At 48.9% G+C, this 125,000-nt stretch overlaps 1 protein-coding gene across 1 annotated transcript; it reads right to left on the bottom strand.

Annotated features, from left to right (window-relative positions):
• Positions 1 to 38,945: 38,945 nt before the first annotated feature.
• rhobtb1 (Rho related BTB domain containing 1) lies at positions 38,946 to 94,816 on the bottom strand. The gene is made up of 11 exons (XM_065022914.1): positions 94,426 to 94,816; positions 88,753 to 88,948; positions 83,635 to 83,738; positions 68,322 to 68,507; positions 65,402 to 65,810; positions 64,571 to 65,120; positions 60,356 to 60,474; positions 56,079 to 56,229; positions 45,197 to 45,285; positions 44,087 to 44,192; positions 38,946 to 43,727 (listed from the first exon to the last, which is right to left on the bottom strand). Exons 2-11 carry the CDS (start codon positions 88,930 to 88,932, stop codon positions 43,558 to 43,560), a joined length of 2,064 nt encoding a protein of 687 aa, XP_064878986.1. The 5' UTR covers positions 88,933 to 88,948; positions 94,426 to 94,816; the 3' UTR covers positions 38,946 to 43,557.
• Between the last annotated feature and the right edge of the window lie 30,184 nt (positions 94,817 to 125,000).

The following is a 125,000-nucleotide window of genomic DNA, read 5'->3' as shown; positions in this document are numbered from 1 at the left end:
GGCCTAGGAACGGTGGGTTAACTGGCCTAGGAACGGTGGGTTAACTGGCCTAGGAACGGTGGGTTAACTGGCCTAGGAACAGTGGGTTAACTGGCCTAGGAACAGTGGGTTAACTGGCTAGGAACAGTGGGTTAGGAACGGTGGGTTAACTGGCCTAGGAACGGTGGGAACGGTGGGTTAACTGGTCTAGGAACGGTGGGTTAACTGGCCTAGGAACGGTGGGTTAACTGAACTAGGAACGGTGGGTTAACTGGTCTAGGAACGGTGGGTTAACTGGCCTAGGATAGGTGGGTTAACTGGCCTAGGATAGGTGGGTTAACTGGCCTAGGATAGGTGGGTTAACTGGTCTAGGAACGGTGGGTTAACTGGCCTAGGATAGGTGGGTTAACTGGCCTAGGATAGGTGGGTTAACTGGTCTAGGAACGGTGGGTTAACTGGCCTAGGAACGGTGGGGTAACTGGTCTAGGAACGGTGGGTTAACTGGTCTAGGAACGGTGGGTTAACTGGCCTAGGAACGGTGGGGTAACTGGTCTAGGAACGGTGGGTTAACTGGTCTAGGAACGGTGGGTTAACTGGCCTAGGAACGGTGGGTTAACTGGCCTAGGAACGGTGGGTTAACTGGCCTAGGAACGGTGGGTTAACTGGCCTAGGAACGGTGGGTTAACTGGTCTAGGAACGGTGGGTTAACTGGCCTAGGAACGGTGGGTTAACTGGCCTAGGAACGGTGGGTTAACTGGCCTAGGAACGGTGGGTTAACTGGCCTAGGAACGGGGGGTTAACTGGCCTAGGAACGGTGGGTTAACTGGCTTGTTCAGTTGCAGAACGACAGATTTTCACCTTGTCAGCTCGGGGGATCCAATCTTGCAACCTTACAGTTAACTAATCCAACGCAATAACGACCTGCCTCTCGTTGCACTCCACAAGGAGACTGCCTGTTACGCGAATGCAGTAAGCCAAGGTAAGGTGCTAGCTAGCATTAAACTTATCTTATAAAAAACAATCAATCATAATCACTAGTTAACGACACATGGTTGATGATATTACTAGATATTATCTAGCGTGTCCTGCGTTGCATATAATCTGACTGAGCATACAAGTATCTAAGTATCTGACTGAGCGGTGGTAGGCAGAAGCAGGTGCATAAACATTCATTCAAACAGCACTTTCGTGCGTTTTGCCAGCAGCTCTTCGTGGTGCATCAAGCATTGCTCTGTTTCTGACTTCAAGCCTATCAACCCCCGAGATGAGGCTGGTGTAACCGAAGTGAAATGGCTAGCTAGTTAGCGCGTGCTAATAGCGTATCAAACGTCACTCGCTCTGAGCCTTTGAGTGGTTGTTCCCCTTGCTCTGCATGGGTAACGCTGCTTCTATGGTGACAGTTGTCGTTGTGTTGCTGGTTCGAGCCCAGGGGGGAGCGATGAGAGGGACGGAAGCTATACTGTTACACTGGCAATACTAAAGTGCCTATAAGAACATCCAATAGTCAAAGGTTAATGAAATACAAATGGTATAGAGGTAAATAGTCCTATAATTCCTATAATAACTACAACCTAAAACTTCTTAGCTGGGAATATTGAAGACTCATGTTAAAAGGAACTACCAGCTTTCATATGTTCTCATGTTCTGAGCAAGGAACTTAAACGTTAACTTTCTTACATAGCACATATTGCACTTTTACTTTCTTCTCCAACACTTTGTTTTTGCATTATTTAAATCAAATTGAACATGTTTCATTATTTATTTGAGACTAAATTGATTTCATTGATGTATTATATGAAGTTAAAATAAGTGTTAATTCAGTATTGTTGTAATTGTCATTATTACAAATACATTTTAAAAAATTAAATCGGACGATTAATCGGTATCGGCGTTGAAAAATCATAATCGGTCGACCTCTAGTTTCCTCCCGCAATAAACACCCGCATTTCAAGCCCCGCCTACACAAATGTGTGATTTGTTGGGAGAACAAAAAAGAACAAATCGGCAACTGTTATGAAAACTTTAAATCGGCCCCAATTAATCGGCCATTCCGATTAATCGGTCGACCTCTAGAGGAAACCCATCTGTCTAGAGAAACTATGCAGTACACAATTCACTGCAACTTTTTGATGTAAAGCAGAAGGCTTGAATGTTGGACTGGAAGTTGTAGAGTGACGAAAGTGACTGAGCTATCAGCACCACTGAGGCGGCAGGTTATGCAAAGGCCCAATGCAGTCGTTTTCATATCAATATCAAAAGACAAAAACCCCCGATAATGCATGTTGACTTCACTGGGCCTTTACAGTCAAGCACCCAGAACAGAGATGTCAACTTCACTGGGCCTTTACAGTCAAGCACCCAGAACAGAGATGTCAACTTCACTGGGCCTTTACAGTCAAGCACCCAGAACAGAGATGTCAACTTCACTGGGCCTTTACAGTCAAGCACCCAGAACAGAGATGTCAACTTCACTGGGCCTTTACAGTCAAGCACCCAGAACAGAGATGTCAACTTCACTGGGCCTTTACAGTCAAGCACCCAGAACAGAGATGTCAACTTCACTGGGCCTTTACAGTCAAGCACCCAGAACAGAGATGTCAACTTCACTGGGCCTTTACAGTCAAGCACCCAGAACAGAGATGTCAACTTCACCGGGCCTTTACAGTCAAGCACCCAGAACAGAGATGTCAACTTCACTGGGCCTTTACAGTCAAGCACCCAGAACAGAGATGTCAACTTCACTGGGCCTTTACAGTCAAGCACCCAGAACAGAGATGTCAACTTCACTGGGCCTTTACAGTCAAGCACCCAGAACAGAGATGTCAACTTCACTGGGCCTTTACAGTCAAGCACCCAGAACAGAGTCATGTCAACTTCACTGGGCCTTTACAGTCAAGCACCCAGAACAGAGATGTCAACTTCACTGGGCCTTTACAGTCAAGCACCCAGAACAGAGATGTCAACTTCACTAGGCATTTACAGTCAAGCACCCAGAACAGAGATGTCAAATTCACTGGGCCTTTAAATCAAGCACCCAGAACAACAGGATTCAACTTCACTGGGCCTTTACAGTCAAGCACCCAGAACAGAGATGTCAACTTCACTGGGCCTTTACAGTCAAGCACCCAGAACAGAGATGTCAACTTCACTGGGCCTTTACAGTCAAGCACCCAGAACAGAGATGTCAACTTCACTGGGCCTTTACAGTCAAGCACCCAGAACAGAGATGTCAACTTTGCTTTACAGTCAAGCACCCAGAACAGAGATGTCAACTTCACTGGGCCTTTACAGTCAAGCACCCAGAACAGAGAGTGGTACTTTGCAGAACTTTAGGAAGCACCCAGAACAGAGATGTCAATTCAACCTCCTCTTCACCAGACAAGATGTCACTTCACTCTTTTCAAGTGGTATTTGCTTTAGGAAGAGGACAGGGCTCTATTCAACCTCCTCTTCACCAGCAACTCTTTTCAAGTGGTATTTGCTTTAGGAAGAGGACAGGGCTCAGTCAAGCAGGTCCCAGAACAGAGATTCAACCTCCTCTTCACCAGCAACTCTTTTCAGAACAGTGATGTATTTCCACAGTAGGAAAGAGGACAGAAATCAAAATTAATAAACAAACAACAGGTCTATTCAACCTCCTCTTCACCAGCAACTCTTCAACCTCCTCTTCACCAGCAACTCTTTTCAGGTGGTATTTGCTTTAGGAAGAGGACAGGGCTCTATTCAACCTCCTCTTCACCAGCAACTCTTTTCAAGTGGTATTTGCTTTAGGAAGAGGACAGGGCAGAGAGGTCTGCAAACAGGGACACGCAGCATCTCCTCCATAATAGCAATCAATATGACATCTGTGGACTTGTACATTATACTCCACTAGTCATTGAAAAGTCCATGAGGAAATCATCAGCATTAATAAGTGATGTAAAGTAGTGTGTTGGCAGAGGCCTGTCCTAGCACTGTGCACTGTGTTCCTTTCAGGGTGATGAGGAATGGAACATGGCCACTATAAACACCAGCTATACTGTATATAGACTACAGTCTCTGGGTCAACTCACTATAAACACCAGCTATACTGTATATAGACTACAGTCTCTGGGTCAACTCACTATAAACACCAGCTATACTGTATATAGACTACAGTCTCTGGGTCAACTCACTATAAACACCAGCTATACTGTATATAGACTACAGTCTCTGGGTCAACTCACTATAAACACCAGCTATACTGTATATAGACTACAGTCTCTGGGTCAACTCACTATAAACACCAGCTATACTGTATATAGACTACAGTCTCTGGGTCAACTCACTATAAACACCAGCTATACTGTATATAGACTACAGTCTCTGGGTCAACTCACTATAAACACCAGCTATACTGTATATAGACTACAGTCTCTGGGTCAACTCACTATAAACACCAGCTATACTGTATATAGACTACAGTCTCTGGGTCAACTCACTATAAACACCAGCTATACTGTATATAGACTACAGTCTCTGGGTCAACTCACTATAAACACCAGCTATACTGTATATAGACTACAGTCTCTGGGTCAACTCACTATAAACACCAGCTATACTGTATATAGACTACAGTCTCTGGGTCAACTCACTATAAACACTAGCTATACTGTATATAGACTACAGTATCTGGGCCAACTCACTATAAACACTAGCTATACTGTATATAGACTACAGTCTGTATATAGCCTCCACATTGACTCTGTACCGGTACCTCCTGTATATAGCCTCAACATTGACTCTGTACCGGTACCTCCTGTATATAGCCTCCACATTGACTCAGTACGGGTACCCCCTGTATATAGCCTCCACATTGACTCAGTACGGGTACCCCCTGTATATAGCCTCCACATGGACTCTGTACCGGTACCCCCTGTATATAGCCTCCACATTGACTCTGTACCGGTACCCCCTGTATATAGCCTCCAGATTGACTCTGTACCGGTACCCCTGTATATAGCCTCCAGATTGACTCTGTACCGGTACCTCCTGTATATAGCCTCCAGATTGACTCTGTACCGGTACCCCCTGTATATAGCCTCCACATTGACTCTGTACCGGTACCCCCTGTATATAGCCTCCAGATTGACTCTGTACCGGTACCCCTGTATATAGCCTCCACATTGACTCTGTACCGGTACCCCCTGTATATAGCCTCCAGATTGACTCTGTACCAGTACCTCCTGTATATAGCCTCCACATTGACTCTGTACCGGTACCCCCTGTATATAGCCTCCACATTGACTCTGTACCGGTACCCCCTGTATATAGCCTCCACATTGACTCTGTACCGGTACCCCCTGTATATAGCCTCCAGATTGACTCTGTACCAGTACCCCCTGTATATAGCCTCCACATTGACTCTGTACCGGTACCCCCTGTATATAGCCTCCACATTGACTCTGTACCGGTACCCCCTGTATATAGCCTCCACATTGACTCTGTACCAGTACCTCCTGTATATAGCCTCCAGATTGACTCTGTACCGGTACCCCTGTATATAGCCTCCACATTGACTCTGTACCGTACCCCCTGTATATAGCCTCCAGATTGACTCTGTACCGGTACCCCCTGTATATAGCCTCCACATGGACTCTGTACCTGTACCCCCTGTATATAGCCTCCAGATTGACTCTGTACCTGGTACCCCCTGCAACATTTTCCATTTAGATGTGTCGTTCCTTGCCTTGCTGTCTTGGCAACTGGTTTGTAAACGCTATAAAGCACAGCAGGGGGTTGTGGTATATGGCCTGTATACCGTCGCTAAGGGTATACCGTCGCTAAGGGCTGTATCCAGGTACTCCGTGTTGCGCCGTGCGTAAGAACAACCCTTAGCCGTGGTTCTGTAGGCCACACCCCCCCGGGCCTCACTGCTTCATACTACTGCTGATGTTTTATCAAGGCAACATCCAATCAGATATAAGATGAAACAACATCCAATCAGATATAAGATGAAACAACATCCAATCAGATATAATATGAAACAACATCCAATCAGATATAAGATGAAACAACATCCAATCAGATATAAGATGAAACAACATCCAATCAGATATAAGATGAAACAACATCCAATCAGATATAAGATGAAACAACATCCAATCAGATATAAGATGAAACAACATCCAATCAGATATAAGATGAAACAACATCCAATCAGATATAAGATGAAACAACATCCAATCAGATTTTATCATGAAACAACATCCAATCAGATATAAGATGAAACAACATCCAATCAGATATAAGATGAAACAACATCCAATCAGATATAAGATGAAACAACATCCAATCAGATATAAGATGAAACAACATCCAATCAGATATAAGATGAAACAACATCCAATCAGATATAAGATGAAACAACATCCAACATCCAATCCAGATATAAGATGAAACAACATCCAATCAGATATAAGATGAAACAACATCCAATCAGATATAAGATGAAACAACATCCAATCAGATATAAGATGAAACAACATCCAATCAGATATAAGATGAAACAACATCCAATCAGATATAAGATGAAACAACATCCAATCAGATATAAGATGAAACAACATCCAATCAGATATAAGATGAAACAACATCCAATCAGATATAAGATGAAACAACATCCAATCAGATATAAGATGAAACAACATCCAATCAGATATAAGATGAAACAACAAGGTGTTTAGGTGCTTAATAGTCAAACAACATCCCATCTATAATAGAATCCCATTACACATGTTAACTTCATTTGTTTATTTAACTCTCCAAGGCGTCTTCTCTTCCTAAACCTTCTCTGACTGCAATTTGTCTCTCTACTCTTCCAGGAAAATGAAACCATGTACAGTTCATTTAGCCTCCAGCTGGCTGAGTCTCAGGATCCGACTACAGTAGCTATTTTATCCTGGCACCCAGAGCTTTCTCTTTCTATGAGCATGTGACCAGCAGCCAGTGCCATTTATCAAGTGGTTTAAGCTGAATCTTCCTGACTGTTAGTTTATCAGGCTGACTGGCTCTGTGGATGTAACTGTGTGGACTGTGCTGGGTATGATTCACTGGGCTGAGACTATTGGACGAAGAAAGGTCCTATCTGGCCTACTGCAGGTCTCTCTCCTCTCTGGCCTACTGCAGGTCTCTCTCCTCTCTGGCCTACTGCAGATCTCTCTCCTCTCTGGCCTACTGCAGGTCTCTCTCCTCTCTGGCCTACTGCAGGTCTCTCTCCTCTCTGGCCTACTGCAGGTCTCTCTCAGGTCTCTCTCTCTCTGGCCTACTGCAGGTCTCTCTCCTCTCTGGCCTACTGCAGGTCTCTCTCCTCTCTGGCCTACTGCAGGTCTCTCTCCTCTCTGGCCTACTGCAGGTCTCTCTCCTCTCTGGCCTACTGCAGGTCTCTCTCCTCTCTGGCCTACTGCAGGTCTCTCTCCTCTCTGGCCTACTGCAGGTCTCTCTCCTCTCTGGCCTACTGCAGGTCTCTCTCCTCTCTGGCCTACTGCAGATCTCTCTCCTCTCTGGCCTACTGCAGGTCTCTCTCCTCTCTGGCCTACTGCAGGTCTCTCTCCTCTCTGGCCTACTGCAGATCTCTCTCCTCTCTGGCCTACTGCAGGTCTCTCTCCTCTCTGGCCGAGTCATCCTCTTCTCTGACCCAGCTCAGCGCCTGGTCTATGGACTTTATTTATCTCATTACAACGAATCATAATTCCTGTCAGAGGCACTGGTCCATGGGCTCCAAAACCCCTGCTCTCCCCTCAGAAATCCCTCCTCCCTCCCTCCTCCCTCCAAACCCCTGCTCTCCTCACTCTAAACCTCTGCTCTCCCCTCAGAAATCCCTCCTCCATCCCTCCTCCCTCTCTCTTCCCTCCAAACCCCTGCTCTCCTCACTCTAAACCTCTGCTCTCCCCTCAGAAATCCCTCCTCCATCCCTCCTCCATCCCTCCTCCCTATCCTCCTCCATCCCTCCTCCCTCCAAACCTCTGCTCTCCCCTCAGAAATCCCTCCTCCATCCCTCCTCCCTCTAAACCTCTGCTCTCCCCTCAGAAATCCCTCCTCCATCCCTCCTCCCTCCAAACCCCTGCCCTCCCCTCCCCTCAGAAATCCCTATCCTCCTCCATCCCTCCTCCCTCCAAACCCCTGCTCTCCTCCCTCCAAAACTCTGCTCTCCCCCTCAGAAATCCCTATCCTCCTCCATCCCTCCTCCCTCCAAACCCCTGCACTCCTCCCTCTAAACCTCTGCCTTCCTCCATTCCATCTCACTCCAAACCCCTGCTCTCCTCCCTCCAAGCTCCTACCCTACTCCCTACCTCCTCCTCCAAACCCCTGCCCTCCTCCCTCCAAGCTCCTACCCTACTCCCTACCTCCTCCCTCCAAACCCCTGCTCTCCTCCCTCCAAACCTCTGCTCTCCTCCCTCCAAACCTCTGCTCTCCTCCCTCCAAACCCCTGCACTCCTCCATCCCTCCTCCCTCCAAACCCCTGCTCTCCTCCCTCCAAACCCCTGCTCTCCCCTCAGAAATCCCTATCCTCCTCCATCCCTTCTCCCTCCAAACCTCTGCTCTCCGCCCTCCAAACCCCTGCTCTCCTCCCTCCAAACCCCTGCTCTCCTCCCTCCAAATCCCTGCCTCCCTCCCTCCAAATCCCTGGTCTCCTCCCTCCAAACCTCTGCTCTCCTCCCTCCAAATCCCTGGTCTCCTCCCTCCAAATCCCTGGTCTCCTCCCTCCAAATCCCTGGTCTCCTCCCTCCAAACCCCTGCTCTCCTCCCTCCAAACCCCTGCCCTTTGCCTCCTCTCAGACTCTCCCTCCACAGCTCTGCCTCTGCCTACAAACCCCCTGCTTTATCTCTCTCCTGGGACATGACAGGACCAGACAGCTGCAGTAAATATATAGTGGATGCACTGTCATTACGCTCTACATACAGTTGAAGTCGGAAGCTTACAAGCACTTAGGTTGGAGTCATTAAAACTTGTTTTTCAACCACTCCACACATTTCTTAACAAACTATAGTTTGGGCAAGTTGGTTAGGACATCTACTTTGTGCATGACATAAGTATTTTTTCCAACAATTGTTGACAGAGATTATTTCACTTATAATTATCACAATTCCAGTGGGTCAGAAGTTGACATACACTAAGTTGACTGTGCCTTTAAACAGCTTGGATAATTCCAGAAAATGATGTTCATGGCTTCAGAAGCTTCTGATAGGCTAATTGACATCATTTGAGTCAATTGGAGGTGTACCTGTGGATGTATTTCAAGGCCTACCTTCAAACTCAGTGCCTCTTTGCTTCACATCATGGGACAATCAAAAGAAATCAGCCAAGAAAAAACATTGTAAACCTCTGCAAGTCTGGTTCAACCTTGGGAGCAATTTCCAAACGTCTGAAGGTACCACGTTCATCTGTACAAACAATACTTTTTGGTCTGATGAAACAAAAATAGAAGTTTATAAACACCATGTTTGGAGGGACCACGCTGCCATCATACCATCATACCATCATGGAATGGGCTGGAAAATGAAAATTCACCCAACAGTATTGTGGGAAGAAGCTCCAAATGGACAATGACCCCAAGAAGGCTACCAAAGTCAAATGTTTGACCCAAGTTAAACAATTTAAAGGCAATGCTACCAAATACTAGTTGAGTGTATGTAAACTTCTGACCCACTGGGAATGTGATGAAAGAAATAAAAGTTGAAATAAATCATTCTCTCTACTATTATTCTGGCATTTCACATCCTTAAAATAAAGTGGTGATCCTAACTGACCTAAAACAGGGAATTTTTACTAGGATTCAATGTCAGGAATTGTGAAAAACTGAGTTTATATGTATTTGGCTAAGGTGTATGTAAACGTCAGACTTCAACTGTATCTGACTGTGGATCTCTAATAATACTACAATTCTGTACATTTAGCTTTTCCTCTTAGATTAACAGAATATAGACATGTTTCCAATATAACAGAAACCAACCAAATGAATGTGATCAGTCACATATGTGACTTGTTTCAAGAAATTAGGCGTTGTGTATCACCACATTACGCCTACCACAGGAGCGCCATATCAAAATGTGTTTTTTGGGGGCATAAATGTAAGGGTTTTCCTTAGGTGAAGTAGAGGCAGACCAAATCGCAGCGTGGTGGTTATTCATGTTTTTTAATAAAGACACTAGACATGAATAAACTAACAAAAACAATAAACGTGGAAAACCAAAAACAGCCCTATCTGGTGCAAAACACAGAGACAGGAACAATCACCCACAAACACACAGTGAAACCCAGCCTACCTAAATATGGTTCCCAATCAGAGACAATGACTAACACCTGCCTCTGATTGAGAACCATATCAGGCCAGACATAGAAATAGACAAACAAGACATTCAACATAGAATGCCCACTCAGCTCACACCCTGACCAACCAAAACATAGAAACATACAAAGCAAACTATGGTCAGGGTGTGACAATAAATGCCTTCTGGAACATGTGAACTTTCATGTGCCTTAATAACAAATGTGTGTGCCATATGTAAATACAAATAAAACTGTTAAATTACGAGCCTAGTTGGTTTAGTCATGGAAAAAGTCAGCAACCTTCCCGCTAGCCATGATTGGCTGAGATAATGAGGAGGCTGGACATGCCGAGAGATGAGGTCGGATTGGTCCGCCATGTAGCTTGCTTCTGTCTATAACATGAGCTGGTCAGTATGTGCAGGTAATCCTTTCTGAAAGACATCACGTAGTAGAACTGCATAAGTGTTGCTCTCCACTTTCTGGAGGACCGAGTTTTGAAATCAGTGGAATTAGAGTATAATAGCTAAGGAGATGGAGAAAATTCTGGTGTTTGATTGCAAATATGCAGAGCAATTTGCATTGCTAGTTATAGTCTAATGTTAGCTAGCTACCATTGAACCTGGTTGGTTAGCTACCTGCAGATTCATGCAGGGTAGTAACGTTATGAGTTGGGATTATGTTTCATTGTTTAGCTAGTTAGCTAGCTACATGTCTAAACAAAAGACTCCACTATGCAAGTAAACATGTCAATAGAATATTCATGATGTCACTGCGACAAATGTCGATAGACGTAGCTGGTAAATTTGCTCAATCTACTCCGATTTCAGATTTCGTCTGAGTGTGCCCGAGCGCAGAATAACTGACACATTTACAACACTCAACACCCATTGAAAGTGGCCGGTGTCAGTAAACATTGACAAAAAAAAGCATAATGAAATTGTTGCCAGCAGCCCAGTTGCAGTCACCAACGCTCTGGATAACCTAAAAACAGCCTAACCAGCTCTGCTAGGGGGAGTAAAATGATCAGAGTGAGGTGTTATCTCATTTGTGTCTGGAAGTAGCTAGCAAGCTAGCCAACGTTAGCAAGCTAGCCAACGTTAGCAAGCTAGCCAATGTTATCACTTATGTTGAGTGCTTGATTGCTGTTGTTATGTCAGAACGCTCGGCTCAACCAGTGTGAGGTCTGGGATCAACCCTACTCCTCAACCAGAGTGAGGTCTGGGATCAACCCTACTCCTCAGCCAGTGTGAGGTCTGGGATCAACCCTACTCCTCAGCCAGAGTGAGGTCTGGGATCAACCCTACTCCTCAGCCAGAGTGAGGTCTGGGATCAACCCTACTCCTCAGCCAGAGTGTAGTGTGAGGTCTGGGATCAACCCTACTCCTCAGCCAGAGTGTCCAGTGTGAGGTCTGGGATCAACCCTACTCCTCAGCCAGAGTGTCCAGTGTGAGGTCTGGGATCAACCCTACTCCTCAGCCAGAGTGTCCAGTGTGAGGTCTGGGATCAACCCTACTCCTCAGCCAGAGTGTCCAGTGTGAGGTCTGGGATCAACCCTACTCCTCAGCCAGTGTCCAGTGTGAGGTCTGGGATCAACCCTACTCCTCAGCCAGTGTGAGGTCTGGGATCAACCCTACTCCTCAACCAGTGTGAGGTCTGGGATCAACCCAGTGTGAGGTCTGGGATCAATCCCTACTCCTCAGAGTGCCCAGTGTGAGGTCTGGGATCAACCCTACTCCTCAGCCAGAGTGTCCAGTGTGAGGTCTGGGATCAACCCTACTCCTCAGCCAGAGTGTCAGCCAGTGTGAGGTCTGGGATCAACCCTACTCCTCAGCCAGAGTGTCCAGTGTGAGGTCTGGGATCAACCCTACTCCTCAACCAGCCAGAGTGTCCAGTGTGAGGTCTGGGATCAACCCTACTCCTCAGCCAGAGTGTCCAGTGTGAGGTCTGGGATCAACCCTACTCCTCAGCCAGAGTGTCCAGTGTGAGGTCTGGGATCAACCCTACTCCTCAGCCAGAGTGTCCAGTGTGAGGTCTGGGATCAACCCTACTCCTCAGCCAGAGTGTCCAGTGTGAGGTCTGGGATCAACCCTACTCCTCAGCCAGAGTGTCCAGTGTGAGGTCTGGGATCAACCCTACTCCTCAGCCAGAGTGTCCAGTGTGAGGTCTGGGATCAACCCTACTCCTCAGCCAGAGTGTCCAGTGTGAGGTCTGGGATCAACCCTACTCCTCAGCCAGAGTGTCCAGTGTGAGGTCTGGGATCAACCCTACTCCTCAGCCAGAGTGTCCAGTGTGAGGTCTGGGATCAACCCTACTCCTCAGCCAGAGTGTCCAGTGTGAGGTCTGGGATCAACCCTACTCCTCAGCCAGAGTGAGGTCTGGGATCAACCCTACTCCTCAGCCAGAGTGTCCAGTGTGAGGTCTGGGATCAACCCTACTCCTCAGCCAGTCCAGTGTGAGGTCTGGGTGCCCAGTGTGAGCTCTGGGATCAACCCTACTCCTCAACCAGTGTGAGGTCTGGGATCAACCCTACTCCTCAGCCAGAGTGTCCAGTGTGAGGTCTGGGATCAACCCTACTCCTCAGCCAGAGTGCCCAGTGTGAGGTCTGGGATCAACCCTACTCCTCAGCCAGAGTGTCCAGTGTGAGGTCTGGGATCAACCCTACTCCTCAGCCAGAGTGCCCAGTGTGAGCTCTGGGATCAACCCTACTCCTCAACCAGTGTGAGGTCTGGGATCAACCCTACTCCTCAGCCAGAGTGAGGTCTGGGATCAACCCTACAGAGTGAGGTCCTCAGACCAGTGTGAGGTCTGGGATCAACCCTACTCCTCAGCCAGAGTGTCCAGTGTGAGGTCTGGGATCAACCCTACTCCTCAGCCAGTGTGAGGTCTGGGATCAACCCTACTCCTCAGCCAGAGTGTCCAGTGTGAGGTCTGGGATCAACCCTACTCCTCAGCCAGAGTGAGGTCTGGGATCAACCCTACTCCTCAACCAGAGTGTCCAGTGTGAGGTCTGGGATCAACCCTACTCCTCAGCCAGAGTGTCCAGTGTGAGGTCTGGGATCAACCCTACTCCTCAACCAGTGTGAGGTCTGGGATCAACCCTACTCCTCAGCCAGAGTGTCCAGTGTGAGGTCTGGGATCAACCCTACTCCTCAACCAGAGTGCCCAGTGTGAGCTCTGGGATCAACCCTACTCCTCAGCCAGAGTGTAGTGTGAGGTCTGGGATCAACCCTACTCCTCAGCCAGAGTGCCCAGTGTGAGCTCTGGGATCAACCCTACTCCTCAGCCAGAGTGTCCAGTGTGAGGTCTGGGATCAACCCTACTCCTCAGCCAGAGTGCCCAGTGTGAGCTCTGGGATCAACCCTACTCCTCAACCAGTGTGAGGTCTGGGATCAACCCTACTCCTCAGCCAGAGTGTCCAGTGTGAGGTCTGGGATCAACCCTACTCCTCAGCCAGAGTGCCCAGTGTACTCCTCCCAGTGTGAGCTCTGGGATCAACCCTACTCCTCAACCAGTGTGAGGTCTGGGATCAACCCTACTCCTCAGCCAGAGTGAGGTCTGGGATCAACCCTACTCCTCAGCCAGAGTGTCCAGTGTGAGCTCTGGGATCAAGCTCTCAGCCAGAGTGAGGTCTGGGATCAACCCTACTCCTCAACCAGTGTGAGGTCTGGGATCAACCCTACTCCTCAGCCAGAGTGAGGTCTGGGATCAACCCTACTCCTCAGCCAGAGTGTCCAGTGTGAGCTCTGAACGCTGGGATCAACCCTACTCCTCAGCCAGAGTGTCCAGTGTGAGCTCTGCCAGAGTGCCCAGTGTGAGCTGGGATCAACCCTACTCCTCAGTCAGAGTGTCCAGTGTGAGGTCTGGGCTCAGCCAGAGTGAACGTCTGGGATCAACCCTACTCCTCAGCCAGAGTGTCCAGTGTGAGCTCTGAACGCTGGGATCAACCCTACTCCTCAGTCAGAGTGTCCAGTGTGAGGTCAGAACGCTGGGATCAATCCTACTCCTCACCCAGAGCGTCCAGTGTGAGCTCTGGGACAACCCTACTCCTCAGCCAGAGTCAGAGCGTCCAGTGTGAGCTCTGAACGCTGGGATCAACCCTACTCCTCACCCAGAGCGTCCAGTGTGAGCTCTGAACGCTGGGATCAACCCTACTCCTCGGCCAGAGTGTCCAGTGTGAGCTCTGAACGCTGGGATCAACCCTACTCCTCGGCCAGAGTGAGCTCTGAACGCTGGGATCAACCCTACTCCTCGGCCAGTGTGTCCAGTGTGCGCTCTGAACGCTGGGATCAACCCTACTCCTCAGCCAGAGTCCAGTGTGAGGTCTGAACGCTGGGATCAACCCTACTCCTCAGCCAGTGTCCAGTGTGAGTCTGAACGCTGGGATCAACCCTACTCCTCAGCCAGTGTGTCCAGTTGTGAGCTCTGAATGCTGGGATCAACCCTACTCCTCAGCCAGAGTGTCCAGTGTGAGGTCAGAACGCTGGGATCAATCCTACTCCTCACCCAGAGCGTCCAGTGTGAGCTCTGAACGCTGGGATCAACCCTACTCCTCAGCCAGAGTGTCCAGTGTGAGCTCTGAACGCTGGGATCAACCCTACTCCTCAGCCAGAGTGTCCAGTGTGAGCTCTGAACGCTGGGATCAACCCTACTCCTCAGCCAGAGTGTCCAGTGTGAGCTCTGAACGCTGGGATCAACCCTACTCCTCAGCCAGAGTGTAGTGTGAGCTCTGAACGCTGGGATCAACCCTACTCCTCAGCCAGAGTGTCCAGTGTGAGCTCTGAACGCTGGGATCAACCCTACTCCTCAGCCAGAGTGTCCAGTGTGAGCTCTGAACGCTGGGATCAACCCTACTCCTCAGCCAGTGTCCAGTGTGAGCTCTGAACGCTGGGATCAACCCTACTCCTCAGCCAGAGTGTCCAGTGTGAGCTCTGAACGCTGGGATCAACCCTACTCCTCAGCCAGAGTGTCCAGTGTGAGCTCTGAACGCTGGGATCAACCCTACTCCTCGGCCAGTATCCAGTGTGAGCTCTGGGATCAACCTTACTCCTCGGCCAGAGGGTCCAGTGTGAGCTCTGAACACTGGGATCAACCCTACTCCTTGGCCAGTGTCCAGTGTGCGCTCTGAACGCTGGGATCAACCCTACTCCTCAGCCAGAGTGTCCAGTGTGAGCTCTGAACTGGGATCAACCCTACTCCTGGCCAGTGATCAACGCTGGGATCAACCCTCCTCAGCCAGTGTCCAGTGTGAGCTCTGAACGCTGGGATCAACCCTACTCCTCAGCCAGAGTGTCCAGTGTGAGCTCTGAACGCTGGGATCAACCCTACTCCTCAGCCAGAGTGTCCAGTGTGAGCTCTGAACGCTGGGATCAACCCTACTCCTCGGCCAGTGTCCAGTGTGAGGTCAGAACGCTGGGATCAACCCTACTCCTCAGCCAGAGTGTCCAGTGTGAGCTCTGAACGCTGGGATCAACCCTACTCCTCAGCCAGAGTGTCCAGTGTGAGGTCAGAACGCTGGCATCAACCCTACTCCTCGGCCAGAGTGTCCAGTGTGAGCTCTGAATGCTGGGATCAACCCTACTCCTCAGCCAGAGTGTCCAGTGTGAGCTCTGAACGCTGGGATCAACCCTACTCCTCAGCCAGAGTGTTCAGTGTGAGGTCAGAACGCTGGGATCAACCCTACTCCTCGGCCAGTGTCCAGTGTGAGCTCTGAACGCTGGGATCAACCCTACTCCTCAGCCAGAGTGTCCAGTGTGAGCTCTGACGCTGGGTCAAACTCGGCCAGAGTGTTGGGATCAACCCTACTCCTCGGCCAGTGTCCAGTGTGAGCTCTGAACGCTGGGATCAACCCTACTCCTCAGCCAGAGTGTCCAGTGTGAGCTCTGAACGCTGGGATCAACCCTACTCCTCGGCCAGAGTGTCCAGTGTGAGCTCTGAACGCTCAGAGAGCGTAACATTCTGAATTTACAAATGGACAATCTGACAACGCTCTGAGTTTACGAACGCCCAGAGCACACTCTGGCACTCCAAAATAATGTTTACGAGCACACCCATAGTATAAACCAGCCTTTAGTCTTGAAATCGTTGGTTGTTTAGTACATGGCCTCACAGGTTAATCCTTAAACCTTTAGAGGGTGTTAACAATGCTGAATGGGTGTAGACAAAGAAGAGCTCTCCAGTGGGTACCAAAAACATTCAAGGGCCATTTTCTCAAAAGTGAGGTTACAAGTTTATCAACTTTCAAAGCAGAATTACTTTCCCATTGTTCCTCAACTGCAGCGTCTGATATACCATGTTCTAGCTCTTCTACTTCTTTCCAATGTAAAATACACCATTTAAAATGTTGCTACATAAGACCGAACCGGTCGGTCACATATACTTTAATGATTGTCAGAGTGAACAGCAGGCTCACAAAGGAAACCAGCCCATTACAATAACTAGTGTGAAAGAGACCTGCTCAAACTGCCATATCCGCGCTGGCAGATAGATGTGTTGATTTAAACTGTCTGATAACATTAAAGTGAAAGTAGACATTGCTTCCTTCTACAGGATTGGTCCAACTCACTAAGAACATCTCAAATGGCACCCTATTCCTTAAATAGTGACCTACTTCAGACCAGAGCCCTATGAGCCTCCAGAGAGAGAGAGACACTGCTTCTACAAGTCTGAACAGAAACCTCTGATGGGCTGATAGGTAGATAACACAGTATTAACAGGAAAGAGGGCTCTGACAAACAACAGCAATGTGATAACCTGGGGGAATGCTTCCCAAAAGGCACCCTATTCCCTTTATATAGTGGGAACAGAGTGCTATTTGGGACGGAACCTGAGTCACTAACATGTGGTGATTAGATCATCCATATGCACTGATAAAGGTGTATTCTTCCTGTCACAGTCAGGAAACCAACCCATTACATTACAGTCAGGAAACCAACCCATTCCATTACAGTCAGGAAACCAACCCATTACATTACAGTCAGGAAACCAACCCATTACATTACAGTCAGGAAACCAACCCATTACATTACAGTCAGGAAACCAACCCATTACATTACAGTCAGGAAACCAACCCATTACATTACAGTCAGGAAACCAACCCATTACATTACAGTCAGGAAACCAACCCATTACATTACAGTCAGGAAACCAACCCATTACATTACAGTCAGGAAACCAACCCATTACATTACAGTCAGGAAACCAACCCATTACATTACAGTCAGGAAACCAACCCATTCCATTACAGTCAGGAAACCAACCCATTACATTACAGTCAGGAAACCAACCCATTCCATTACAGTCAGGAAACCAACCCATTACATTACAGTCAGGAAACCAACCCATTACATTACAGTCAGGAAACCAACCCATTACATTACATTACAGTCAGGAAACCAACCCATTACATTACAGTCAGGAAACCAACCCATTACATTACAGTCAGGAAACCAACCCATTACATTACAGTCAGGAAACCAACCCATTACATTACAGTCAGGAAACCAACCCATTACATTACAGTCAGGAAACCAACCCATTCCATTACAGTCAGGAAACCAACCCATTACATTACAGTCAGGAAACCAACCCATTCCATTACAGTCAGGAAACCAACCCATTACATTACAGTCAGGAAACCAACCCATTACATTACAGTCAGGAAACCAACCCATTCCATTACAGTCAGGAAACCAACCCATTACATTACAGTCAGGACACCAACCCATTACATTACAGTCAGGAAACCAACCCATTACAAACCAACCCATTACATTACAGTCAGGAAACCAACCCATTACATTCAGTCAGGAAACCAACCCATTACAAACCAACCCATTACATTACAGTCAGGAAACCAACCCATTACATTACAGTCAGGAAACCAACCCATTACATTACAGTCAGGAAACCAACCCATTACATTACAGTCAGGAAACCAACCCATTACATTACAGTCAGGAAACCAACCCATTACATTACAGTCAGGAAACCAACCCATTACATTACAGTCAGGAAACCAACCCATTACATTACAGTCAGGAAACCAACCCATTACATTACAGTCAGGAAACCAACCCATTACATTACAGTCAGGAAACCAACCCATTACATTACAGTCAGGAAACCAACCCATTACATTACAGTCAGGAAACCAACCCATTACATTACAGTCAGGAAACCAACCCATTACATTACAGTCAGGAAACCAACCCATTACATTACAGTCAGGAAACCAACCCATTACATTACAGTCAGGAAACCAACCCATTACATTACAGTCAGGAAACCAACCCATTACATTACAGTCAGGAAACCAACCCATTACATTGACAACACATTACTTCTTCTATGGGTTCACTGTATCTATCACCAGCCTGATGATGATGAACCATAGTGACCCCACCATGAACCCTTAACTACCACCAGACTGACCTGATCTGTACACCTCTACCCACATGTCTGTGAAGCCCCACTAAAACAAAACAGGAAGAGACCTCCCAGCCACCGCTGGTCCACTAGAGATGTACAACCATCAGAGATAGACACCTCCTGACCTGGGGAAAGACAATCTTTGAAGGTGATCAAGAGGCTGAACAAACAGTCCTAGGTGCATTGATAAAAGGCTGTATATGCATTAGAGTGTGTGCGTGTGTGTGTGTGTGTGTGTGTGTGTGTGTGTGTGTGTGTGTGTGTGTGTGTGTGTTCGGTAATACTTGTATTTGTATAAATATATTTGGTATGATGTGGCACTTTCACCATCGGATCACCAAGACCTGTAAATATATCTGAGCTCATCAACCTGCCCTTACAACATCCCTATTTACAATGACATCATCAACCTGCCCTTACAACATCCCTATTTACAATGACATCATAAACCTGCCCTTACAACATCCCTATTTACAATGACATCATCAACCTGCCCTCACAACATCCCTATTTACAATGACATCATCAACCTGCCTTCACAACATCCCTATTTTACAATGACATCATCAACCTGCCTTCACAACATCCCTATTTTACAATGACATCATCAACCTGCCTTCACAACATCCCTATTTTACAATGACATCATCAACGTGTGTTGTAGAAGACATACTGTAAAGGGATGTCTGGAAGCCTCAATAAATAGACAACATCCCTATTTTACAATGAATGACATCATCAAAGTGTGTTGTAGAAGACATACTGTAAAGGGATGTCTGGAAGCCTCAATAAATAGACAATGATTTGTAGTTCAACAAGTCACTACATGTATAGATTTTTTTGGGGGGGGCATGACTTGAAATAAAACGTGCGACTCGACCCGTTCTACTGGGGACTCGACTTGGACTGGACTCCAGACTCGACCCGTTCTACTGGGGACTCGACTTGGACTGGACTCCAGACTCGACCCGTTCTACTGGGGACTCGACTTGGACTGGACTCCAGACTCGACCCGTTCTACTGGGGACTCGACTTGGACTGGACTCCAGACTCGACCTGTTCTACTGGGGACTTGACTTGGACTGGACTCCAGATTCGACCTGTTCTACTGGGGACTCGACTTGGACTGGACTCCAGACTCGACCCGTTCTACTGGGGACTGGACTTGGACTGGACTCCAGACTCGACCCGTTCTACTGGGGACTCGACTTGGACTGGACTCCAGACTCGACCCGTTCTACTGAGGACTCGACTTGAGACTCAGACCTCATGACTTGCTTGTGACTCTAATAATAATAATAGTGACTTGGTTCCACCTCTGCTATACAGTGGACAGGGTGACATTAGGAACAGACAACATCTGTATGACTGTCATAGAAACAACTGTGAAACAGAAAACAGACCCACTCATATAGACCAGACTGCCTTTCTCCACCATGACACCAAGGAAGCATCCCCTATGACACCCTCTTCTCTGTATAGTGCACTACGTTGGACCAGACTGCCTTTCTCCACCATGACACCAAGGAAGCATCCCCTATGACACCCTGTTCTCTGTATAGTGCACTACGTTGGACCAGACTGCCTTTCTCCACCATGACACCAAGGAAGCATCCCCTATGACACCCTGTTCTCTGTATAGTGCACTACGTTGGACCAGAATGCCTTTCTCCACCATGACACCAAGGAAGCATCCCATATGACACCCTGTTCTCTGTATAGTGCACTACGTTGGACCAGACTGCCTTTCTCCACCATGACACCAAGGAAGCATCCCCTATGACACCCTGTTCTCTGTATAGTGCACTACGTTGGACCAGAGCCCATAGTAGTGAACTATATAGGGAATATGGTGCCATTTGGGATACTGTTCAACAGTGTGTCTACTCTGCCTGTATCCTACAGTAGATAGATTACACATAATGGCTGTTCTGTGGCTGAGCTGAATAGAGCCCCATCACTAAGGTCAACAGCAGGCAGCCAGCAAGTCATGCAGGCAAACAGCAAGTCATGCAGGCAGGCAGCAAGTCATGCAGGCAAACTGTCATCAACAGTGTGGCAAACTCTGCCTGTATCCTAGGCAAACAGCAAGTTGCAGGCATAATGGCTGTTCTGTGGCAAGCAGCAAGTCATGCAGGCAAACAGCAAGTCATGCAGGCAGGCAGCAAGTCATGCAGGCAGCAAGTCAGGCAGGCAACAAGTCATGCAGGCAGGCAGCAAGTCAGGCAGGCAGAAAATCAGGTAGCAAGTCAGGCAGCAATATACGTATATAGGGAATAGGGCAAGTCAACAGTAGTGTTCAGGCAGGCAACAGTAGTGTTCTATAGGCAGGCAGGGCTCTGGCAGCAGAAAATCAGGTAGAATCAGGTCAACAGTAGTGTTCTATATAGGGAATAGGGCTCTGGTCAACAGTAGTGTTCTATATAGGGAATAGGGCTCTGGTCAACAGTAGTGTTCTATATAGGGAATAGGGCTCTGGTCAACAGTAGTGTTCTATATAGGGAATAGGGCTCTGGTCAACAGTAGTGTTCTATATAGGGAATAGGGCTCTGGTCAACAGTAGTGTTCTATATAGGGAATAGGGCTCTGGTCAACAGTAGTGTTCTATATAGGGAATAGGGCTCTGGTCAACAGTAGTGTTCTATATAGGGAATAGGGCTCTGGTCAACAGTAGTGTTCTATATAGGGAATAGGGCTCTGGTCAACAGTAGTGTTCTATATAGGGAATAGGGCTCTGGTCAACAGTAGTGTTCTATATAGGGAATAGGGCTGTAGTATAAAGTAGTGCACTATATAGGCAATAGGGCTGTAGTATAAAGTAGTGCACTATATAGAGAATAGGGCTGTAGTATAAAGTAGTGTATAAAGTAGTGCATTATATAGGGAATAGGGCTGTAGTATAGTGCACTGTATCGGGAACAGGGTGCCAGGGTGTGACTATAGGTCAGCAGGACTGATAGAGGGAATAGGGCTGTAGTATAGTGTACTGTATAGGGAACAGGGCTGTAGTATAGTGCACTGTATAGGGAACAGGGTGCCAGGGTGCGACTCTAGGTCAGCAGGACTGATAGAGGGAATAGGGCTGTAGTATAGTGTGGAGGGAACAGGGTACCAGGGTGCGACTCTAGGTCAGCAGGACTGATAGAGAGATCTTTCATTCCTCTTCCATTGTCTCCAGAGCTGTATCAGCCTCAGCCCGTCACCAGCAGCACGTGGGGCTCTGGCATCAGAGCAGGGAATCACTGCATTGTCTGTTTATCTCCCGAACAGAACTGGCTCAGGATGAGGACAAGTCACAACGCTATCACAAGAGTCACTACAATGCTACGACACATGACTGGCCTACCAGCCTTCTCCCCAACGCGCCACTGATTCTCTAGTTAGTGCGTTGTCATGGTTTCTAAAGCACTAAGAGAAACCAGAGAAGGAGACTGTTTGTCTCCAGAACGGAACGGCCTTAGAATGAGGACGTTACCACACTAGGTCACTAACATGGTAGACCTACCAGCCTTCTCCCCACTGACATCATGCTCTAACTCACGTACCACACTAGGTCACTAACATGGTAGACCTACCAGCCTTCTCCCCACTGACATCATGCTCTAACTCACGTACAACACTAGGTCACTAACATGGTAGACCTACCAGCCTTCTCCCCACGGAGGGCCCGAGTGTCTGCAGGTTTTCATTCCTCCCTTGTACTTGATTGATGACTTAAGGTCACTAATGAGTAAAGAACTCCCCTCACCTGGTTGACTAAAAGCCCCCCCCCCCCTGCTCTAACTCCACTGTTTCTAAAGCACTAGCAGAATGACAGACAGTGAGAACTCCCCTGGTTGACGAAAAGCCCCCCCCCCTGCTCTAACTCCACTGTTTCTAAAGCACTAGCAGAATGACAGACAGTAATAACTCCCCTCCCTGGTTGACTAAAAGCCCCCCTGCTCTAACTCCACTGTTTCTAAAGCACTAGCAGAATGACAGACAGTGAGAACTCCCCTCCCCTGGTTGACTAAAAGCCCCCCTGCTCTAACTCCACTGTTTCTAAAGCACTAGCAGAATGACAGACAGTGAGAACTCCCCTGGTTGACTAAAAGCCCCCCCTGCTCTAACTCCACTGTTTCTAAAGCACTAGCAGAATGACAGACAGTGAGAACTCCCTGGTTGACTAAAAGCCCCCCTGCTCTAACTCCACTGTTTCTAAAGCACTAGCAGAATGACAGACAGTAATAACTCCCCTCCCCTGGTTGACTAAAAGCCCCCCCCTGCTCTAACTCCACTGTTTCTAAAGCACTAGCAGAATGACAGACAGTGAGAACTCCCCTCCCCTGGTTGACTAAAAGCCCCCCCCCTGCTCTAACTCCACTGTTTCTAAAGCACTAGCAGAATGACAGACAGTGAGAACTCCCTGGTTGACTAAAAGCCCCCCCCTGCTCTAACTCCACTGTTTCTAAAGCACTAGCAGAATGACAGACAGTGAGAACTCACCTGGTTGACTAAAAGCCCCCCCCTGCTCTAACTCCACTGTTTCTAAAGCACTAGCAGAATGACAGACAGTGAGAACTCCCTGGTTGACTAAAAGCCCCCCCCCCCTGCTCTAACTCCACTGTTTCTAAAGCACTAGCAGAATGACAGACAGTGAGAACTCCCCTGGTTGACTAAAAGCCCCCCCTGCTCTAACTCCACTGTTTCTAAAGCACTAGCAGAATGACAGACAGTGAGAACTCCCCTGGTTGACTAAAAGCCCCCCCTGCTCTAACTCCACTGTTTCTAAAGCACTAGCATAATGACAGACAGTGTTAACTCCCCTCCCTGGTTGACTAAAAGCCCCCCTGCTCTAACTCCACTGTTTCTAAAGCACTAGCAGAATGACAGACAGTGAGAACTCCCCTGGTTGACTAAAAGCCCCCTGCTCTAACTCCACTGTTTCTAAAGCACTAGCAGAATGACAGACAGTGAGAACTCACCTGGTTGACTAAAAGCCCCCCCCCTGCTCTAACTCCACTGTTTCTAAAGCACTAGCAGAATGACAGACAGTGATAACTCCCCTCCCCTGGTTGACTAAAAGCCCCCCCCTGCTCTAACTCCACTGTTTCTAAAGCACTAGCAGAATGACAGACAGTGAGAACTCCCTCCCCTGGTTGACTAAAAGACAGACCCCCCCCTGCTCTAACTCCACTGTTTCTAAAGCACTAGCAGAATGACAGACAGTGAGAACTCCCCTGGTTGACTAAAAGCCCCCCCTGCTCTAACTCCACTGTTTCTAAAGCACTAGCAGAATGACAGACAGTGAGAACTCCCTGGTTGACTAAAAGCCCCCCCTGCTCTAACTCCACTGTTTCTAAAGCACTAGCAGAATGACAGACAGTGAGAACTCCCCTGGTTGACTAAAAGCCCCCTGCTCTAACTCCACTGTTTCTAAAGCACTAGCAGAATGACAGACAGTGATAACTCCCCTGGTTGACTAAAAGCCCCCCCTGCTCTAACTCCACTGTTTCTAAAGCACTAGCAGAATGACAGACAGTGAGAACTCCCTGGTTGACTAAAAGCCCCCCCTGCTCTAACTCCACTGTTTCTAAAGCACTAGCAGAATGACAGACAGTGAGAACTCACCTGGTTGACTAAAAGCCCCCCCTGCTCTAACTCCACTGTTTCTAAAGCACTAGCAGAATGACAGACAGTGAGAACTCCCTGGTTGACTAAAAGCCCCCTGCTCTAACTCCACTGTTTCTAAAGCACTAGCAGAATGACAGACAGTGAGAACTCCCCTCCCCTGGTTGACTAAAAGCCCCCCCCTCTAACTCCACTGTTTCTAAAGCACTAGCAGAATGACAGACAGTGTTAACTCCCCCCCTGGTTGACTAAAAGCCCTCCCCCTGCTCTAACTCCACTGTTTCTAAAGCACTAGCAGAATAACAGACAGTAATAACTCCCTCACCTGGTTGACTAAAAGAACTCCCTGGTTGACCCCCCTGCTCTAACTCCACTGTTTCTAAAGCACTAGCAGAATGACAGACAGTGAGAACTGACTAAAAGCCCCCCTGGTTGACTAAAAGACAGACCCCCTGCTCTAACTCCACTGTTTCTAAAGCACTAGCAGAATGACAGACAGTGAGAACTCCCTGGTTGACTAAAAGCCCCCCCCCTGCTCTAACTCCACTGTTTCTAAAGCACTAGCAGAATGACAGACAGTGAGAACTCCCCTGGTTGACTAAAAGCCCCCCTGCTCTAACTCCACTGTTTCTAAAGCACTAGCAGAATGACAGACAGTGAGAACTCCCCTGGTTGACTAAAAGCCCCCTGCTCTAACTCCACTGTTTCTAAAGCACTAGCAGAATGACAGACAGTGAGAACTCCCTGGTTGACTAAAAGCCCCCCTGCTCTAACTCCACTGTTTCTAAAGCACTAGCAGAATGACAGACAGTGAGAACTCCCCCCTGGTTGACTAAAAGCCCCCCTGCTCTAACTCCACTGTTTCTAAAGCACTAGCAGAATGACAGACAGTGAGAACTCCCTGGTTGACTAAAAGCCCCCCCCTGCTCTAACTCCACTGTTTCTAAAGCACTAGCAGAATGACAGACAGTGAGAACTCCCCTCCCCTGGTTGACTAAAAGCCCCCCTGCTCTAACTCCACTGTTTCTAAAGCACTAGCAGAATGACAGACAGTGAGAACTCCCTGGTTGACTAAAAGCCCCCCTGCTCTAACTCCACTGTTTCTAAAGCACTAGCAGAATGACAGACAGTGAGAACTCCCCTAAAAGCCCCCCTGGTTGACTAAAAGCCCCCCTCCTGCTCTAACTCCACTGTTTCTAAAGCACTAGCAGAATGACAGACAGTGTTAACTCCCCTCCCCTGGTTGACTAAAAGCCCCCCCTGCTCTAACTCCACTGTTTCTAAAGCACTAGCAGAATGACAGACAGTGAGAACTCCCCTCCCCTGGTTGACTAAAAGCCCCCCCTGCTCTAACTCCACTGTTTCTAAAGCACTAGCAGAATGACAGACAGTGAGAACTCCCCTGGTTGACTAAAAGCCCCCCCTGCTCTAACTCCACTGTTTCTAAAGCACTAGCAGAATGACAGACAGTGAGAACTCCCCTCCCTGGTTGACTAAAAGCCCCCCTGCTCTAACTCCACTGTTTCTAAAGCACTAGCAGAATGACAGACAGTGTTAACTAAAAGCCCCCCCTCTAACTCCCTGGTTGACTAAAAGCCCTCCCCCTGCTCTAACTCCACTGTTTCTAAAGCACTAGCAGAATGACAGACAGTGAGAACTCCCCTGGTTGACTAAAAGCCCCCCTGCTCTAACTCCACTGTTTCTAAAGCACTAGCAGAATGACAGACAGTGAGAACTCCCCTGGTTGACTAAAGCCCCCTGCTCTAACTCCACTGTTTCTAAAGCACTAGCAGAATGACAGACAGTGTTAACTCCCCCCCCTAAAAGCCCCCCTGGTTGACTGAAAAGAACTCCCTGGTTGACTAAAAGCCCCCCTGCTCTAACTCCACTGTTTCTAAAGCACTAGCAGAATGACAGACAGTGAGAACTCCCTGGTTGACTAAAAGCCCCCTGCTCTAACTCCACTGTTTCTAAAGCACTAGCAGAATGACAGACAGTGATAACTCCCTGGTTGACTAAAAGCCCCCCCCTGCTCTAACTCCACTGTTTCTAAAGCACTAGCAGAATGACAGACAGTGAGAACTCCCCTGGTTGACTAAAAGCCCCCCCTGCTCTAACTCCACTGTTTCTAAAGCACTAGCAGAATGACAGACAGTGAGAACTCCCCTCCCCTGGTTGACTAAAAGCCCCCTCCTGCTCTAACTCCACTGTTTCTAAAGCACTAGCAGAATGACAGACAGTGTTAACTCCCCTCCCTGGTTGACTAAAAGCCCCCCTGCTCTAACTCCACTGTTTCTAAAGCACTAGCAGAATGACAGACAGTGAGAACTCCCCTCCCCTGGTTGACTAAAAGCCCCCTGCTCTAACTCCACTGTTTCTAAAGCACTAGCAGAATGACAGACAGTGAGAACTCCCCTGGTTGACTAAAAGCCCCCCCTGCTCTAACTCCACTGTTTCTAAAGCACTAGCAGAATGACAGACAGTGAGAACTCCCCTCCCCTGGTTGACTAAAAGCCCCCCTGCTCTAACTCCACTGTTTCTAAAGCACTAGCAGAATGACAGACAGTGTTAACTCCCCTCCCCTGGTTGACTAAAAGCCCCCCTGCTCTAACTCCACTGTTTCTAAAGCACTAGCAGAATGACAGACAGTGAGAACTCCCTAGTTGACTAAAATGACTGTTTCAGACAGCAGAATGAGAACTCCCCTGGTTGACTAAAAGCCCCCTGCTCTAACTCCACTGTTTCTAAAGCACTAGCAGAATGACAGACAGTGTTAACTCCCCTCCCCTGGTTGACTAAAAGCCCCCCTGCTCTAACTCCACTGTTTCTAAAGCACTAGCAGAATGACAGACAGTGAGAACTCCCTCCCCTGGTTGACTAAAAGCCCCCCCTGCTCTAACTCCACTGTTTCTAAAGCACTAGCAGAATGACAGACAGTGAGAACTCCCCTCCCCTGGTTGACTAAAAGCCCCCCCTGCTCTAACTCCACTGTTTCTAAAGCACTAGCAGAATGACAGACAGTGAGAACTCCCTGGTTGACTAAAAGCCCCCCTGCTCTAACTCCACTGTTTCTAAAGCACTAGCAGAATGACAGACAGTGAGAACTCCCCTGGTTGACTAAAAGCCCCCCTGCTCTAACTCCACTGTTTCTAAAGCACTAGCAGAATGACAGACAGTGAGAACTCCCCTGGTTGACTAAAAGCCCCCCCTGCTCTAACTCCACTGTTTCTAAAGCACTAGCAGAATGACAGACAGTGAGAACTCCCCTCCCCTGGTTGACTAAAAGCCCCCCCTGCTCTAACTCCACTGTTTCTAAAGCACTAGCAGAATGACAGACAGTGAGAACTCCCTGGTTGACTAAAAGCCCCCCTGCTCTAACTCCACTGTTTCTAAAGCACTAGCAGAATGACAGACAGTGAGAACTCCCCTCCCTGGTTGACTAAAAGCCCCCCTGCTCTAACTCCACTGTTTCTAAAGCACTAGCAGAATGACAGTAATATTAGACACAGGACTTTAGCAGTGCATTAGTAAACAACACCACTCAAGACGACATGAAGATGCAGTCAGCGGGCATCTGCAAGTCTCCACAGGCCAAACCACAAGTCCCTTTAAAGACTGCCTGTATTCCAAATGGTACCCTATTCCCTACATAGTGCACTGCTTTAGACCAGGCCACTATGTAGGGAATAGGGTGCTGCACTACTTTAGACCAGGCCACTATATAGGGAATAGGGTGCTGCACTACTTTAGACCAGGGCCACTATGTAGGGAATAGGGTGCTGCACCACTTTAGACCAGGCCACTATATAGGGAATAGGGTGCTGCACTACTTTAGACCAGGCCACTATATAGGGAATAGGGTGCTGCACTACTTTAGACCAGGCCACTATATAGGGAATAGGGTGCTGCACTACTTTAGACCAGGCCACTATATAGGGAATAGGGTGCTGCACTACTTTAGACCAGGGCCACTATATAGGGAATAGGGTGCTGCACTACATAGGGAATAGGGTGCTGCACTACTTTAGACCAGGGCCACTATGTAGGGAATAGGGTGCTGCACCACTTTAGACCAGGGCCACTATATAGGGAATAGGGTGCTGCACTACATAGGGAATAGGGTGCTGCACTACTTTAGACCAGGGCCACTATATAGGGAATAGGGTGCTGCACTACTTTAGACCAGGCCACTATATAGGGAACAGGGTGCTGCACTACTTTAGACCAGGGCCACTATGTAGGGAATAGGGTGCTGCACCACTTTAGACCAGGGCCACTATGTAGGGAATAGGGTGCTGCACTACTTTAGACCAGGGCCACTATATAGGGAATAGGGTGCTGCACCACTTTAGACCAGGGCCACTATATAGGGAATAGGGTGCTGCACCACTTTAGACCAGGGCCACTATATAGGGAATAGGGTGCTGCACTACTTTAGACCAGGGCCACTATATAGGGAATAGGGTGCTGCACCACTTTAGACCAGGCCACTATATAGGGAATAGGGTGCTGCACTACATTAGATCAGGCCATTATATAGGGAATAGGGTGCTGCACCACTTTAGACCAGGGCCACTATATAGGGAATAGGGTGCTGCACTACATAGGGAATAGGGTGCTGCACTACTTTAGACCAGGGCCACTATATAGGGAATAGGGTGCTGCACTACATAGGGAATAGGGTGCTGCACTACTTTAGACCAGGCCACTATATAGGGAATAGGGTGCTGCACTATATAGGGAATAGGGTGCTGCACTACTTTAGACCAGGCCACTATATAGGGAATAGGGTGCTGCACTACATAGGGAATAGGGTGCTGCACTACTTTAGACCAGGCCACTATGTAGGGAATAGGGTGCTGCACTACATAGGGAATAGGGTGCTGCACCACTTTAGACCAGGCCACTATATAGGGAATAGGGTGCTGCACTACTTTAGACCAGGGCCACTATATAGGGAATAGGGTGCTGCACTACTTTAGACCAGGGCCACTATATAGGGAATAGGGTGCTGCACCACTTTAGACCAGGCCACTATATAGGGAATAGGGTGCTGCACTACTTTAGACCAGGGCCACTATATAGGGAATAGGGTGCTGAACTACTTTAGACCAGGGCCACTATATAGGGAATAGGGTGCTGCACTACTTTAGACCAGGCCACTATATAGGGAATAGGGTGCTGCACTATATAGGGAATAGGGTGCTGCACTATATAGGGAATAGGGTGCTGCACTACATAGGGAATAGGGTGCTGCACCACTTTAGACCAGGGCCACTATATAGGGAATAGGGTGCTGCACCACTTTAGACCAGGCCACTACATAGGGAATAGGGTGCTGTTTGAGATACAACCATAGTCATTCCCAGGAAACTGTTAATCAGCGACACCATTACCTCAGAACCTGTTTCTCCAGAATCTTGAGTCCACTAGGATCTAAGGATGCATCCCAAATGGCACCCTATTCCCTATATAGTGCAGCACCCTATTCCCTATATAGGGCACTTCTTTGACTAGAGCCCATAGGGCACTATGTAGCAAATAGGGTGCCATTTGGGACTCTGCCCTAGAGCAAGGCTTTTAGTTTGTTTGTTCTTTCCCAAAACCACTCCTTGACTTATAGACAATGGGGATTACTGGGGTTGAGGTTGCTTTATAGCCACAGAATAGATCAGCCATTAACTCTGAATGTGTTTTCTTCAGGCTGATGTTGGTAGAGCTGTTATGAGTGATCAGTTACGCGCTTTACATTAGAACAACTAACAACTATTCTACAATAAAAACAATCCTTCCTACACGTTATTATATGTGGATCCAATGTCATGTAATTGCATTATAACCCTTTATAACAGTATAACAGTAAGCAAGATGTGCAACTAACTGATTAGCATAAAGTAGCATAATAGTACGACGACTAGAAAAGTCTGCAGAAAATGTTTGTATACGAATTGAATGAACAATATATGAGCTTCAATGTAGGTTAACAGAGGAAAATAGCGAAGAGAAAAACGAGTAAACTCCCATATGAACAGGCAAAAGTTGACATGTCAATTGACTGTTTCCGATTCGTAGTCTATATATGTTTACTAAATCAACATGCTTTACCAACAGAGTAAGTGAAAGCAAAACTTTCACTCGACGTTGTTGCGACACAATACTGTTTGCCCAGTTGCAAAATAACACAACACAACGTCTTGTGTAATTTCAGAAAGCATGATTATGCTGAATGATCAGGTGTATGAGTATCACTGTTAAATGAAGCCGTGTTTAGTATCACTGTTAAATGAAGCCGTGTTTAGTATCACTGTTAAATGAAGCCGTGTTTAGTATCACTGTTAAATGAAGCCGTGTTTAGTATCACTGTTAAATGAAGCCGTGTTTAGTATCACTGTTAAATGAAGCCGTGTTTAGTATCACTGTTAAATGAAGCCGTGTTTAGTATCACTGTTAAATGAAGCCGTGTTTAGTATCAATGTTAAATGAAGCCGTGTTTAGTATCACTGTTAAATGAAGCCGTGTTTAGTATCACTGTTAAATGAAGCCGTGTTTCGCCAGCGGTGTATTGGTACCTGTGTGCAGGGAAGGAAGGATCCTCACCTGTGAGTCTCGGCGGTCACCTGTGGAGGAAGCCATGTTGAAGACTTCTCAACTCCGGACAGCTGCTCAGATTCCCCGTCGTGCAAAATCCATAAACGTATAGAAAATATGAATTATCACGAAGCTATTATATTATAATATTATTTTAAAAAACGAAATCAAGTCCTTCGTCTTCAACAAGTTTTCATTCTCGAAGGTCCTGATATTTCCCGGGCAAAACGTGTGTGTGGCGCGAGATAGCTGTAGTGTCATTCTATGGAGCGTGCAGGTAGAGTCGCCTGACTACCCGGACTGGCTTAGTTATTACTCGGTGGTTATTACCCAGTGGTTATTACCCAGTGGTTATTACCCGGACTGGCTTAGTTATTACTCGGTGGTTATTACCCAGTGGTTATTACCCGGACTGGCTTAGTTATTACTCGGTGGTTATTACCCAGTGGTTATTACCCGGACTGGCTTAGTTATTACTCGGTGGTTATTACCCAGTGGTTATTACCCGGACTGGCTTAGTTATTACTCGGTGGTTATTACCCAGTGGTTATTACCCGGACTGGCTTAGTTATTACTCGGTGGTTATTACCCAGTGGTTATTACCCGGACTGGCTTAGTTATTACTCGGTGGTTATTACCCAGTGGTTATTACCCAGTGGTTATTACCCAGTGGTTATTACCCGGACTGGCTTAGTTATTACTCGGTGGTTATTACCCAGTGGTTATTACCCGGACTGGCTTAGTTATTACTCGGTGGTTATTACCCAGTGGTTATTACCCAGTGGTTATTACCCGGACTGGCTTAGTTATTACTCAGTGGTTATTACCCAGTGGTTATTACCCCGACTGGCTCACTGGTAGGTGTATAGTTATTACCCAGTGGTCATTACCCAGTGGTCATTACCCCGACTGGCTCACTGGTAGGTGTATAGTTATTACCCAGTGGTCATTACCCCGACTGGCTCACTGGTAGGTGTATAGTTATTACCCAGTGGTTATTACCCCGACTGGCTCACTGGTAGGTGTATAGTTATTACCCAGTGGTTATTACCCAGTGGTTATTACCCCGACTGGCTCACTGGTAGGTGTATAGTTATTACCCAGTGGTCATTACCCCGACTGGCTCACTGGTAGGTGTATAGTTATTACCCAGTGGTTATTACCCAGTGGTTATTACACCGACTGGCTCACTGGTAGGTGTATAGTTATTACCCAGTGGTTATTACCCAGTGGTCATTACCCCGACTGGCTCACTGATAGGTGTATAGTTATTACCCAGTGGTTATTACCCCGACTGGTTCACTGGTAGGTGTATAGTTATTACCCAGTGGTCATTACACCGACTGGCTCACTGGTAGGTGTATAGTTATTACCCAGTGGTCATTACCCCGACTGGCTCACTGGTAGGTGTATAGTTATTACCCAGTGGTTATTACCCCGACTGGCTCACTGGTAGGTGTATAGTTATTACCCAGTGGTTATTACCCAGTGGTTATTACCCCGACTGGCTCACTGGTAGGTGTATAGTTATTACCCAGTGGTTATTACCCAGTGGTTATTACCCCGACTGGCTCACTGGTAGGTGTATAGTTATTACCCAGTGGTCATTACCCCGACTGGCTCACTGGTAGGTGTATAGTTATTACCCAGTGGTTATTACCCAGTGGTCATTACACCGACTGGCTCACTGGTAGGTGTATAGTTATTACCCAGTGGTTATTACCCAGTGGTCATTACCCCGACTGGCTCACTGATAGGTGTATAGTTATTACCCAGTGGTTATTACCCCGACTGGTTCACTGGTAGGTGTATAGTTATTACCCAGTGGTCATTACCCCGACTGGCTCACTGATAGGTGTATAGTTATTACCCAGTGGTCATTACCCCGACTGGCTCACTGGTAGGTGTATAGTTATTACCCAGTGGTCATTACCCCGACTGGCTCACTGATAGGTGTATAGTTAACACCCAGTGGTCATTACCCAGTGGTCATTACCCCGACTGGCTCACTGATAGGTGTATAGTTAACACCCAGTGGTCATTACCCAGTGGTCATTACCCCGACTGGCTCACTGGTAGGTGTATAGTTATTACCCAGTGGTTATTACCCCGACTGGCTCACTGGTAGGTGTATAGTTATTACCCAGTGGTCATTACCCCGACTGGCTCACTGATAGGTGTATAGTTATTACCCAGTGGTCATTACCCCGACTGGCTCACTGGTAGGTGTATAGTTATTACCCAGTGGTTATTACCCCGACTGGCTCACTGGTAGGTGTATAGTTAACACCCAGTGGTCATTACCCCGACTGCTCTGTTTCATCACAGAAGTGCTACTGGGAGGATTCAATTAGGAGCTTGTGTATTATTAGGACTGTGTAATGCAGTTCTGTCACTATGAACTAGATGTTAAACCATAGTTTTCTGAGATCGCTTATTTATTTTGATTTCTCCTTTTTTTAACCAGGGAGGCCAGTTGAGAACACCTTTATTTAACCAGGTAGGCTAGTTGAGAACACCTTTATTTAACCAGGGAGGCCAGTTGAGAACACCTTTATTTAACCAGGTAGGCCAGTTGAGAACACCTTTTTTTAACCAGGGAGGCCAGTTGAGAACACCTTTATTTAACCAGGGAGGCCAGTTGAGAACACCTTTATTTAACCAGGTAGGCCAGTTGAGAACAAGTTCTCATTTACAACTGCGACCTGACCAAGACAAAGCAAAGCAGTGAGACAGAAACAACAACACAGAGTTACACATGGAGTAAACAAACATACAGTAGAATAATCGATATACAGTGTGTGCAAATGTAGAAGATAAGAGAGGTAAGGCAATAAATAGGCCATAGAGGTGAAAATATTTACAAATTGAGCATTAATACTGGAGAGATGGATGTGCAGATGATGATGTGCAAGTAGAGATACATAGATACAAAAACATGTTAACGCAGGCAGCCATTATAATATTCCCTTCACAGTAATCGAATATATATTTTTTTGAAAACATTAAGTAGCCTAAAACAAAATAGAGACAGAGATAGTGAATTAGCTAAACATGGGGTTCTGGACATATTCAGCAAACAGGCCGGCCTATCTGTCAAACAGCCTGATCATTTCATTTTTTATTATAAATAATTAGATCGTTATTTCTCATGGAAAAATATGATACAATTTGTACATTAAGAAATGGTTGTGACATAAGGGGTTCCTAACACCCTCTTAAACGACGTTACAGTGTTGTCATTATGTTTATAGACTTCTAGAGGGAGCCAGAGTACAGCATCTGGGCCAGTCAATTCCAACTCATACCACTGTTGACCACTCTCTAAATCTGTTACATCAGCACAGAGAGCACACTCATACTATAGCTTCCCTAGCTCTATATTTCTGAACACTGGGGAGGGAACTATACTGTTGTAATATTTGATTTTCAATAAGGTTTGATATTCAATATGCTACATGTTACAAGGAAACTATAGCTTCAGTTTATCAATATGCTGCTGTTACTTCTGCATAGCTTTAGTCTCAGTTACAGTGCACCTCGGTTCAGCTAGCAGCACTGACTGCTACTGTGAATTATACTGGATGTGTGAGAAAGTTCTGATGGAGTTGAAGTAGTCTATTACAACAATATAATAACCCCATTTATAAGCAGGGGGCCCCCAGAGAGGACTACAGATCTATTACAACAGTATAATAACCCCATTGAAGAGCAGGGGGCCCCCAGAGAGGACTACAGATCTATTACAACAGTATAATAACCCCATTGATGAGCAGGGGGGCCCCCAGAGAGGACTACAGATCTATTACAACAGTAGAATAACCCAATTTATAAGCAGGGGGCCCCAGAGAGGACTACAGATCTATGACAACAGTAGAATAACCCCATTGAAGAGCAGGGGGCCCACGAGAGGACGACAGATCTATTATAACAGTAGAATAACCCCATTTATAAGCAGGGGGCCCCAGAGAGGACTACAGATCTATTACAGCAGTAGACTAACCCCATCAGACCCCAACCAAGGAGCATCAAAAGTCGTGCTATAAATTCCCAGACAACACAAAGATTCCTTGATGCCCTTCCAGACTCCCTCGCCCTACCCAAGGACGTCAGAGGACAAAAATCAGTTAACCACCTAACTTGAGGAACTCAATTTAACCTTGTGTATTACCCTAGATGCAGTGGCACCCCTAAAAACAAAACAAAAACATCTGTCATAAGAAACTAGCTCCCTGGTATACAGAAAATACCAGAGCCCTGAAGCTTCCAGAAAATTGGAACAGAAATGGCGCAACACCAAACTGGAAACTCACTGCCTCCCTGAAGACAAACAATGTATACGAAATGCTTCAGTCTGGTTTTAGACCCCATCATAGCACTGAGACTGCACTTGTGAAGGTGGTAAATGACCTTTTAATGGCATCAGACCGAGGCTCTGCATCTGTCCTTGTGCTCCTAGACCTTAGTACTGCTCTTGATACCATTGATCACCACATTCTTTTAGAGAGATTGGAAACCCAAATTGGTCTACACGGACAAGTTCTGGCCTGGTTTAGATCTTATCTGTCGGAAAGATATCAGTTTGTCACTGTGAATGGTTTGTCCTCTGACAAATCAACTGTAAATGTCGGTGTTCCTCAAGGTTCCGTTTTAGGACCACTATTGTTTTCCTTATATATTTGACCTCTTGGGGATGTCATTCGAAAAGATAATGTTAACTTTCACTGCTATGCGGATGACACACAGCTGTACATTTTAAAGAAACATGGTGAAGCCCCAAAATTGCCCTCGCTAGAAGCCTGTGTTTCAGACATAAGGAAGTGGATGGCTGCAAACGTTCTACTTTTAAACTCAGACAAAACAGAGATGCTTGTTCTAGGTACTAAGAAACAAAGAGATCTTCTGTTGAATATGACAATTAATCTTAATGGTTGTACAGTCGTCTCAAATAAAACTGTGAAGGACCTCGGCGTTACTCTGGACCCTGATCTCTCTTTTGACGAACATATCAAGACTGTTTCAAGGACAGCTTTATTCCATCTACGTAATACTGCAAAAATCAGAAACTTTCTGTCCAAAAATGATGCAGAAAAATTAATCCATCCATTAATCCATGCTTTTGTTGCTACTACTGCAATGCTCTACTTTCCGGATACCCGGATAAAGCACTAAATAAACTTCAGTTAGTGCTAAATACGGCTGCTAGAATCCTGACTAGAACCAAAACATTTTATCATATTACTCCAGTGCTAGCCTCCCTACAAGGGCTGATTTGAAGATTTTACTGCTAACCTACAAAGCATTACATGAGCTTGCTCCTACCTATCTCTCTGATTTGGTCCTGCCGTACATACCTACATGTACGCTACGGTCACAAGACGCAGGCCTCCTAACTGTCCCTAGAATTTCTAAGCAAACAGCTGGAGGCAGGGCTTTCTCCTATAGAGCTCCATTTTTATGGAACGGTCTGCCTACCCATGTCAGAGACGCAAACTCGGTCTCAAGACTCATCTCTTCAGTGGGTCATATGATTGAGTGTAGTCTGGCCCAGGAGTGGGAAGGTGAACGGAAAGGCTCTGGAGCAACGAACCGCCCTTGCTGTCTCTGCCTGGCCGGTTCCCCTCTTTCCACTGTGATTCTCTGCCTCTAACCCTATTACAGGGGCTGAGTCACTGGCTTACTGGTGCTCTTTCATGCCGTCCCTAGGAGGGGTGCGTCACTTGAGTGGGTTGAGTCACTGATGTGATCTTCCTGTCTGGGTTGGCGCCCCCCCTTGGGATGTGCCGTGGTGGAGATAGTTGTGGGCTATACTCGGCCTTGTCTCAGGATGGTAAGTTGGTGGTTGAAGATATCCCTCTAGTGGTGTGGGGGATGTGCTTTGGCAAAGTGGGGGGGGTTATATCCTTCCTGTTTGGCCCTGTCCGGGGGTGTCATCGGATGGGGCCACAGTGTCCCCTGACCCCTCCTGTCTCAGCCTCCAGTATTTATGCTGCAGTAGTTTATGTGTCGGGGGGCTAGGGTCAGTTTGTTATATCTGGAGTACTTCTCCTGTCTTATCCGGTGTCCTGTGTGAATTTAAGTATGCTCTCTCTAATTCTCTCTTTCTTTCTCTCTCGGAGGACCTGAGCCCTAGGGCCATGCCTCAGGACTACCTGCCATGATGACTCCTTGCTGTCCCCAGTCCACCTGGCCATGCTGCTGCTCCAGTTTCAACTGTTCTGCCTGTGATTATTATTCGACAATGCTGGTCATTTATGAACATTTGAACATCTTGGCCATGTTCTATTATAATCTCCACCCGGCACAGCCAGAAGAGGACTGGCCACCCCACATAGCCTGGTTCCTCTCTAGGTTTCTTCCTAGGTTTTGGCCTTTCTAGGGAGTTTTTCCTAGCCACCGTGCTTCTACACCTGCATTGCTTGCTGTTTGGGGTTTTAGGCTGGGTTTCTGTACAGCACTTTGAGATATGAGCTGATGTATGAAAGGCTATATAAATACATTTGATTTGTACCCTGTCCCACCCTAACACCACCCTGTCTCTGTCCCACCCTAACACCACCCTGCTCCCTGTCCCACCCTAACACCACCCTGTCCCTGTCCCACCCTAACACCACCCGGTCTCTGTCCCACCCTAACACCACCTTGCTCCCTGTCCCACCCTAACACCACCCTGCTCACTGTCTCACCCTGTCCCACCCTGTCTCTGTCCCACCCTAACACCACCCTGTCTCTGTCCCACCCTAACACCACCCTGCTCTCTGTACCACCCTAACACCACCCTGTCTCTGTCCCACCCTAACACCACCCTGTCTCTGTCCCACCCTAACACCACCCTGCTCACTGTCTCATCCTGTCCCAACCTAACACCACCCTGCCCCACCCTAACACCACCCGGTCTCTGTCCCACCCTAACACCACCCTGCCCTACCCTAACACCACCCTGTCTCTGTACCACCCTAACACCACCCTGTACCACCCTAACACCACCCTGTCTCTGTACCACCCTAACACCACCCTGTCTCTGTACCACCCTAACACCACCCTGTCTCTGTACCACCCTAACACCACCCTGTCTCTGTCCCACCCTAACACCACCCTGCTCACTGTCTCATCCTGTCCCAACCTAACACCACCCTGCCCCACCCTAACACCACCCGGTCTCTGTCCCACCCTAACACCACCCTGCCCTACCCTAACACCACCCTGTCTCTGTACCACCCTAACACCACCCTGTACCACCCTAACACCACCCTGTCTCTGTACCACCCTAACACCACCCTGTCTCTGTACCACCCTAACACCACCCTGTCTCTGTACCACCCTAACACCACCCTGTACCCGTACCACCCAAACACCACCCTGTACCACCCTAACATCACCCTGTCTCACCCTAACACCACCCTGTACCACCCAGTCTCTGTGCCACCCTAACACCACTATGTCTCTGTGCCACCCTAACACCACCCTGCTCCCTGTCCCACCCTAACACCACCTTGCTCCCTGTCCCACCCTAACACCACCCTGTACCCTGTCCCACCCTAACACCACATTGCTCCCTGTCCAGCAGCTCAGAATGTGATTACCGCTCCTCTTCCTGCGGTTTATCCCAGTAGTGTCCCGCCGTAACTCCTCTCATCCTGCCAAGCCTGGGACTTAGTGCAATCTTCAGTTGACACACAATCCAGCACCACATACACGGTCAGTGGCAGTGCACCCTGCTCTGCACCACTCCTCTTATGTAATAGGAGTTTCCTCTTCTCTCACAAACAAGACAGGATGACTGTGGGATGTGCAAAGCAGAGATCGCAAGGGCTAACGTTCCAGAACGCGGACAACATTCTAGAATGCAGACAACATTCTATAGTGCTGACAACATTCTATAGTGCTGACAACATTCTATAGTGCCATCAAAGTTCTAGAATGTTAACAAGGTTCTGGAATGCAAATCTTCTAGAAGGTTAACAATGTTCTAGAATATTAACATGAATAACAGCTGTTATAATAGGCTGGGACTTAAAACAGGAAGGAAATGAAGACACTCTTACAGTCCATATACTGGAACTACAACTTACTTTTATTGTAGGTTGATTATAATACACTCATGTTGACATTGGTTATAGAATCACCAGGGAATATAATGATGATCATTACTAATAATAGAATGTGACATTGTGTTCCAAAGCTGTTATGTATACAGTGTTGGTCTGGCTCCTCAGTGACAGCTTGGGTACAGGCTGCTCTGCTCCCCTCCTCTCCTCTCCTGACAGAGTGAGGCTGAGTGGTTGTTGCCAAACCTTTCTCTCTCCCTCTGATGTTTACACTTGTATAACAGCAACATATCCTTCTATATAATAGTGTTGTACTGAACTCTAATCAGTTGAATAACTTGTTCTACATGACGGGTTCAGCTGATGGTGCTCCACTCAAAAGCATAAACCCATGATTCATATAGCATTATTAATAGGTATGTGAATCAAACATTACATCTGAATTTGATTCATATAGTATTATTGACAGGTATGTGAATCAAACATTACATCTGAATTGGATTCATATAGTATTATTGACAGGTATGTGAATCAAACATTACATCTGAATTGGATTCATATAGTATTATTGACAGGTATGTGAATCAAACATTACATCTGAATTGGATTCATATAGTATTATTGACAGGTATGTGAATCAAACATTTCATCTGAATTTGATTCATATAGTATTATTGACAGGTATGTGAATCAAACATTACATCTGAATTTGATTCATATAGTATTATTGACAGGTATGTGAATCAAACATTACATCTGAATTTGATTCATATAGTATTATTGACAGGTATGTGAATCAAACATTACATCTGAATTTGATTCATATAGTATTATTGACAGGTATGTGAATCAAACATTACATCTGAATTTGATTCATATAGTATTATTGACAGGTATGTGAATCAAACATTACATCTGAATTTGATTCATATAGTATTATTGACAGGTATGTGAATCAAACATTTCTGCTCTCTTGCCAACTCCTTATGGAATTGTCAACCCAAACATATTAGCAGGAACAGACTGGCACTCAGGCTCGTCTCAGTATGAGGATGGAAACAGTACATATTGTCTGCATTAACCTTTAGACCAACAGTCCAGACCCTAGGATATACACTGGGCAGTTCAAAGGAAAACTAGAATAAAGCAATTAAGTCAAATAATTTATTCAACAACATTCCCTTTAAATAAGAAAAAGAAGATGGATGATGATGAGCAGCTAGATCAAAGACCTTTGACAGCAGGAACCAAGAGAACCAGCCACTTGGTTATAAAGAAGATGAACGATGATGAGCAGCTAGATCAAAGACCTTTGACAGCAGGAACCAAGAGAACCAGCCACTTGGTTATAAAGAAGATGAAGGATGATGAGCAGCTAGATCAAAGACCCTTGACAGCAGGAACCAAGAGAACCAGCCACTTGGTTATAAAGAAGATGAAGGATGATGAGCAGCTAGATCAAAGACCCTTGACAGCAGGAACCAAGAGAACCAGCCACTTGGTTATAAAGAAGATGGATGATGAACAGCTAGATCAAAGACCTTTGACAGCAGGAACCAAGAGAACCAGCCACTTGGTTATAAAGAAGATGAAGGATGATGAGCAGCTAGATCAAAGACCTTTGACAGCAGGAACCAAGAGAACCAGCCACTTGGTTATAAAGAAGATGAAGGACGATGAGCAGCTAGATCAAAGACCTTTGACAGCAGGAACCAAGAGAACCAGCCACTTGGTTATAAAGAAGATGAAGGACGATGAGCAGCTAGATCAAAGACCTTTGACAGCAGGAACCAAGAGAACCAGCCACTTGGTTATAAAGAAGATGAAGTATGATGAGCAGCTAGATCAAAGACCTTTGACAGCAGGAACCAAGAGAACCAGCCACTTGGTTATAAAGAAGATGAAGGACGATGAGCAGCTAGATCAAAGACCTTTGACAGCAGGAACCAAGAGAACCAGCCACTTGGTTATAAAGAAGATGAAGTATGATGAGCAGCTAGATCAAAGACCTTTGACAGCAGGAACCAAGAGAACCAGCCACTTGGTTATAAAGAAGATGAAGGACGATGAGCAGCTAGATCAAAGACCTTTGACAGCAGGAACCAAGAGAACCAGTCACTTGGTTTCTATAGTAAATATCACCAACAAATAAATAAATCACATGGTATATATATTAAAATATGATAAACTGACTAGTTATGGCTTTGGTTAACTAAAGAAAGCCTACTCTACAGCTGATGAATAAAAACACATTGATTTCAAGTATAGAGTTTCCCCTTTACCATCACCAGGTGGGTTAAAGGAACAGGTGTTTCAGAATACAGAGAAACACCTCCAACTGGGTTCAACATACCGACCTGGGGATCGATTCAATCAGGAGCTCTGTTCATCCCTGGAGCTGTATCGGTATCCCAGTGAGCACAAGACGTACTTTCAACGTTGTTGTTGTTGATATTCCAAGGCTGCATGAAGCCCCGTCTATGAACAGGTCCTGTGTTTCATCAGGTTCAGAGTTATTTTTGCATCATTTATGATTCAGACTTAGATCCAGGGCTGGTGTCGGTGGCTGCAGCTAACATCAACAATCACAATTTACATCCATAATGTTACATGTCTAACAGAAAGCACATACCACGCTACGTTGACAGGTTGAACAACGTAGCTAGAATACTTCATTTTTATAGGTGCATTGGTGCTCCTAAATCCAAATTCCAGGTTGCACAGCAAAATACTTAGGCGCAAATGTAAGTGAAATGTACCCTCTGTAGAGCCCTGCCATGTGGAGGTAATTCATGTGGAGCCAAGCAGAGAGGGTTGGACCTGACAGTGTATCATCAAGAGGGTAGGGCCAGACAGTGTATCATCAAGAGAAGAGGGTTGGACCTGACAGTGTATCGTCAAGAGGGTTGGACCTGACAGTGTATCATCAAGAGGGTTGGACCTGACAGTGTATCATCAAGAGAAGAGGGTAGGGCCTGACAGTGTATCATCAAGAGAAGAGGGTAGGGCCTGACAGTGTATCATCAAGAGAAGAGGGTAGGGCCTGACAGTGTATCATCAAGAGAAGAGGGTAGGGCCTGACAGTGTATCATCAAGAGAAGAGGGTAGGGCCTGACAGTGTATCATCAAGAGAAGAGGGTAGGGCCTGACAGTGTATCATCAAGAGGGTAGGGCCTGACAGTGTATCATCAAGAGGGTAGGGCCTGACAGTGTATCATCAAGAGGGTAGGGCCTGACAGTGTATCATCAAGAGGGTAGGGCCTGACGGTGTATCATCAAGAGAAGAGGGTTGGACCTGACAGTGTATCATCAAGAGGGTAGGGCCAGACAGTGTATCATCAAGAGAAGAGGGTAGGGCCATACAGTGTATCATCAAGAGAAGAGGGTAGGGCCTGACAGTGTATCATCAAGAGGGTAGGGCCTGACGGTGTATCATCAAGAGAAGAGGGTTGGACCTGACAGTGTATCATCAAGAGAAGAGGGTAGGGCCAGACAGTGTATCATCAAGAGAAGAGGGTAGGGCCCAGACAGTGTATCATCAAGAGGGTAGGGCCTGACAGTGTATCATCCAGAGGGTAGGGCCTGACAGTGTATCATCCAGAGGGTAGGGCCTGACAGTGTATCATCCAGAGGGTAGGGCCTGACAGTGTATCATCAAGAGGGTAGGGCCTGACAGAGTATCATCAAGAGGGTAGGGCCTGACAGAGTATCATCAAGAGGGTAGGGCCTGACAGTGTATCATCAAGAGGGTAGGGCCTGACAGTGTATCATCAAGAGGGTAGGGCCTGACAGTGTATCATCAAGAGGGTAGGGCCAGACAGTGTATCATCAAGAGAAGAGGGTAGGGCCCAGACAGTGTATCATCAAGAGGGTAGGGCCTGACAGTGTATCATCCAGAGGGTAGGGCCTGACAGTGTATCATCAAGAGGGTAGGGCCTGACAGTGTATCATCAAGAGGGTAGGGCCTGACAGAGTATCATCAAGAGGGTAGGGCCTGACAGTGTATCATCAAGAGGGTAGGGCCTGACAGTGTATCAACAAGAGAAGAGGGTTGGATTTGAAAGTGTATCATCAAGAGAAGAGGGTTGGACCTGACAGTGTATCATCAAGAGAATAGGGTAGGGCCTGACAGTGCATCAAGAGAAGAGGGTAGGACCTGACAGTGCATCAAGGGAAGAGGGTGGGACCTGGAAGTTCATCAAGAGAAGAGGGTAGGACCTGACAGTTCATCAAGAGAAGAGGGTAGGACCTGACAGTGCAACAAGAGAAGAGGGTAGGACCTGACAGTGCATCAAGAGAAGAGGGTAGGACCTGACAGTGCATCAAGAGAAGAGGGTAGGACCTGACAGTGCATCAAGAGAAGAGGGTAGGACCTGACAGTGCATCAAGAGAAGAGGGTAGGACCTGACAGTGCTTCAAGAGAAGAGGGTGGCACATGACAGTGCATCGTCAGATAGTTATTTCCTGTTTTGATGCTCAGATGATCTAACAATAAAACATTGGTACAGCGTGTGTTGTTGGGACCTCTTAGCGGGGTGCAGGGTTAGAAGCTGGAGCACGGGGCAGGAGGCAGATTCCCTGGGCGGTTTGGGGCTAGGCAGACCCTTCTCAGACCTCTCAGGCCACGGCAGGGGAGGTGCTCCAGAAGCACCAACGTCGTCTGCTGTGGTGTTTGTTGAGAACCACGTCCTCTTTCTCCCTCTCCTTCCTCACCCGCTGGTAGTGGTCCTCCTCCTTCAGGTACCACACTGGGGGCCAGCGGTGCTTCTCAAAATATTCCTGGTTCTCTGGGAGGGAAACACAACACCGACAGACCATCAGACAACATGTAGTGTAGCTACCACAGACTGGGCAGTACAGAACACAGGTGGCAAACTCATTCCATAGAAGGTTTTCACTCTTCCCTTGGACTTGATTGATCCATTAAGGTCACTGATTAGTTAGGCAGTCCAATCACCTTGTTTTCTAGGTCTTCATTAAACACAAATGGAAAGGAAATAACAAAAAGCAGCAGACATTATCAAGAGAAGAGGGTATCTGACAGGAAACACATGAATAGAAGTCCAAAACCAAACTGTTCAGTGTTCACCGTTCATTGATTGTGATTGGTTGTGTGCTGATCAGAACCAGCGGACGAATAACTCACCTGCAGATTTGGCCTTGATCTCTTTGCGATAGTTGGCACAGACATTGTTGTAGTGAGTGCAGATGTGATGTAAGCACCAAGCTGCTAACTGGTTAGCATTATGGAACTGGAAGAAAAACAAAACGAAGGGAAATACATTGAAACCTGCAGAACAATTATCCTATATTTAAAACTGCAGAACAATCATCCTATATTTAAACTGTAGAACAATCATCCTATATTTAAACTGCAGAACAATTATTCTATATTTAAACTGCAGAACAATCATCCTATATTTAAACTGTAGAACAATTATCCTATATTTAAACTGTAGAACAATCATCCTATATTTAAAACCTGCAGAACAATCCTCCTAGGTGAGTACCTCTGTCTATATCCTGTTCTAGTAAACCAACCTGAGCCAGTTCCAGACAGGTGAGTACCTCTGTCTATATCCTGTTCTAGTAAACCAACCTGAGCCAGTTCCAGACAGGTGAGTACCTCTCTGTCTATATCCTGTTCTAGTAAACCAACCTGAGCCAGTTCCAGACAGGTGAGTACTTTGCCGCCTATATCCTGTTCTAGTAAACCAACCTGAGCCAGTCCAGACAGGTGAGTACTTTGCCGCCTATATCCTGTTCTAGTAAACCAACCTGAGCCAGTTCCAGACAGGTGAGTACTTTGCCGCCTATATCCTGTTCTAGTAAACCAACCTGAGCCAGTTCCAGACAGGTGAGTGCTTTGCCGCCTATATCCTGTTCTAGTAAACCAACCTGAGCCAGTTCCAGACAGGTGAGTACCTCTCTGTCTATATCCTGTTCTAGTAAACCAACCTGAGCCAGTTCCAGACAGGTGAGTACCTCTCTGTCTATATCCTGTTCTAGTAAACCAACCTGAGTCAGTTCCAGATAGGTGAGTACCTCTCTGTCTATATCCTGTTCTAGTAAACCAACCTGAGCCAGTTCCGGACAGGTGAGTACCTCTCGGTCTATATCCTGTTCTAGTAAACCAACCTGAGCCAGTTCCAGATAGGTGAGTACCTCTGTCTATATCCTGTTCTAGTAAACCAACCTGAGCCAGTTCCAGACAGGTGAGCACTTCGCCGTTTATATCCTGTTCTAGTAAACCAACCTGAGCCAGTTCCAGATAGGTGAGCACTTCGCCGTCTATATCCTGTCCATCTTTGGAGGCTTTCACCAGCTCACTCACAGCATAGTGTTCTGTGGAGCAGACAGAGAACCTCTTCAGACAACCTTTATAATAAACTACACAGAGTTTCAGAACCAGAGTTGAAACCAGTATTCTATAGACGATGCTTCACGGTCACAAGGCACCCAAGAAAAACAATACAGAAAGGGTTAAAAAGGGTTCACTCCAGCAGTATGCAATCCCAGCTACCGCAGCACTGTAGTTACAGTTTTAATACTGTAGTAATACTGTAACTACAATGACACAGGTACAAATACACTATGAATCTCAGAATACTCTCCGGGGCCAGAGGACGTCTCCGGGGCCAGAGGACGTCTCCGGGGCCAGAGGACGTCTCCGGGGCCAGAGGACGTCTCCGGGGCCAGAGGACGTCTCCGGGGCAGAGGACGTCTCCGGGGCCAGAGGACGTCTCCGGGGCAGAGGACGTCTCCGGGGCAGAGGATGTCTCCAACATGGCATCCTAGTCCCTTTTGACCAGAGCCTTAGGGCACTATAAAGGGAATAGGGTACTATTGTGGACACATCCTCCCCTTTGGGCCTTGTTCAACAGTAGGGCACTATAAAGGGAATAGGGTCATTCTGGACACAACCTCCCCTTGTGCCTTGTCAACAGTAGGGCACTATAAAGGGAATAGGGTCATTCTGGACACAACATCCCCCTTGTGCCTTGTTCAACAGCAGGGCACTATAAAGGGAATAGGGTACTATTGTGGACACATCCTCCCCCTTTGGGCCTTGTTCAACAGTAGGGCACTATAAAGGGAATAGGGTACTATTGTGGACACATCCAGAGCTGTGCTGCACTTTTTTCATGTTTTTCTCCTCTACCATTGACTTCTCGTGTTGTTGATGTTTCCATTCTGTTTGGTATGTTGTTGTTGTTGTTTCCATTCTGTTTGGTATGTTGTTGTTGTTGATGTTTCCATTCTGTTTGGTATGTTGTTGTTGTTGATGTTTCCATTCTGTTTGGTATGTTGTTGTTGTTGATGTTTCCATTCCGTTTGGTATGTTGTTGTTGTTGTGGTTTCCATTCTGTTTGGTATGTTGTTGTTGTTGTGGTTTCCATTCTGTTTGGTATGTTGTTGTTGTTGATGTTTCCATTCTGTTTGGTATGTTGTTGTTGATGTTTCCATTCCGTTTGGTATGTTGTTGTTGTTGTCGTTTCCATTCCGGTTGGTATGTTGTTGTTGTTGTTGATGTTTCCATTCCGTTTGGTATGTTGTTGTTGATGTTTCCATTCTGTTTGGTATGTTGTTGTTGTTGTGGTTTCCATTCTGTTTGGTATGTTGTTGTTGTTGTTTCCATTCCGGTTGGTATGTTGTTGTTGTTGATGTTTCCATTCTGTTTGGTATGTTGTTGTTGTTGTTGTTGTTGTTTCCATTCTGTTTGGTATGTTGTTGTTGTTGATGTTTCCATTCTGTTTGGTATGTTGTTGTTGTTGATGTTTCCATTCTGTTTGGTATGTTGTTGTTGTTGATGTTTCCATTCTGTTTGGTATGTTGTTGTTGTTGATGTTTCCATTCTGTTTGGTATGTTGTTGTTGTTGATGTTTCCATTCTGTTTGGTATGTTGTTGTTGTTGATGTTTCCATTCTGTTTGGTATGTTGTTGTTGTTGATGTTTCCATTCTGTTTGGTATGTTGTTGTTGTTGTTGTTTCCATTCCGGTTGGTATGTTGTTGTTGTTGATGTTTCCATTCCGGTTGGTATGTTGTTGTTGTTGTTGTTTCCATTCCGGTTGGTATGTTGTTGTTGTTGATGTTTCCATTCCGGTTGGTATGTTGTTGTTGTTGATGTTTCCATTCCGGTTGGTATGTTGTTGTTGTTGATGTTCGCACTTCGGCCGCAGGTTGTATAACTTTTCATTACATTTCACTATAGTACAACGGTCTGATTTGTCTAATCTTAGCAATTTCTTCTTAGCTAGCTACATAGCCGTCTTTGTATCAAAGATAATTGCGTTATTATCGTATTTCGTCGTCCTAACGCAGTCTACACTGCCCAGCAGCTAGCCAGCTAGCTAACGTCCACCGTCTATCGAATAGCAGCACTCAAAACCATTACACTCAACTGAATGACCTGATTAGTGTAGTGTTAGCTAGCTACATAGTTGTCTTTGCTGTCTTCGTATCCAAGATAATTGTGTAGTTTAGAGTGTGTAGTCTTAGAGTGATTATCTTAACTTACCTAGGTTAGCTAGCCAGCTATTTGACGCCCTTAACGTAGGAGACTCTGCTAGCTAGCCAACAGCTAGCCAACGTCCACTTCCTCACTCAACAAAACGGTCTCACTTCGCTTCGCTCCACAGGTAGTACCACATTTTCATTTCATTACAGTACAACGGTTTGATTTGTTTGATCGTAGCTAGCTACATAGCTAGCTACATAGCCGTCTTTGTATCAAAGATAATTGTGTAGTCTAGAGCGATTTTCTAGGTTAGCTAGCCAGCTATTGTCGTTCTTTTAACGCAACGCAACGTAATCAACACTGCTAGCTAGCCAGCTAGCCTAGCCTACAAAGTCAACAACGCCAGCTACTGCCTACTTAAGCAGTACTGTATCATTTTAATCATTTTAGTCAATAAGATTCTTGCTACGTAAGCTTAACTTTCTGAACATTCGAGACGTGTAGTCCACTTGTCATTCCAATCTCCTTTGCATTAGCGTAGCCTCTTCTGTAGCCTGTCAACTATGTGTCTGTCTATCCCTGTTCTCTCCTCTCTGCACAGACCATACAAACGCTCCACACCGCGTGGCCGCGGCCACCCTAACCTGGTGGTCCCAGCGCGCACGACCCACGTGGAGTTCCAGGTCTCCGGTAGCCTCTGGAACTGCCGATCTGCGGCCAACAAGGCAGAGTTCATCTCAGCCTATGCCTCCCTCCAGTCCCTCGACTTCTTGGCACTGACGGAAACATGGATCACCACAGATAACACTGCTACTCCTACTGCTCTCTCTTCGTCCGCCCACGTGTTCTCGCACACCCCGAGAGCTTCTGGTCAGCGGGGTGGTGGCACCGGGATCCTCATCTCTCCCAAGTGGTCATTCTCTCTTTCTCCCCTTACCCATCTGTCTATCGCCTCCTTTGAATTCCATGCTGTCACAGTTACCAGCCCTTTCAAACTTAACATCCTTATCATTTATCGCCCTCCAGGTTCCCTCGGAGAGTTCATCAATGAGCTTGATGCCTTGATAAGCTCCTTTCCTGAGGACGGCTCACCTCTCACAGTTCTGGGCGACTTTAACCTCCCCACGTCTACCTTTGACTCATTCCTCTCTGCCTCCTTCTTTCCACTCCTCTCCTCTTTTGACCTCACCCTCTCACCTTCCCCCCCTACTCACAAGGCAGGCAATACGCTCGACCTCATCTTCACTAGATGCTGTTCTTCCACTAACCTCATTGCAACTCCCCTCCAAGTCTCCGACCACTACCTTGTATCCTTTTCCCTCTCATCCAACACTTCCCACACTGCCCCTACTCGGATGGTATCGCGCCGTCCCAACCTTCGCTCTCTCTCCCCCGCTACTCTCTCCTCTTCCATCCTATCATCTCTTCCCTCTGCTCAAACCTTCTCCAACCTATCTCCTGATTCTGCCTCCTCAACCCTCCTCTCCTCCCTTTCTGCATCCTTTGACTCTCTATGTCCCCTATCCTCCAGGCCGGCTCGGTCCTCCCCCCGCTCCGTGGCTCGACGACTCATTGCGAGCTCACAGAACAGGGCTCCGGGCAGCCGAGCGGAAATGGAGGAAAACTCGCCTCCCTGCGGACCTGGCATCCTTTCACTCCCTCCTCTCTACATTTTCCTCTTCTGTCTCTGCTGCTAAAGCCACTTTCTACCACTCTAAATTCCAAGCATCTGCCTCTAACCCTAGGAAGCTCTTTGCCACCTTCTCCTCCCTCCTGAATCCTCCTCCCCCTCCCCCTCCTCCCTCTCTGCAGACGACTTCGTCAACCATTTTGAAAAGAAGGTCGACGACATCCGATCCTCGTTTGCTAAGTCAAACGACACCGCTGGTTCTGCTCACACTGCCCTACCCTGTGCTCTGACCTCTTTCTCCCCTCTCTCTCCAGATGAAATCTCGCGTCTTGTTACGGCCGGCCGCCCAACAACCTGCCCGCTTGACCCTATCCCCTCCTCTCTTCTCCAGACCATTTCCGGAGACCTTCTCCCCTACCTCACCTCGCTCATCAACTCATCCCTGACCGCTGGCTACGTCCCTTCCGTCTTCAAGAGAGCGAGAGTTGCACCCCTTCTGAAAAAACCTACACTCGATCCCTCCGATGTCAACAACTACAGACCAGTATCCCTTCTTTCTTTTCTCTCCAAAACTCTTGAACGTGCCGTCCTTGGCCAGCTCTCCCGCTATCTCTCTCAGAATGACCTTCTTGATCCAAATCAGTCAGGTTTCAAGACTAGTCATTCAACTGAGACTGCTCTTCTCTCTGTATCACGGAGGCGCTCCGCACTGCTAAAGCTAACTCTCTCTCCTCTGCTCTCATCCTTCTAGACCTATCGGCTGCCTTCGATACTGTGAACCATCAGATCCTCCTCTCCACCCTCTCCGAGTTGGGCATCTCCGGCGCGGCCCACGCTTGGATTGCGTCCTACCTGACAGGTCGCTCCTACCAGGTGGCGTGGCGAGAATCCGTCTCCTCACCACGTGCTCTCACCACTGGTGTCCCCCAGGGCTCTGTTCTAGGCCCTCTCCTATTCTCGCTATACACCAAGTCACTTGGCTCTGTCATAACCTCACATGGTCTCTCCTATCATTGCTATGCAGACGACACACAATTAATCTTCTCCTTTCCCCCTTCTGACGACCAGGTGGCGAATCGCATCTCTGCATGTCTGGCAGACATATCAGTGTGGATGACGGATCATCACCTCAAGCTGAACCTCGGCAAGACGGAGCTGCTCTTCCTCCCGGGGAAGGACTGCCCGTTCCATGATCTCGCCATCACGGTCGACAACTCCATTGTGTCCTCCTCCCAGAACGCTAAGAACCTTGGCGTGATCCTGGACAACACCCTGTCGTTCTCAACTAACATCAAGGCGGTGGCCCGTTCCTGTAGGTTCATGCTCTACAACATCCGCAGAGTACGACCCTGCCTCACACAGGAAGCGGCGCAGGTCCTAATCCAGGCACTTGTCATCTCCCGTCTGGATTACTGCAACTCGCTGTTGGCTGGGCTCCCTGCCTGTGCCATTAAACCCCTACAGCTCATCCAGAACGCCGCAGCCCGTCTGGTGTTCAACCTTCCCAAGTTCTCTCACGTCACCCCGCTCCTCCGCTCTCTCCACTGGCTTCCAGTTGAGGCTCGCATCCGCTACAAGACCATGGTGCTTGCCTACGGAGCTGTGAGGGGAACGGCACCTCAGTACCTCCAGGCTCTGATCAGGCCCTACACCCAAACAAGGGCACTGCGTTCATCCACCTCTGGCCTGCTCGCCTCCCTACCACTGAGGAAGTACAGTTCCCGCTCAGCCCAGTCAAAACTGTTCGCTGCTCTGGCCCCCCAATGGTGGAACAAACTCCCTCACGACGCCAGGACAGCGGAGTCAATCACCACCTTCCGGAAACACCTGAAACCCCACCTCTTTAAGGAATACCTAGGATAGGATAAAGTAATCCTTCTCACCCCCCTTAAAAGATTTAGATGCACTATTGTAAAGTGGCAGTTCCACTGGATGTCATAAGGTGAACGCACCAATTTGTTAGTCGCTCTGGATAAGAGCGTCTGCTAAATGACCTAAATGTAAATGTAAATGTTTCCATTCTGTTTGGTATGTTGTTGTTGTTGATGTTTCCATTCCGGTTGGTATGTTGTTGTTGTTGTTGATGTTTCCATTCTGTTTGGTATGTTGTTGTTGATGTTTCCATTCTGTTTGGTATGTTGTTGTTGATGTTTCCATTCCGTTTGGTATGTTGTTGTTGTTTCCATTCTGTTTGGTATGTTGTTGTTGTTGTTGATGTTTCCATTCTGTTTGGTATGTAGTTGTTGTTGTTTCCATTCTGTTTGGTATGTTGTTGTTGTTGATGTTTCCATTCTGTTTGGTTTGTTGTTGTTGTTGATGTTTCCATTCTGTTTGGTATGTTGTTGTTGATGTTTCCATTCCGTTTGGTATGTTGTTGTTGTTGTTGATGTTTCCATTCCGTTTGGTATGTTGTTGTTGTTGATGATGTTTCCATTCTGTTTGGTATGTTGTTGTTTTTGTTGTTGTTTCCATTCCGTTTGGTTTGTTGTTGTTGTTGTTGTTTCCATTCCCCGCTCCTCAGCCAGTGTCCCCTGATCGACCCCGCTCCTCAGCCAGTGTGTCCTGATCGACCCCGCTCCTCAGCCAGTGTCCCCTGATCGACCCCGCTCCTCAGCCAGTGTCCCCTGATCGACCCCGCTCCTCAGCCAGTGTCCCCTGATCGACCCCGCTCCTCAGCCAGTGTCCCCTGATCGACCCCGCTCCTCAGCCAGTGTCCCCTGATCGACCCCGCTCCTCAGCCAGTGTCCCCTGATCGACCCCGCTCCTCAGCCAGTGTCCCCTGATCGACCCCGCTCCTCAGCCAGTGTCCCCTGATCGACCCCGCTCCTCAGCCAGTGTCCCCTGATCGACCCCGCTCCTCAGCCAGTGTCCCCTGATCGACCCCGCTCCTCAGCCAGTGTCCCCTGATCGACCCCGCTCCTCAGCCAGTGTCCCCTGATCGACCCCGCTCCTCAGCCAGTGTCCCCTGTTCGACCCCGCTCCTCAGCCAGTGTCCCCTGATCGACCCCGCTCCTCAGCCAGTGTGGTCCTGATCGACCCCGCTCCTCAGCCAGTGTGTCCTGATCGACCCCGCTCCTCAGCCAGTGTCCCCTGATCGACCCCGCTCCTCAGCCAGTGTCCCCTGATCGACCCCGCTCCTCAGCCAGTGTCCCCTGATCGACCCCGCTCCTCAGCCAGTGTGTCCTGATCGACCCCGCTCCTCAACCAGTGTCCTGATCGACCCCGCTCCTCAACCAGTGTCCTGATCGACCCCGCTCCTCAGCCAGTGTCCTGATCGACCCCGCTCCTCAGCCAGTGTCCCCTGATCGACCCCGCTCCTCAGCCAGTGTCCCCTGATCGACCCCGCTCCTCAGCCAGTGTCCCCTGATCGACCCCGCTCCTCAGCCAGTGTCCCCTGATCGACCCCGCTCCTCAGCCAGTGTCCCCTGATCGACCCCGCTCCTCAGCCAGTGTCCCCTGATCGACCCCGCTCCTCAGCCAGTGTCCCCTGATCGACCCGCTCCTTAGCCAGCGTGTCCTGATCGACCCCGCTCCTCAGCCAGCGTGTCCTGATCGACCCCGCTCCTCAGCCAGCGTGTCCTGATTGACCCCGCTCCTCAGCCAGTGTGTCCTGATCGACCCCGCTCCTCAGCCAGTGTCCCCTGATCGACCCCGCTCCTCAGCCAGTGTCCCCTGATCGACCCCGCTCCTCAGCCAGTGTCCCCTGATCGACCCTGCTCCTCAGCCAGTGTCCCCTGATCGACCCTGCTCCTCAGCCAGTGTCCCCTGATCGACCCTGCTCCTCAGCCAGTGTCCCCTGATCGACCCCGCTCCTCAGCCAGTGTCCCCTGATCGACCCTGCTCCTCAGCCAGTGTCCCCTGATCGACCCTGCTCCTCAGCCAGTGTGTCCTGATCGACCCCGCTCCTCAGCCAGTGTCCCCTGATCGACCCCGCTCCTCAACCAGTGGATTTCGAACAAACAATCTGTCAACACTATGAATTTATGAATGATCCAGAATGCACTGAGGAGTCAATTTAGGAACACCCCCTTAGAGAGATGGGACATTGGAGTTCTGCATTGTGATGCACTGCAGCGATGTTATCTCCCCATTGACATTACATGGGGATATTGAATGCTATGTAACTGAAGGTCTAGAACTAGAACAATATTCTACAGTCTAAAAGCCCAAATCTCGAAACAGATGGCTCTGGGCAGAGCAGACTGCTGATGGATCAAGCACCTGTGAGGGCGGTCAAGTCTGGGGAGACAGTCTGTTAACCAGGGTTATGGTTAGTACCTGTCAGAGCAGTCAGTCTGGGGAGACAGTCTCTTAGCCAGGGTTAGTACCTGTCAGAGCAGTCAGTCTGGGGAGACAGTCTGTTAACCAGGGTTATGGTTAGTACCTGTCAGAGCAGTCAGTCTGGGGAGACAGTCTGTTAGCCAGGGTTATGGTTAGTACCTGTCAGAGCTGGCAGTCTGGGGAGACAGTCTCTTAGCCAGGGTTATGGTTAGTACCTGTCAGAGCAGTCAGTCTGGGGAGACAGAGTCTGTTAGCCAGGGTTAGTACCTGTCAGAGCAGTCAGTCTGGGGAGACAGTCTGTTAGCCAGGGTTAGTACCTGTCAGAGCAGTCAGTCTGGGGAGACAGTCTCTTAGCCAGGGTTATGGTTAGTACCTGTCAGAGCAGTCAGTCTGGGGAGACAGTCTCTTAGCCAGGGTTATGGTTAGTACCTGTCAGAGCAGTCAGTCTGGGGAGACAGTCTCTTAGCCAGGGTTATGGTTAGTACCTGTCAGAGCAGTCAGTCTGGGGAGACAGTCTGTTAGCCAGGGTTATGGTTAGTACCTGTCAGAGCAGTCAGTCTGGAGGAGTCAGTCAGGGTTATGGTTAGTACCTGTCAGAGCAGTCAGTCTGGGGAGACAGTCTGTTAGCCAGGGTTATGGTTAGTACCTGTCAGAGCAGTCAGTCTGGGGAGACAGTCTGTTAGCCAGGGTTATGGTTAGTACCTGTCAGAGCAGTCAGTCTGGGGAGACAGTCTGTTAGCCAGGGTTATGGTTAGTACCTGTCAGAGCAGTCAGTCTGGGGAGACAGTCTCTTAGCCAGGGTTATGGTTAGTACCTGTCAGAGCAGTCAGTCTGGGGAGACAGTCTCTTAGCCAGGGTTATGGTTAGTACCTGTCAGAGCAGTCAGTCTGGGGAGACAGTCTGTTAGCCAGGGTTATGGGTAGTACCTGTCAGAGCAGTCAGTCTGAGGAGACAGTCTCTTAGCCAGGGTTATGGTTAGTACCTGTCAGAGCAGTCAGTCTGGGGAGACAGTCTGTTAGCCAGGGTTATGGTTAGTACCTGTCAGAGCTGGCAGTCTGGGGAGACAGTCTGTTAGCCAGGGTTAGTACCGGTCAGAGCAGTCAGTCTGGGGAGACAGTCTCTTAGCCAGGGTTAGTACCTGTCAGAGCAGTCAGTCTGGGGAGACAGAGTCTGTTAGCCAGGGTTATGGTTAGTACCTGTCAGAGCAGTCAGTCTGGGGAGACAGTCTGTTAACCAGGGTTATGGTTAGTACCTGTCAGAGCAGTCAGTCTGGGGAGACAGTCTGTTAGCCAGGGTTAGTACCTGTCAGAGCAGTCAGTCTGGGGAGACAGTCTCTTAGCCAGGGTTATGGTTAGTACCTGTCAGAGCAGTCAGTCTGGGGAGACAGTCTCTTAGCCAGGGTTATGGTTAGTACCTGTCAGAGCAGTCAGTCTGGGGATACAGTCTCTTAGCCAGGGTTATGGTTAGTACCGGTCAGAGCAGTCAGTCTGGGGAGACAGTCTGTTAGCCAGGGTTAGTACCTGTCAGAGCAGTCAGTCTGGGGAGACAGTCTCTTAGCCAGGGTTATGGTTAGTACCTGTCAGAGCAGTCAGTCTGGGGAGACAGTCTCTTAGCCAGGGTTATGGTTAGTACCTGTCAGAGCAGTCAGTCTGGGGATACAGTCTCTTAGCCAGGGTTATGGTTAGTACCTGTCAGAGCAGTCAGTCTGGGGATACAGTCTCTTAGCCAGGGTTATGGTTAGTACCTGTCAGAGCAGTCAGTCTGGGGAGACAGTCTGTTAGCCAGGGTTATGGTTAGTACCGGTCAGAGCAGTCAGTCTGGGGAGACAGTCTCTTAGCCAGGGTTAGTACCTGTCAGAGCAGTCAGTCTGGGGAGACAGAGTCTGTTAGCCAGGGTTATGGTTAGTACCTGTCAGAGCAGTCAGTCTGGGGAGACAGTCTGTTAACCAGGGTTATGGTTAGTACCTGTCAGAGCAGTCAGTCTGGGGAGACAGTCTGTTAACCAGGGTTATGGTTAGTACCTGTCAGAGCAGTCTGGGGATACAGTCTCTTAGCCAGGGTTATGGTTAGTACCTGTCAGAGCAGTCAGTCTGGGGATACAGTCTCTTAGCCAGGGTTATGGTTAGTACCTGTCAGAGCAGTCAGTCTGGGGATACAGTCTCTTAGCCAGGGTTATGGTTAGTACCTGTCAGAGCAGTCAGTCTGGGGAGACAGTCTGTTAGCCAGGGTTATGGTTAGTACCGGTCAGAGCAGTCAGTCTGGGGAGACAGTCTGTTAGCCAGGGTTAGTACCGGTCAGAGCAGTCAGTCTGGGGAGACAGTCTCTTAGCCAGGGTTAGTACCTGTCAGAGCAGTCAGTCTGGGGAGACAGAGTCTGTTAACCAGGGTTATGGTTAGTACCTGTCAGAGCAGTCAGTCTGGGGAGACAGTCTGTTAACCAGGGTTATGGTTAGTACCTGTCAGAGCAGTCAGTCTGGGGAGACAGTCTGTTAGCCAGGGTTATGGTTAGTACCTGTCAGGGCAGTCAGTCTGGGGAGACAGTCTGTTAGCCAGGGTTAGTACCTGTCAGAGCAGTCAGTCTGGGGAGACAGTCTGTTAGCCAGGGTTAGTACCTGTCAGAGCAGTCAGTCTGGGGAGTCTGTTAACCAGGGTTATGGTTAGTACCTGTCAGAGCAGTCAGTCTGGGGAGACAGTCTGTTAGCCAGGGTTAGTACCTGTCAGAGCAGTCAGTCTGGGGAGACAGTCTCTTAGCCAGGGTTATGGTTAGTACCTGTCAGAGCAGTCAGTCTGGGGAGACAGAGTCTGTTAGCCAGGGCCGTCAGCTCCATAGGGTCCAGCTCTGCCATGGGACAAAGCTGATTGGTGTAGAGATACTCCAGAACAGCCTGCATACACACCCTGCTGGTGCCTGGGAACGAGACCTAAACACACAGACACACACGCAGGCAGACACAGACACACACAGGAAAGAACAGAGACAAATCATTTGACAACATCTAAATGTCCTGTTTCAATGTCAGTAAAGACCAACATTAGAGACTACAGGGGCTCTGTAGACTACAGAGGCCCTGTAAAGACTAGCAGCAGACTACAGAGGCTCTGTAAAGACTACAGAGGCCCTGTGAAGACTAGCAGCAGACTACAGAGGCCCTGTGAAGACTAGCAGCAGACTACAGAGGCTCTGTAAAGACTACAGAGGCCCTGTGAAGACTAGCAGCAGACTACAGAGGCTCTGTAAAGACTAGCAGCAGACTAGAGGCTCTGTAAAAACTAGGACACCGGGTAGTAGCTTGCTACCACACTAAAATAAAGATGTCCCCATGGTTATAAAGAGAGAGGTAGTGTTAGACTGTGCTTCTACACCTGCATTGCTTGCTGTTTGGGGTTTTAGGCTGGGTTTCTGTACAGCACTTTGAGATATCAGCTGATGTACGAAGGGCTATATAAATACATTTGATTTGATTTTATTTGATTTAGCCTGCTGGTCTGCCTGTTAGCCTGCTGATCTGCCTGCTGGTCTGCCTGTTAGCCTGCTGGTCTGCCTGTTAGCCTGCTGGTCTGCCTGCCCGAGAGCAGTGAAACAGAACAGGACTCTGTTCAGAGAGAGGTAGTGTTAGCCTGCTGGTCTGCCTGTTAGCCTGCTGGTCTGCCTGCTGGTCTGCCTGCTGGTCTGCCTGTTGGCCTGCCTGCTGGTCTGCCTGCTGGTCTGCCTGCTGGTCTGCCTGTTGGCCTGCCTGCTGGTCTGCCTGTTGGTCTGCCTGCTGGCCTGCTGGTCTGCCTGTTAGCCTGCTGGTCTGCCTGTTAGCCTGCCTGCCTGAGAGCAGTGAAACAGAACAGGACTCTGTGTTCAGACAGTGTCCTTGTCCTAATGGCTATTTAAAGATCTCTGAATGATGTCTATTTTTACTCGTTACTCTGATGAACCTGTCATGTCACTGTTCCTACTGCTACCTGAACTGGAGATAACATCCCATATCCCCTATGGATCCTGGTCAACATCCCATATTCCCTATGGATCCTGGTCAACTGGAGACAACATCCCATTCCCTATGGATCCTGGTCCCCTGGAGACAACATCCCATATTCCCTATGGATCCTGGTCCCCTGGAGACAACATCCCATATTCCCTATGGATCCTGGTCCCCTGGAGACAACATCCCATATTCCCTATGGATCCTGGTCAACTGGAGACAACATCCCATATTCCCTATGGATCCTGGTCAACTGGAGACAACATCCCATATTCCCTATGGATCCTGGTCAACTGGAGACAACATCCCATATTCCCTATGGATCCTGGTCCCCTGGAGACAACATCCCATATTCCCTATGGATCCTGGTCAACTGGAGACAACATCCCATATTCCCTATGGATCCTGGTCAACATCCCATATTCCCTATGGATCCTGGTCAACTGGAGACAACATCCCATATTCCCTATGGATCCTGGTCAACTGGAGACAACATCTCATATTCCCTATGGATCCTGGTCCCCTGGAGACAACATCCCATATTCCCTATGGATCCTGGTCAACTGGAGACAACATCCCATTCCCTATGGATCCTGGTCAACTGGAGACAACATCCCCTATTCCCTATGGATCCTGGTCAACATCCCATATTCCCTATGGATCCTGGTCAACTGGAGACAACATCCCCTATTCCCTATGGATCCTGGTCAACATCCCATATTCCCTATGGATCCTGGTCAACATCCCATTTCCCTATGGATCCTGGTCAACATCCCATATTCCCTATGGATCCTGGTCAACTGGAGACAACATCCCATATTTCCTATGGATCCTAGTCAACTGGAGACAACATCCCATATTCCCTATGGACCCTGGTCAACTGGAGACAACATCCCATATTCCCTATGGATCCTGGTCAACTGGAGACAACATCCCATATTCCCTATGGATCCTGGTCAACTGGAGACAACATCCCATATCCCCTATGGATCCTGGTCAACTGGAGACAACATCCCATATCCCCTATGGATCCTGGTCAACATCCCAAATTCTCTATGGATCCTGGTCAACTGGAGACAACATCCCATATTCCCTATGGATCCTGGTCAACATCCCATATTCCCTATGGATCCTGGTCAACATCCGATATTCCCTATGGATCCTGGTCAACATCCCATATTCCCTATGGATCCTGGTCAACATCCCATATTCCCTATGGATCCTGGTCAACTGGAGACAACATCCTCTTCCCTATATTCCCTATGGATCCTGGTCAACAGGAGACAACATCCCATATTCCCTATGGATCCTGGTCAACTGGAGACAACATCCCATATTCCCTATGGATCCTGGTCAACTGGAGACAACATCCCATATCCCCTATGGATCCGGGTCAACTGGAGACAACATCCCATATTCCCTATGGATCCTGGTCAACATCCCATATTCCCTATGGACCCTGGTCAACTGGAGACAACATCCCATATTCCCTATGGATCCTGGTCAACATCCCATATTCCCTATGGATCCTGGTCAACATCCCATATTCCCTATGGATCCTGGTCAACTGGAGACAACATCCCATATTCCCTATGGATCCTGGTCAACATCCCATATCCCCTATGGATCCTGGTCAACATCCCATATTCCCTATGGATCCTGGTCAACATCCCATATTCCCTATGGATCCTGGTCAACTGGAGACAACATCCCATATTCCCTATGGATCCTGGTCAACTGGAGACAACATCCCATATTCCCTATGGATCCTGGTCAACTGGAGACAACATCCCATATCCCCTATGGATCCTGGTCAACATCCCATATCCCCTATGGATCCTGGTCAACATCCCATATTCCCTATGGATCCTGGTCAACTGGAGACAACATCCCATATTCCCTATGGATCCTGGTCAACATCCCATATCCCCTATGGATCCTGGTCAACATCCCATATTCCCTATGGATCCTGGTCAACATCCCATATTCCCTATGGATCCTGGTCAACTGGAGACAACATCCCATATTCCCTATGGATCCTGGTCAACTGGAGACAACATCATCTTCCCTATATTCCCTATGGATCCTGGTCAACAGGAGACAACATCCCATATTTCCTATGGATCCTGGTCAACTGGAGACAACATCCCATATTTCCTATGGATCCTGGTCAACTGGAGACAACATCCCATATTTCCTATGGATCCTGGTCAACTGGAGACAACATCCCATATTTCCTATGGATCCTGGTCCCCTGGAGACAACATCCCATTCCCTATATTTCCTATGGATCCTGGTCCCCTGGAGACAACATCGCATTCCCTATATTCCCTATGGATCCTGGTCAACATCCCATATTTCCTATGGATCCTGGTCAACTGGAGACAACATCCCATATTTCCTATGGATCCTGGTCCCCTGGAGACAACATCCCATTCCCTATATTCCCTATGGATCCTGGTCAACATCCCATATTTCCTATGGATCCTGGTCAACTGAAGGAACCTCCTAACACAGCACCCTAACCCCAACACTAGATATTACTCTGTGTTGTCGACTCACCTCGTTGTTAGCACTCTCTATGAAGGACCCTCCTAACACAGCACCCTAACCCCAACACTAGATATTACTCTGTGTTGTCGACTCACCTCGTTGTTAACACTCTCTATGAAGGACCCTCCTAACACAGCACCCTAACCCCAACACTAGATATTACTCTGTGTTGTCGACTCACCTCGTTGTTAACACTCTCTATGAAGGACCCTCCTAACACAGCACCCTAACCCCAACACTAGATATTACTCTGTGTTGTCGACTCACCTCGTTGTTAACACTCTATGAAGGACCCTCCTAACACAGCACCCTAACCCCAACACTAGATATTACTCTGTGTTGTCGACTCACCTCGTTGTTAACACTCTCCATGAAGGACCCTCCTAACACAGCACCCTAAACCCAACACTAGATATTACTCTGTGTTGTCGACTCACCTCGTTGTTAACACTCTCTATGAAGGACCCTCCTAACACAGCACCCTAACCCCAACACTAGATATTACTCTGTGTTGTCGACTCACCTCGTTGTTAGCACTTTCCATGAAGGACCCTCCGAACACAGCAGCCATCCAATCACAGGAGGAGATGAGCAGAGGTCTGTGAGCATTGATGGTTCCATCCTCCAACCTGAAGGTGACGTCTGAGACAGAGACATTATAACAACAACCTGAAGGTGACGTCTGAGACATTATAACAACAACCTGAAGGTGACGTCTGAGACATTATAACAACAACCTGAAGGTGACGTCTGAGACATTATAACAACAACCTGAAGGTGACGTCTGAGACAGAGACATTACAACAACAACCTGAAGGTGACGTCTGAGACAGAGACATTATAACAACAACCTGAAGGTGACGTCTGAGACAGAGACATTATAACAACAACCTGAAGGTGACGTCAGAGACATTATAACAACAACCTGAAGGTGACGTCTGAGACAGAGACATTACAACAACAACCTGAAGGTGACGTCTGAGACATTATAACAACAACCTGAAGGTGACGTCTGAGACAGAGACATTATAACAACAACCTGAAGGTGACGTCTGAGACATTATAACAACAACCTGAAGGTGACGTCTGAGACAGAGACATTATAACAACAACCTGAAGGTGACGTCTGAGACATTATAACAACAACCTGAAGGTGACGTCTGAGACAGAGACATTATAACAACAACCTGAAGGTGACGTCTGAGACAGAGAGACATTACAACAACAACCTGAAGGTGACGTCTGAGACATTATAACAACAACCTGAAGGTGACGTCTGAGACAGAGACATTATAACAACAACTTGAAGGTGACGTCTGAGACAGAGACATTATAACAACAACCTGAAGGTGACGTCTGAGACAGAGACATTATAACAACAACCTGAAGGTGACGTCTGAGACAGAGACATTATAACAACAACCTGAAGGTGACGTCTGAGACAGAGACATTATAACAACCACCTGAAGGTGACGTCTGAGACAGAGACATTATAACAACAACCTGAAGGTGACGTCTGAGACATTATAACAACAACCTGAAGGTGACGTCTGAGACAGAGACATTATAACAACAACCTGAAGGTGACGTCTGAGACAGAGACATTATAACAACAACCTGAAGGTGACGTCTGAGACATTATAACAACAACCTGAAGGTGACGTCTGAGACATTATAACAACAACCTGAAGGTGACGTCAGAGACATTATAACAACAACCTGAAGGTGACGTCTGAGACATTATAACAACAACCTGAAGGTGACGTCTGAGACAGAGACATTATAACTACAACCTGAAGGTGACGTCTGAGACAGAGACATTATAACTACAACCTGAAGGTGACGTCTGAGACAGAGACATTATAACAACAACCTGAAGGTGACGTCTGAGACAGAGACATTATAACAACAACCTGAAGGTGACGTCTGAGACAGAGACATTATAACAACAACCTGAAGGTGACGTCTGAGACAGAGACATTATAACAACAACCTGAAGGTGACGTCTGAGACAGAGACATTATAACAACAACCTGAAGGTGACGTCTGAGACATTATAACAACAACCTGATGGTGACGTCTGAGACATTATAACAACAACCTGATGGTGACGTCTGAGACAGAGACATTATAACCACAACCTGAAGGTGACGTCTGAGACATTATAACAACAACCTGAAGGTGACGTCTGAGACAGAGACATTATAACTACAACCTGAAGGTGACGTCTGAGACAGAGACATTATAACAACAACCTGAAGGTGACGTCTGAGACAGAGACATTATAACAACAACCTGAAGGTGACGTCTGAGACAGAGACATTATAACAACAACCTGAAGGTGACGTCTGAGACAGAGACATTATAACAACAACCTGAAGGTGACGTCTGAGACAGAGACATTATAACAACAACCTGAAGGTGACGTCTGAGACATTATAACAACAACCTGATGGTGACGTCTGAGACAGAGACATTATAACCACAACCTGAAGGTGACGTCTGAGACATTATAACAACAACCTGAAGGTGACGTCTGAGACAGAGACATTATAACAACAACCTGAAGGTGACGTCTGAGACAGAGACATTATAACCACAACCTGAAGGTGACGTCTGAGACATTATAACAACAACCTGAAGGTGACGTCTGAGACAGAGACATTATAACAACAACCTGAAGGTGACGTCTGAGACAGAGACATTATAACAACAACCTGAAGGTGACGTCTGAGACATTATAACAACAACCTGAAGGTGACGTCTGAGACATTATAACAACAACCTGAAGGTGACGTCTGAGACAGAGACATTATAACAACAACCTGAAGGTGACGTCTGAGACAGAGACATTATAACAACAACCTGAAGGTGACGTCTGGGACAGAGACATTATAACAACAACCTGAAGGTGACGTCTGAGACAGAGACATTATAACAACAACCTGAAGGTGACGTCTGAGACAGAGACATTATAACAACAACCTGAAGGTGACGTCTGAGACAGAGACATTATAACAACAACCTGAAGGTGACGTCTGAGACAGAGAGACATTATAACCACAACCTGAAGGTGACGTCTGAGACATTATAACAACAACCTGAAGGTGACGTCTGAGACATTATAACAACAACCTGAAGGTGACGTCTGAGACAGAGACATTATAACAACAACCTGAAGGTGACGTCTGAGACAGAGACATTATAACAACAACCTGAAGGTGACGTCTGGGACAGAGACATTATAACAACAACCTGAAGGTGACGTCTGAGACAGAGACATTATAACAACAACCTGAAGGTGACGTCTGAGACAGAGACATTATAACAACAACCTGAAGGTGACGTCTGAGACAGAGACATTATAACAACAACCTGAAGGTGACGTCTGAGACAGAGACATTATAACAACAACCTGAAGGTGACGTCTGAGACAGAGACATTATAACAACAACCTGAAGGTGACGTCTGAGACATTATAACAACAACCTGATGGTGACGTCTGAGACAGAGACATTATAACAACAACCTGAAGGTGACGTCTGAGACATTATAACCACAACCTGAAGGTGACGTCTGAGACAGAGACATTATAACAACAACCTGAAGGTGACGTCTGAGACATTATAACAACAACCTGAAGGTGACGTCTGAGACAGAGACATTATAACAACAACCTGAAGGTGACGTCTGAGACAGAGACATTATAACAACAACCTGAAGGTGACGTCTGGGACAGAGACATTATAACAACAACCTGAAGGTGACGTCTGAGACAGAGACATTATAACAACAACCTGAAGGTGACGTCTGAGACAGAGACATTATAACAACAACCTGAAGGTGACGTCTGAGACATTATAACAACAACCTGAAGGTGACGTCTGAGACATTATAACAACAACCTGAAGGTGACGTCTGAGACAGAGACATTATAACAACAACCTGAAGGTGACGTCTGAGACAGAGACATTATAACAACAACCTGAAGGTGACGTCTGAGACAGAGACATTATAACAACAACCTGAAGGTGACGTCTGAGACAGAGACATTATAACAACAACCTGAAGGTGACGTCTGAGACAGAGACATTATAACAACAACCTGAAGGTGACGTCTGAGACAGAGACATTATAACAACAACCTGAAGGTGACGTCTGAGACATTATAACCACAACCTGAAGGTGACGTCTGAGACATTATAACAACAACCTGAAGGTGACGTCTGAGACATTATAACAACAACCTGAAGGTGACGTCTGAGACAGAGACATTATAACAACAACCTGAAGGTGACGTCTGAGACATTATAACAACAACCTGAAGGTGACGACATTATAACAACAACCTGAAGGTGACGTCTGAGACAGAGACATTATAACAACAACCTGAAGGTGACGTCTGAGACAGAGACATTATAACCACAACCTGAAGGTGACGTCAGAGACATTATAACAACAACCTGAAGGTGACGTCTGAGACATTATAACCACAACCTGAAGGTGACGTCTGAGACATTATAACAACAACCTGAAGGTGACGTCTGAGACAGAGACATTATAACAACAACCTGAAGGTGACGTCTGAGACATTATAACACCAACCTGAAGGTGATGTGTGCCCCAGAGAAACACATTAAACAGAACACATCACCCCCATCCAAAGATCCAAACACATGATAACTTCCTGGTCAAAAGCAACAGAAAACACTTTGATCTACGATGCAGCATGGTTTACCTGTGAAGGTGTTCTTGTTGAGACACTCCTTGATGCGGTTGGATTTCCTGACGTGGAAGGCCTTGGTGATCTCCTGGTTCATGAAGCCTTCATGGTTCATGATGTTCTCCACCATCATCCTCAGATCAAACACCTCCAAGACCTCCGCGATCTGGGCGATCTTCATCAGATCCCGCTCCTCTTCATCCAGCTCCCCAGTGTAGAGGAACCTCAACACGGCACTGAACGGACCCAGCTGGATAGAGTAGTCCATCTTCACCACCGTCATGTGAGCCGGGGAGCCCGTCACAGGGTTGGTCACACTCTCCTTGTGGATGCTGTAGAAGGCCTTGCTCCAGGAGGCCAAGGACAGCTTGGTGCGCCGGTGCTTACCAGAGAAGCTCATCATCTTCAGGGTGCCGTCACTCTTAGAGGCCCGGAGGGAGCAGGGGGAGAGGTTGGGGAGCACAGCCACGTCCTCCTCTGTGTCCAGACTAAGGGTCCTGAGGAGAGAGTCCCGGGCATGCCGCTCCGTCACCACCAGGCACTGGGACTCGTCACTGAAGTCCATCTGGAAACAATCACATTTATAACGTTTTTTTTTATGTCACAAAGTTCTCTACAGAAACCCAACCGGAAACCACAGAGAGCAAGCAATACTGAGGCAGAAGCACAGTGGAATAAAAACCTAGAAGGAAGGAAACCGAGAGAGGAACTAGAGAGGAACCTAGAGAGGAACTAGAGAAGAACCTAGAGAGGAACCTAGAGAGGAAACTAGAGAGGAAACTAGAGAGGAAACTAGAGAGGAAACTAGAGAGGAAACTAGAGAGGAACCAGGCAAAGAGACACTACCTGGAACAGGTCATAAAACTTGGAGGAGGAGGTAGAGAGGTAGATCTTGTGGGCGAAGATGTGGATGTGGTCCTGGAGGATGAACATGACGTCAGCACAAAGAGGACTGTCCAATAGGAGGCCAGGACCCTCCCCGTTGTTGATGACACACTCTGGAATCTTGATGAGAGGGGGCGGTGCTTTGGGCGGCAGGAAGGGCGCCTGGAGGAGGGGCTTCTGGACCTTCCGGAGGTGGGACTTCCAGAACTGCAGGTGTCGACGGGAGATGAGCGCGGCTCGAATGGCATTGTCGAAGATGTCCTTGATGCCAAACTGGTCGAACACACTGGTCTCATAGTAGGAGATGCCCAGCTCCTTGGCCACCTCCCGGCCACTCTCTGGAGGAAGGATGTCTCCGGGCTTTATCGGCCTGGTGGGGAGGAAATAAGAGCTATTCTCAATACGGAAGAATACAAAGTCATTATTTATTAAATGTATGTAAACCGGGTTGCTTAATTTAATAAAATGTCAGTAGTTACTGCACAGAGTTTCAACTAACACTAAAATGTATAGATTTCGTCAACCAAAACCAGCTACATGGTGACGTAACGCTGATTCTATACCTGGCTAGTGGCCTCCTGGCCCTGTTGACAGTCACATTGTGACATAATGCTGATTCTATACCTGGCTAGTGGCCTCCTGGCCCTGTTGACAGCCACATGGTGACATAACGCTGATTCTATACCTGGCTAGTGGCCTCCTGGCCCTGTTGACAGTCACATGGTGACATAATGCTGATTCTATACCTGGCTAGTGGCCTCCTGGCCCTGTTGACAGTCACATTGTGACATAATGCTGATTCTATACCTGGCTAGTGGCCTCTTGGCCCTGTTGACAGTCACATTGTGACATAATGCTGATTCTATACCTGGCTAGTGGCTTCCTGGCCCTGTTGACAGCCACATGGTGACATAATGCTGATTCTATACCTGGCTAGTGGCCTCTTGGCCCTGTTGACAGTCACATGGTGACATAATGCTGATTCTATACCTGGCTAGTGGCCTCCTGGCCCTGTTGACAGTCACATGGTGACATAATGCTGATTCTATACCTGGCTAGTGGCCTCCTGGCCCTGTTGACAGTCACACGGTGACATAATGCTGATTCTGTACCTGGCTAGTGGCCTCCTGGCCCTGTTGACAGCCACATGGTGACATAATGCTGATTCTGTACCTGGCTAGTGGCCTCCTGGCCCTGTTGACAGTCACATGGTGACATAATGCTGATTCTATACCTGGCTAGTGGCCTCCTGGCCCTGTTGACAGTCACATGGTGACATAATGCTGATTCTATACCTGGCTAGTGGCCTCCTGGCCCTGTTGACAGCCACATGGTGACATAATGCTGATTCTATACCTGGCTAGTGGCCTCCTGGCCCTGTTGACAGCCACATGGTGACATAATGCTGATTCTGTACCTGGCTAGTGGCCTCTTGGCCCTGTTGACAGTCACATGGTGACATAATGCTGATTCTATACCTGGCTAGTGGCCTCTTGGCCCTGTTGACAGTCACATGGTGACATAATGCTGATTCTATACCTGGCTAGTGGCCTCTTGGCCCTGTTGACAGTCACATGGTGACATAATGCTGATTCTATACCTGGCTAGTGGCCTCCTGGCCCTGTTGACAGTCACATGGTGACATAATGCTGATTCTATACCTGGCTAGTGGCCTCCTGGCCCTGTTGACAGTCACACGGTGACATAATGCTGATTCTGTACCTGGCTAGTGGCCTCCTGGCCCTGTTGACAGCCACATGGTGACATAATGCTGATTCTGTACCTGGCTAGTGGCCTCCTGGCCCTGTTGACAGTCACATGGTGACATAATGCTGATTCTATACCTGGCTAGTGGCCTCCTGGCCCTGTTGACAGTCACATGGTGACATAATGCTGATTCTATACCTGGCTAGTGGCCTCCTGGCCCTGTTGACAGCCACATGGTGACATAATGCTGATTCTATACCTGGCTAGTGGCCTCCTGGCCCTGTTGACAGCCACATGGTGACATAATGCTGATTCTGTACCTGGCTAGTGGCCTCTTGGCCCTGTTGACAGTCACATGGTGACATAATGCTGATTCTATACCTGGCTAGTGGCCTCTTGGCCCTGTTGACAGTCACATGGTGACATAATGCTGATTCTATACCTGGCTAGTGGCCTCCTGGCCCTGTTGACAGTCACATGGTGACATAATGCTGATTCTATACCTGGCTAGTGGCCTCCTGGCCCTGTTGACAGTTACACGGTGACATAATGCTGATTCTGTACCTGGCTAGTGGCCTCCTGGCCCTGTTGACAGCCACATGGTGACATAATGCTGATTCTATACCTGGCTAGTGGCCTCCTGGCCCTGTTGACAGCCACATGGTGACATAATGCTGATTCTGTACCTGGCTAGTGGCCTCCTGGCCCTGTTGACAGTCACATGGTGACATAATGCTGATTCTATACCTGGCTAGTGGCCTCCTGGCCCTGTTGACAGTTACACGGTGACATAATGCTGATTCTGTACCTGGCTAGTGGCCTCCTGGCCCTGTTGACAGCCACATGGTGACATAATGCTGATTCTGTACCTGGCTAGTGGCCTCCTGGCCCTGTTGACAGTCACATGGTGACATAATGCTGATTCTATACCTGGCTAGTGGCCTCCTGGCCCTGTTGACAGTCACATGGTGACATAATGCTGATTCTATACCTGGCTAGTGGCCTCCTGGCCCTGTTGACAGCCACATGGTGACATAATGCTGATTCTATACCTGGCTAGTGGCCTCCTGGCCCTGTTGACAGCCACATGGTGACATAATGCTGATTCTATACCTGGCTAGTGGCCTCCTGGCCCTGTTGACGGTCACATGGTGACATAATGCTGATTCTGTACCTGGCTAGTGGCCTCCTGGCCCTGTTGACGGCCTCCAGATCAGCGTAACGCAGGTCCAGCTGACAACCCACCAGGATGACAGGCGTCCTGGGACAAAAGTGCTTGATCTCCATGTGCCACATGGTCTTGACGTGATGCAGAGAGTTGGGGTTGGCGATGGAGAAACACAGCACAACCACGTCTGACCTGGAGAGAACAGACAGGAGCCAGAAAGACACCAGATAATCAAAGCCAGAAAGACACACAGAAAGCTACTGTTTACAGGCCTCCTGGGCCGTATGCAGAGTCACTAACTGAGGTCCCTGAATTCCTATCGGACCTTGTTGTCAGGGCAGATAATATTCTAGTTTTTGGTGACTTCAATATTCACATGGAAAAGTCCACGGACCCTCTCCAAAAGGCTTTCGGAGCCATCATCGACTCAGTGGGTTTTGTCCAACATGTCTCTGGACCCACTCACTGCCACAGTCAAAATCTGGATCTAGTTTTGTCCCGTGGAATAAATGTTGTGGATCTTAATGTTTTTCCTCATAATCGTGGACGATCGGACCACCATTTTATTACATTTGCAACAAATAATCTGCTCAGACCCCAACCAAGGATCATCAAAAGCCATGCTATAAATTCTCAGACAACCCAAATATTCCTAAATTTCCTTCCAGACTCCCTCCACCTACACAAGGACGTCGGAGTACAATTATCGGTTAACCACCTAACTGAGGAACTAAATTTAACCTGGTCTCTGACAAGACAACAGCTGCAGTACTACACCAAACACAACACCACTCTGACAAGACAACAGCTACAGTACTACACCAAACACAACACCACTCTGACAACAGCTACAGTAGTACACCAAACACAACACCACTCTGACAAGACAACAGCTGCAGTACTACACCAAACACAACACCACTCTGACAAGACAACAGCTACAGTACTACACCAAACACAACACCACTCTGACAAGACAACAGCTACAGTACTACACCAAACACAACACCACTCTGACAAGGCAACAGCTACAGTACTACACCAAACACAACACCACTCTGACAAGACAACAGCTGCAGTACTACACCAAACACAACACCACTCTGACAACAGCTACAGTACTACACCAAACAGAACACCACTCTGACAAGACAACAGCTACAGTACTACACCAAACACAACACCACTCTGACAAGACAACAGCTACAGTACTACACCAAACACAACACCACTCAGACAAGACAACAGCTACAGTACTACACCAAACACAACACCACTCTGACAACAGCTACAGTACTACACCAAACACAACACCACTCTGACAAGACAACAGCTACAGTACTACACCAAACACAACACCACTCTGACAACAGCTACAGTACTACACCAAACACAACACCACTCTGACAAGACAACAGCTACAGTACTACACCAAACACAACACCACTCTGACAAGGCAACAGCTACAGTACTACACCAAACACAACACCACTCTGACAACAGCTACAGTACTACACCAAACACAACACCACTCTGACAACAGCTACAGTACTACACCAAACACAACACCACTCTGACAAGACAACAGCTGCAGTACTACACCAAACACAACACCACTCTGACAAGACAACAGCTACAGTACTACACCAAACACAACACCACTCTGACAAGGCAACAGCTACAGTACTACACCAAACACAACACCACTCTGACAAGGCAACAGCTACAGTACTACACCAAACACAACACCACTCTGACAACAGCTACAGTACTACACCAAACACAACACCACTCTGACAACAGCTACAGTACTACACCAAACACAACACCACTCTGACAACAGCTACAGTACTACACCAAACACAACACCACTCTGACAAGACAACAGCTACAGTACTACACCAAACACAACACCACTCTGACAAGACAACAGCTACAGTACTACACCAAACACAACACCACTCTGACAAGACAACAGCTACAGTACTACACCAAACACAACACCACTCTGACAAGGCAACAGCTACAGTACTACACCAAACACAACACCACTCTGACAACAGCTACAGTACTACACCAAACACAACACCACTCTGACAAGGCAACAGCTACAGTACTACACCAAACACAACACCACTCTGACAAGACAACAGCTACAGTACTACACCAAACACAACACCACTCTGACAACAGCTACAGTACTACACCAAACACAACACCACTCTGACAAGGCAACAGCTACAGTACTACACCAAACAGAACACCACTCTGACAAGACAACAGCTACAGTACTACACCAAACAGAACACCACTCTGACAAGACAACAGCTACAGTACTACACCAAACACAACACCACTCTGACAAGACAACAGCTACAGTACTACACCAAACACAACACCACTCTGACAAGACAACAGCTACAGTACTACACCAAACACAACACCACTCTGACAAGGCAACAGCTACAGTACTACACCAAACAGAACACCACTCTGACAAGACAACAGCTACAGTACTACACCAAACACAACACCACTCTGACAACACAACAGCTACAGTACTACACCAAACACAACACCACTCTGACAACACAACAGCTACAGTACTACACCAAACACAACACCACTCTGACAAGACAACAGCTACAGTACTACACCAAACACAACACCACTCTGACAAGGCAACAGCTACAGTACTACACCAAACACAACACCACTCTGACAACAGCTACAGTACTACACCAAACAGAACACCACTCTGACAAGACAACAGCTACAGTACTACACCAAACACAACACCACTCTGACAAGACAACAGCTACAGTACTACACCAAACACAACACCACTCTGACAACACAACAGCTACAGTACTACACCAAACACAACACCACTCTGACAAGACAACAGCTACAGTACTACACCAAACACAACACCACTCTGACAAGACAACAGCTGCAGTACTACACCAAACACAACACCACTCTGACAACAGCTACAGTACTACACCAAACACAACACCACTCTGACAAGACAACAGCTACAGTACTACACCAAACACAACACCACTCTGACAAGGCAACAGCTACAGTACTACACCAAACACAACACCACTCTGACAACAGCTACAGTACTACACCAAACAGAACACCACTCTGACAACAGCTACAGTACTACACCAAACACAACACCACTCTGACAAGACAACAGCTACAGTACTACACCAAACACAACACCACTCTGACAAGGCAACAGCTACAGTACTACACCAAACACAACACCACTCTGACAAGGCAACAGCTACAGTACTACACCAAACAGAACACCACTCTGACAACAGCTACAGTACTACACCAAACACAACACCACTCTGACAACAGCTACAGTACTACACCAAACACAACACCACTCTGACAAGACAACAGCTACAGTACTACACCAAACACAACACCACTCTGACAAGACAACAGCTACAGTACTACACCAAACACAACACCACTCTGACAAGACAACAGCTACAGTACTACACCAAACACAACACCACTCTGACAAGGCAACAGCTACAGTACTACACCAAACACAACACCACTCTGACAAGACAACAGCTACAGTACTACACCAAACACAACACCACTCTGACAACAGCTACAGTACTACACCAAACACAACACCACTCTGACAAGACAACAGCTACAGTACTACACCAAACACAACACCACTCTGACAAGGCAACAGCTACAGTACTACACCAAACACAACACCACTCTGACAACAGCTACAGTACTACACCAAACACAACACCACTCTGACAAGGCAACAGCTACAGTACTACACCAAACACAACACCACTCTGACAACAGCTACAGTACTACACCAAACACAACACCACTCTGACAAGACAACAGCTGCAGTACTACACCAAACACAACACCACTCTGACAAGACAACAGCTACAGTACTACACCAAACACAACACCACTCTGACAAGACAACAGCTACAGTACTACACCAAACACAACACCACTCTGACAACAGCTACAGTACTACACCAAACACAACACCACTCTGACAAGACAACAGCTACAGTACTACACCAAACACAACACCACTCTGACAAGACAACAGCTGCAGTACTACACCAAACACAACACCACTCTGACAAGACAACAGCTACAGTACTACACCAAACACAACACCACTCTGACAACAGCTACAGTAGTACACCAAACAGAACACCACTCTGACAACAGCTACAGTACTACACCAAACACAACACCACTCTGACAACAGCTACAGTACTACACCAAACACAACACCACTCTGACAAGACAACAGCTACAGTACTACACCAAACACAACACCACTCTGACAACAGCTACAGTACTACACCAAACACAACACCACTCTGACAAGACAACAGCTACAGTACTACACCAAACACAACACCACTCTGACAAGGCAACAGCTACAGTACTACACCAAACTCCACTCTGACAACAGCTACAGTACTACACCAAACACCACTCTGACAAGACAACAGCTACAGTACTACACCAAACACAACACCACTCTGACAAGACAACAGCTGCAGTACTACACCAAACACAACACCACTCTGACAACAGCTACAGTAGTACACCAAACAGAACACCACTCTGACAAGACAACAGCTACAGTACTACACCAAACACAACACCACTCTGACAACAGCTACAGTACTACACCAAACACAACACCACTCTGACAAGGCAACAGCTACAGTACTACACCAAACAGAACACCACTCTGACAAGACAACAGCTACAGTACTACACCAAACACAACACCACTCTGACAACACAACAGCTACAGTACTACACCAAACACAACACCACTCTGACAACACAACAGCTACAGTACTACACCAAACACAACACCACTCTGACAAGACAACAGCTACAGTACTACACCAAACACAACACCACTCTGACAAGGCAACAGCTACAGTACTACACCAAACACAACACCACTCTGACAACAGCTACAGTACTACACCAAACAGAACACCACTCTGACAAGACAACAGCTACAGTACTACACCAAACACAACACCACTCTGACAAGACAACAGCTACAGTACTACACCAAACACAACACCACTCTGACAACACAACAGCTACAGTACTACACCAAACACAACACCACTCTGACAAGACAACAGCTACAGTACTACACCAAACACAACACCACTCTGACAAGACAACAGCTGCAGTACTACACCAAACACAACACCACTCTGACAACAGCTACAGTACTACACCAAACACAACACCACTCTGACAAGACAACAGCTACAGTACTACACCAAACACAACACCACTCTGACAAGGCAACAGCTACAGTACTACACCAAACACAACACCACTCTGACAACAGCTACAGTACTACACCAAACAGAACACCACTCTGACAACAGCTACAGTACTACACCAAACACAACACCACTCTGACAAGACAACAGCTACAGTACTACACCAAACACAACACCACTCTGACAAGGCAACAGCTACAGTACTACACCAAACACAACACCACTCTGACAAGGCAACAGCTACAGTACTACACCAAACAGAACACCACTCTGACAACAGCTACAGTACTACACCAAACACAACACCACTCTGACAACAGCTACAGTACTACACCAAACACAACACCACTCTGACAAGACAACAGCTACAGTACTACACCAAACACAACACCACTCTGACAAGACAACAGCTACAGTACTACACCAAACACAACACCACTCTGACAAGACAACAGCTACAGTACTACACCAAACACAACACCACTCTGACAAGGCAACAGCTACAGTACTACACCAAACACAACACCACTCTGACAAGACAACAGCTACAGTACTACACCAAACACAACACCACTCTGACAACAGCTACAGTACTACACCAAACACAACACCACTCTGACAAGACAACAGCTACAGTACTACACCAAACACAACACCACTCTGACAAGGCAACAGCTACAGTACTACACCAAACACAACACCACTCTGACAACAGCTACAGTACTACACCAAACACAACACCACTCTGACAAGGCAACAGCTACAGTACTACACCAAACACAACACCACTCTGACAACAGCTACAGTACTACACCAAACACAACACCACTCTGACAAGACAACAGCTGCAGTACTACACCAAACACAACACCACTCTGACAAGACAACAGCTACAGTACTACACCAAACACAACACCACTCTGACAAGACAACAGCTACAGTACTACACCAAACACAACACCACTCTGACAACAGCTACAGTACTACACCAAACACAACACCACTCTGACAAGACAACAGCTACAGTACTACACCAAACACAACACCACTCTGACAAGACAACAGCTGCAGTACTACACTAAACACAACACCACTCTGACAAGACAACAGCTACAGTACTACACCAAACACAACACCACTCTGACAACAGCTACAGTAGTACACCAAACAGAACACCACTCTGACAACAGCTACAGTACTACACCAAACACAACACCACTCTGACAACAGCTACAGTACTACACCAAACACAACACCACTCTGACAAGACAACAGCTACAGTACTACACCAAACACAACACCACTCTGACAACAGCTACAGTACTACACCAAACACAACACCACTCTGACAAGACAACAGCTACAGTACTACACCAAACACAACACCACTCTGACAAGGCAACAGCTACAGTACTACACCAAACTCCACTCTGACAACAGCTACAGTACTACACCAAACACCACTCTGACAAGACAACAGCTACAGTACTACACCAAACACAACACCACTCTGACAAGACAACAGCTGCAGTACTACACCAAACACAACACCACTCTGACAACAGCTACAGTAGTACACCAAACAGAACACCACTCTGACAAGACAACAGCTACAGTACTACACCAAACACAACACCACTCTGACAACAGCTACAGTACTACACCAAACACAACACCACTCTGACAAGGCAATCGCTACAGTACTACACCAAACACAACACCACTCTGACAACAGCTACAGTACTACACCAAACACAACACCACTCTGACAAGACAACAGCTACAGTACTACACCAAACACAACACCACTCTGACAACAGCTACAGTACTACACCAAACACAACACCACTCTGACAAGGCAACAGCTACAGTACTACACCAAACACAACACCACTCTGACAACAGCTACAGTACTACACCAAACACAACACCACTCTGACAAGGCAACAGCTACAGTACTACACCAAACACAACACCACTCTGACAACAGCTACAGTACTACACCAAACACAACACCACTCTGACAACAGCTACAGTACTACACCAAACAGAACACCACTCTGACAAGACAACAGCTACAGTACTACACCAAACACAACACCACTCTGACAAGACAACAGCTACAGTACTACACCAAACACAACACCACTCTGACAAGACAACAGCTACAGTACTACACCAAACACAACACCACTCTGACAAGACAACAGCTACAGTACTACACCAAACACAACACCACTCTGACAAGGCAACAGCTACAGTACTACACCAAACACAACACCACTCTGACAACAGCTACAGTACTACACCAAACACAACACCACTCTGACAACAGCTACAGTACTACACCAAACACAACACCACTCTGACAACAGCTACAGTACTACACCAAACACAACACCACTCTGACAAGGCAACAGCTACAGTACTACACCAAACACAACACCACTCTGACAAGACAACAGCTACAGTACTACACCAAACACAACACCACTCTGACAACAGCTACAGTACTACACCAAACACAACACCACTCTGACAACAGCTACAGTACTACACCAAACAGAACACCACTCTGACAAGACAACAGCTACAGTACTACACCAAACACAACACCACTCTGACAAGACAACAGCTACAGTACTACACCAAACACAACTCCACTCTGACAAGACAACAGCTACAGTACTACACCAAACACAACTCCACTCTGACAAGACAACAGCTACAGTACTACACCAAACACAACACCACTCTGACAACAGCTACAGTACTACACCAAACACAACACCACTCTGACAAGACAACAGCTACAGTACTACACCAAACACAACTCCACTCTGACAAGACAACAGCTACAGTACTACACCAAACACAACTCCACTCTGACAAGACAACAGCTACAGTACTACACCAAACTCCACTCTGACAAGACAACAGCTACAGTACTACACCAAACACAACACCACTCTGACAACAGCTACAGTACTACACCAAACACCACTCCACTCTGACAAGACAACAGCTACAGTACTACACCAAACACAACACCACTCTGACAAGACAACAGCTACAGTACTACACCAAACACAACACCACTCTGACAAGACAACAGCTACAGTACTACACCAAACACAACACCACTCTGACAAGACAACAGCTACAGTACTACACCAAACACAACACCACTCTGACAACAGCTACAGTACTACACCAAACACAACACCACTCTGACAACAGCTACAGTACTACACCAAACACAACACCACTCTGACAAGACAACAGCTACAGTACTACACCAAACACAACACCACTCTGACAAGACAACAGCTACAGTACTACACCAAACACAACACCACTCTGACAAGACAACAGCTACAGTACTACACCAAACACAACTCCACTCTGACAAGACAACAGCTACAGTACTACACCAAACACAACTCCACTCTGACAAGGCAACAGCTACAGTACTACACCAAACAGAACACCACTCTGACAAGACAACAGCTACAGTACTACACCAAACACAACTCCACTCTGACAAGACAACAGCTACAGTACTACACCAAACTCCACTCTGACAAGACAACAGCTACAGTACTACACCAAACACAACACCACTCTGACAACAGCTACAGTACTACACCAAACACCACTCCACTCTGACAAGACAACAGCTACAGTACTACACCAAACTCCACTCTGACAAGACAACAGCTACAGTACTACACCAAACTCCACTCTGACAAGACAACAGCTACAGTACTACACCAAACACAACACCACTCTGACAACAGCTACAGTACTACACCAAACACCACTCCACTCTGACAAGACAACAGCTACAGTACTACACCAAACTCCACTCTGACAAGACAACAGCTACAGTACTACACCAAACACAACACCACTCTGACAAGACAACAGCTACAGTACTACACCAAACAGAACACCACTCTGACAAGGCAACAGCTACAGTACTACACCAAACAGAACACCACTCTGACAAGACAACAGCTACAGTACTACACCAAACACAACACCACTCTGACAAGACAACAGCTACAGTACTACACCAAACACAACACCACTCTGACAACAGCTACAGTACTACACCAAACATAACACCACTCTGACAAGACAACAGCTACAGTACTACACCAAACACAACACCACTCTGACAAGACAACAGCTACAGTACTACACCAAACACAACACCACTCTGACAACAGCTACAGTACTACACCAAACACAACACCACTCTGACAAGACAACAGCTACAGTACTACACCAAACACAACACCACTCAGACAAGACAACAGCTACAGTACTACACCAAACACAACACCACTCTGACAAGACAACAGCTACAGTACTACACCAAACACAACTCCACTCTGACAAGACAACAGCTACAGTACTACACCAAACACAACACCACTCAGACAAGACAACAGCTACAGTACTACACCAAACACAACACCACTCTGACAAGGCAACAGCTACAGTACTACACCAAACACAACACCACTCTGACAAGACAACAGCTACAGTACTACACCAAACACAACACCACTCTGACAACAGCTACAGTACTACACCAAACACAACACCACTCTGACAAGGCAACAGCTACAGTACTACACCAAACACAACACCACTCTGACAACAGCTACAGTACTACACCAAACACAACACCACTCTGACAACAGCTACAGTACTACACCAAACACAACACCACTCTGACAACAGCTACAGTACTACACCAAACACAACACCACTCTGACAAGGCAACAGCTACAGTACTACACCAAACAGAACACCACTCTGACAAGACAACAGCTACAGTACTACACCAAACACAACACCACTCTGACAACAGCTACAGTACTACACCAAACACAACACCACTCTGACAAGGCAACAGCTGCAGTACTACACCAAACACAACACCACTCTGACAAGGCAACAGCTACAGTACTACACCAAACACAACACCACTCTGACAACAGCTACAGTACTACACCAAACACAACACCACTCTGACAAGGCAACAGCTGCAGTACTACACCAAACACAACACCACTCTGACAAGACAACAGCTACAGTACTACACCAAACACAACACCACTCTGACAAGACAACAGCTACAGTACTACACCAAACACAACACCACTCTGACAACAGCTACAGTACTACACCAAACACAACACCACTCTGACAAGACAACAGCTACAGTACTACACCAAACACCTGTTATAACAGAGGTTATAATGAATGATTAGAGGGGTGTGGGTTTAAACTGCCTTCAAGGTAAACAGACAGACCGACCTCATGTCTCGCCGACATCAACAGATGTTAGAGGATGATGGTGGCAGCTTGACAACGATCAATCCACCAATCAATGAAAGCTCATCGGAGGCACCAGTTCCATTAAGACAGTCTGAGGCATCATTTAAGAATAACACAGTCGGATACTAAGATGGAGAGAAAACTAATTTACAGGAAGTCCAAAACCAGCTGAATATTTCAGTGTCCAGAGGGCCAGAGCCGGGAACCCAGGTCGCTGGCATTGGGCCAATAGGGTTAACCCACTCGGTGGGAATTGTAACATGGCTCATTAGACAGGATCACTACACTATGCATGCAGCCATCAGTCCATGCCAAATATATCAGGACTCACGTCTATTATGCTACACTGTAAATGACTACACCAAACCTAGCAGATACTACCTAACCTAGCAGACACTACCTAACCTAGCAGAGTAGCAGATACTACCTAACCAAGCAGAGTAGCAGATACTACCTAACCTAGCAGAGTAGCAGATACTACCTAACCTAGCAGACACTACCTAACGTAGCAGATACTACCTAACCTAGCAGAGTAGCAGATACTACCTAACCTAGCAGAGTAGCAGATACTACCTAACCTAGCAGAGTAGCAGACACTACCTAACCTAGCAGAGTAGCAGACACTACCTAACCTAGCAGAGTAGCAGACACTACCTAACCTAGCAGACACTACCTAACCTAGCAGAGTAGCAGATACTACCTAACCTAGCAGACACTACCTAACCTAGCAGAGTAGCAGATACTACCTAACCCAGCAGAGTAGCAGATACTACCTAACCTAGCAGACACTACCTAACCTAGCAGACACTACCTAACCTAGCAGAGTAGCAGATACTACCTAACCCAGCAGAGTAGCAGATACTACCTAACCTAGCAGAGTAGCAGATACTACCTAACCTAGCAGAGTAGCAGATACTACCTAACCTAGCAGAGTAGCAGACACTACCTAACCTAGCAGAGTAGCAGACACTACCTAACCTAGCAGAATAGCAGACACTACCTAACCTAGCAGAGTAGCAGACACTACCTAACCTAGCAGAGTAGCATACACTACCTAACCTAGCAGATACTACCTAACCTAGCATAGTAGCAGATACTACCTAACCTAGCAGATACTACCTAACCTAGCATAGTAGCAGATACTACCTAACCTAGCAGATACTACCTAACCTAGCAGAGTAGCAGATACTACCTAACCTAGCAGAGTAGCAGATACTACCTAACCTAGCAGATACTACCTAACCTAGCAGAGTAGCAGATACTACCTAACCTAGCAGATACTACCTAACCTAGCAGAGTAGCAGATACTACCTAACCTAGCAGAGTAGCAGATACTACCTAACCAAGCAGAGTAGCAGACTACCTAACCAAGCAGGGTAGCAGACACTACCTAACCTAGCAGGGTAGCAGACACTACCTAACCTAGCAGGGTAGCAGACACTACCTAACCTAGCAGGGTAGCAGACACTACCTAACCTAGCAGGGTAGCAGAGACTACCTAACCAAGCAGGGTAGCAGACACTACCTAACCCAGCAGGGTAGCAGACACTACCTAACCCAGCAGGGTAGCAGACACTACCTAACCTAGCAGATACTACCTAACCTAGAAGATACTACCTAACCTAGCAGAGTAGCAGATACTACCTAACCTAGCAGAGTAGCATATACTACCTAACCTAGCAGAGTAGCATACACTACCTAACCCAGCAGGGTAGCAGACACTACCTAACCCAGCAGGGTAGCAGACACTACCTAACCTAGCAGATACTACCTAACCTAGAAGATACTACCTAACCTAGCAGAGTAGCATATACTACCTAACCTAGCAGAGTAGCAGATACTACCTAACCTAGCAGAGTAGCATACACTACCTAACCTAGCAGAGTAGCATACACTACCTAACCTAGCAGAGTAGCATACACTACCTAACCTAGCAGAGTAGCATACACTACCTAACCTAGCAGAGTAGCATACACTACCTAACCTAGCAGAGTAGCTGATACTACCTAAACTAGCAGAGTAGCATACACTACCTAACCTAGCAGATACTACCTAACCTAGCAGAGTAGCTGATACTACCTAACCTAGCAGATACTAGCAGATAGTAGCTGATACTACCTAACCTAGCAGATACTACCTAACCTAGCAGAGTAGCATACACTACCTAACCTAGCAGATACTACCTAACCTAGCAGAGTAGCATACACTACCTAACCTAGCAGATACTACCTAACCTAGCAGAGTAGCTGATACTACCTAACCTAGCAGATACTACCTAACCTAGCAGAGTAGCTGATACTACCTAACCTAGCAGATACTACCTAACCTAGCAGAGTAGCTGATACTACCTAACCTAGCAGATACTACCTAACCTAGCAGAGTAGCTGATACTACCTAACCTAGCAGATACTACCTAACCTAGCAGAGTAGCTGATACTACCTAACCTAGCAGATACTACCTAACCTAGCAGAGTAGCTGATACTACCTAACCTAGCAGATACTACCTAACCTAGCAGAGTAGCTGATACTACCTAAGCTAGCAGAGTAGCATACACTACCTAACCTAGCAGATACTACCTAACCTAGCAGATACTACCTAACCTAGCAGATACTACCTAACCTAGCAGAGTAGCTGATACTACCTAACCTAGCAGAGTAGCAGACACTACCTAACCTAGCAGAGTAGCAGATACTACCTAACCTAGCAGAGTAGCAGACACTACCTAAACTAGCAGAGTAGCAGATACTACCTAACCTAGAAGATACTCCCTAACCTAGCAGAGTAGCTGATACTACCTAACCTAGCAGAGTAGCAGACACTACCTAACCTAGCAGAGTAGCAGACACTACCTAACCTAGCAGAGTAGCAGACACTACCTAACCTAGCAGAGTAGCAGATACTACCTAAACTAGCAGATACTACCTAAACTAGCAGATACTACCTAAACTAGCAGATACTACCTAAACTAGCAGATACTACCTAAACTAGCAGATACTACCTAACCTACAGGTTCTGCCCATACAGTATTCTGTCTACAGGTTCTGTTCATACTAGTGGAGCCATATGGCCCAACATCTAACGGAGAATAGAGCTCCAGCAGAATGGCTGACATGCTAGTGGAGCCATCCTTACCCATCCCATCCTTAACCATCCCATCCTTACCCATCCCATCCTTACCCATCCTTACTCATCCCATCCTTACCCATCCCATCCTTACCCATCCTTACTCATCCCACCCTTACCCATCCCATCCTTACCCATCCTTACTCATCCCACCCTTACCCATCCTTACCCATCCTTACTCATCCCATCCTTACCCATCCCATCCTTACCCATCCCACCCTTACACATCCCATCCTTACCCATCCCACCCATCCATCCTTACCCGTCCATCCATCCTTACCCATCCAATCCTTCCTTACCCATCCAATCCATCCTTACCCATCCCATCCATCCCATCCATCCTTACCCATCCTTACCCGTCCATCCATCCTTACCCGTCCCATCCTTACCCATCCCATCCCATCCTTACCCGTCCAATCCATCCCACCCATCCCATCCTTACCCATCCCACCCTCACCCATCCCATCCTCACCCATCCCATCCATCCCATCCTTACCCATCCTTACACATCCCATCCTTACACATCCCATCCTTACCCATCCCATCCTCACCCATCCCATCCATCCCACCCTTACCCATCCTTACACATCCCATCCTTACCCATCCCATCCTCACCCATCCCACCCTTACCCATCCCATCCTTACCCATCCTTACCCATCCCACCCTTACCCATCCCATCCCACCCTTACCCATCCCACCCTTACCCATCCCATCCCAGCCATCCTGCAAAATTGTAATTATTCGCCTACCTCCTCATGTACACAATGTATATAGACTTTTTTTTTTCCTACGGTGTTATTGACTTGTTAATTGTTTACTCCATGTGTAATTCTGTGTTGTTGTCTGTTCACACTGCTATGCTTTATCTTGGCCAGGTCGCAGTTGAAAATGAGAACTTGTTCTCAACTAGCCTACCTGGTTAAATAAAGGTGAAGAAAAAAAAAATCTTTACCCATCCCACCCTTACCCATCCCACCCTTACCCATCCCATCCTACCCTTACCCATCCCACCCTTACCCATCCCATCCTCACCCATCCCACCCTTACCCATCCCATCCTTACCCATCATACCCTTACCCATCCCACCCCACCCATCCTTACCCATCCCACCCTTACCCATCCCACCCATCCCACCCTTACCCATCCCAATCCTTACCCATCGTATCCTTACCCATCCCAATCCTTACCCATCCCATCCCATCCTTACCCATCCCATCCCTACCCATCCCTACCCACCCTTACCCATCCCTACCCAATCCACCCCTACTCATCCTTAGCCATTCCAGAAAAATACGCCTCAGTCCCAGCCTCAGCATCCCAGCCCCTGCATCCCAGCCCCTGCATCCCAGCCCCTGCATCCCAGCCCCTGCATCCCAGCCCCTGCATCCCAGCCTCAGCATCCCAGCCCCTGCATCCCAGCCCCTGCATCCCAGCCCCTGCATCCCAGCCCCTGCATCCCAGCATCCCAGCGCCCCAGGTGTCAGTCTTACCTTCCGTATGCGAAGCGTCTGTCTTTATGATGATCGCCAAAGGTGTCCCACAGCCTGAGAGACACACTGACCTCATCCACCACATCCCTGGAGCGCTCCAACACCTACAGCGGGTCACACAGAGACACATATTAGAAAACATACAGATTTTTAAACAAGATTCATTTAAAATACTGTACATAGAATTCAGGTGGGGGTGAGTGATGACAGGCTGGGGGGGTGAGTGATGACAGGCTGGGGGGTGAGTGATGACAGGCGGGGGTGAGTGATGACAGGCTGGGGGTGAGTGATGACAGGCTGGGGGGTGAGTGATGACAGGCTGGGGGGTGAGTGATGACAGGCGGGGGGTGAGTGATGACAGGCGGGGGGTGAGTGATGACAGGCTGGGGGTGAGTGATGACAGGCGGGGGGTGAGTGATGACAGGAGTGATGACAGGGGGGTGAGTGATGACAGGCTGGGGGTGAGTGATGACAGGCGGGGGGTGAGTGATGACAGGCGGGGGGTGAGTGAAGACAGGCTGGGGGGTGAGTGATGACAGGCGGGGGGTGAGTGATGACAGGCGGGGGGTGAGTGATGACAGGCGGGGGGTGAGGTGACAGGCGGGGGGTGAGTGATGACAGGCGGGGGGGTGAGTGATGACAGGCGGGGGGGTGAGTGATGACAGGCGGGGGGTGAGTGATGACAGGCTGGGGGTGAGTGATGACAGGCTGGGGGGTGAGTGATGACAGGCTGGGGTGGTGAGTGATGACAGGCTGGGGGTGAGTGATGACAGGCTGGGGGTGAGTGATGACAGGCTGGGGGTGAGTGATGACAGGCTGAGTGGGGGTGAGTGATGACAGGCTGGGGGGTGAGTGATGACAGGCTGGGGGTGAGTGATGACAGGCTGGGGGTGAGTGATGACAGGCTGGGGGTGAGTGATGACAGGCTGGGGGGTGAGTGATGACAGGCTGGGGGGTGAGTGATGACAGGCGGGGGTGAGTGATGACAGGCTGGGGGGGTGAGTGATGACAGGCTGGGGGGTGAGTGATGACAGGCGGGGGTGAGTGATGACAGGCGGGGGGTGAGTGATGACAGGCGGGGGGGGTGAGTGATGACAGGCGGGGGTGAGTGATGACAGGCGGGGGGTGAGTGATGACAGGCGGGGGGTGAGTGATGACAGGCGGGGGGTGAGTGATGACAGGCTGGGGGGTGAGTGATGACAGGCGGGGGGTGAGTGATGACAGGCTGGGGGTGAGTGATGACAGGCGGGGGGTGAGTGATGACAGGCGGGGGGTGAGTGATGACAGGCTGGGGGGGTGAGTGATGACAGGCGGGGGGTGAGTGATGACAGGCGGGGGGGGGGTGACAGGCGGGGGTGAGTGATGACAGGCGGGGGTGAGTGATGACAGGCGGGGGTGAGTGATGACAGGCGGGGGTGAGTGATGACAGGCGGGGGTGAGTGATGACAGGCGGGGGGTGAGTGATGACAGGCGGGGGGTGAGTGATGACAGGCGGGGGGGTGAGTGATGACAGGCGGGGGGGTGAGTGATGACAGGCGGGGGGTGAGTGATGACAGGCGGGGGGGTGAGTGAAGACAGGCGGGGGTGAGTGATGACAGGCGGGGGTGAGTGATGACAGGCGGGGGGTGAGTGATGACAGGCGGGGGGTGAGTGAATGACAGGCGGGGGGGGTGAGTGATGACAGGCGGGGGGTGAGTGATGACAGGCGGGGGGTGAGTGATGACAGGCGGGGGGGTGAGTGATGACAGGCGGGGGTGAGTGATGACAGGCTGGGGGGTGAGTGATGACAGGCGGGGGGTGAGTGATGACAGGCTGGGGGGTGAGTGATGACAGGCGGGGGTGAGTGATGACAGGCTGGGGGGTGAGTGATGACAGGCGGGGGGTGAGTGATGACAGGCTGGGGGGGTGAGTGATGACAGGCGGGGGGTGAGTGATGACAGGCTGGGGGGTGAGTGATGACAGGCTGGGGGGTGAGTGATGACAGGCGGGGGTGAGTGATGACAGGCGGGGGGTGAGTGAAGACAGGCGGGGGGTGAGTGAGTGACAGGCGGGGGGTGAGTGATGACAGGCGGGGGGTGAGTGATGACAGGCGGGGGGTGAGTGATGACAGGCTGGGGGTGAGTGATGACAGGCGGGGGGGTGAGTGAAGACAGGCGGGGGGGTGAGTGATGACAGGCTGGGGGTGAGTGAAGACAGGCTGGGGGGTGAGTGAAGACAGGCTGGGGGTGAGTGAAGACAGGCTGGGGGGTGAGTGAAGACAGGCGGGGGTGAGTGAAGACAGGCTGGGGGTGAGTGAAGACAGGCGGGGGTGAGTGAAGACAGGCGGGGGTGAGTGAAGACAGGGGGGTGAGTGAAGACAGGCGGGGGGTGAGTGAAGACAGGCGGGGGTGAGTGATGACAGGCAGGGGGGGGTGAGTGAAGACAGGCGGGGGGGGGGGTGAGTGAAGACAGGCTGGGGGGGAGTGAAGACAGGCTGGGGGGTGAGTGAAGACAGGCTGGGGGTGAGTGAAGACAGGCTGGGGGTGAGTGAAGACAGGCAGTTTGGGGGGTGAGTGAAGACAGGCTGGGGGGTGAGTGAAGACAGGCGGGGGGGTGAGTGAAGACAGGCGGGGGGTGAGTGAAGACAGGCGGGGGGTGAGTGAAGACAGGGGGGGGGGGTGAGTGAAGACAGGCGGGGGGGTGAGTGAAGACAGGCGGGGGGTGAGTGAAGACAGGCTAGGGGGTGAGTGAAGACAGGCGGGGGTGAGTGATGACAGGCGGGGGGGTGAGTGATGACAGATATGGGGGTGAGTGATGACAGGCAGGGGGGGTGAGTGATGACAGGCGGGGGTGAGTGATGACAGGCGGGGGGTGAGTGATGACAGGCTGGGGGGTGAGTGATGACAGGCAGGGGGTGAGTGAAGACAGGCGGGGGGTGAGTGAAGACAGGCGGGGGTGAGTGAAGACAGGCGGGGGGTGAGTGAAGACAGGCGGGGGTGAGTGAAGACAGGCGGGGGTGAGTGAAGACAGGCGGGGGTGAGTGAAGACAGGCGGGGGTGAGTGAAGACAGGCGGGGGGTGAGTGAAGACAGGTAGGGGGGGGTGAGTGAAGACAGGCGGGGGGGTGAGTGATGATCAAGTAGGTCTTGAATTAGAGGGTGATGCCTTTAATTTATACACTGATTGAGTCGGTGAAGTTATGGAGATTGTACTCCTGTTAGAGAGGCAGTTCCTCAGTTTAGGGTTCTATAATGTTGATTGGAGATCAACAATGTTTGCAGATCTGTGCCATGTCACTCAGCTGTCATTATCCAATTAACTGTCCATTTATCCATGTGGTCTGGAAATAATAAACATGAATACAATGGCATCAATACTAAGATAAGGCACATTCATTTAACAATAACAAGATACAGTCTCCATCTGTTAAAATAATCCAATGACTGAAACAAAAATACAAGTAGCTAGCAACATCAGACTAACCAGCTAACAATTATAGGCCAAAATGTAGCTAATAATGTTAGATAGCTAAGCATAAAAACAAGATATATAATGCTGTAATAATGACAGAAATATTCTTAAACTATTGACATCTTTCATCAGTAAAACATATACCTTAATTACAGTTCTGGTAATCACGCAGTGATTAATAAATTGGTCAGATTTGTGTTCACAGCAGTAGGTAGCGAGCTGCACTTGGTAATGAACTAAACACTATGCCAGCTCGTGATAGCTGTGACATCATCGCTGAGTTCTTAAAGGGACAGGCTTTCTTAGGTAGGGAGGGCTGTTTGATGACGGGTAGGGAGGGCTGTTTGATGACGGGTAGGGAGGGCTGTTTGATGACGGGTAGGGAGGGCTGTTTGATGACGGGTAGGGAGGGCTGTTTGATGACGGGTAGGGAGGGCTGTTTGATGACGGGTAGGGAGGGCTGTTTGATGACAGGTATGACAGGTAGGTAGGGCTGTTTGGTGACAGGTAGGGAGGGCTGTTTGATGACAGGTAGGGAGGGCTGTTTGATGACAGGTAGGGAGGGCTGTTTGATGACAGGTATGACAGGGCTGTTTGATGACAGGTATGACAGGGCTGTTTGATGACAGGTATGACAGGGCTGTTTGGTGACGGGTAGGGAGGGCTGTTTGGTGACGGGTAGGGAGGGCTGTTTGGTGACGGGTAGGGAGGGCTGTTTGGTGACGGGTAGGGAGGGCTGTTTGATGACGGGTAGGGAGGGCTGTTTGATGACGGGTAGGGAGGGCTGTTTGATGACGGGTAGGGAGGGCTGTTTGATGACGGGTAGGGAGGGCTGTTTGATGACAGGTAGGGAGGGCTGTTTGATGACGGGTAGGGAGGGCTGTTTGGTGACAGGTAGGGAGGGCTGTTTGGTGACAGGTAGGGAGGGCTGTTTGGTGACAGGTAGGGAGGGCTGTTTGGTGACAGGTAGGGAGGGCTGTTTGGTGACAGGTAGGGAGGGCTGTTTGGTGACAGGTAGGGAGGGCTGTTTGGTGACAGGTAGGGAGGGCTGTTTGGTGACAGGTAGGGAGGGCTGTTTGGTGACAGGTAGGGAGGGCTGTTTGGTGACAGGTAGGGAGGGCTGTTTGGTGACAGGTAGGGAGGGCTGTTTGGTGACAGGTAGGGAGGGCTGTTTGGTGACAGGTAGGGAGGGCTGTTTGATGACAGGTAGGGAGGGCTGTTTGATGACAGGTAGGGAGGGCTGTTTGATGACAGGTATGACAGGTAGGGAGGGCTGTTTGGTGACAGGTAGGGAGGGCTGTTTGGTGACAGGTAGGGCTGTTTCAGCTGCAGTGTAGAGAGACAGGTAGTGACAGACTGTATTGGTCTATAGCCCAGACCGTAGGGATGTGTTTTGGGGTTAGGGGTCAGGGTTAGGTATGGTACCTCTTGACAGACTCTGTACTGGTCTATAGCCCAGACCGTAGGGATGTGTGTTGGGGTTAGGGGTCAGGGTTAGGTATGGTACCTCTTGAGAGACTCTGTATTGGTCTATAGCCCAGACCGTAGGGACGTGTGTTGGGGTTAGGGGTCAGGGTTAGGTATGGTACCTCTTGACAGACTCTATACTGGTTATATCAGCGACCATAGGGACATGTGTTGGGGTTAGGGGTCAGGGTTAGGTTTGTACCTCTTGACACACTCTGTACTGGTCTATAGCCCAGACCGTAGGGACGTGTGTGGCCAGTAGTTGGTACTGGTTCAGAGTGGTGTTGCAGGCCCGAGCACAGATCAGCCGTGTCTTCCCTACGGCGTTGTCCCCCACCACAACACACTTAATGGTCTCAACATTGGGTCTCTCGTAGTCCATACTACTGTTCAGGGCCCTGTGTGACAGGAGAGAAAACAGGCTCAATCACGTTGGATAATGATGATGCAACGTCAGGTAGTAGATCGCCTAAACAACGTAGATGAACAACGTAATGTAGGTACACGTTTAAATTAAGACTTCATTTTCACTCAGTTCATTCAAAACAACCCTGAAAACAAGTTCTAATAAGCAGCTATTCACATTCTTATGATTATACTGATGACATGGCAACAGGATAGTATTAACACCGAGGTCCACTAATCTGTCACTCTGCTGCTCTAGAACCACACTGCTGCAGAACACATCCAGAGGTCAGGGAATAGAGGGAGGAGGAGGAGGAAACTGGCTCTAATCCGCAGCCCTGCATCCAAAACGAATCAGTTTAGCTCTTCAACAGAGTAGGGACTATGGACCAACCAAGCTTTGTGTTTGCTTCAGCCGTTACACTACTGTTGAATTTACACTTGTTGTTTAGTATTGTCTGAGGTCAGAAGAGGGGCCAGCTGAAAGGTCTCTGGTAAAGAGGGGCCAGCTGAAAGGTCTGGGGTAAAGAGGGGCCAGCTGAAAGGTCTCTGGTAAAGAGGGACCAGCTGAAAGGTCTGGGGTAAAGAGGGGCCAGCTGAAAGGTCTGGGGTAAAGAGGGGCCAGCTGAAAGGTCTGGGGTAAAGAGGGGCCAGCTGAAAGGTCTGGGGTAAAGAGGGGCCAGCTGAAAGGTCTGGGGTAAAGAGGGGCCAGCTGAAAGGTCTGGGGTAAAGAGGGGCCAGCTGAAAGGTCTGGGGTAAAGAGGGGCCAGCTGAAAGGTCTGGGGTAAAGAGGGGCCAGCTGAAAGGTCTGGGGTAAAGAGGGGCCAGCTGAAAGGTCTCAGGTAAAGAGGGGCCAGCTGAAAGGTCTGGGGTAAAGAGGGGACAGCTGAAAGGTCTGGGGTAAAGAGGGGCAGGCTGAAAGGTCTCGGGTAAAGAGGGGCCAGCTGAAAGGTCTCAGGTAAAGAGGGGCCAGCTGAAAGGTAGGATTTAGTCCTACTGTATGGCATTCAGAACAGTTGACCTCAGTAGCTAAGAGGAGGAAATGGGCCTAGTCAACACCAGTGATGCTACTCTGAAAGAGGAGGAAACGGGCCTAGTCAACACCAGTGATGCTACTCTGAAAGAGGAGGAAACAAGCCTAGTCAGCACCAGTGATGCTACTCTGAAAGAGGAGGAAACAAGCCTAGTCAGCACCAGTGATGCTACTCTGAAAGAGGAGGAAACGGGCCTAGTCAACACCAGTGATACTACTCTGAAAGAGGAGGAAACGAGCCTAGTCAACACCAGTGATGCTTCTCTGAAAGAGGAGGAAACGGGCCTAGTCAACACCAGTGATGCTACTCTGAAAGAGGAAACGGGCCTAGTCAACACCAGTGATGCTACTTTGAAAGAGGAAACGGGCCTAGTCAACACCAGTGATGCTACTCTGAAAGAGGAAACGAGCCTAGTCAACACCAGTGATGCTACTCTGAAAGAGGAAACGGGCCTAGTCAACACCAGTGATGCTACTCTGACAGAGGAGGAAACGGGCCTAGTCAACACCAGTGATGCTACTCTGAAAGAGGAAACGGGCCTAGTCAACACCAGTGATGCTACTCTGAAAGAGGAAACGGGCCTAGTCAACACCAGTGATGCTACTCTGAAAGAGGAAACGGGCCTAGTCAACACCAGTGATGCTACTCTGAAAGAGGAAACGGGCCTAGTCAACACCAGTGATGCTACTCTGACAGAGGAGGAAACGGGCCTAGTCAACACCAGTGATGCTACTCTGAAAGAGGAAACGGGCCTAGTCAACACCAGTGATGCTACTCTGACAGAGGAGGAAACGGGCCTAGTCAGCACCAGTGATGCTACTCTGAAAGAGGAGGAAACGGGCCTAGTCAGCACCAGTGATGCTACTCTGAAAGAGGAGGAAACGGGCCTAGTCAACACCAGTGATGCTACTCTGACAGAGGAGGAAACGGGCCTAGTCAACACCAGTGATGCTACTCTGAAAGAGGAAACGGGCCTAGTCAACACCAGTGATGCTACTCTGAAAGAGGAAACGGGCCTAGTCAACACCAGTGATGCTACTCTGAAAGAGGAAACGAGCCTAGTCAACACCAGTGATGCTACTCTGAAAGAGGAAACGGACCTAGTCAACACCAGTGATGCTACTCTGACAGAGGAGGAAACGGGCCTAGTCAACACCAGTGATGCTACTCTGAAAGAGGAAACGGGCCTAGTCAACACCAGTGATGGCTACTCTGAAAGAGGAGGAAACGGGCCTAGTCAGCACCAGTGATGCTACTCTGAAAGAGGAGGAAACGGGCCTAGTCAGCACCAGTGATGCTACTCTGAAAGAGGAGGAAACGGGCCTAGTCAGCACCAGTGATGCTACTCTGAAAGAGGAGGAAACGGGCCTAGTCAGCACCAGTGATGCTACTCTGAAAGAGGAGGAAACGAGCCTAGTCAGCACCAGTGATGCTACTCTGAAAGAGGAGGAAACGGGCCTAGTCAGCACCAGTGATGCTACTCTGAAAGAGGAGGAAACGGGCCTAGTCAGCACCAGTGATGCTACTCTGAAAGAGAAGGAAACGGGCCTAGTCAGCACCAGTGATGCTACTCTGACAGAGGAGGAAACGGGCCTAGTCAGCACCAGTGATGCTACTCTGAAAGAGGAGGAAACAAGCCTAGTCAGCACCAGTGATGCTACTCTGAAAGAGGAGGAAACGGGCCTAGACAGCACCAGTGATGCTACTCTGAAAGAGGAGGAAACAAGCCTAGTCAATACCAGTGATGCTACTCTGAAAGAGGAGGAAACGAGCCTAGTCAGCACCAGTGATGCTACTCTGATAGAGGAGGAAACGGGCCTAGTCAGCACCAGTGATGCTACTCTGAAAGAGGAGGAAACGGGCCTAGTCAGCACCAGTGATGCTACTCTGAAAGAGGAGGAAACGGGCCTAGTCAACACCAGTGATGCTACTCTGAAAGAGGAGGAAACGGGCCTAGTCAGCACCAGTGATGCTACTCTGAAAGAGGAGGAAATGGGCCTAGTCAACACCAGTGATGCTACTCTGAAAGAGGAGGAAACGGGCCTAGTCAGCACCAGTGATGCTACTCTGAAAGAGGAGGAAACGGGCCTAGTCAGCACCAGTGATGCTACTCTGAAAGAGGAGGAAACGAGCCTAGTCAGCACCAGTGATGCTACTCTGAAAGAGGAGGAAACGAGCCTAGTCAACACCAGTGATGCTACTCTGAAAGAGGAGGAAACGGGCCTAGTCAGCACCAGTGATGCTACTCTGAAAGAGGAGGAAACGGGCCTAGTCAGCACCAGTGATGCTACTCTGAAAGAGGAAACGGGCCTAGTCAGCACCAGTGATGCTACTCTGAAAGAGGAGGAAACGGGCCTAGTCAGCACCAGTGATGCTACTCTGAAAGAGGAGGAAACGGGCCTAGTCAGCACCAGTGATGCTACTCTGAAAGAGGAGGAAATGGGCCTAGTCAGCACCAGTGATGCTACTCTGAAAGAGGAGGAAACGGGCCTAGTCAGCACCAGTGATGCTACTCTGAAAGAGGAGGAAACGGGCCTAGTCAGCACCAGTGATGCTACTCTGAAAGAGGAAACGGGCCTAGTCAGCACCAGTGATGCTACTCTGACAGAGGAGGAAACGGGCCTAGTCAGCACCAGTGATGCTACTCTGAAAGAGGAGGAAACGGGCCTAGTCAGCACCAGTGATGCTACTCTGAAAGAGGAGGAAACGGGCCTAGTCAGCACCAGTGATGCTACTCTGAAAGAGGATTCCCAAAACGGGCCTAGTCAGCACCAGTGATGCTACTCTGAAAGAGGAGGAAACAAGCCTAGTCAGCACCAGTGATGCTACTCTGAAAGAGGAGGAAACGGGCCTAGTCAGCACCAGTGATGCTACTCTGACAGAGGAGGAAACAGGCCTAGTCAACACCAGTGATGCTACTCTGAAAGAGGAGGAAACAAGCCTAGTCAGCACCAGTGATGCTACTCTGAAAGAGGAAACGGGCCTAGTCAGCACCAGTGATGCTACTCTGAAAGAGGAGGAAACGGGCCTAGTCAGCACCAGTGATGCTACTCTGAAAGAGGAGGAAACGGGCCTAGTCAGCACCAGTGATGCTACTCTGAAAGAGGAGGAAACAAGCCTAGTCAGCACCAGTGATGCTACTCTGAAAGAGGAGGAAACGGGCCTAGTCAGCACCAGTGATGCTACTCTGAAAGAGGAAACGGGCCTAGACAGCACCAGTGATGCTACTCTGAAAGAGGAGGAAACGGGCCTAGTCAGCACCAGTGATGCTACTCTGAAAGAGGAGGAAACGGGCCTAGTCAGCACCAGTGATGCTACTCTGAAAGAGGAGGAAACAAGCCTAGTCAGCACCAGTGATGCTTCTCTGAAAGAGGAGGAAACAAGCCTAGTCAGCACCAGTGATGCTACTCTGAAAGAGGAGGAAACGGGCCTAGTCAGCACCAGTGATGCTTCTCTGAAAGAGGAGGAAACGGGCCTAGTCAGCACCAGTGATGCTACTCTGAAAGAGGAGGAAACGGGCCTAGTCAGCACCAGTGATGCTACTCTGAAAGAGGAGGAAACGGGCCTAGTCAGCACCAGTGATGCTTCTCTGAAAGAGGAGGAAACGGGCCTAGTCAGCACCAGTGATGCTACTCTGAAAGAGGAGGAAACGGGCCTAGTCAGCACCAGTGATGCTACTCTGAAAGAGGAGGAAACGAGCCTAGTCAGCACCAGTGATGCTACTCTGAAAGAGGAAACGGGCCTAGACAGCACCAGTGATGCTACTCTGAAAGAGGAGGAAACGGAGTGTAACAACATGACAGAGGTTTGATGACACCAGATATTCCCCAAAATGGGCCGGAGTGTAACAACATGACAGAGGTTTGACACGAGATATTCCCCAAAATGGGCCTGAGTGTAACAACATGACAGAGGTTTGACACGAGATATTCCCCAAAATGGGCCTGAGTGTAACAACATGACAGACCTTGAGAATTTCACTGTACCCTGTAATTACATTTGTGATCCTGTGCATGTGACGAATAAACCAATCTAATTAGCTACATACATTTTTAAAATAATTAAACATGACTTGTTTATAATTTCAGAAGAGAGTTGATGGGAGTCTGCTGCTTGGCATAATCACTATGTGATGTCATTTAGGTGCAAAGTCTTTAAACGTTTCCAAACCTCCACAATGTGTTTCACAACCAGACTGCTGTAGCTTACTCGAAATTGACACTAACTTGGGACTCAAATAATGAAATCAATCAAATAATGTAACAAGGATGATGTCCTTGCATGATATAATTTGTATCCACATTCAAATGAGTTGAAGTGCCTCTCGACTCAACTACCGTGTAAGTGCCAAGCACAGCTCTGTAATGAAATAACAGAGAGGACGACACCCTAGTCTTCGTTCCAGTTGGCCAAGATGTCATAACAGAAGCACCTACCGTTGTCTAGGGCTGAGTGAGTGTGATCTGGTCAACCAAAACTACAGGCAGGACTTCAGAGTGCGATTCAATAATTGCAGGTAGCTCGATGGCTCCTGTACAAATAAGAATCGCTCGCCGCTAGCTAGGCAAATACTGCAAGATCATTTCGTAACTGGTATCACGCGCCAGCTTGTTGAACGTTAATCCTTTTCTCCCAATGTAACAATAACCACTACTATGTATCTAGCTTGATTGTTCGGGCTGCATTCAGAAGTACTCCGTCCGTCCCCATCCGAAAGCGCTTCGGGGAATAAAAATAATCTGCAGCCACAACAGCACCGAACTAAACGACTTGATGCGGCTTCCATGGTGACGTCAAGCCCCGTCAGTTCTATTTATAGCGCGAGGCGAGCTACGGTTTCATTCAGAAAACCAGGTGGTTCAGCCCGCGACCGGAGAGGTTATACGCGTACGCCGGGTGCCTAAATTGATGACGTTTGGAGCGCAGTTGAGAGTCGAGTGGAGACAAACGGATTCGGTTCAGTCAGTCATCCTGATTCTCAGTTAGCGGATGTTATGTTTTTGTCTAGAAATGTCAGTGATCATTTGAAACGTGTCTGTCGAAGTTGGGACGTGGGAGTGTTCAGAATCATTCCGTTCTACCGGAGTAATAGTGTTATTTATTTATTTAGACATACATGTCTCTTTAGACCGACATTAATGCCATAGTTGTACATTTTCGGCGAAAACCACTACAATGAATGTGCTTTAGCTTTAGCTGGCCTGATATTGGCTGCACTATATCTATTTACTTCCACCTCCAGCAGGAGCGATGACACTGATGTGGCCCATGTTGTACCACATCCGGCCGTGATTAGGAGTCCCATAGAGCGGCGCACAATTGGCCCAGCGTCCACGTTTGGCCGGGGTAGGCCGTTATTGTAAATAATAATTTGTTCTTAACAGACTTTCCTTGTTAAATTAAATAAAAATGTTGTGATGTCGGCTTGCAGCGCAAACTCTCCCCATTGAGCAGTGTAGACTGTATCACGGTGACATCCCGACACTTACTACCACTATTACAAGTTATTTATCGTGTAGGCTGCTATCCTACTCGTAATAAAATCAAGTGGGATGGAACAAATTGAAGATGGTGACCAATACTACAAGTCATTTCTCCCTCGGCCATCGAAATAAACATCACTTTCTTTTACAAGTTTGAACTAGTGTCATGCTGCGTCTGTTGCTAAACTTAATCGGACGGGCTTCTCAGGACGACTGACTGAACCGAATTCATTTGTCTCCACACACCCTTCACTTTTAAACTGCGTAACATACATCATCCATGTGGGCACCAGGCTTGTCTGTATAGCCTGTCCCGCTGGAGACAGAGAGAGACCGGGCAGGGAGGGACGCTGCTGAGCTGAGCGTTTCGACCGATGCCATCTGTGAATATAGGAGACATGTTTATCATTTTAGAGAAATATGTCATACAGAATATAAACATTTGATAAAGTTATAACTGAAGTGGTATTGACAACAAGGTAAATATCTTGCGCACTAATGATATACTGTACCGGGCAAGCGGTAGTATCTGGACCACTATGTTTCAACTGACACTGACACTGAAGTCCAGGCACTAAAAAGGACAGCTGCAAAAAAAGCGTCATTAATATTAAAATGAGTTATGTAAGCGTTCCATTGTAATAATGCAGAGATTGGAAACGGAACATAATCACGTGATAGACTAGACAGAGCGGTTGGAAGGGCTGAAGTAGAGACAAGGACCAATCAGAATCATTCATGCTTTCCGCATCCTGTTGTTTGCATCCATTCTAATTCTGTCAAGTGAAACTGTCTTATCTAAACTAACATGTTAAAGCAGAGATCCTATCTAAACTAACAGGTTAAAGCAGAGATCCTATCTAAACTAACAGGTTAAAGCAGAGATCCTATCTAAACTAACAGGTTAAAGCAGAGATCCTATCTAAACTAACATGTTAAAGCAGAGATCCTATCTAAACTAACAGGTTAAAGCAGAGATCCTATCTAAACTAACAGGTTAAAGCAGAGATCCTATCTAAACTAACAGGTTAAAGCAGAGATCCTATCTAAACTAACAGGTTAAAGCAGAGATCCTATCTAAACTAACAGGTTAAAGCAGAGATCCTATCTAAACTAACAGGTTAAAGCAGAGATCCGTGAGATATGAGCCGCAGCAATTTAAATGAATGGGACGCAATGAGCTTTTTCCTTGTATATAAGATGACAACATATCAGAACAACATAGCATTCTGTAGATATGTCACACATCAGAACAACATAGCATTCTGTAGATATGTCACATCAGAACAACACAGCATTCTGTAGATATGTCAGACACATCAGAACAACACAGCATTCTGTAGATATGTCACATCAGAACAACACAGCATTCTGTAGATATGTCAGACACATCAGAACAACACAGCATTCTGTAGATATGTCACATCACAACAACACAGCATTCTGTAGATATGTCACATCAGAACAACACAGCATTCTGTAGATATGTCAGACACATCAGGACAACACAGCATTCTGTAGATATGTCAGACACATCAGGACAACACAGCATTCTGTAGATATGTCACATCACAACAACACAGCATTCTGTAGATATGTCAGACACATCAGAACAACACAGCATTCTGTAGATATGTCAGACACATCAGAACAACACAGCATTCTGTAGATATGTCAGACACATCAGAACAACACAGCATTCTGTAGATATGTCACATCACAACAACACAGCATTCTGTAGATATGTCAGACACATCAGAACAACACAGCATTCTGTAGATATGTCAGACACATCAGAACAACACAGCATTCTGTAGATATGTCACATCACAACAACACAGCATTCTGTAGATATGTCAGACACAGAACAACACAGCATTCTGTAGATATGTCAGACATCAGAACAACACAGCATTCTGTAGATATGTCAGACACAGAACAACACAGCATTCTGTAGATATGTCAGACACAGAACAACACAGCATTCTGTAGATATGTCAGACACAGAACAACACAGCATTCTGTAGATATGTCAGACACATCAGAACAACACAGCATTCTGTAGATATGTCAGACACATCACAACAACACAGCATTCTGTAGATATGTCAGACATCAGAACAACACAGCATTCTGTAGATATGTCAGACATCAGAACAACACAGCATTCTGTAGATATGTCAGACATCAGAACAACACAGCATTCTGTAGATATGTCAGACACATCAGAACAACACAGCATTCTGTAGATATGTCACATCAGAACAACACAGCATTCTGTAGATATGTCAGACACATCAGAACAACACAGCATTCTGTAGATATGTCACATCACAACAACACAGCATTCTGTAGATATGTCAGACACATCAGAACAACACAGCATTCTGTAGATATGTCACATCACAACAACACAGCATTCTGTAGATATGTCAGACACATCAGAACAACACAGCATTCTGTAGATATGTCACATCACAACAACACAGCATTCTGTAGATATGTCAGACACATCAGAACAACACAGCATTCTGTAGATATGTCAGACACATCACAACAACACAGCATTCTGTAGATATGTCACATCACAACAACACAGCATTCTGTAGATATGTCAGACATCAGAACAACACAGCATTCTGTAGATATGTCAGACACATCAGAACAACACAGCATTCTGTAGATATGTCAGACATCACAACAACACAGCATTCTGTAGATATGTCACATCAGAACAACACAGCATTCTGTAGATATGTCAGACACATCAGAACAACACAGCATTCTGTAGATATGTCACATCAGAACAACACAGCATTCTGTAGATATGTCACATCACAACAACACAGCATTCTGTAGATATGTCAGACACATCAGAACAACACAGCATTCTGTAGATATGTCAGAGACACATCAGAACAACACAGCATTCTGTAGATATGACACATCAGAACAACACAGCATTCTAGATATGACATCACAACAACACAGCATTCTGTAGATATGTCACATCAGAACAACACAGCATTCTGTAGATATGTCAGAGACACATCAGAACAACACAGCATTCTGTAGATATGTCAGACACATCAGAACAACACAGCATTCTGTAGATATGTCACATCAGAACAACACAGCATTCTGTAGATATGTCAGACACATCAGAACAACACAGCATTCTGTAGATATGTCACATCACAACAACACAGCATTCTGTAGATATGTCAGACACATCAGAACAACACAGCATTCTGTAGATATGTCACATCAGAACAACACAGCATTCTGTAGATATGTCAGACACATCACAACAACACAGCATTCTGTAGATATGTCACATCACAACAACACAGCATTCTGTAGATATGTCACATCAGAACAACACAGCATTCTGTAGATATGTCAGACACATCACAACAACACAGCATTCTGTAGATATGTCAGACATCAGAACAACACAGCATTCTGTAGATATGTCAGACATCAGAACAACACAGCATTCTGTAGATATGTCAGACATCAGAACAACACAGCATTCTGTAGATATGTCAGACATCAGAACAACACAGCATTCTGTAGATATGTCAGACACATCAGAACAACACAGCATTCTGTAGATATGTCACATCAGAACAACACAGCATTCTGTAGATATGTCAGACACATCAGAACAACACAGCATTCTGTAGATATGTCACATCAGAACAACACAGCATTCTGTAGATATGTCAGAACAACACAGCATTCAGATACAACATCAGAACAACACAGCATTCTGTAGATATGTCAGACACATCAGAACAACACAGCATTCTGTAGATATGTCAGACACATCAGAACAACACAGCATTCTGTAGATATGTCAGACACATCAGGACAACACAGCATTCTGTAGATATGTCACATCACAACAACACAGCATTCTGTAGATATGTCAGACACATCAGAACAACACAGCATTCTGTAGATATGTCACATCAGAACAACACAGCATTCTGTAGATATGTCAGACACATCAGAACAACACAGCATTCTGTAGATATGTCACATCACAACAACACAGCATTCTGTAGATATGTCAGACACATCAGAACAACACAGCATTCTGTAGATATGTCACATCAGAACAACACAGCATTCTGTAGATATGTCAGACACATCAGAACAACACAGCATTCTGTAGATATGTCAGACACATCAGAACAACACAGCATTCTGTAGATATGTCACATCACAACAACACAGCATTCTGTAGATATGTCAGACACATCAGAACAACACAGCATTCTGTAGATATGTCAGACACATCAGAACAACACAGCATTCTGTAGATATGTCAGACACATCAGAACAACACAGCATTCTGTAGACATGTCACATCACAACAACACAGCATTCTGTAGATATGTCAGACACATCAGAACAACACAGCATTCTGTAGATATGTCAGACACATCAGAACACAGCATTCTGTAGATATGTCAGACATCAGAACAACACAGCATTCTGTAGATATGTCAGACACATCAGAACAACACAGCATTCTGTAGATATGTCAGACATCAGAACAACACAGCATTCTGTAGATATGTCAGACACATCAGAACAACACAGCATTCTGTAGATATGTCAGACACATCAGAACAACACAGCATTCTGTAGATATGTCAGACACATCAGAACACAGCATTCTGTAGATATGTCAGACACATCAGAACAACACAGCATTCTGTAGATATGTCAGACACATCAGAACAACACAGCATTCTGTAGATATGTCAGACACATCAGAACAACACAGAATTCTTCAGATAGCTGGGACTGGGAGCACTGAACAGCCTCTCTACTATAGCTGGGACTGGGAGCACTGAACAGCCTCTCTACTATAGCTGGGACTGGGAGCACTGAACAGCCTCTCTACTATAGCTGGGACTGGGAGCACTGAACAGCCTCTCTACTATAGCTGGGACTGGGAGCACTGAACAGCCTCTCTGCTATAGCTGGGACTGGGAGCACTGAACAGCCTCTCTACTAAAGCTGGGACTGGGAGCACTGAACAGCCTCTCTGCTATAGCTGGGACTGGGAGCACTGAACAGTCTCTCTGCTATAGCTGGGACTGGGAGCACTGAACAGCCTCTCTACTATAGCTGGGACTGGGAGCACTGAACAGCCTCTCTACTATAGCTGGGACTGGGAGCACTGAACAGCTCTCTGCTATAGCTGGGACTGGGAGCACTGAACAGCTCTCTACTATAGCTGGGACTGGGAGCACTGAACAGCCTCTCTACTATAGCTGGGACTGGGAGCACTGAACAGCCTCTCTACTATAGCTGGGACTGGGAGCACTGAACAGCCTCAACTACTATAGCTGGGACTGGGAGCACTGAACAGCTCTCTACTATAGCTGGGACTGGGAGCACTAAACAGCCTCTCTACTATAGCTGGGACTGGGAGCACTGAACAGCCTCTCTACTATAGCTGGGACTGGGAGCACTGAACAGCCTCTCTGCTATAGCTGGGACTGGGAGCACTGAACAGCCTCTCTACTATAGCTGGGACTGGGAGCACTGAACAGCCTCTCTGCTATAGCTGGGACTGGGAGCACTGAACAGCCTCTCTGCTATAGCTGGGACTGGGAGCACTGAACAGCCTCTCTACTATAGCTGGGACTGGGAGCACTGACAGCTCTCTACTATAGCTGGGACTGGGAGCACTGAACAGCTCTCTGCTATAGCTGGGACTGGGAGCACTGAACAGCCTCTCTACTATAGCTGGGACTGGGAGCACTGAACAGCCTCTCTACTATAGCTGGGACTGGGAGCACTGAACAGCTCTCTACTATAGCTGGGACTGGGAGCACTGAACAGCCTCTCTACTATAGCTGGGACTGGGAGCACTGAACAGCCTCTCTACTATAGTTGGGACTGGGAGCACTGAACAGCTCTCTACTATAGCTGGGACTGGGAGCACTGAACAGCCTCTCTACTATAGCTGGGACTGGGAGCACTGAACAGCCTCTCTACTATAGCTGGGACTGGGAGCACTGAACAGCCTCTCTACTATAGCTGGGACTGGGAGCACTGAACAGCCTCTCTACTATAGCTGGGACTGGGAGCACTGAACAGCCTCTCTACTATAGCTGGGACTGGGAGCACTGAACAGCTCTCTACTATAGGACTGGGAGCACTGAACAGCTCTCTACTATAGCTGGGACTGGGAGCACTGAACAGCTCTCTACTATAGCTGGGACTGGGAGCACTGAACAGCCTCTCTACTATAGCTGGGACTGGGAGCACTGAACAGCCTCTCTACTATAGCTGGGACTGGGAGCACTGAACAGCCTCTCTACTATAGCTGGGACTGGGAGCACTGAACAGCCTCTCTACTATAGCTGGGACTGGGAGCACTGAACAGCCTCTCTACTATAGATGGGACTGGGAGCACTGAACAGCCTCTCTACTATAGATGGGACTGGGACTGGGAGCACTGAACAGCCTCTCTGCTATAGCTGGGACTGGGAGCACTGAACAGCCTCTCTACTATAGTTGGGACTGGGAGCACTGAACAGCCTCTCTACTATAGCTGGGACTGGGAGCACTGAACAGCCTCTCTACTATAGCTGGGACTGGGAGCACTGAACAGCCTCTCTACTATAGCTGGGACTGGGAGCACTGAACAGCCTCTCTACTATAGCTGGGACGGGGAGCACTGAACAGCCTCTCTACTATAGCTGGGACTGGGAGCACTGAACAGCCTCTCTACTATAGCTGGGACTGGGACCACTGAACAGCCTCTCTACTATAGCTGGGACTGGGAGCACTGAACAGCTTCTCTACTATAGCTGGGACTGGGAGCACTGAACAGCCTCTCTACTATAGCTGGGACTGGGAGCACTGAACAGCCTCTCTACTATAGTTGGGTCTGGGAGCACTGAACAGCCTCTCTACTATAGATGGGACTGGGACTGGGAGCACTGAACAGCCTCTCTACTATAGCTGGGACTGGGAGCACTGAACAGCCTCTCTACTATAGCTGGGACTGGGAGCACTGAACAGCCTCTCTACTATAGCTGGGACTGGGAGCACTGAACAGCCTCTGCTATAGCTGGGACTGGGAGCACTGAACAGCCTCTCTACTATAGCTGGGACTGGGAGCACTGAACAGCCTCTGCTATAGATGGGACTGGGACTGGGAGCACTGAACAGCCTCTCTGCTATAGCTGGGACTGGGAGCACTGAACAGCCTCTCTACTATAGCTGGGACTGGGAGCACTGAACAGCCTCTCTACTATAGCTGGGACTGGGAGCACTGAACAGCCTCTACTATAGCTGGGACTGGGAGCACTGAACAGCCTCTCTACTATAGCTGGGACTGGGAGCACTGAACAGCCTCTCTACTATAGCTGGGACTGGGAGCACTGAACAGCCTCTGCTATAGATGGGACTGGGAGCACTGAACAGCCTCTCTGCTATAGCTGGGACTGGGAGCACTGAACAGCCTCTCTACTATAGCTGGGACTGGGAGCACTGAACAGCCTCTCTGCTATAGCTGGGACTGGGAGCACTGAACAGCCTCTCTACTATAGCTGGGACTGGGAGCACTGAACAGCCTCTACTATAGCTGGGACTGGGAGCACTGAACAGCCTCTCTACTATAGCTGGGACTGGGAGCACTGAACAGCCTCTCTGCTATAGCTGGGACTGGGAGCACTGAACAGCCTCTACTATAGCTGGGACTGGGAGCACTGAACAGCCTCTCTGCTATAGCTGGGACTGGGAGCACTGAACAGCCTCTCTACTATAGCTGGGACTGGGAGCACTGAACAGCCTCTCTACTATAGCTGGGACTGGGAGCACTGAACAACCTCTCTACTATAGCTGGGACTGGGAGCACTGAACAGCCTTTCTACTATAGCTGGGACTGGGAGCACTGAACAGCTTCTCTACTATAGCTGGGACTGGGAGCACTGAACAGCCTCTCTACTATAGCTGGGACTGGGAGCACTGAACAGCCTCTCTACTATAGCTGGGACTGGGAGCACTGAACAGCCTCTCTACTATAGCTGGGACTGGGAGCACTGAACAGCCTCTCTACTATAGCTGGGACTGGGAGCACTGAACAGCCTCTCTACTATAGCTGGGACTGGGAGCACTGAACAGCCTCTCTACTATAGCTGGGACTGGGAGCACTGAACAGCCTCTGCTATAGATGGGACTGGGACTGGGAGCACTGAACAGCCTCTCTACTATAGCTGGGACTGGGAGCACTGAACAGCCTCTCTACTATAGCTGGGACTGGGAGCACTGAACAGCCTCTCTACTATAGCTGGGACTGGGAGCACTGAACAGCCTCTCTACTATAGCTGGGACTGGGAGCACTGAACAGCCTCTCTACTATAGATGGGACTGGGAGCACTGAACAGCCTCTTTGCTATAGCTGGGACTGGGAGCATGGAACAGCCTCTCTACTATAGCTGGGACTGGGAGCACTGAACAGCCTCTCTACTATAGCTGGGACTGGGAGCACTGAACAGCCTCTCTACTATAGCTGGGACTGGGAGCACTGAACAGCCTCTCTACTATAGCTGGGACTGGGAGCACTGAACAGCCTCTACTATAGCTGGGACTGGGAGCACTGAACAGCCTCTCTACTATAGATGGGACTGGGACTGGGAGCACTGAACAGCCTCTCTACTATAGCTGGGACTGGGAGCACTGAACAGCCTCTCTACTATAGCTGGGACTGGGAGCACTGAACAGCCCTCTACTATAGCTGGGACTGGGAGCACTGAACAGCCTCTCTACTATAGCTGGGACTGGGAGCACTGAACAGCCTCTCTACTATAGCTGGGACTGGGAGCACTGAACAGCTTCTCTACTATAGCTGGGACTGGGAGCACTGAACAGCCTCTCTACTATAGCTGGGACTGGGAGCACTGAACAGCCTCTCTACTATAGCTGGGACTGGGAGCACTGAACAGCCTCTCTACTATAGCTGGGACTGGGAGCACTGAACAGCCTCTCTACTATAGCTGGGACTGGGAGCACTGAACAGCCTCTCTACTATAGCTGGGACTGGGAGCACTGAACAGCCTCTACTATAGCTGGGACTGGGAGCACTGAACAGCCTCTCTACTATAGATGGGACTTGGACTGGGAGCACTGAACAGCCTCTCTACTATAGCTGGGACTGGGAGCACTGAACAGCCTCTCTACTATAGCTGGGACTGGGAGCACTGAACAACCTCTCTACTATAGCTGGGACTGGGAGCACTGAACAGCCTCTCTACTATAGCTGGGACTGGGAGCACTGAACAGCTTCTCTACTATAGCTGGGACTGGGAGCACTGAACAGCCTCTCTACTATAGCTGGGACTGGGAGCACTGAACAGCCTCTCTACTATAGTTGGGTCTGGGAGCACTGAACAGCCTCTCTACTTTAGATGGGACTGGGAGCACTGAACAGCCTCTCTACTATAGCTGGGACTGGGAGCACTGAACAGCCTCTCTACTATAGCTGGGACTGGGAGCACTGAACAGCCTCTCTACTATAGCTGGGACTGGGAGCACTGAACAGCCTCTGCTATAGCTGGGACTGGGAGCACTGAACAGCCTCTCTACTATAGCTGGGACTGGGAGCACTGAACAGCCTCTGCTATAGATGGGACTGGGACTGGGAGCACTGAACAGCCTCTCTGCTATAGCTGGGACTGGGAGCACTGAACAGCCTCTCTACTATAGCTGGGACTGGGAGCACTGAACAGCCTCTCTACTATAGCTGGGACTGGGAGCACTGAACAGCCTCTACTATAGCTGGGACTGGGAGCACTGAACAGCCTCTCTACTATAGCTGGGACTGGGAGCACTGAACAGCCTCTCTACTATAGATGGGACTGGGACTGGGAGCACTGAACAGCCTCTCTACTATAGCTGGGACTGGGAGCACTGAACAGCCTCTCTACTATAGCTGGGACTGGGAGCACTGAACAGCCTCTCTACTATAGCTGGGACTGGGAGCACTGAACAGCCTCTCTACTATAGCTGGGACTGGGAGCACTGAACAGCCTCTCTACTATAGCTGGGTCTGGGAGCACTGAACAGCCTCTCTACTATAGATGGGACTGGGAGCACTGAACAGCCTCTTTGCTATAGCTGGGACTGGGAGCATGGAACAGCCTCTCTACTATAGCTGGGACTGGGAGCACTGAACAGCCTCTCTACTATAGCTGGGACTGGGAGCACTGAACAGCCTCTCTACTATAGCTGGGACTGGGAGCACTGAACAGCCTCTCTACTATAGCTGGGACTGGGAGCACTGAACAGCCTCTACTATAGCTGGGACTGGGAGCACTGAACAGCCTCTCTACTATAGATGGGACTGGGACTGGGAGCACTGAACAGCCCTCTACTATAGCTGGGACTGGGAGCACTGAACAGCCCTCTACTATAGCTGGGACTGGGAGCACTGAACAGCCTCTCTACTATAGCTGGGACTGGGAGCACTGAACAACCTCTCTACTATAGCTGGGACTGGGAGCACTGAACAGCCTCTCTACTATAGCTGGGACTGGGAGCACTGAACAGCTTCTCTACTATAGCTGGGACTGGGAGCCCTGAACAGCCTCTCTACTATAGCTGGGACTGGGAGCACTGAACAGCCTCTCTACTATAGCTGGGACTGGGAGCACTGAACAGCCTCTCTACTATAGCTGGGACTGGGAGCACTGAACAGCCTCTCTACTATAGCTGGGACTGGGAGCACTGAACAGCCTCTCTACTATAGCTGGGACTGGGAGCACTGAACAGCCTCTACTATAGCTGGGACTGGGAGCACTGAACAGCCTCTCTACTATAGATGGGACTTGGACTGGGAGCACTGAACAGCCTCTCTACTATAGCTGGGACTGGGAGCACTGAACAGCCTCTCTACTATAGCTGGGACTGGGAGCACTGAACAACCTCTCTACTATAGCTGGGACTGGGAGCACTGAACAGCCTCTCTACTATAGCTGGGACTGGGAGCACTGAACAGCTTCTCTACTATAGCTGGGACTGGGAGCACTGAACAGCCTCTCTACTATAGCTGGGACTGGGAGCACTGAACAGCCTCTCTACTATAGTTGGGTCTGGGAGCACTGAACAGCCTCTCTACTTAGATGGGACTGGGAGCACTGAACAGCCTCTCTACTATAGCTGGGACTGGGAGCACTGAACAGCCTCTCTACTATAGCTGGGACTGGGAGCACTGAACAGCCTCTCTACTATAGCTGGGACTGGGAGCACTGAACAGCCTCTGCTATAGCTGGGACTGGGAGCACTGAACAGCCTCTCTACTATAGCTGGGACTGGGAGCACTGAACAGCCTCTGCTATAGATGGGACTGGGACTGGGAGCACTGAACAGCCTCTCTGCTATAGCTGGGACTGGGAGCACTGAACAGCCTCTCTACTATAGCTGGGACTGGGAGCACTGAACAGCCTCTCTACTATAGCTGGGACTGGGAGCACTGAACAGCCTCTACTATAGCTGGGACTGGGAGCACTGAACAGCCTCTCTACTATAGCTGGGACTGGGAGCACTGAACAGCCTCTCTACTATAGCTGGGACTGGGAGCACTGAACAGCCTCTGCTATAGATGGGACTGGGAGCACTGAACAGCCTCTCTGCTATAGCTGGGACTGGGAGCACTGAACAGCCTCTCTACTATAGCTGGGACTGGGAGCACTGAACAGCCTCTCTGCTATAGCTGGGACTGGGAGCACTGAACAGCCTCTCTACTATAGCTGGGACTGGGAGCACTGAACAGCCTCTCTACTATAGCTGGGACTGGGAGCACTGAACAGCCTCTCTACTATAGCTGGGACTGGGAGCACTGAACAGCCTCTCTGCTATAGCTGGGACTGGGAGCACTGAACAGCCTCTACTATAGCTGGGACTGGGAGCACTGAACAGCCTCTCTGCTATAGCTGGGACTGGGAGCACTGAACAGCCTCTCTACTATAGCTGGGACTGGGAGCACTGAACAGCCTCTCTACTATAGCTGGGACTGGGAGCACTGAACAACCTCTCTACTATAGCTGGGACTGGGAGCACTGAACAGCCTCTCTACTATAGCTGGGACTGGGAGCACTGAACAGCTTCTCTACTATAGCTGGGACTGGGAGCACTGAACAGCCTCTCTACTATAGCTGGGACTGGGAGCACTGAACAGCCTCTCTACTATAGCTGGGACTGGGAGCACTGAACAGCCTCTCTACTATAGCTGGGACTGGGAGCACTGAACAGCCTCTCTACTATAGCTGGGACTGGGAGCACTGAACAGCCCTCTACTATAGCTGGGACTGGGAGCACTGAACAGCCTCTCTACTATAGCTGGGACTGGGAGCACTGAACAGCCTCTCTACTATAGATGGGACTGGGACTGGGAGCACTGAACAGCCTCTCTACTATAGCTGGGACTGGGAGCACTGAACAGCCTCTCTACTATAGCTGGGACTGGGAGCACTGAACAGCCTCTCTACTATAGCTGGGACTGGGAGCACTGAACAGCCTCTCTACTATAGCTGGGTCTGGGAGCACTGAACAGCCTCTCTACTATAGATGGGACTGGGAGCACTGAACAGCCTCTTTGCTATAGCTGGGACTGGGAGCATGGAACAGCCTCTCTACTATAGCTGGGACTGGGAGCACTGAACAGCCTCTCTACTATAGCTGGGACTGGGAGCACTGAACAGCCTCTCTACTATAGCTGGGACTGGGAGCACTGAACAGCCTCTCTACTATAGCTGGGACTGGGAGCACCTTTACAGCCTCTACTATAGCTGGGACTGGGAGCACTGAACAGCCTCTCTACTATAGATGGGACTGGGAGCACTGAACAGCCTCTCTACTATAGCTGGGACTGGGAGCACTGAACAGCCTCTCTACTATAGCTGGGACTGGGAGCACTGAACAGCCTCTCTACTATAGCTGGGACTGGGAGCACTGAACAGCCTCTACTATAGCTGGGACTGGGAGCACTGAACAGCCTCTCTACTATAGATGGGACTGGGACTGGGAGCACTGAACAGCCTCTCTACTATAGCTGGGAATGGGAGCACTGAACAGCCTCTCTACTATAGCTGGGACTGGGAGCACTGAACAGCCTCTCTACTATAGCTGGGACTGGGAGCACTGAACAGCCTCTCTACTATAGCTGGGACTGGGAGCACTGAACAGCCTCTCTACTATAGCTGGGACTGGGAGCACTGAACAGCCTCTCTACTATAGCTGGGACTGGGAGCACTGAACAGCCTCTCTACTATAGCTGGGACTGGGAGCACTGAACAGCCTCTACTATAGCTGGGACTGGGAGCACTGAACAGCCTCTCTACTATAGATGGGACTTGGACTGGGAGCACTGAACAGCCTCTCTACTATAGCTGGGACTGGGAGCACTGAACAGCCTCTCTACTATAGCTGGGACTGGGAGCACTGAACAGCCTCTCTACTATAGCTGGGACTGGGAGCACTGAACAGCCTCTCTACTATAGCTGGGACTGGGAGCACTGAACAGCTTCTCTACTATAGCTGGGACTGGGAGCACTGAACAGCCTCTCTACTATAGCTGGGACTGGGAGCACTGAACAGCCTCTCTACTATAGCTGGGTCTGGGAGCACTGAACAGCCTCTACTATAGATGGGACTGGGAGCACTGAACAGCCTCTCTACTATAGCTGGGACTGGGAGCACTGAACAGCCTCTCTACTATAGCTGGGACTGGGAGCACTGAACAGCCTCTCTACTATAGCTGGGACTGGGAGCACTGAACAGCCTCTCTACTATAGCTGGGACTGGGAGCACTGAACAGCCTCTACTATAGCTGGGACTGGGAGCACTGAACAGCCTCTCTACTATAGCTGGGACTGGGAGCACTGAACAGCCTCTAGCTGGGATAGATGGGCTGGGACTGGGAGCACTGAACAGCCTCTCTACTATAGCTGGGACTGGGAGCACTGAACAGCCTCTCTACTATAGCTGGGACTGGGAGCACTGAACAGCCTCTCTACTATAGCTGGGACTGGGAGCACTGAACAGCCTCTACTATAGCTGGGACTGGGAGCACTGAACAGCCTCTCTACTATAGCTGGGACTGGGAGCACTGAACAGCCTCTATACTATAGCTCGGACTGGGAGCACTGAACAGCCTCTGCTATAGATGGGACTGGGAGCACTGAACAGCCTCTCTGCTATAGCTGGGACTGGGAGCACTGAACAGCCTCTCTACTATAGCTGGGACTGGGAGCACTGAACAGCCTCTCTGCTATAGCTGGGACTGGGAGCACTGAACAGCCTCTCTACTATAGCTGGGACTGGGAGCACTGAACAGCCTCTCTACTATAGCTGGGACTGGGAGCACTGAACAGCCTCTCTACTATAGCTGGGACTGGGAGCACTGAACAGCCTCTCTGCTATAGCTGGGACTGGGAGCACTGAACAGCCTCTACTATAGCTGGGACTGGGAGCACTGAACAGCCTCTCTGCTATAGCTGGGACTGGGAGCACTGAACAGCCTCTCTACTATAGCTGGGACTGGGAGCACTGAACAGCCTCTCTACTATAGCTGGGACTGGGAGCACTGAACAAACTCTCTACTATAGCTGGGACTGGGAGCACTGAACAGCCTCTCTACTATAGCTGGGACTGGGAGCACTGAACAGCTTCTCTACTATAGCTGGGACTGGGAGCACTGAACAGCCTCTGCTATAGCTGGGACTGGGAGCACTGAACAGCCTCTCTACTATAGCTGGGACTGGGAGCACTGAACAGCCTCTCTACTATAGCTGGGACTGGGAGCACTGAACAGCCTCTCTACTATAGCTGGGACTGGGAGCACTGAACAGCCTCTCTACTATAGCTGGGACTGGGAGCACTGAACAGCCTCTACTATAGCTGGGACTGGGAGCACTGAACAGCCTCTCTACTATAGATGGGACTGGGACTGGGAGCACTGAACAGCCTCTCTACTATAGCTGGGACTGGGAGCACTGAACAGCCTCTCTACTATAGCTGGGACTGGGAGCACTGAACAGCCTCTCTACTATAGCTGGGACTGGGAGCACTGAACAGCCTCTCTACTATAGCTGGGTCTGGGAGCACTGAACAGCCTCTCTACTATAGATGGGACTGGGAGCACTGAACAGCCTCTTTGCTATAGCTGGGACTGGGAGCATGGAACAGCCTCTCTACTATAGCTGGGACTGGGAGCACTGAACAGCCTCTCTACTATAGCTGGGACTGGGAGCACTGAACAGCCTCTCTACTATAGCTGGGACTGGGAGCACTGAACAGCCTCTCTACTATAGCTGGGACTGGGAGCACCTTTACAGCCTCTACTATAGCTGGGACTGGGAGCACTGAACAGCCTCTCTACTATAGATGGGACTGGGACTGGGAGCACTGAACAGCCTCTCTACTATAGCTGGGACTGGGAGCACTGAACAGCCTCTCTACTATAGCTGGGACTGGGAGCACTGAACAGCCTCTCTACTATAGCTGGGACTGGGAGCACTGAACAACCTCTCTACTATAGCTGGGACTGGGAGCACTGAACAGCCTCTCTACTATAGCTGGGACTGGGAGCACTGAACAGCTTCTCTACTATAGCTGGGACTGGGAGCACTGAACAGCCTCTCTACTATAGCTGGGACTGGGAGCACTGAACAGCCTCTCTACTATAGCTGGGACTGGGAGCACTGAACAGCCTCTCTACTATAGCTGGGACTGGGAGCACTGAACAGCCTCTCTACTATAGCTGGGACTGGGAGCACTGAACAGCCTCTCTACTATAGCTGGGACTGGGAGCACTGAACAGCCTCTCTACTATAGCTGGGACTGGGAGCACTGAACAGCCTCTGCTATAGATGGGACTGGGAGCACTGAACAGCCTCTCTGCTATAGCTGGGACTGGGAGCACTGAACAGCCTCTCTACTATAGCTGGGACTGGGAGCACTGAACAGCCTCTCTACTATAGCTGGGACTGGGAGCACTGAACAGCCTCTCTACTATAGCTGGGACTGGGAGCACTGAACAGCCCTCTACTATAGCTGGGACTGGGAGCACTGAACAGCCTCTCTACTATAGCTGGGACTGGGAGCACTGAACAGCCCTCTGCTATAGCTGGGACTGGGAGCACTGAACAGCCTCTACTATAGCTGGGACTGGGAGCACTGAACAGCCTCTCTGCTATAGCTGGGACTGGGAGCACTGAACAGCCTCTCTACTATAGCTGGGACTGGGAGCACTGAACAGCCTCTCTACTATAGCTGGGACTGGGAGCACTGAACAAACTCTCTACTATAGCTGGGACTGGGAGCACTGAACAGCCTCTCTACTATAGCTGGGACTGGGAGCACTGAACAGCTTCTCTACTATAGCTGGGACTGGGAGCACTGAACAGCCTCTCTACTATAGCTGGGACTGGGAGCACTGAACAGCCTCTCTACTATAGCTGGGACTGGGAGCACTGAACAGCCTCTCTACTATAGCTGGGACTGGGAGCACTGAACAGCCTCTCTACTATAGCTGGGACTGGGAGCACTGAACAGCCTCTCTACTATAGCTGGGACTGGGAGCACTGAACAGCCTCTCTACTATAGCTGGGACTGGGAGCACTGAACAGCCTCTCTACTATAGATGGGACTGGGACTGGGAGCACTGAACAGCCTCTCTACTATAGCTGGGACTGGGAGCACTGAACAGCCTCTCTACTATAGCTGGGACTGGGAGCACTGAACAGCCTCTCTACTATAGCTGGGACTGGGAGCACTGAACAGCCTCTCTACTATAGCTGGGTCTGGGAGCACTGAACAGCCTCTCTACTATAGATGGGACTGGGAGCACTGAACAGCCTCTTTGCTATAGCTGGGACTGGGAGCATGGAACAGCCTCTCTACTATAGCTGGGACTGGGAGCACTGAACAGCCTCTCTACTATAGCTGGGACTGGGAGCACTGAACAGCCTCTCTACTATAGCTGGGACTGGGAGCACTGAACAGCCTCTCTACTATAGCTGGGACTGGGAGCACCTTTACAGCCTCTACTATAGCTGGGACTGGGAGCACTGAACAGCCTCTCTACTATAGATGGGACTGGGACTGGGAGCACTGAACAGCCTCTCTACTATAGCTGGGACTGGGAGCACTGAACAGCCCTCTACTATAGCTGGGACTGGGAGCACTGAACAGCCTCTCTACTATAGCTGGGACTGGGAGCACTGAACAGCCTCTCTACTATAGCTGGGACTGGGAGCACTGAACAGCCTCTACTATAGCTGGGACTGGGAGCACTGAACAGCTCTCTACTATAGCTGGGACTGGGAGCACTGAACAGCCTCTCTACTATAGCTGGGACTGGGAGCACTGAACAGCCCTCTACTATAGCTGGGACTGGGAGCACTGAACAGCCTCTCTACTATAGCTGGGACTGGGAGCACTGAACAGCCTCTCTACTATAGCTGGGACTGGGAGCACTGAACAGCCTCTCTACTATAGCTGGGACTGGGAGCACTGAACAGCCTCTCTACTATAGCTGGGACTGGGAGCACTGAACAGCCTCTCTACTATAGATGGGACTGGGACTGGGAGCACTGAACAGCCTCTCTACTATAGCTGGGACTGGGAGCACTGAACAGCCTCTCTACTATAGCTGGGACTGGGAGCACTGAACAGCCTCTCTACTATAGCTGGGACTGGGAGCACTGAACAGCCTCTCTACTATAGCTGGGTCTGGGAGCACTGAACAGCCTCTACTATAGCTGGGACTGGGAGCACTGAACAGCCCTCTACTATAGATGGGACTGGGACTGGGAGCACTGAACAGCCTCTCTACTATAGCTGGGACTGGGAGCACTGAACAGCCCTCTACTATAGCTGGGACTGGGAGCACTGAACAGCCTCTCTACTATAGCTGGGTCTGGGAGCACTGAACAGCCTCTCTACTATAGATGGGACTGGGAGCACTGAACAGCCTCTTTGCTATAGCTGGGACTGGGAGCATGGAACAGCCTCTCTACTATAGCTGGGACTGGGAGCACTGAACAGCCTCTCTACTATAGCTGGGACTGGGAGCACTGAACAGCCTCTCTACTATAGCTGGGACTGGGAGCACTGAACAGCCCTCTACTATAGCTGGGACTGGGAGCACTGAACAGCCTCTACTATAGCTGGGACTGGGAGCACTGAACAGCCTCTCTACTATAGATGGGACTGGGACTGGGAGCACTGAACAGCCTCTCTACTATAGCTGGGACTGGGAGCACTGAACAGCCTCTCTACTATAGCTGGGACTGGGAGCACTGAACAGCCTCTCTACTATAGCTGGGACTGGGAGCACTGAACAACCTCTCTACTATAGCTGGGACTGGGAGCACTGAACAGCCTCTACTATAGCTGGGACTGGGAGCACTGAACAGCTTCTCTACTATAGCTGGGACTGGGAGCACTGAACAGCCTCTCTACTATAGCTGGGACTGGGAGCACTGAACAGCCCTCTACTATAGCTGGGACTGGGAGCACTGAACAGCCTCTCTACTATAGCTGGGACTGGGAGCACTGAACAGCCTCTCTACTATAGCTGGGACTGGGAGCACTGAACAGCCTCTCTACTATAGCTGGGACTGGGAGCACTGAACAGCCCTCTACTATAGCTGGGACTGGGAGCACTGAACAGCCTCTCTACTATAGATGGGACTGGGACTGGGAGCACTGAACAGCCTCTACTATAGCTGGGACTGGGAGCACTGAACAGCCTCTCTACTATAGCTGGGACTGGGAGCACTGAACAGCCTCTCTACTATAGCTGGGACTGGGAGCACTGAACAGCCTCTCTACTATAGCTGGGACTGGGAGCACTGAACAGCCTCTCTACTATAGCTGGGACTGGGAGCACTGAACAGCCTCTCTGCTATAGCTGGGACTGGGAGCACTGGAACAGCCTCTACTATAGCTGGGACTGGGAGCACTGAACAGCCTCTCTACTATAGCTGGGACTGGGAGCACTGAACAGCCTCTCTACTATAGCTGGGACTGGGAGCACTGAACAGCCTCTCTACTATAGCTGGGACTGGGAGCACTGAACAGCCTCTCTACTATAGCTGGGACTGGGAGCACTGAACAGCCTCTCTACTATAGCTGGGACTGGGAGCACTGAACAACCTCTCTACTATAGCTGGGACTGGGAGCACTGAACAGCCTCTCTACTATAGCTGGGACTGGGAGCACTGAACAGCTTCTCTACTATAGCTGGGACTGGGAGCACTGAACAGCCTCTCTACTATAGCTGGGACTGGGAGCACTGAACAGCCTCTCTACTATAGCTGGGACTGGGAGCACTGAACAGCCTCTCTACTATAGCTGGGACTGGGAGCACTGAACAGCCCTCTACTATAGCTGGGACTGGGAGCACTGAACAGCCTCTCTACTATAGCTGGGACTGGGAGCACTGAACAGCCTCTCTACTATAGCTGGGACTGGGAGCACTGAACAGCCTCTCTACTATAGATGGGACTGGGACTGGGAGCACTGAACAGCCTCTCTACTATAGCTGGGACTGGGAGCACTGAACAGCCTCTCTACTATAGCTGGGACTGGGAGCACTGAACAGCCTCTCTAGCTGGGATAGCTGGGACTGGGAGCACTGAACAGCCTCTCTACTATAGCTGGGACTGGGAGCACTGAACAGCCTCTTTGCTATAGCTGGGACTGGGAGCATGGAACAGCCTCTCTACTATAGCTGGGACTGGGAGCACTGAACAGCCTCTCTACTATAGCTGGGACTGGGAGCACTGAACAGCCTCTCTACTATAGCTGGGACTGGGAGCACTGAACAGCCTCTCTACTATAGCTGGGACTGGGAGCACTGAACAGCCTCTACTATAGCTGGGACTGGGAGCACTGAACAGCCTCTCTACTATAGCTGGGACTGGGAGCACTGAACAGCCTCTCTACTATAGCTGGGACTGGGAGCACTGAACAGCCTCTCTACTATAGCTGGGACTGGGAGCACTGAACAGCCTCTCTACTATAGCTGGGACTGGGAGCACTGAACAGCCTCTCTACTATAGCTGGGACTGGGAGCACTGAACAGCCTCTCTACTATAGCTGGGACTGGGAGCACTGAACAGCCTCTCTACTATAGCTGGGACTGGGAGCACTGAACAGCCTCTCTACTATAGCTGGGACTGGGAGCACTGAACAGCCTCTCTACTATAGCTGGGACTGGGAGCACTGAACAGCCTCTCTACTATAGAGACTGGGACTGGGAGCACTGAACAGCCTCTCTACTATAGCTGGGACTGGGAGCACTGAACAGCCTCTCTACTATAGCTGGGACTGGGAGCACTGAACAGCCTCTCTACTATAGCTGGGACTGGGAGCACTGAACAGCCTCTCTACTATAGCTGGGACTGGGAGCACTGAACAGCCTCTCTACTATAGCTGGGACTGGGAGCACTGAACAGCCTCTCTACTATAGCTGGGACTGGGAGCACTGAACAGCCTCTCTATAGATGGGACTGGGACTGGGAGCACTGAACAGCCTCTCTACTATAGCTGGGACTGGGAGCACTGAACAGCCTCTCTACTATAGCTGGGACTGGGAGCACTGAACAGCCTCTACTATAGCTGGGACTGGGAGCACTGAACAGCCTCTCTACTATAGATGGGACTGGGAGCACTGAACAGCCTCTCTACTATAGCTGGGACTGGGAGCACTGAACAGCCTCTCTACTATAGCTGGGACTGGGAGCACTGAACAGCCTCTCTACTATAGCTGGGACTGGGAGCACTGAACAGCCTCTCTACTATAGCTGGGACTGGGAGCACTGAACAGCCTCTCTACTATAGCTGGGACTGGGAGCACTGAACAGCCTCTCTACTATAGCTGGGACTGGGAGCACTGAACAGCCTCTCTACTATAGCTGGGACTGGGAGCACTGAACAGCCTCTCTACTATAGCTGGGACTGGGAGCACTGAACAGCCTCTCTACTATAGCTGGGACTGGGAGCACTGAACAGCCTCTCTACTATAGCTGGGACTGGGAGCACTGAACAGCCTCTCTACTATAGATGGGACTGGGACTGGGAGCACTGAACAGCCTCTCTACTATAGCTGGGACTGGGAGCACTGAACAGCCTCTCTACTATAGCTGGGACTGGGAGCACTGAACAGCCTCTCTACTATAGCTGGGACTGGGAGCACTGAACAGCCTCTACTATAGCTGGGACTGGGAGCACTGAACAGCCTCTCTACTATAGCTGGGACTGGGAGCACTGAACAGCCTCTCTACTATAGCTGGGACTGGGAGCACTGAACAGCCTCTCTACTATAGCTGGGACTGGGAGCACTGAACAGCCTCTCTACTATAGCTGGGACTGGGAGCACTGAACAGCCTCTCTACTATAGCTGGGACTGGGAGCACTGAACAGCCTCTCTACTATAGCTGGGACTGGGAGCACTGAACAGCCTCTCTACTATAGCTGGGACTGGGAGCACTGAACAGCCTCTACTATAGCTGGGACTGGGAGCACTGAACAGCCTCTCTACTATAGCTGGGACTGGGAGCACTGAACAGCCTCTCTACTATAGCTGGGACTGGGAGCACTGAACAGCCTCTCTACTATAGCTGGGACTGGGAGCACTGAACAGCCTCTCTACTATAGCTGGGACTGGGAGCACTGAACAGCCTCTCTACTATAGCTGGGACTGGGAGCACTGAACAGCCTCTGCTATAGATGGGACTGGGACTGGGAGCACTGAACAGCCTCTCTGCTATAGCTGGGACTGGGAGCACTGAACAGCCTCTCTACTATAGCTGGGACTGGGAGCACTGAACAGCCTCTACTATAGCTGGGACTGGGAGCACTGAACAGCCTCTACTATAGCTGGGACTGGGAGCACTGAACAGCCTCTCTACTATAGCTGGGACTGGGAGCACTGAACAGCCTCTCTACTATAGCTGGGACTGGGAGCACTGAACAGCCCTCTACTATAGCTGGGACTGGGAGCACTGAACAGCCTCTCTACTATAGCTGGGACTGGGAGCACTGAACAGCCTCTCTACTATAGCTGGGACTGGGAGCACTGAACAGCCTCTCTACTATAGCTGGGACTGGGAGCACTGAACAGCCTCTACTATAGCTGGGACTGGGAGCACTGAACAGCCTCTCTACTATAGCTGGGACTGGGAGCACTGAACAGCCTCTCTACTATAGCTGGGACTGGGAGCACTGAACAGCCTCTCTACTATAGCTGGGACTGGGAGCACTGAACAGCCTCTCTACTATAGCTGGGACTGGGAGCACTGAACAGCTCTCTACTATAGCTGGGACTGGGAGCACTGAACAGCCTCTCTACTATAGCTGGGACTGGGAGCACTGAACAGCCTCTCTACTATAGCTGGGACTGGGAGCACTGAACAGCCTCTCTACTATAGCTGGGACTGGGAGCACTGAACAGCCTCTCTACTATAGCTGGGACTGGGAGCACTGAACAGCCTCTCTACTATAGCTGGGACTGGGAGCACTGAACAGCCTCTCTACTATAGCTGGGACTGGGAGCACTGAACAGCCTCTCTACTATAGCTGGGACTGGGAGCACTGAACAGCCTCTCTACTATAGCTGGGACTGGGAGCACTGAACAGCCTCTACTATAGCTGGGACTGGGAGCACTGAACAGCCTCTCTACTATAGATGGGACTGGGACTGGGAGCACTGAACAGCCTCTCTACTATAGCTGGGACTGGGAGCACTGAACAGCCTCTCTACTATAGCTGGGACTGGGAGCACTGAACAGCCTCTCTACTATAGCTGGGACTGGGAGCACTGAACAGCCTCTCTACTATAGCTGGGACTGGGAGCACTGAACAGCCTCTCTACTATAGCTGGGACTGGGAGCACTGAACAGCCTCTCTACTATAGCTGGGACTGGGAGCACTGAACAGCCTCTCTACTATAGCTGGGACTGGGAGCACTGAACAGCCTCTCTACTATAGCTGGGACTGGGAGCACTGAACAGCCTCTCTACTATAGCTGGGACTGGGAGCACTGAACAGCCTCTCTACTATAGCTGGGACTGGGAGCACTGAACAGCCTCTACTATAGCTGGGACTGGGAGCACTGAACAGCCTCTCTATATGGGACTGGGACTGGGAGCACTGAACAGCCTCTCTACTATAGCTGGGACTGGGAGCACTGAACAGCCTCTCTACTATAGCTGGGACTGGGAGCACTGAACAGCCTCTCTACTATAGCTGGGACTGGGAGCACTGAACAGCCTCTACTATAGCTGGGACTGGGAGCACTGAACAGCCTCTCTACTATAGCTGGGACTGGGAGCACTGAACAGCCTCTCTACTATAGCTGGGACTGGGAGCACTGAACAGCCTCTCTACTATAGCTGGGACTGGGAGCACTGAACAGCCTCTCTACTATAGCTGGGACTGGGAGCACTGAACAGCCTCTCTACTATAGTTGGGTCTGGGAGCACTGAACAGCCTCTCTACTATAGATGGGACTGGGACTGGGAGCACTGAACAGCCTCTCTACTATAGCTGGGACTGGGAGCACTGAACAGCCTCTCTACTATAGCTGGGACTGGGAGCACTGAACAGCCTCTCTACTATAGCTGGGACTGGGAGCACTGAACAGCCTCTCTACTATAGCTGGGACTGGGAGCACTGAACAGCCTCTGCTATAGCTGGGACTGGGAGCACTGAACAGCCTCTCTACTATAGCTGGGACTGGGAGCACTGAACAGCCTCTCTACTATAGCTGGGACTGGGAGCACTGAACAGCCTCTGCTATAGATGGGACTGGGAGCACTGAACAGCCTCTCTGCTATAGCTGGGACTGGGAGCACTGAACAGCCTCTCTACTATAGCTGGGACTGGGAGCACTGAACAGCCTCTCTACTATAGCTGGGACTGGGAGCACTGAACAGCCTCTCTACTATAGCTGGGACTGGGAGCACTGAACAGCCTCTGCTATAGATGGGACTGGGACTGGGAGCACTGAACAGCCTCTCTACTATAGCTGGGACTGGGAGCACTGAACAGCCTCTCTACTATAGCTGGGACTGGGAGCACTGAACAGCCTCTCTACTATAGCTGGGACTGGGAGCACTGAACAGCCTCTCTACTATAGCTGGGACTGGGAGCACTGAACAGCCTCTACTATAGCTGGGACTGGGAGCACTGAACAGCCTCTACTATAGCTGGGACTGGGAGCACTGAACAGCCTCTAGCTATAGCTGGGACTGGGAGCACTGAACAGCCTCTCTACTATAGCTGGGACTGGGAGCACTGAACAGCCTCTCTACTATAGCTGGGACTGGGAGCACTGAACAGCCTCTCTACTATAGCTGGGACTGGGAGCACTGAACAGCCTCTACTATAGCTGGGACTGGGAGCACTGAACAGCCTCTCTACTATAGCTGGGACTGGGAGCACTGAACAGCCTCTCTACTATAGCTGGGACTGGGAGCACTGAACAGCCTCTGCTATAGCTGGGACTGGGAGCACTGAACAGCCTCTCTACTATAGCTGGGACTGGGAGCACTGAACAGCCTCTCTACTATAGCTGGGACTGGGAGCACTGAACAGCCTCTCTACTATAGCTGGGACTGGGAGCACTGAACAGCCTCTCTACTATAGCTGGGACTGGGAGCACTGAACAGCCTCTCTACTATAGCTGGGACTGGGAGCACTGAACAGCCTCTCTACTATAGCTGGGACTGGGAGCACTGAACAGCCTCTCTACTATAGCTGGGACTGGGAGCACTGAACAGCCTCTACTATAGCTGGGACTGGGAGCACTGAACAGCCTCTCTACTATAGCTGGGACTGGGAGCACTGAACAGCCTCTCTACTATAGCTGGGACTGGGAGCACTGAACAGCCTCTCTACTATAGCTGGGACTGGGAGCACTGAACAGCCTCTCTACTATAGCTGGGACTGGGAGCACTGAACAGCCTCTCTACTATAGCTGGGACTGGGAGCACTGAACAGCCTCTCTACTATAGCTGGGACTGGGAGCACTGAACAGCCTCTCTACTATAGCTGGGACTGGGAGCACTGAACAGCCTCTACTATAGCTGGGACTGGGAGCACTGAACAGCCTCTCTACTATAGCTGGGACTGGGAGCACTGAACAGCCTCTCTACTATAGCTGGGACTGGGAGCACTGAACAGCCTCTCTACTATAGCTGGGACTGGGAGCACTGAACAGCCTCTACTATAGCTGGGACTGGGAGCACTGAACAGCCTCTCTACTATAGCTGGGACTGGGAGCACTGAACAGCCTCTCTACTATAGCTGGGACTGGGAGCACTGAACAGCCTCTCTACTATAGCTGGGACTGGGAGCACTGAACAGCCTCTACTATAGCTGGGACTGGGAGCACTGAACAGCCTCTCTACTATAGCTGGGACTGGGAGCACTGAACAGCCTCTCTACTATAGCTGGGACTGGGAGCACTGAACAGCCTCTCTACTATAGCTGGGACTGGGAGCACTGAACAGCCTCTCTACTATAGCTGGGACTGGGAGCACTGAACAGCCTCTCTACTATAGCTGGGACTGGGAGCACTGAACAGCCTCTCTACTATAGCTGGGACTGGGAGCACTGAACAGCCTCTCTACTATAGCTGGGACTGGGAGCACTGAACAGCCTCTCTACTATAGCTGGGACTGGGAGCACTGAACAGCCCTCTACTATAGCTGGGACTGGGAGCACTGAACAGCCTCTCTACTATAGCTGGGACTGGGAGCACTGAACAGCCTCTCTACTATAGCTGGGACTGGGAGCACTGAACAGCCTCTACTATAGATGGGACTGGGAGCACTGAACAGCCTCTCTACTATAGCTGGGACTGGGAGCACTGAACAGCCTCTCTACTATAGCTGGGACTGGGAGCACTGAACAGCCTCTCTACTATAGCTGGGACTGGGAGCACTGAACAGCCTCTCTACTATAGCTGGGACTGGGAGCACTGAACAGCCTCTCTACTATAGCTGGGACTGGGAGCACTGAACAGCCTCTCTACTATAGCTGGGACTGGGAGCACTGAACAGACTATAGCTGGGACTGGGAGCACTGAACAGCCTCTACTATAGCTGGGACTGGGAGCACTGAACAGCCTCTCTACTATAGCTGGGACTGGGGGAGCACTGAACAGCCTCTCTACTATAGCTGGGACTGGGAGCACTGAACAGCCTCTCTACTATAGCTGGGACTGGGAGCACTGAACAGCCCTCTACTATAGCTGGGACTGGGAGCACTGAACAGCCTCTCTACTATAGCTGGGACTGGGAGCACTGAACAGCCTCTCTACTATAGCTGGGACTGGGAGCACTGAACAGCCTCTCTACTATAGCTGGGACTGGGAGCACTGAACAGCCTCTCTACTATAGCTGGGACTGGGAGCACTGAACACTATAGCTGGGACTGGGAGCACTGAACAGCCTCTCTACTATAGCTGGGACTGGGAGCACTGAACAGCCTCTCTACTATAGCTGGGACTGGAGCACTGAACAGCCTCTCTACTATAGCTGGGACTGGGAGCACTGAACAGCCTCTCTACTATAGCTGGGACTGGGAGCACTGAACAGCCTCTCTACTATAGCTGGGACTGGGAGCACTGAACAGCCTCTCTACTATAGCTGGGACTGGGAGCACTGAACAGCCCTCTACTATAGCTGGGACTGGGAGCACTGAACAGCCTCTCTACTATAGCTGGGACTGGGAGCACTGAACAGCCTCTCTACTATAGCTGGGACTGGGAGCACTGAACAGCCTCTCTACTATAGCTGGGACTGGGAGCACTGAACAGCCTCTCTACTATAGCTGGGACTGGGAGCACTGAACAGCCTCTCTACTATAGCTGGGACTGGGAGCACTGAACAGCCTCTCTACTATAGCTGGGACTGGGAGCACTGAACAGCCTCTCTACTATAGCTGGGACTGGGAGCACTGAACAGCCTCTCTACTATAGCTGGGACTGGGAGCACTGAACAGCCTCTGCTATAGATGGGACTGGGACTGGGAGCACTGAACAGCCTCTCTACTATAGCTGGGACTGGGAGCACTGAACAGCCTCTCTACTATAGCTGGGACTGGGAGCACTGAACAGCCTCTCTACTATAGATGGGACTGGGACTGGGAGCACTGAACAGCCTCTCTACTATAGCTGGGACTGGGAGCACTGAACAGCCTCTCTACTATAGCTGGGACTGGGAGCACTGAACAGCCCTCTACTATAGCTGGGACTGGGAGCACTGAACAGCCTCTCTACTATAGCTGGGACTGGGAGCACTGAACAGCCTCTCTACTATAGCTGGGACTGGGAGCATGGAACAGCCTCTCTACTATAGCTGGGACTGGGAGCACTGAACAGCCTCTCTACTATAGCTGGGACTGGGAGCACTGAACAGCCTCTCTACTATAGCTGGGACTGGGAGCACTGAACAGCCTCTCTACTATAGCTGGGACTGGGAGCACTGAACAGCCTCTCTACTATAGCTGGGACTGGGAGCACTGAACAGCCTCTACTATAGCTGGGACTGGGAGCACTGAACAGCCTCTCTACTATAGCTGGGACTGGGAGCACTGAACAGCCTCTCTACTATAGCTGGGACTGGGAGCACTGAACAGCCTCTCTACTATAGCTGGGACTGGGAGCACTGAACAGCCTCTACTATAGCTGGGACTGGGAGCACTGAACAGCCCTCTACTATATGGGCTGGGACTGGGAGCACTGAACAGCCTCTCTACTATAGCTGGGACTGGGAGCACTGAACAGCCCTCTACTATAGCTGGGACTGGGAGCACTGAACAGCCTCTCTACTATAGCTGGGACTGGGAGCACTGAACAGCCTCTCTACTATAGCTGGGACTGGGAGCACTGAACAGCTCTCTACTATAGCTGGGACTGGGAGCACTGAACAGCCTCTCTACTATAGCTGGGACTGGGAGCACTGAACAGCCTCTCTACTATAGCTGGGACTGGGAGCACTGAACAGCCTCTCTACTATAGCTGGGACTGGGAGCACTGAACAGCCTCTACTATAGCTGGGACTGGGAGCACTGAACAGCCTCTCTACTATAGCTGGGACTGGGAGCACTGAACAGCCTCTCTACTATAGCTGGGACTGGGAGCACTGAACAGCCTCTACTATAGCTGGGACTGGGAGCACTGAACAGCCTCTCTGCTATAGCTGGGACTGGGAGCACTGAACAGCCTCTCTACTATAGCTGGGACTGGGAGCACTGAACAGCCCTCTACTATAGCTGGGACTGGGAGCACTGAACAGCCTCTACTATAGCTGGGACTGGGAGCACTGAACAGCCTCTGCTATAGCTGGGACTGGGAGCACTGAACAGCCTCTCTACTATAGCTGGGACTGGGAGCACTGAACAGCCTCTACTATAGCTGGGACTGGGAGCACTGAACAGCCTCTCTACTATAGCTGGGACTGGGAGCACTGAACAGCCTCTACTATAGCTGGGACTGGGAGCACTGAACAGCCTCTCTACTATAGCTGGGACTGGGAGCACTGAACAGCCTCTCTACTATAGCTGGGACTGGGAGCACTGAACAGCCTCTACTATAGCTGGGACTGGGAGCACTGAACAGCCTCTCTGCTATAGCTGGGACTGGGAGCACTGAACAGCCTCTCTACTATAGCTGGGACTGGGAGCACTGAACAGCCTCTCTACTATAGCTGGGACTGGGAGCACTGAACAGCCTCTCTACTATAGCTGGGACTGGGAGCACTGAACAGCCTCTCTACTATAGCTGGGACTGGGAGCACTGAACAGCCTCTCTACTATAGCTGGGACTGGGAGCACTGAACAGCCTCTCTACTATAGCTGGGACTGGGAGCACTGAACAGCCTCTACTATAGCTGGGACTGGGAGCACTGAACAGCCTCTACTATAGCTGGGACTGGGAGCACTGAACAGCCTCTCTACTATAGCTGGGACTGGGAGCACTGAACAGCCTCTCTACTATAGCTGGGACTGGGAGCACTGAACAGCCTCTCTACTATAGCTGGGACTGGGAGCACTGAACAGCCTCTCTACTATAGCTGGGACTGGGAGCACTGAACAGCCTCTCTACTATAGCTGGGACTGGGAGCACTGAACAGCCTCTCTACTATAGCTGGGACTGGGAGCACTGAACAGCCTCTCTACTATAGCTGGGACTGGGAGCACTGAACAGCCTCTCTACTATAGCTGGGACTGGGAGCACTGAACAGCCTCTCTACTATAGCTGGGACTGGGAGCACTGAACAGCCTCTGCTATAGATGGGACTGGGACTGGGAGCACTGAACAGCCTCTCTGCTATAGCTGGGACTGGGAGCACTGAACAGCCTCTCTACTATAGCTGGGACTGGGAGCACTGAACAGCCTCTCTACTATAGCTGGGACTGGGAGCACTGAACAGCTATAGCTGGGACTCTACTATAGCTGGGACTGGGAGCACTGAACA

Source organism: Oncorhynchus nerka, linkage group LG10 (assembly GCF_034236695.1).
Source record: "Oncorhynchus nerka isolate Pitt River linkage group LG10, Oner_Uvic_2.0, whole genome shotgun sequence".
NCBI classification, from domain to species: domain Eukaryota; kingdom Metazoa; phylum Chordata; class Actinopteri; order Salmoniformes; family Salmonidae; genus Oncorhynchus; species Oncorhynchus nerka.
The sequence above is the reverse complement of the archived record's forward strand: the minus strand, read 5'-3'. Positions and strand labels throughout refer to the sequence as shown.

Coding starts and splice junctions, on each gene's coding strand:
- rhobtb1 (XM_065022914.1), bottom strand. CDS start 88,932: ATGGACTACGAGAGACCCAATGTTGAGACCATTAAGTGTGTTGTGGTG. Junction 65,121..65,401: donor AGTTTTATGACCTGTTCCAG/GTAGTGTCTCTT, acceptor GATTGTTTCCAG/ATGGACTTCAGTGACGAGTC. Junction 44,193..45,196: donor CCTATCTGGAACTGGCTCAG/GTTGGTTTACTA, acceptor TTTTTCTTCCAG/TTCCATAATGCTAACCAGTT.